Raw genomic sequence first — 121,033 nt, forward strand, 5'->3', positions numbered from 1 at the left:
TTTTCTTTTTCCTTTTTTTTTTTTTTTTTCTGAAAAGCCCCCAAATAGGCTCCATGTGGTTCTGGGTAAAGTCAGCCCCTGGCTTGGCTTTGAAATTGCTTCTGCAATTATGTAAAAGAGCCATTCAGCAACACGGCGGAATTAAAAGCGATGGAGGGCTGCTCCCTTTTCTCCGGCGAGCTTCTCATGTTGGCCGGCTCAAAGCCTTTTCCAACACGATGTCTTTGGCGAGGACAAAAGCTGGAACAAAAAAAAAAAAAAAAGGGGGGGGGAAAAGAGAAAAAAAAAAAGCCCCCAAACTTGTAAATTGAACGTCAAGGGAACTTTACACAATTTCAAAGGCCATAAATAATGATAAAGGGACCAGGCGAAGAGGCAAACCCAGGCAATTAATGGAGGTTCCCAAGCAAAGATCAAGTGGTTTGGAAAATAAAATTAAATGAAAAAAAAAAAAAAAAGAGGGGGGGGGGGGGAAAAAGAGAAAGGAGGGGAGTTGGCTGGGGGTGGGATCCCTCCTGCCTTTGGGAAGTTGAAGTCTTCCCGGGACAATGGTGCTGGCTGTGCCCCTGGGCTTGGCTTTGGGGGGGGTTCTGCCGACAAACCCTGGCTCAAAGTGGCTTTTGGCTAGGGGGAGGGTCCCCCAAAACCTAAGGATCAGCAGGAGATCCCGCTCCTGCCTGGCCTGTCGGCTTGGGAAGCTCTTAATGACCCGCCGCTAATTGATGCCCGTGTTTTCCAGGAGAGGATGGCAGATGTCGTGCCGGGGGCCTGCACATCCCGGCAGGAAGGTGCCACCCCGGTGGCAGCTGGGCTGCTAGGTGCCAAGGGTGGGGACAACCATGCTCTGTCCCCCAAACCCTACCCCTCTCGGCCAGGCACCCTCCAGACCCCCTAAAACACATCCCAAAGCTGCACATCCCAAAGGAGCTCCCTCTCAAAGCTTTTGCCGCCCCAAAATGAGCCCTGTGGGATTTGGGTCCCAGCCCTCAGCGTGTGGCATCTGCAGTGCCCCCTCCCCTCCCCCCCCCCCCCAAGAAAAATACCCTTTCTCTGCTAACTCCCGCCCCCAAATCTTGTTGTCTTCCCGAAGCGCAGGGCTGGGAGCTGCCCCCCGCCCCGTGCCCGGATATCTGGGTCAGTTTATCCCTCAGCCACCATCTGAAAACGTTCTTTTCTCGGCAGAAACAATTAGGGGGGAGGTTTATTACTTTTGGGCCTCGGCTCAGTTTTTGCTGCCCAGTCCCGCATCTGGCTTCCCATCCCTGGCTGGATGCAGCTTTTGGGGCGCCGAGCCCTGCTGGTCGCCCACAGCACGGATTTTGGGATTTCCCTCTTCCCCGGTGCTGCCTTTCTGCCGGAGGAACAGCTTTTCCCGGAGGTGTGGGACAGGGTGGGCACGGCCATGGGAGCAGCTGCCGCTGGGGATGGGGAGGAGGGGGTTGTGTGATGTGTGTGCACAAACACTTTTGGGGCCCATCTCCGACTTCAAGGGACTGGGAAAAGTTTACTTATCCAGCTCATTTCCATATGTCCTGGCTCCGTCTTGCGGAGGCCACCATATGTGCAGCAGTGCGGCGCTCGGGATTTTTCCCAGCGCCGGAGAGGGTGGGATTTTCCCCGTGGATGCTTCGTGGCCGCTGTTCCTCTCCCATTTTTTCCCCGTTCCCGTGTTTCACCCGGCGATTGCAGCCCTCTCCTGCCTCCCTCTCCTTCCACGCATCGCGGACGGAGCCGAGCTAAACCCCAAAACGCTCCAGCGTCCTTCCCAAAGCAAGCGGAGCGGGCTGGGAATCCTCGCGGAGCAGGGCAAAGCTTTCGTTTAAACAGCAAAGTGAGCGAAGAGGGGGGAAAAAATTCCCTCTCTTTTTCAGGAAAACCCCGCTGGATTGCGGGAAGGGCAGAGATAATTAGGCACGGTAATCCGGCGGGGCATGGAAATGTGTACCAACACCCAGCTCCTGCAGCTGTTTTTATTGTCAGCCCCCTTCAAAATTTGCCCACAAACAAGTGCCTTTGCAGGACGGGAGTATTATTTCGGGCAAGAATGGGCTTTTTGTTCGGCACATAATTAGCTGATTTTTTTCTCCCGGAGACAAAAAAAAAAAAGAAAAAAAAAATCAGGCAATCCCCTGATTGTGGCAGCAGCAAGCGGAGCGTGATTGTGCCTGGGAAGTGGAGCAGGCGTGAGGGGAGCCCCACGGAGGGACCCCCACAGGCGCTGGGACACCGCAAGAGCCGTTCCCAGGGGGGCTAAACCGAAAGATGTCGTGGAAATCCATGCTCCAAAGGGTCAGGCTTGGTTAGGGGAGCACCTTTCCCCCCCTGGCTGGGCCGTGGTGCGGGTACAGACCTGGTCCCACGTGGCGCCGGCTTGAAATGTGGCACCAAAATGCTGCTCCCGTGTCACCCGGAGTGGGGATTGGTGAGGAGCAGGTGGCTTTCTGCCAGGTTTTGTCCCCAAAAACCTTGCGAGGGGAGGAGCAGCAGGGATGTGGAGGCATCTTTAAAGCGGGCAGGTTTTGTGGGGTGGGTGTGACTCCCTCCAGGGTGCGGAGCGTGGGCTCAACAATCCCCCAAATCCAGGCAGGGAGCGGACGCAGCTTTTTGGAGCGAGAAAGTGAAAGAAGGGAGCCGGGAAGGAAGGCTGGGATGTGCTCGAGCCCTTCCAGGTGGGAATCCACAGGGCAGAGCATCCCTCCAGCCGGGCCTGGGAGCTGCCGGCTGCTCCCAGCCCTTTGGGCACCTCCAGGCTGGATTTCCATGGGACACACGGGATTGGTGCCCATCCTCCCAGTGGGCACCACAGAGAGGGGACAGCTCTGTTTTCCAGCAGCTCATAAATCCCGTGCCTTTATCCAAAGCAAAAGTCGGGCTCGCAGAGGCTCTCTCGAGCTAATTCTTGCATTCGCCGGGGACATTTTAATTGCGTGGGAAACGTCACCCTACTGTGCTTTTAAAGTCTTTTTTTTTTCCTCTAGGAAAGGCAGGTGAGCAAGAGAAGAGGCCCTGAGCAGAACTACCCCCCAAAAATCAGTGACTTCTTAACGATGCAGGCATCAGGTGCGAGCCAAAATCAGGGATGCAGCCGCGGCTCCCACTCCTCCAACCCGCGGGGAAGGGGGAGGCAGTTCCGTGCGTGGCTCTGGGTTTATTGCAGCGTTTTGGGAGCTGAGAGGGCAGGATTTGCCCGCTGGCTGTGCACGGAGGGATGCGCCCCCCGCGCCACGCGTGCCCGCGGGGAACTCCCTCCCTCCTTCCCCCTCCCTTCACAGGGGGGAAAAAAGAGCAAAGCAAACCAAAAAAACATCCCCCAAACCCCTCATTCGCCGCCTAATCCCATTAACTCCTTCGCGTGTTCCCGTCTGAACCCCTTCCAGCCCCCCCCGCGGCTCAGGCTGCCCTCCCGAGGGGATCCCCCCAACTTCCACTCCTTATTATAACTCCCAACTTCTTATTTTTTTCTGGTTTTTTCCCCCCCCCGCCGTTCCCTCTCCTTTCTTTCCCCTTTCCCCTCCTTTCCCCCCCCTCCTTCTCCCCCTTTTCTAACAAACTTGAAGGCGCTTGGGATTTTCGGGTAAAGGAAAAAAAGAGGCTAAAATGGTAAAAATAACACCGTGCAGGTTAAAAAACCAAACAAACAAAAACAGGAAAAAAAAAAAAAAAAAAAAAGAGAAAGAAATTTGGCTTCCAGAATCCCGGCTCTTATCCCGAAATTCGTTCGGAGAAGGGGAAATGGGCTATTTTAGAAATGATTTTAAATGGGCACATATTTAAACCACCGGAGTCCGAGTATTTTAAGAGCCTTACAGGAGACCTTAATCAAACACGTCGCTACGGAGAGTTTAGTGGGGGGCAAACCCCACACACTCTCTCATCCCCGGCTTTTCGTGGAACCGAGTGAAGAAATCCGCCGGTTAAAAAAAAAAAAAAATTTAAAAAAAAAAAAAATCCCGACTAAAAGTCTAAAATATTCCCAGGTCAGAGGGGCACCGTCTCATTAAAACCAGCGCGGTCCTGAAACTGCACTGCAGACATTAAAGTGCAGTATTTTTCAATTAGAGCTGACGAATTCAATCAAAATTCCATAGATTAGGATGAAATGAGGCATGGGTCATTTACAGGGGAATTTAATTGCAGAGCCATTAGACAAATAGTATATTTGCCATTCTCACATTATCCATCATTTCAGACATCAATAGAAGGAGCAGCATCTTTACTAATACAGCAGCACTTCCCAATCTCTGCCTGTAAACACTCCCTTTCCCCATAGCTCCTGATTATATCTGATTTCATTTAAAGCCATGGGGGATTATAAATGTTCCTGCAATCAGGTTCATTAGGACTTCAAAAAAAAAAAAAAAAAATCTCATTTCTGATTCGTATCGCTTTGCGGATCACCCAGCGCAGCCCGCGCTTTAAAATAAAAAAATAAAAAAGGGGGGAAAAGATTAAATAAATAAATAAATAATAAAAATCAAACGCTCTTTCATTACCGGGGCCACTTCGGGGTTTGATTATCACCCTGACGAGCCCCTGTTCAGATTGTGAGAGGCAAACCCGGCTTCCCACTGGGATCGCCACCCCCCCCATCCCCATCCCCGGGGGTGGGGCTCGATCCTTCTCCAGAGGGTCCCCGGCTAAGGAAAAAACACCAGACGGGACGGCAAAACCTTTTTATTTTTGCTGTGGGAGGGGTGCGCATCACTCCTTAATTGTCCCCAGCTCCTTGCAATCAGAGAGGTGTGTGCAGCAGGGCGGGGAATTCCCATTATTTGGAAATTGTTTTGCAGCTGGACCATCGGTGGTTTAATACCGCAGGGTGGGAAAACGAGCAGGAGCAGCCTAACCACACACACACACACAGAAAAAAAAAATCCTCGAGGAGAGAGAAGGTCTCTGACATTTTTTTCCTTAATAGCAGCTTAATATTAAACGTCTTTCATAAAACACGCACATCCAGATCTACTTAAAAAAAAAAAAGAAAAAGAGGGCGAAAAAAGAGAAAACACAGAGAGCCTTCATTTCCCCCAAATGTATGACGGGCGCAGCGCTGTGTTAGCTGCCTCAGTAATTTAATTGGAATGAAACGTGAAAAATGTGTCATTTTTTGAAGAATTTATGCATCGCTTCCTGGAAATCTCATTGTCTTAACTAGCAGCCTACTGTGTTCTGTTTAGCAGGCATAATCGCATTTTTATGTGTCTCCGTATTAGAAGTTAATGTGACCTCCCGTCTTTAGCTGCTGGAAAATAATAATAATAACAACAACAACAAAAAAAATAATAAAAACGAGCCTTTCCCCAGAACATCTGCATCAAAACAAGGCGCCGCCAGGAAGGGGAAAAAAATCTATATTTGGGGTGTATATATAGATATATATTTAAATATATATAGCCAAACACATCTTTAACCGCCCGCCAAACTTATCAACCCCAGCCCGGAGCATCATCCCACTCGAAGCATCATCATCATCATCATCATCATCATCATCCCGCCCGGAGCATCATCAGCATCATCCCACACGGAGCATCATCAGCAGCAGCAGCAGCACCATCACCACCATCCCGCCCGGAGCATCATCCCGCCGCCGCGCTCCCCCCGCCGCCGGCAGAACGGCGCAAACCGAGGGGAGAACAACTCCCCCACCCCACCCCCCCCGAAACGGCTCGGAGTCGGATTTTTCGGGAACATTTTTTCCCTTGAAATCCCGTTTTTCGGGTGTTTTTGGGGCTCCCCAGTGGGGTCCCGGCTGCCCCCGACGGCCGAGCGCAGCGCGCCCCCTGCCGGCCGCGGGGCGCCGCGCACCCCCCCATCCCCACCACCACCCCACGCGTGTCCCCCTCCCACGGACACCCCTTGTCCCCTCTGTCACCCCCCAGACCCACTTATTCTGCCCCCTCTGATGTGCATTCCCCGCCTCCACCCCCGGGGATTTGGGATTTTGGGATGAGGATGCGGTCAGCCGGTGCGACTCGCTCTCTGTGGATCCAGAGGTGAAACGCGACATTCTCGCCGCTCCGCAGGCCACACAAAAGATGAAAGGAGCGCCAAAATTTAGGCTGGGTTGCTTCAAACGAACGGGATGGCTCAGCCAGGTTGCGTTTTCCCAAAATCCCCTTCAATTCCCACCAAAACAAACCGTGGAGTCAAACAGCCATGAAGGGCACGAGGGGCCAGGTCTCAAGCGGCCACAGACATTTGGGATGGGGCATTCCCCTGAGAGGCACAAAAGATTGGGAACGTGGGAAGGTTTGGTGATGCTCTTTCTCATCCATGTAGGGTGAGGGAAGTTGTGGAAGCAGCAGGTGGAAGCTGGGAGAGGGGAAGAATTCTTTTTCCTCCCCGTTTCCATGCTCCACGGGCAGCAGCTCTGAGAGCCAGGGATGCTGTCTGCTTTCCAAGCAAAGTCCAGCCAAACATGAAAAATGAGTTTTTATATATATATATATATATATATACAATAATATATCATATATATATGTATATATAAAAATATAATATATACAATTTTTTGGTGGATTTTTTTTAAAAGGAAACAACCAAAACTGAGTGTAATTCAGCACTGGAAGAATTTTGGGGAGCACTGTGGCATGAAGACAGCTGTTCTCCCAAGGGATACACGTGTGCACATCCTTTGGTTCAGCAGGAATTAATCTGGGGAACCTGAGAGAAACAAATCCTCACTCCTCCTGCTACCTTTGGCCAGGTCACTGTGGGAAATGAAAGCCCCAGCTCCACCACCATTTCGGGTTTTCCAGCCCCTTCATGCGCCAGCCTGGGAACTGTGCTAGGTACCAGGGATATGGGAGGTGCTGGTGCATCCCATGGACTGCAGGGAGCTGGAATATCATCCTCCTGTGTGGAATAACCACAACATTCTTAGCAGCTCCTAAATACAAAAAAAAAAAAAAAAAAAAAAAAAAGAAAGATTTAAAAGTTTATTTTAGGGTCTGCCACTGGACTTTGCATCCTGTTAAAGGCTTCTACACAGCACCCCTGCTTGTGCCACTCCCAGGTGAGATTTATCCCAGGGGATTTGATGCCCAGGTGGGCTGGTTTGGGTCACCTGCGCTGATTTGAGTCACCCACCCTGTCCTTCCCTTCTCACCCTGCTGCTTTGCAGGGATCCCCCGGAACGAGCACTATTCCCACCTGCAGCCGGCTCCTTCCAGACACCAATCATTTTATTCCTCTTTACAATCTATTTAAAGCACAATTAGAAGACAAAAAAAATCAAACCAAAACAAACCAAAACATGGAAATTATACAAATTCCAGCCAAAAGCACATCTTAGTTCTGTTGTGAATCCCTGGAAAACAGCCGTCCATCATGGAAAGCGGCACTCCTTGGCTCCCCCGGCACAAATGGATGCTGCTGTGCCCCATGGAAGGGCTGGATTTGGACCTGGATCTGCTCCTTCACAGCACGACTCCTTCGGGCTCCAGCAGCAGGAAGTCACGGAGAGCCTTGGGCACGGGCAGCAGAGGGATGAGGGAATGGCATTTGCTCCCAAAATTTGTCCGGATGGCGGAGCGGCACAAGTGCTGCAGGCACCGGGCCGTGCCCGCCAGCCCGAAAAGGGACTCGTAGAAAGGCTGGTGCTGCTGCAAAGAGAGGGCAACACCAGCATCACCCACCTGGGCTTGGTCTTTTCCCGACTCCCAAAGAAGCTGGGGGTGTTTTGGGATGAAGATCTAAGGGAAGGAGGGAAGGAGCCCATGTGTGACTGTGGGTTAGGGGTCTGTGCATCGACACGGCTCCACAGGCAAAGGGTGGCTGAGGAACTCTGGAATTCTCCTGGGGGAAACCAGCCTTGGGAAGGGTGCAGCAGCATCCCACAGAAAGCTGGCGTAGAAGAGACCCCGTTCCTGAGACAGGGAAGCAAAGCAGGATTGGGCTGTGCAGCCTCGGCCTTTCTTTAATTTGGGGGAAAAAAAAATCCTTTCTCCCATTCCCCAGAACAAGCTGAAGGCTTTGTTCGCATTCCAGAAGCCATTCCTCACCCTGTGGGGCCAGGAGCCATCCCAAACCATCCCAGAGAGGGCTGGCTGTACCTGTTGCACATCTGAGAAGGAGATTTTTCCAAGCCAAAATGAGTGATGCGGGCTCCTGCTGGGAAGTGCTCTGGCTCCAGGGTCACTTCCAGAGGCTGAGTGGATTTTATGGCAGGTTGGGGCAGGGATGTGGAGTCTGAGGATGGTGGAGCCGAAGGGATGCAAACTTGGAGGGATCAGGTGTGTGGTGGTGCTCTAGGGAATATTCCTTTTGGTCTTTCTCTGTCCAAGTGAAGTCTGGGTAGGGGGAAAAAAACCCCACTCTGGGGAAAAGAAATCCCTGTTCTGTGGGGAGAATAAATCCCTGTTCTGTGGGGAAAATAAATCCCTGTTCTGTGGGGAAATCCCCCTCCTTGGGTCTCAGCCACCCCTGCCAAACCAGCAGCGCTGTCTCACCTGGAACACCTCCTCTGGCACGGCCTTGGCCCACTCCTGGGAGACCGGGATTTGTGAGTAGGAATTGAAGAGGACTTCGATGACCTCCGGCACAGCAGCGCAGGATTTCAGCACCTGTCCAGGGACAGTGTGAGGCTTCAGACAGAGACAGGCAGGGCCAGAGGGGGACAACATCCGCCTGCTGCAGCCAGGGTTTGTCCCACCCCAGCACGCTCCAGGCTGGGGATGGCTCCAGGCCGGGATCAGGCAGCTGTGGGGTTTCTCCTGGCACATTTTGGAGCTCTTGCTCCATCTGTGGAGCAGTGGGAAGACCCCGCCCTGCTGAGGCACTTCATCCTCGGGATGCAGCCCTCACTTCTTGTTTACATTTTTGGCTTGTGCCTGACAAGGCAGGATAATATTTTCTTTATGGTTTGGTGTAAAATCAATGGAACGCAGAGCCGTGAGGCGGCTGCACCGGCTGCTCTTCTGCCAAGCCTGTCTCTGACATTCCCGAGGCAGGGGAAATCCCTCTAAGCCACGCTGGCTCCATCCTGCCCATCTGCTGGGCTTTCATTTCCATCACTCCCCAACGCCACCGTCCCCTCTCCCAAATTCTCCCACCCTGCCACCTTTACACTTCCCAAAGCTCCCAACCGCAAGGCCCCCGGTGTGAAGGGATCTCCGGGCGCCATTTTGGGGCCGGTACCTTGACGAAGGCAGGGGGCCATATCTTTTGGGAGCCGTGGTTGAGCAGCAGCTGGATGGTGAGGTGGGGATGCAGATCCCTGTGGGAGGCAGCGCCCTGCAGGGCCCAGCCCAGTGGGGACACGCCGTCGTAGTCGATGGCGTTGGTGTCGGCCCCGCGCCGCAGCAGGAGCCGCACCAGCTCGGTGTTGGCCGCCCCGCACGCCCGGTGCAAGGGGCTCCTCCAGCTCTCATCCCGGGCACCCACGTCGGCGCCGTGGGCAACCAGCAGCCGGAAAAGCCGCAGGGAATCCTCGCCCGTGCCCGAGGCCTGCCCGCAGAGGATGCCCAGGGCCGTCTCCTCCCGCGCGTTGCGGGCGTCGACGCGCGCCCGGCGCCGCAGGTAGAGGTGAGCGTGGTCGCAGAGGCCGTGCCTGGCGGCCACGTGCAGGGCTGTGTCCCCTGCGGCCTCGCTCGGCAGGTCCACGGCGGCCCCGTGTCTCAGCAGGAGCCTGGCACACCTGCAGGAAGGTGGGAAGGCTGGGGATGAAGCTCCAGGACAGGGTTTGAGGGGCGCGGTGGGCTGGAGCCATGAGGGCTGATGGGGTGGGAGGTGGTGTGGGGGGAGGATGGAAGTCATGCTGGAGCTGGTGTTGTGGTGCTCAGTAGAGGCTGGGCAGGGTGGTGGCACTGTGACCTGGTGCCCTCCACTGTCAGGGCAATGGTGGTTTGGGCAATGACTCCCTCCTGCCCTTGACCAGTGCCATTCACGGATGGTCATCCTTGACTGTCCTTGACCATCTCAACCATCCTTGAGTGTCTTCAACCATCCTTGACTGTTCCTGACCATCCTTGACCACCCTGACCATCCTTGACTGTCCTCAACCATCCTTGATCATCCCTTGACTGCCCTGAGTGTCCTCGACAATCTGGACAACCTTGACTGTCCCTGACCATCCCTGACCATCCTTGACCATTCCTGAACACCTTGACCATCCTAGGCCCACTTGCTTGGACATAAAAATGGATTTCCCTTCTCCCTTTGAGGGACCCAAACACCTGTGTTGTGCTCTTGGTCCAGAGGACACTAAAGGATTGTGTTTTCCTAGAATCATGGAATATCCTGAGCTGGGAGGGACCCAAACACCTGTGTTGTGCTCTTGGTCCAGAGGACACTAAAGGATTGTGTTTTCCTAGAATCATGGAATATCCTGAGCTGGGAGGGACCCACGAGGATCATGGAGTCTAAGGGAGGAGCACCAATCTTTAACCCCCTCTGCCTCTTCAATCTTCCTCTAAAGGTGCTTTTCTCTCAGCTCAGGCATCACCAGAGCCCTGTGGGAGGGTCTGGGCTTACACAGAAGCACCACGACTGGGAGAGAAGTCCCAACCTGTTCCTTCCAGCAGCAGGGATGGGGAAGAAGAGGAGCCCCAAGGAGAAAGGACAGCACCAGGATATTGCTTGTTTTCCCTGGCCCAGGGGAAGGCTAACATATGTGGGGAAAATAACAATAATAAAATAAAGAAAGAATGAAAGAATGAAAGAATAACAATAATAATAATAATAATGATAATGATAATAATAATAATAATAATAATAATATACTTGACTCTTCGTGGACCTGCCTCATCACCTCCCCCAGGATTTGATGGGAGGTGGGAAGATTTTCACTGTCCTTGGCAGTGCAGAATCTAAAAATTCCTCCCTGGGCTGCTTTTCCCATGGATTTTGAGCCTGAGTTTGCCAGGAAAAAAATCCTGCAGGATCTTTTCCGCAGCATGGGACGGTGTAATGCTCGCAGAGGTGCCAGCCCTCACCAGAGGCATCCACCACGGATGCTCTGCTTGGGGTGTGGTTGCGTGTGAGTGGCTTTAGGTGGGGTTGTTTCATTCCCAAAACTCTCAGATCCTTCCTTTCCAATTTGCTTTTTTTGGTCTAGGATGCTGAATCCCTTTCTCAAGGAATGTTTTATCTCCCTGAGGCTTTTCTTGGGGCTTGCTGGCTGCTGTTGGAGGGGATCACTCAGACAGTCTCTTTCACTGGTCTTGTCCACCCTTGTCAGCAGGGAATCTGTAATTATTATTATAAAGATCACAAAGATTATAAAGATTCTCTTGGGACTTCTCCAGATTAACTTAGTCCTGATGTCACAAGCAGCTCTGGCACCCTAAAATAACATAGGGCAAACCAAGGGATGGTTCTGCAGGGGAAAAAAACTGCTGACTTGGCTGCAAAAATGCAGCAGCCCAGCCTGTGAGAAAAATCCCCTTTTGTTCTGTTTTTCTTCCTTTTTTTTTCGGGGGTAGATCATGCTTAAAGCGTTCCCAGGCAAGGAGGCAGCTGTGCCCGGAAACCTTGCCCTGGTTTGGGAGAGAGTGCCCAGGCTGAAGCTTTCCACCTACACAGGCAGCACAGAGGGAACATTCCCCTGCCCTTAATTTCCACGTAAAGAATGGATCGTCCAGCCCAGCATCCTTTCTGTGCTGTGGGGATTTTTCCCTCACAGAGAATTCCTTACTGGGAGCTCAGCTCCTCTTGATCTCCTGCTAGATATCCCAAATATTCTCCTGTGGAAATGCCATCCTTCCCAGAGGCTGCATCACTGGAGGGTTATTCTTGCTGGCTGTCAGGTTCAAAGGCTTGCTTGTTGGAAGAAACCCAAGCTGGTTTACATTGAATTTTCCTCCTGGGTGCTCCTCCCTTGGCAAAGAGGGAATGTTGGCAAGGAGCTATGAATAAGGGGTGATCTCTTCCAGTGAATGCGAAAGGTGGGAGCCTGGGAGGAGCATTTGCCTCCTGTTTGGATGTCTGGGCATCAGCAGGTTCTGGGTAGATGCCCTTGTTAACCTTTAGAATCTCTCCTCGTGAATTCACGCACTCCAACACTTCACCAGCGTTTCTGGCTTCCTGCATTTTCATTCCCATCCTGCTTGTTGCCATCAGATTAGACTGAAATCCCATTAAACAAGGCCCAGTGCTGGCTTGCTGCTTTTTTAAGGGCTCCTCTCCAATTTTCTGGGAATACTGAAAGAGCATGCTGCGTTCAGTTTTCTGTTTAGCTCAGCAGCAATTCGGTGGCACAACAACCAGGTTGATTTTCCATCCATCCTGGTACCTAATTTTGACTAATTTAAACTCACTTCCAAGCCATTGCCAACTCATTTGCAGGTGATGGGTGATGTCTCCTTGTTTGGGCAAGTCACTTCTTAAGGTAAAGGAAATTTGGGGTGAGTGGTGTTAGTGCTCCACCCCTAACCTGCCCTGGGCTCGTGGATCCAATGAAATGGGAGAAAATTATTTGGGGTTGATTTTTTTATTATTATTGTTTCTTCACCCATCAGAGTGTCAGGGCAGGATGTGCCCGTTGCCCTCCTGGATGCCAGGATGGCTCCCACTGGCTGGGATGAAAAATCCCCAGGCTGGGAAAGTGGGATTTAGTTAGAAATGGGATGCGATGAACAACCAGCAGGAGGAGCAGGAGATTGGGGCAGCGGAGGCTGGAGGAAAATTCCCGTCCCGAAAACCCACTCAGGCCCCGGTTTCCTGAAGGAGAAAGCTCCTGTTTGTTTTTTCCTCCCGTCCCTGGGGTCGGAGCGAGGTTTATCAGTAAAAGCCCTCGTTTTGTCACATGTCAGAGAGCAGGGCCAGGCCTTGGGCTGTGCCCTGGGGCTGCTTTTGGCCTCTTTATTTCTCGCTCAGGACCCCTGAAGGAGCTGCTCTTCCCCAGCTTCCCAAACCGACGGCTCCAAACGCTCCGAGTGTTGCATTTAGCAAGGCTAAACAGAGCAGAGGATGAGGTTTAGCACTAGATGATGCTAAATGCTGGCTTTTCAATACCCTTTTTCCCCCTTTGCAGTGGTGCTTATTTCCCACAGCCACGAGGGCAGAGTGTCCAGGACGATGCTGGAATAGCTGGAGGGTGCCTGGGGCCGGGTCCACTGGGTCAGTACCCACGTTCCTGGCATTTGGGAGCCTTGTCTTGACCGCGGTGCCTTTTTAGGCACTGCCTTCCTGCCCAGCTCCCGTTTCCTGCTAATTCCTCCCACCCTGTCCCTGGCAGCTCTGGTGCTCGCTCCCCATCCCACTGCTCCTTGCATGCAGCCCCTTGGACGCTGCCTGAGCTCCTGCACTGACTCATCCCACCTTTCATCCCCTATCCCTCAGCTCTGGGGGCTCGGAGCAGGTGGTGCTTCCAGCTCCCAGGATGGAGGGGAAGGCTCGGAGAAGGGAACTGCACAGCCGAGTTGCGTGGAAGTGGGGGTGACACCTCCTTGTCCCATCCCTTGGCTTCACAGAGCCCTCTTCCCTACGCGCAAGGCTGGAGAGGGGAAATTCCTCTCCAGGCAGGCTCTCCCCGGTCGCCTGGGATGTTCAGGGAGATCTGAAGGAGGACTCTACAGACGTTCAGCATCCCTTCCTCCGTGGGCACCGCGCTGGGAGGCGGGAGCCGTGTCCTGCATCCCTGCCAGGCGCCTTCCCGCCGCCCCACGCCCGCTCTCCCCTCCCCGCCGCCGCCGCCGAGACTCTTCCTCTCCCCCTCAATTATTTTTATTTTATTTTTTTTCGGGGTGCCAATAAAGGCAGGCTCCTTTAATCATCCCGGCTTTAAGAGGGAAAAGGGAGAGCGCCAGGGAGAGAGTGCAGTGAATTTAGAGACTCATCTTACCCCACCATGTTAATTATCTCGGCTGTAAAAAAGAGGTCAAGGAGAGGAACTCTACTAAATAGGCCGACGTTGGCATGAACAGCTCCTAAAGTGAAGAAGGTAAGACTGAACTTTACTGGAACTTTTTTTTTTCCATCTCTTCAAAAAGCCCCTAGATTAAAGCTCTGATATCCTTTTTGTTGAAATCTCATGGATTCTGAAGCTCAAATGGCTGGAAGGAAGCCCAGATAATTTTTTTTTATCCCAGTCACTGAGAGGCTCAAAGGTTTTAAGTCCTGCCCCCATGGTGAATTGCCGAGTATATGGGAATACAGAAGAACCTGGCACATAGGTGTTCTGGCCATTGTTATCGAGAGGGAGAAAAATAAAATAGCTCTCTATGTAGGTCAATGACCTGCTCTTTGTTGTCAGTAAAAAATTAAGGATGACCTAAAATCTACTACTCAACGAAAAAAATAATAAAATAAAAAAAAAGGAGGCGAGGTAAAGTAGTCTCCCCCTAATCAAAGAGGAAATGTTTGTGTTACCCAAAGCTTGACCTCCTCAGTCTCTAACTTTAGCAAAGTCTTTGCGATTGAAAAAGCAGTGGTCGAAACCTCAAACCCTGTCTGAAATGTCTATTAATTTTTGATCTTTCAAGGGAGTTGGCTTAGTTATTGTAGAAGCCCCCGTAGCGCCGGGCGCCGTAGTTAAGGGGCTCTCAGCATTTCCATTATAAAGCCCCAATATTCCAGGGCTTTACAACTCAGCTGTTCCCACGTTGGGGCTGTCTGATCCCCTTGGTGGCTGTGCTGCCATCCCCCTCTGCCTTCCAAGGGAATGGGACATGCAGATCGGTGAGAACAGCTCTGTTTTTACACATATATACGCATCTATAAAATCGTATTTTTTTCCAAGCTTGGAAGCAAAACCAGGGCACCTGGACCTCTGGGGTCCAGGAGATCCTCTGCATGCCCTGGGCTGGTTTGGTCACCCCATCTCTTCAGGGAATCAAGGAATCGCAGGGATTTTAGGATGGGGCTGGAGGCTGAAGCTTTAAGATCAAAGGAGAGCTCAGGTGAAGGAATTAAAGCCAGCTCCTTGTCAATGGTAGGGCTGCTTGCAGCATCCTCCCTTTCCCCTCTTGCCCCTTCCAGCCCCCATGGCACCAAGGATGTGTTGGATTCATCCCTAGATTTTTGGCTGAACCAGAATGCCACTAATACTTGATTTTTGGACATCTTGCAGAGACTCATTTCTAAGCTGCGATCAAGTCTTTCCCTCTCTGGCTGCTTCCCTTCTCCAGAACACTCTCCCTGTGTCCATGATATGTTGGAACCTTGCTTTCACCACCTACTTCCAGTTAATCTTTCCTGCCTGGAGGGCGGAGGATGGAAGTCAGGCTGGCTTTTCATGCAAGCTGGCAGGTGATGGAATTCACTGTGGCCCTAAGCAGTTTGATCAGGATATCAAGTGGCTGAGCTCTTTATTTAAAAAAAAAGGAAAATATCCTGATTCCGTGTGTCTGATGATCCAGGCACCTAAAGTGTTGCAGAAACGTATTTTTCCATATTTCTCCATATTTTTTATGCTCATCTGTGTGATGCTGATCCAGGGAGAGATGTGGATGCACATGGATGAGCCTCAGCCCTGACTACGAACCAAGGTGGATCTTGTGTGGGGTCAGGGGGTGGGAGGATTGCTCCACATCCCATAGACCCATCCTGACCATCTCCTGGGGGAAGTGAGCTGGATCTGGGATGCAGGACACACTGATTTTAGGAGAAGCAGTCAGGAAAGAGAAGGAAGGAATAGCTGGGGCTAGGTTGCTCCTGTCCATGGGAAGAAGATTTAGGCTGTGCAATGTGCCTGGCTCCAAAATGTGCTTTTTTTTGTCTCTGCTGTGGCAGCTGGGAGATGTGGGAGCATGTGGGAAGCCTTGCCATGGATCATGGCATCTTTTTTTGCTTCCCACAGGCAAAACTCCTGGGCTCTGTGCACAGAGGACGCACAGTGAGGTTATCACGGAATCCCACGCTGCTCAAAGCTCATCCCATTCCACCCCCTGCCACGGGCAGGGACACCTCCCACTATCCCAGGTTGCTCCAAAGCCCATCCAACCCGGCCTTGAGCACTCCCAGGGACGGCCCCAGCAGTGGGATGCTGATGGGGCCCCCGTCCTTACCCTAGGGAGTCCGGGGTGGTGCAGAGGTGCAGCGGGGCCGTGCCCTCGTCGCTCTGCAGGTTTGGCTCGGCCCTGTACTCCAGCAGCAGCTCCACGCAGTCGCTGTGCCCAGCCCGGCAGGCCTCGTGCAGGGGTCCCTGTCCCCCCGGGGCCAGGTTGGGGTCGGCCCCGTGGCGCAGGAGGTGCCGCAGGCAGTCGGGGTGGCCGTGGCGGGCGGCGAGGCACAGCGGGGTGCTCAGCTCCCGCCTCTCCTCCAGCGCCCACAGCCCTGCGGGACACGGGAATGGGATGAGCCCCTGGATCACCATCCCCTGCCCACCGGCCTTGTGGCTGGACCAGCTCCAGACACCGCTTTTCCCGTTTTTCTCTGGCAGCTTTAGGTGTTCCAAAGGGGCTGGTTGCACTTGGTCGGCAAGAGGGGAAACAAAACTCCCTCAAAACTCCCTCGGTGTGTGCTCATCCAGGAGCAGGATTTCATGTGGGATGAGGTGGGCAAGCCAATGCCCTGCCTGCCATCAGGGCACGCAATCCTGTGGGCAAGAGGCTGGCAGGAGCTAAAAGGCAGCTCACGAATTCCCCAGGGAGGGAAAGGCTGTCTTTGCTGGGAATGAAGGCACCCAAGCCAAGTGGCAGCGTGTTGGGAGGGGGATGGAGGGCTGGGCATGGGATGTGCTGGGTTTGGGATCAGCCAGAGTGAGGAACTGCATTTCCCAACAGCTCCAGGACCTCCTGGACCATCTCCTGAGCATGATGCTCCATGAGTACCTGGGACCATGGGGAGCATCACCTCAGGAGGAGGCACCAGGTACCACTCTCCTGAGAGCCTCTTATCTCTCCCAGATAGGACCATGAGGAATGTGGGCTGTGAGCCCTCCTGCAAGCATTCCCAAACTACAGGGTGTCTAATCCCGACCTGAAAAAATCATGTAGATGCACGGATTTTACACTTCCACTGGGTTAGTACGTGCAGAAGAGAAGAAAATATGAAAAGTGATGAATATCTCTGGCCAGACCTGTGGGCTAACCAGACACCATCCACCTTGGGAACACTTAAGGCACCTAAATGCACTGCACCTCTCCTGTTTAGGGTTAGTAAACACCCATTTATTTCATTTTCCTCGCCTGGCCCTTAAAGGAAAGGTACCTGAGAGTCCAATAGAGGCTTGGCTTTTCACCTGCCACTGCAGCTCGTTTTTACTGATCTCAAAGACCAGGTTGACATCTTGGTGGTATCGCTCAGTCAGCACCTGGAGGCTCCTCAGGTCTCCCGTGACCAGGGCTGTGTAAAACCTGGCGATGGGAGCACGAGCTGCTAAGGGATGCTCCGGATCCAATTTGGAGGAAATCCTCAGCTTTCCTGTCCCAGCTCCTGGTAACTCGCTCATTCCAGTGCTTCCCGGTGTGCACGTCCTGGCTGGGGGGACAGCCAAGCTTTTACAGTTCATTGTTTCTGTCCTCTTGGCTCATTGTCTAATTATAATCCAGTCCAGGCTCTGTTGTGGCGTATTTATAACTCCAGAGGGGATGGATCACGATGGACACGGGGTACAGTGAGGGTCAGGCGGTCATCAGGCCGTGCTGCAGCAGCACCTCTTGGATTAAACTGCTGGATTATTTGCAGGCTCCAATTTGGGACAGGGGTGTTTAGGCTGGGAGGAAAACGGTGCCTAGTGTTTAGGAAAGTTAAAAAAAATAAAGAAATTTAGTCACCTGCTGTCTGTCCATCCCCAATAACCTTATTTGCATCCTCTGAGCTCTGGGAGGTTTTTCTTCCCTCTACTTTCTTTTTTTTTTTCATTGAGGTGCTCCTATGAGATTCCGGTCTTGTGGTTGCTCTCTGGAAAATCTGGGCTACGTGTTACTGGCCCAGCCTGGAATGTTGGGATGTCCCTGCAGGGATGCAAAGGCCAGCGAGGTACAAATCCTCCTGGGGCTTTGGCAGGGGAAGCTGCTCTCCCTGACAGTGCCTTGTATAGGAGAGAGAAAGCACCCAGACTCTGCTGCCATCAGATGCCAGCACAGCTTTCCCCACTGCCCCGAGGCTCCTCTCCTCAAGGTCACCCACCGGAGAAATCCGTGGTGGGGACAAGAATAGAGCCTGGCATCTCGTGACTTGGAGGCTCAGGGTGACAAACCCTCCCCTTCCCAGATTTCCCACCCACCTCTTTGGGGAATAAACCTGGTCAAAGCAGATTTTGGGATGTTAAACCAGAGCTGGAATGCTGCGTGGTTCCCTCTGTGTGGAGTCCATCTGAGCCTGGGAAAAAGGTTTGGGACCTTGCTGGGGATTCTGGGCATCCCTGGGCCAACCCCCCCATGCTGCCAGAGCCACCTGAGGTTCCTCTGAGTGTGTGTCCTCAGCCTGGCTGTGGTGACATCCATCTCTGGCCCTGGAGACTGTGGGAAGGGCATGGAGCCCCAAAACCTCCACACTGTGTCCATGCAGGATGGGGTTTGCTTGGCCAGGGGGTTCTTGGTGAAGGACCCCCCTTTTAAGGTCCCTATTCATGGGAAGCAGCATTGGGAGCTAATTTGAGGCCATCCTAGGTGGTCTTCCCTGTTTTCTCCTCTTTTCCCCTTTATCTCGAGGCTGGCATTCCCACCTGGCTGTCCACAACCTCTTGGCTGGTTTGGAGCCTCCAAACCCCCTCATTTTTCTCTGCTTTTGCCACTTGTTGCTGTTCTGCTCCACTCAGCCCTTCTGTGCCCATTCCCCCCTCTGGTATGAACTGAACCACCTCCTCCAAGCACTGCTCTGGTATGAAAATCATCCTAGTTATCCCCCTGGGGTCCTTCAGCCAGCACAGGAGAAGGTCTGGAGATCCAGGGAGAGGCACAGACAGGGATCATTTACCTCAGGAACTTGTCCTGGGTCGCGTTTCCAGAGCCTGCCTTGCTTTTCCTCTCCTCACATTAGCAACCCTGTAATATTTTTGTGGTGACGTGGAGGAATCCTGCCTTCACATGTCCCTGCTCACGCTGAAGGGATCACCTTCCCTAGGCAGGGATTACCTCCCTGGGTAAATTTAGCAGTGAGTCCAGACCTTCTGGGTCAGACCTGGGCTAATTTCGTTAGGGGGGGTGTGTACGTGTGTGTCTGGCACTAAATTGCCCTTGAAATACCCCGTGACCCTTCCCAATCAGCATCTATTTGCATATAAACACTCGAGTCTTGGGCCAGGATTAACTCATGGCTGAGGGAGGGGGTTAAAACCAGCCTGGGACAGCAAGGGTAGAGAGAAAAGGTCCCCTTGGCACACAGAACCCCAGGGTCTGAGCTCCTGCCAGCCCAGTCAAGTGCTCCTTCCACCCGGGAGCGGAGAGTGATGTCGGGATGAAGTGATGTTGCTGTGGATTTAAGGGGAATGCGGCTGCGCAGGCGGGTGGGATTTACTGCAGAGAGGAGCCAGGACAACTGTGGAACATCCTGGGGATGGCCAGGAGCCCCGGGGAGAACCTCCTGCTGGGGTTTAGAAGGAAAATGCAGGTGTTTCAACTGCTTGTAAAGCACTCGTTGCCTTCAGGCAGCGAGTTTGGGTGGTGGAGGAAACTCCAGGAGCCTCTCCTCTGCCACTGCTGTGCTGCAGGGCCTTGGGCACACCACCTGTCATCAGAGCTTTGAGATCCCTGAGGATCTGAGGGTCTGAGCCTGCAAAAAATCAGCCTGGGATCATCCTGCTGTGTCCTTACTTCAGCAAGGATGCCCCAGCACAGACCAGGGCCCCAAAAAGGGGTGAGGGTGAGCACTTGTAGCCTCGCGCTCATCAATCTCCAACACGGGGGGAGCATCTTCACCTTCTCCCCGCGCCCGACTGTTTGCAGAGCACACCTCATTGACCACAACATTAAGCATTTCCCTTCCTCAGATCAAGTCTATCTATTAATAATGGCTTAAATTGCCTGCTCCAGCTTCTCATTACTGGGAAAACTCACTCCTGGCACAGGCAGCAGCACAACACACAGCAGCAAAAGGGTTTGGAGACAGCTCATCCCCCAAGTTCAGCTGCCACGTAACTCAGTCCTCATTCCGGGGGGAATCTCAGCCCTTGACCTGCTGGCTCCAAAAGCCCCACAAGACTGCCTTAAAACATCCAGATGTGCAGGTGTGCAGAGCTCCTGGCATCACCACCCTGATTTACAGCTGCCCTCTGGCAGCAGGGAATGGCATTATTATCATTATCATCTTTCCAGGGAAATTTCCAGCGCGGTGCAGGAGCCCCAGGGCCGGCAGCCTGCAGCACTGCCTCCTCCAACATGGCTGATTTAAACCTTGTACCCCCTCCTAGCCCCCCCAAATAACTCAGATGGGGTTTCTGTGATGGCAGTGTCCCCCCAGCACCCCGAGGAGTGAGCAGGCAGGATGGCAATGCCCCAACCTACCTTGGAGCAATGTGAGGGCAGCTCTCCTGAGTGATGGTCACTCATCCCCCCTGGATCACCATCCCTGTCTGGGCAGAGCGAGGTGTGAGGTTCAATAATTCCCTCTCTGGGACCCAGGTGTCACCTTGCTAAGAGCCACCCTGCCCCCGGCACGTCCCCACGTTTATATTTGCAGCTCTCCATGTGACAGCACTGCCCAGTTATGTGGCTGGGTCGGACTGTGGGATGAGCCCCTGCCAACACACACGTCCTTGTCCCTGTGCCTGGGGAGGGGGTCATGCCTTGAACCCCCCCAAAAATACTTTAGCAGATGCTGCTACTGCTCAGCTCTTCTTTAAAAGCTGCTGCCCGGTGAAATATAAACTCATCCCGAGGCTGCATTGATTTTGCCCAGTTTTTATTGGAAATTAGATCATATTTAAGCATTTCCCTTTAACAGCTCTATATAATATGGAAAGGTCCTGTGCTGCAGTTAGTTTATAGTGGCCCATCTTTGACAGATGTAAATAATTCAATTAAAAAGCCCCCCCAAAATCTTTCCAGTTATAACTGCACTATTTTCCTTTTTCCCCCTCTTTCCCCATCAATTATAGGAATTCAAAAAAAAAAAAAAAAAAGCTCTTAGCTTAAGTAAAAATCCAAGGCTTCCCTCCTCCCCACCTCCCTGCTGAAGAGCTGCAGCTCTGTTAATTATCCCCTGGGAATTCAGTCCTGGGGCATATCCTCTTCTAAAGGTGAAGGGGAGCCCTCCCAGTTATTTAACCCCTGAGTTATGGGCTCATGGAATGTCAACCCGTGTGCCAGGCTGGAAAACCAGCTCGGACTGACCCTCCATCACGTGTCTCCTGCACAGTCTCAGGATTAGAGGCTCCTTGTAGGCTCCGTAGTGCAGGATTCCCTCCTGGGATGGGACACACCAATCTGTGATTTGCCTCTTGTCACCATCACCACTCACAGACTGCCACCTAAAAAGGGTTTTATAAAGGATTATAGGGTGAGGACCCGGCACTGGGCACACCAGGAGTCAGATCCCAGTCCTTTTCCCCCCACTCTTGGAATCTGAAGCAGACTCACTCCATGCCCTAGCTGGAATTCCACCACTCTCTTCGCTATGGGAGGTGGAAACAGGGGAGCTCGATGGCACCACGAGCTCCAACAAGCCCTGGACTTGGTTTCATGTCATCCCGAGCTGTTTTGCTCCTGAGCACAATTAGTTTTCAACACCTGAAAGTGCCCGGCAGTTGTGGAAGTTATTTATGGATTGGAGGATGTGTTTCCCAAGCACACCCTAACCAGAAAGTTACGGAGATAATTGCCTGCCCTCTGGGATGCAGAAGAACAAACCCAACTATCCCTTGTTGCCCACACCCCTTTCTGGGGGATTGATTTATCCCTTTCCACTGGACACATCAGAACTTGGCTTGTCAGCTTTAATTAGCGGGGCCTTGGCCCGGTTCATTACGGCTCCCACCTCTCCTTGGAGCAGCTGCACTTTCAGCAGGGAACCACCTGGTTTGCCTGCCCCCATCCCTGCCCCCTCTTCCCATCACCTGTGGGGTAGGGGCTGCAAATTACAGGTTGCTGTGGGGTGGGAAGAGCAGCCGGTTCTGGGATCATCCGTCACGGCAGGGCCCTGTCAGCACATTGCCCCCACTGCCACCCCCTGCCCTCCCCGAGCCGAGCCCCACTCGGGATGTGGAGGAGTGAAGGGGGCCAGGACTTTGGGATGTCCCTGGCTTTGCTGACATCGGTGAAATGCGCTGTCACCAGCAGGCCAGGGACATCCCAGGAGACGGAGAGATTTGTGGGAGCAGGGATGGGTTTGTAAATAGAAAATGGAACGGTGGCTCAGGGCAGGACCCTGCTTTAGGGTTCTGGGTGGGTCAGAAAAGAGCCTGTGAGGATTGGGCAAGTTTTGGGACCATGTGTGACCACACCAGTGACCCTCCAACCCACCCTGATGGGAGGGGAAGGGGCTGCTCCCCACGGGGGTGGTGTGGGGGCTACCACCACACCAGCACAGGCTTCCATCGGGCTTGGAAACTACACCAAACGCCCAAATCTCAGGCGGGCATGGTGGATTTTAGAGTGTGTCCCTGCCCAGCACCCTCTCCCTCCCTGAGAGGCTTTTTGGGAGCTGAGTGGTGGCATTTGGGATGGAGCCGTGGGAGTAATTAAGAGTAATTATGGGTGTAACTTCCCAAACTTCGTGCTAAGCGGTGCTAATGGCTCGTTTGCGTGATTCCCATCTCCTGCTGATCTCCCTGCCTATTCACTGCCCCAATTATTCCTAAAAGAGGACAGGATTGCACCCAGGCCTTAATTTCTGCTCCAGCTTTCACTGGGGATTAGAGCCCACCACGCCCTGTCCAGGCTGATGATTTTCTTCGCTCTCCAAATAGTCTTTCTTGGCATTTTTTTTCCCCTCATTTCACCCCATTCACTTTTCCCCCTCTCTCTCTATTTTTTTGATTCCCAGAGCTCGATCTTGAGTTGTTTTTACTCAGAAAGCCAAACCCCCCCCATCCATTGGTGGGAAGGCACGGTGGCTTCTCCTTGCTACAGCACAGTCCCAGAGGCTGGGACAAACAATGGTGTGCCTGCGGTGGGAATGCCTGTCCTTGTCCCATCAGCCAAGAAGTTGGGGTTTCCCCTTTGCACGTGATCCACTGGGCGGATAAAAGCCTTGGACCTAGAATTCCATGCTTTTTGGTAGCCGGCTGAAGGATTGAGGTGGCTTCTGGTGGCCGAAGCAGCCCTGGGAACCCTTTTCATTGCTGCTAAGCACACACCGGCTATATCCATGCAGAAGCTGTGGCCTTTCAGGGATAAGAAGGTGAGTTCCTTGAGTTTGTTTTTCCATGTTGCTGGGACCTGGCTCTCTTCTCCAGGCTCTCCTGGGTCCAGTTCCTTGGTTGCTGTTGCTTGTTTTGTGCCCTTGCCTGTGCTGTGGGTCCCTTCACCCATTCCCGTGTTTGCATTAATCCTGGCTGCCTTTTCCTGGTGGGAAAACTGAAGCAGGGTAAATCCTAAAGCAGAGAAGCTGGAAAAGGGCGTTAGGAAATGCTGGTTTGGAGCTGCCCTCCCGGGAAGGGAACAGCCTTATTCTGGGCTTCTCTCCCCCTTTGCTTCTGCGTGCATTTCGTGGCGTGGTTAATGATGGTTTTCTTGCTAAATTGAGCAACTTGAAGCATCAAAACTTGTCAGGAGGTGAGAACCCAACCTGTAGGAAACGGCGTGGTTTTGTTCGGAGACGTGCAGAGGAGCTTAGGGATGGGATAAGTTGTTTTCTAGAGAATCAGGAAAGTTGGGAAGGGTGTGGAGTTGGCATTTCCAGCCTTTGGCTTTAAGGCTGGGTGGGCAGGTGGGAGCAGAGCCTGGCAGTGCCCTGCCCCAAGGTGGCACCGGGTTTGGGGGATTTGGGGTGGGATGTGACCCCCTCTCCCTGCTCCATGCTGGCACATCCCTGCTGTGCCAAAAAACCCCAGGGATTCCAGCCAGGAGCTGTAACAGCCGAGGCTCGTTCGGTGCTTTTTGCAGGAGGCAGTGCCAGCCGAAAAGGGGCTGCTGCTGGTTTGCTCAGCAAAAGACTGGCTCCACTTCCACAGTGTCCTTTTGTCGTGGAGCTTGGGAATTATCCAGAGCCATGTGGGCACCATGCCTTTGGTTGTACCAAGGTTTGGTGGTGGTCCTTGAAAGCCATCACTGGCTGGGGACATCCCAGGAGGGATGGAGAAAGTCGCGTCTCCTTGTGGGGAACATCCCCACGGGCACTGCCCAAACCCTAACAAGAGCCCCAAACGATTTGGGGATTTTATGTAGCTTGTTATCTTAGGTGTAGGGTATTTTTTAAAATTTTTTTTTTATTTGAAATCCCAGCACGAAATAATCCTCTTTTTCTGGCCGGAATAGAAATGGCTTGATGCCACGAGGCAAAAAAAAAAAAAAAAAAAATAAAAGGCAGCTCTACCCAGTGCTGCGCTGATTTGCAAGGCTAGTGAGAGACTACAGAAGGCGTTTTCAAATAGACTCCGATATTTTCAGTGCTTGAAGAGGGCCCGACTACATGACACCTTTTTTGAAGCCCTGATTTACAATGGCCCCAGGCTGAGTGCATTATAATTTGCTGCGAGAAGTTCCAAAGTCGCAGTACTTTCAATAATGAGGAGAGAAACCCTAATACGAGAAGACTTTTCCTTTTTTTTTTTTCCCCTTTTTTTTTTTTTTTTTGGTATTGTGTTTAATGAAAAGCTAAAAATGTGCTAATTTGTAAGTCCTGTTGTGGTAGTGGCATCAGAGGCTTTTGAAATGCGTTACTGACTTGGGGAGTATTAAGGAAAAATGACATTTTGCTACTAGCAGAAAAGTCAATTATAATGTTTCCACACTTTAGAAAATTGCTGATGCAGGATGGGAGTTAATAGAACAGTCAGCTTCACTTTGTGTTACCGGATTTGGGGGGTTTTGCTGAGAAACGTCGGCTTGTTTTTTAATTCTGATGGCAACTTCACTAACGGGCTGCCGCAGGTGCTGTGTGGTTGGGACTCGTCTCGGTGAGGGTGTGATGTATTCCCTTGGGTTGTTCCCACCTGGAGCTGCTCCCTGTGCCAGTCTGGCGTGCTGCAGACTGCACAGGGGCAGGGAGAATCAGCATCGAGAAAGATTTAGCGTTTTGCTGTGGCTGTGATCCCTCCCTGGTGGTGCAGGAGCACTGAGCCTGCTGCAGTCTGTTCCCAGCGCCCTGCAGAAGAGCCCTGCTCAGCTATTTAAAAACATCTAAAGCAAGAAACAGGAGGAAAGGGCTGTCCTTCCCCACTGTGCTCTCGATGGAGTTTCCCCCCCCATCTCTTGGAGAAGAAAACAGCAGAAAACTTTTCCTAAGCTCTTGGGGAAAAGAGGGTGGGAGTTCTCACTGTGGTTGCCAGAGAGTTTTAGTGCTGCTGCTGAAAACCCCGGTGCTGGAGCTTTCAGGCAGGCAGGGGCAGTCCCAGGAATCCCGTCTCGGGACTGGTACAGGTGAGGAGGTTGAACAGCTCATGCTCATCTATTTCCACCCCCCTGCCGTGGGCAGGGACACCTTCCACTGTCCCAGGCTGCTCCAAGCCCCAATGTCCAGCCTGGCCTTGGGCACTGCCAGGGATCCAGGGGCAGCCCCAGCTTCTCTGGGCACCCTGTGCCAGGGCCTGCCCACCCTCCCAGGGAACAATTCCTTCCCACTATCCCATCTAACCCTGCCCTTGGGCAGTGGGAAGCCATTCCCTGTGTCCTGTCCTGCTCCATGCGTGGGTTGTAGTTAAAGCACATTAAAATCCCCAGGGAGGGAAATGCCAGGGCTTTATTTCTTCTGCTCCCTCTCCCAAGTGTTCCAAAGAGGGGTTCCTGCTTGGTGTGGCTAAAAGTGGAGGATGGGGGAGTGAGCATGAAGACTTTTGTAAAAGTCATGTCATATGTATTTCTCCTGGGTTTGCAGGAAGCAATTAAGCCAATTAATTTATTGGTAAATTATCTGATGATGAAGTACAAAATAACTGCAATGAAACGCTGACATTCACATTAATACCGAATTAGTTACTGTATTATGACTGTTCTTACAATGAATGCCCAGTAATTTAATAGTAATGGGACATTTAAATAATTTAGCTGATAATTCTCTGGATCACTTACATATATAAATGAGCATGACAGCTTCTTCTCTCAACTTTGCTGCTGCTGGATTGCTCCCACCTCCACACCAGGAGGCAAAGCAGCCTGGCCTCCCTCTTTGCTGTCCCTCAGAGCTCACCTTTGGCTGGGTGGAGGAGGCAGGATTTTCCCCCTCCATCAGATTGTGGGAATGCTGTGGCTGGAGAGCAGAGTGCAGTTGTGCCTGGCTTAGCAAAGCCACAACCTTTTTATCTCTTTCCGTGAAAGATCTCTGGGCGGAGATGTTGGAGGAGCATCCCTAGAGGGGTTCCTCTGAGAGCCAGTGGGAAGGGTGTTGGAGATCCAGCCAGGGCCACTTCATTGAGTAATTCAGACACTGAGATTACTCCATGTGTTGGCTCTGCTTGATACAACTGCTTCATTCATTTTTCAAGTAGCTGCACTCTCTGTAATAATAATTACAAACAGCATTAAAATTGCTCCTCGTTCTTCCCTCCCCATGAGGAGCCTCTCCTGAGGAGAGCAGGGGCTTGGCAGCCACACAGGGCAGAGCTTTTCTGCTTTATGGGATGGTTTGGGTTGGAAGGACCTTAAAGGTCATCCCGTTCCACCCCTGCCATGGGCAGGGACACCTTCCACTGTCCCAGCCTGTTCCAAGCCCTGTCCAACCTGCCTTGAACGCTTCACCACCTCTTTGTCACCTCCTGCACCCACAGAGCTGTTTGTAGTTAAACTGGCTGTGGCTTCTAAATCCCCACACAAAGAAAGAAATGCGAGCAGCCACCAGTGCAAGCTACACCTAAAGGAAAAATTCCCCAGTGTTTTTTTCCCCCATGAACTGGTGGATAGTGGGGAAAACCTGCAAGTTTTCCCCCTGGTGAAAGGTTCTGCATCCTCCCTGCACGGGGTCGGCGTTGTGCCCTGGAGATGGATGTTGCCAGTCAGCTGCTTTTACTTTGCTATTGAGATTGCACTGAAGCTGCTGAAATATGAGTTAATGGGCTTGCTTACATCCTCCCGAAATGTGGTCCTTTCATCACATCACGCTGTGCTGTCAAACCTGTTGTGGAGAGGAGGGTTCCACTGTCGGCAAGATTGAGGGCAGAATTATCCAAATTAGTTTCCCTGCAGATGAGAGCAGAGATGAGGGGTTTTAAACACAAACCCTGTCACCTCTGTGGAGAGCCTGCCTTTTCTCCCCAGGAATGAAGTTAAGAGCACCTTGTTTGATAAAACTGGGGTGTGCTGCCAAATTTGGGGAGCCAGCAGCCTGCTCCAAAGAATAAGGGAAGGAAAGCCAACGTTTGTAGCTGCACTGTTGCAATGGATTGAACCCAGGGGCTGGCAGCTCATGGGGTCTCTTGTGTGGGTCATGTTGAGATTCCAGCAGCTGGATTACTGCTGGGAGAGCTGGGGGAAGGACTGGTGTCCCTCAGAAATGTCCTGAGGGGTTGCACAGGGGAGATGTAACAACAATTTCCTCTCTTACTGCTTGGCTCTCCTTGGCAGGGCTGGAGGTGCAGCCTCGAGGTTGGAAGGGTGAAACCATGGGGAGCCTTGTACCAGACAGCAAAATACAGCCAGAAAGGACCACAAAAATCCCAAACTGGGGTAGCTCTGTCCTGTGTGCTGCAATAAGCCCAGAGGGAGAAAATTCAGATTATTAACCAGATCCATCCAGTTCTCTCCACTGTGCACAACGATACGGCTGGTTGAATAATTTTCTGTGCAGTTAGTTATGTGCAGGAATCCTCCCAGACCTTTTTTCTCAGGCATTCCTCTTGTCAGGAGTGTCTTTTTCCATTTGGGTTCCTCTTAGGAGCAGGAGGGGCTCAATACCATCCCCTTCCCAGCAGGGCTTCCTACAGCAGTGCTGCCCAACGTGTACCTCTCAGCCTGTTGATAGGGGCACAAAGTGGTCCCTCAGCTCCCTGGGGATGGTGGGCCTTGTGTTTCCAGGTATTTCCAGTTACCTGTTGTCAAGGCCACACAGGAATTCTATGATGAGAAGGAAGAGCGGGTGTTTGTGGCTCTTATTTATAGAAGACCATGGTGAATGGGATCCTGTGCCTTACATGAAGGTGGTGCTGGCTCCATCAGTGTCCTGTAGGATGTCCCAAAGCTTTAGGGTATTCTGAGCACTCCTTGTAAATACTTTGTCCTCAAAATCGCTGATTTGTGAGCAAAGTGCATTAAGCAACAAATGCATTGCTATTTGTGCAAATAGGTTACTTAGTTATTATTTTCTATGGCAAAATACATTAAAACCAGATTTTGGTGTTCATCTGCCCAAATTAGCACCTGGCTGCTTTGCTTTTCTCTGCTGACACCCACAGATATGAATGTGTTCATGCTAAGGCCTCAAAAGGTGCAAGTGCTGTTCCTCGTGCAGCTGGGTAAATATTCAGCTTGTGGTGGATTGCACAAAGTGCCTCTTGATCCATCCCAATTAAAAAGCAGTCTTTATGGCTGTAATCGTTTTATTGAGGACTGTAACGCTTTAGACCCACAGATACATAAAGCAGTTAGTTTTATAAAGCATATAGGATATTAAAGTAATGAAAGGCATGAAAGTGACATCAATTTTTAAGGAGAGTTACTTGCCGAAATAAATGAGTATGGCCTAAAAGTTGATGGCATGTTACAGGCCTGAGTAATGAACCCTTCTGCCCCCTAAAATCTCCTGGAATAAATAATGCTTGAGCAAGTCAGTGGTCATTAACTCTTTATCCTCTGAGAGCTACATGTTACATCTCATCTGATGGGGTTTTTTTTTTTTTAACTTGTAAAAATCCATTCAGAGAGGAAATCTCTTCCCTGGAATACCTGTAACTTGAGGAGCATTAATCTGCCATGCCTTTGCAGTGAAGTAGAGCCGTGACTGCTATGGCCAGGTGAAAAATCCTTGAGGAAGTTACTTTTTCCCTTTTCCTTTCTTTCCTTTTTCTTTTTCTGCTTCCTTTGCTGCCAGTGCTGCGCTCCACGCTTTCCCCAAAGGGGTCTTGGCATACCAGGCCTGGAGAATCAAAAAGCATTTGTATGCTTTAATAAAATTAAAAAAAACATTTAAAAAGGCAAGACAGACCACTTAAACATTTTACTGCTATAATGGAGCATTCCTTAAAAAACCCAAACCTCTTAAAACCCAAGCTGGCTGGTGGAGAAGCCAAAATGAAACCCTCAGATCTCTTGAGAACATTATTACACCAAGAAGTGCAGCAATTGATCGAGCTGAGTCTCATTAACAGCAATACTTAGCTGGGCCATTTGTGTTGCTATAGTTATGGAAATGTTAAATTCCATGATCAACCCTATTTCCAGAGAATATAGCTCTTGTCAGAGCTCCCTCTGCTCCAGACTTGGCAGCAGACAAATCATCCCCTTCTCGTGCCTCTGCAAATCGATCCAGACAGTTTTGATTTCAATGAGGGGGCTCAGGAAGCAAAACAAACCCTGAACATTAAGAACCTGTTTATTGCTTTCAGATGCCTGTTCACAGGCCTGTGACTTGTAAATGATTTTGGTGGAGTTGCTCTGCAGACTTGCCCAGCTCCTGGGCTGTGGTGTCAGGGAGGCAGCTCTAGGCTGTGTGAGAATAATGTGAAGTGAAGGAGAAGGGAAGGCTTTAAAGTCAGCACTGGCTAGGAATCACTCCTTCTCTGTATGTACAAGAACCTTTCTCAACAAAGTCCTGCCTAAACCAGAGATTAAAATGCCACCAGGCATTGCCTGTGGTTGCTAAAATGCCTTCCTTCTTGACCACTGGCTGCTATTTAACACCACAGCTCTGCCTCCTCTGCCCGTGTCATCTTCAGCCTCCCTCCCAGTGTGGCATCCTGCAAAGGCTTTTCCATCTGATCCATCCCAAATGCTGCCTCCAGCTTGAGCCTGGTCAGGCATCTTCTAGGAAATTGCCTTGTCCAGTTGCCCAGTGTGTGTTAGAGGAAGAGAAGTTGGGAGAAGAGGGATGGGAAGGGTATAGGGAAGAAAAACTCAACATGTTCCTCTCCTGGTGCCAGATGCTCCTGCTTGGTGTCAGCTTTTCAAGAGCTCTTTCTGGGGTCTGGGAAGGGCTGATGATGACAGGCACCCTGCAGATAAATATTCTCAGCAGGTGGTTGACAGGGGTCAAGCATCCATCTGGCTGCTGGACACTGCAATTCTGCTCTAATTACCCAAATTAGCTGAGCACCTCTCCTCCAAAAACCCTGTCCTCACTGGTAAAAACATCCTCCAGCCTCCTGTGTGCCCACATCTCGGCAGGACATGGGTGGTGGTGGTGGGGAGGAACCCTGGGCTCTGAGTGCAGCTGAATTTTGCTGCCTTAGTCCCAGACCAAACTATTCCTGGTTTTGGGAGAACAGCAGAGCTGGGTCAGGGTGTGTTGCTGTTTGTGGCCCTTCCCATGAGTGGGATGAGAGGGGCGAGGTGGTGATGGTGGGTTTGGGCTCCAGCAGGAATTGCCTTTCCCCAGCAGCAGCTGTGGGAAGCCACGAGAACCCAGTGATGTGTCTGGCCCTGGGTGAGACTCCACGAGGCCACAGCGATTTTATTTCCCCTCCAGTTTTGTGTCCTGGGTGTAACACCCTCCAGACCTTAAGTGGGAGGTGGAGAGAGTAGGAAAATCTTGCCCAGAGCTTTCTGGGAGCTTGGTGGGATCGAAAGAGCTGTTTGGTGGGGTGATCATCTTCCTCTCAGCTCTGGGTCACTGGCAAAGGACTCCGAAGCATTTGGCAGGAGAAGCCAAGAGACTTGGGATGTGTTCTCTTGTTCTTTTCCCAGTTCTTTGTGCAAATATTTCAGTGCACAACAGTAACTTTTTGCCTCTTTAACTGGTGTAACTGTTCCATGAGATGAGTGAAGTCAGCTCCTCAGACATGCCTAAAATAAAAGTCCCTTTATCACCAGCATCTGAACTGGGGGTGTGAGTTACTGGCAGCAGTGACTGATCAGAGTTAAAATGTTTGGTTTTTGGAGGAATGATGCCCATAGGCTTTGGAATGGGTTTTCCTATGTATTTCTGTAGCTGTCCCATCCCTGGAAGTGTCCAGCTTGGATGGGGCTTGGAGCAACCTGGGCTAGTGGAAGGTGTCTCTGCCCATAGAATGGGGTGGAACAAGATGAGATTTAAGGTCCCTTCCAAGCGAAACCATTCCATGATTTTGGTCCAGTCACTACCAGGCAGAAGTGGTGTGGTTAGCTGGCTTTGCCTCTCTAGAAATCCTTTCCGTGTAAGCATTTGTACCAACCACCCTGGTGCACTAATTTATAATTTCAAAAAATGTGGATGTGTAATTGGGGCAGAAATTTGAGTGAATGGAATGGAGAAATCACATTGTCACAAATTTTGCATTATTTATATTCATTTTGGAACACTGGCAGAATATAAATGTCAGACTGGGAGATTCATGCTTTCAGGGAAGAAAAATCAAAGATTCATCACAGGGCTAATCTTCACTTTGAGTGCAGTGTTCTAGCTGCCCCACTTCCACAAGGTACAAAGCAAAGCAAGGGGAAAGGCCCAGAAATGGCAATGATTAGAAGCTTGGGAAGAGGGGCTTCTGTGTGAGGGGAGGTGGGGATTACTGGAGTTAATTAATGCACGAGGCCGTTTTGACAATCCTCTTCCCCTGTGCCGTATTACAGGTGCTGCAGCAAGGCTCCATGACATTTAAGGGAAACAAAATTCCAACAGATAAAAGGAAATACTTTCTTAAGGGCTGTAATTAATGCAAGGAGAGATGATTGCCGTGGGATGCTGAGGATGGGATCATTTGAGCCGTGTTCCAGATGAAGCGCTGCCCAGGCACTTGGTGCTGTACAAAACAGGCACGTTTAGAGTGACTGGGATAATATTTTCAAGTTAAACTCGGACTAAATACTTGCTCTCATGTTGCAGGGTACAAATGGATTACTACTTGGAGCTGGGAATGATGGAGTATTTTTTTTTCCTTTGCTCTAACACTGAACCATTAGCCTTTCCCTGAGGAGAGATATTGGTTTAGTGAGGAAGCATGGTGGGGGGGAAAGAGTAATTTGCCAAATATCACAAATGCTGCCTGTGTTGAGCGAGCCAAATGGCTCTAAATGGAAATTGGGAAGTACTCAGCAGGGCTGGGAGAAATATGCACTATCATTAGGTCAGCAGTGGAAGAAGCCTCGGAGAAAGCTGTGAGAATCTGCATCCTGTCTGTGATGGGAGGTGCTGGGGGATTCAAGGAGCAGGATGACAAGGAAACCTTTCAGCCAGGAAAAGTGGAGGGTTCATAAGCAGTAGAAAACTCTTTTGGGGTCTCCTGGAGCAGTACAGAGGTCTTAACTCATTTGGAGCCCCTGGTGTGGGCTGCCTGCAGCTCCTTGGGGCACAGCAGGGCGCTCTGCCCGGTGGCCAAGGATTTTGTAGCATTTATTAGGCTTGAAGGTGATCCATGGATATTTGAGGCACACGTAGAATCACAGAACCACAGTCTGGTTTGGGTTGGAAGGGACCTTAAAGCTCATCCCATTCCACCCCCTGCCATGGGCAGGGACACCTTCCTATATCCCAGGCTGCTCCAAACTCCATCCTTGGACACTTCCAGGGATCCAGGGGCAGCCACAGCTGCTCTGGGCACACTGAGTGAATAAAATACCCCTCAAATGCTCTCAGTTTTGCCCTCAGGATTTTATAGCCCCGAGGGCAGGGATAGAAGAGCGATGGAGCTTGAGGCAGAAGCTCATTTATTTTAAAGCCTGAAATGAAAATTTTAAGGGAAATTCTTGTTTGAAATGATTTAAGAGAAGGTCTCAGATCTTGATCCCTGTGTGGACATTGAATGCCCAGGTTTTTTGCCTTCTCAAGGTGACATATCCAGGCTTGCTGAACAGCTCTGGAAGGAAAAGAACAAATGCATGGAATTAATGGCCCGTGTGTGTTTTATCCGTGCACGTGGAGGCCACTCTGCCCATGTGAGCTGGGTGCCAGCAGCTGGTTCACCAAAGCACTCTGCCAGCTGTGTTGCCAAAATAACAACTGGCTTGGCACATCCCCAGATGGGAGAGATGGGTTTTGGTGCTGTTGAGCCCTAAATCATCATTCAAATAGTGAGGTGCCAACCCACCAGCACAGTGAGCAGGTTCCTACATCAAGTGTGGCTGGACAGGGCAGGGGATGATAAAAGACAGGCAACAGAGCTCTGGAAGTCACCTGGAATGTTTCTTCCTCCTCTTTGTACACCGGGTCGTGTCTGGCCAGAGAAGTGACAAACTCAGCAGTCCTCAGTGGCTTCCTGGGCATCTGCAGCAGCCTCAGCTCGCTCAGGACAGTCTGCACAGTGTCCACGATGTGTCCCTGGGTGAAGCCATCTGACACGTGGGCCAGGCAGTTCAGGTTCACCAGCTTGGTGAGGGCCCCGCCGCTCTGCAGGATGTAGTGCTTCCACAGTGCTGAGCATCAGGACATGGCAAAGACAGGAGTTCAAGGAAAGCAGGAAAGATACCTTATTATTATTATTATTAATTTTGAAACTGGAACAAGAAAATAAGGACTGTTGATCAGGAAAGCCAAGATTCAAATTTTTTTTGGTTTGCTTTCTTTTATCTTCAGATTTCCAGCATAGGGGCCTAAATAGGCACATGTGGTTTTAAACTCTTACTGATCATTTTTTGGCTACCAGTCAGCACTTTTCAGCAAGTCATTAAGGGCACATTAAGTGGGGTGGACATGTGTGTGAAAAAGGAAAGAAACTCTGTGTGTGTACACAGAACGTGTCCAACGTTTCCATTTGGATGTGCAGAGTTAAGTACCTTTACCAACAGCCTGTTTTTATTTCTGTGACCCTCACCACAGCTTATTCCTGCTGAACTCAGGGCTGCTGTGAGGACTCCATGTCCCAACGGCTTTCAGCCATGCAGGCACGTGTTGCAAGGTGCGAATTTTCTGGATTGGGGTTTTGCTTGTTACTTGAAAAGTAAATCTGGTTGTATCTTTTAGCTGTGAACCTCTGTGACGTGATTGTTTTCTTTGGGGTTGTGAAGTGGCTGAGATTTTGCTTTCAAAAAAAATAGGAATAATACCAATCTTTCGGTTTATGTTAAATAAGGAGCTGTTTCAGAGAAATTTAGGAAAACTTTGATCCTGTCTCCTCAGGCTTGGCTTTAAGGCGTTATATAGAAATATTTGGAAAAAAAAAAATAGAAGGATTAGGGATAAGAGGTTAAAAAGTTTCTTGAATGAGACATATTTGAGTCTGGTGTGCTTGAATGCTCAGATTTGGCATGAAGATGTTGGGGAGAGGCTGATGCTGCTAGCAAAGCTGCCTCGTTCTTCCTTGGGTTGCGACGTCGATACCGCGGGCTCGAGCCCGTAACTATTGACAGCTCTGCACTGCATTTCTCACTCGAGCAAATTGTGGTCTCCCACTTGAATTGCACTTGTGCTCAGTAAATATTGGCTGAATCACCAGTTCATAAAAGAGGAATTGATGCACACAAGAGCAAGCACAGTAATATATTGTGTGCTGCAGCTCCTGGTGCAGGTGTGTAACACAAGGCACTGCCTCGCTGGGTGATTAATGGCAAGAAGTCAGTATGGGATTGTGAATCTTCCAGTTTAATGATTTCCATTGTATATTTACTGTTCCCACTGAGCCCAGATTGGAATACTCTGGTCTGTAACCAGAGGGAGGGCTGCAGCAGACAGGTAGTTGTGCACTGTGGCTTGCAAGGATTTGTTATGTCATTATTTTTCTGTCAAAACAAGTTTGTTTCTTTCTCAAATGGGGTGTCAGGCACTGAAAATTGACAGGATTGGGAGATGAAGATCCTGTTTCCATAGAACTTCAGGGAAGGTTGAAGCTGAAGAACAAGCCAGGCACTGTCTCAAATGGGGGCAACGTCAAAGAATTAAAGCTACAAGTTTAATCTGCTTTAAAATGCCATGAGTTAACTTTTTGGGGTGTTCTTAAGTGTGCAGTTGAAATCCCTTGAGCTGGCCCTTTTTTTTTGGACTCCAAGTTAGTGGTGAGACTCCCAGAATGTGGCAGTTCAACCCCCAGAAGTGAGCACAGCTAAATTCAGCTGCTGTCACCTCCTTTCTCTGGGTTTTACTCATGTCCCCTTATCTCTCAGCAATTTATCAGAGCTGTAACCTAACATGAAACACATGTTCCCTTGCTTGGTGACCATTTCCCATCCACACCAGGAAAGTTACAGAACGTGGGAGAGATTTACAATGTGCTAGGCAGCCAAAATCTGTCTTGGGCTCGCCCAAATGTGCATCACCTCGGTGCCTTGGCTGCCTCTGAGGGATGCAGGATGGAACTGGACTGCACAGTGTGTTTGTAAGAGTTTTGTAACAAGGTGACAGTGTGGACAGAGCAAAGAGAACCTGTGTGGCAAGGTCCCTGAGCCAAATGTGTTTTCTTTTCTTGCTGTTTGTTGCAGACTTCAGGGTGCTTAAAATCGCAACACATTGGAAGTTTGTCTTATTAGACCAATTTACATGGCTAGAAGAAAAAGCCACTGATTTCCTTACAAGCTTTGAGTCTCAGTACATGGAATATTCCATGGTCTTTTTTCAGAATTTGGGAGCTGTCTATCACTGTAAACATTTGACAGACCAGACGTGCAAATTCTTGGCTGCCTCTACAATTTCTCTCGCAATCTGTAAGTGCAAAATGTGGAATTTGGCAGTGAGAACATTTAGTCCTCCAGACATGGTTTGGTTTTGGAGAGGCCTGGAAGTTGTGTTGTTTAGAGTTTGGAGACTGGAAATTCAGAATTGCAAGCTGGAACCAGAAATTCAGAATCACTGTGTTTAAAAAAAAAAATAAAAGCTTCAAATAGAAAATGTGTGCTGAAGTAGGATCTTGTGCTTCAGACGGAGGGGAAAACCAGCTCAGTCGGAGCTCGGTGCACACTAAACTCATGGAAAAATGGGAATTGCTGCTGAAGAGTATTTTAAACTCTTCTCCCAACTTCCACTTTTATTATTTGATCTTTGGGATAGCCTGTATTGATTTAACCTAAATTTTCAGGACTTGAGGTGCACCAGGGGCATGACTTGAGTTGAAGGTCAGTTCTGAGGGTAACTAGACAATAAACATGGACTTTAAACAGTAGGAATAACCATGGGGACTACGTGAAATACTTGCCACATCTTGTCAGGTAGTCGGGCTTAGGAACGACAATGATTTTCTGGAAGACTTTGCAGAAAGGTCCCAGGTTGGCATCGAAGGGCCTGGCAGTGGTCCCCACGAGCAGCACCCTGTCCTTGGGTTTCAGAGCCCTCAGGAACGGGGGCAGCATCCTTGCCAGGCGTTTGGCGTTCATCTGCAGCACGTGGAAATGCGAGGAGGAAAAGAGTTGTTAACGATGCTGACAGCTCCGAGTTAATGAGCTGGAGCTGTACCTGCTGCCTGCAACAGGATTTTGGGAGGGTTTTTAGTGGCCTGGTTGTATGTGGTATGAGCAGAGGAGATACCAGCACAAGGAGGAAGATTCTGCTCCCTCAAAATCGGGTTAAACACTTGATTTCTGCTTCTGTTTGTGTGGGTTTGTGCCGGTGCCTTTCACTATTGAGTTTGCTGCTCAAGTTATTCAAAGGTGGAAGGAAACAACTCACTTAAAGAAGGAAATCCTTATTTCCAGCTCAAGGAGAAATACTGCAGGGACCTGCAAACCTGATGAACCTCAGCAGGTAGAAGATTGTAACCTCGTTTGGAATCCTCCCAGCTCTTGGAGATTACGATTTTCTGACTTCTAAGTGTGAAAAATACACTTCCTGTTTTTTGCTGTGGTTTCTAACTTGCTGAGGTTCTGAGAACAAAGGTTTTGGGAGCTCAGGGTTCATGTCTTTGCAATAATTTACTACTTGACTTTGTAACACATATTTAACTACTTACAGAACAGATGAGTATTGAGCAAAACCTGTTATTGGAGAGTTATGTTTGATAATGTTCAAATGAATATTGGCTGGAGAAGCCTAATCAGATTGCTGTGCTGTCACTACTGTTAATCAATAAGCTTTCCCATAAGTTTTGAGGGGTAGAGTAGCATTTTTTTTCCCCCTAAATATGCTTGCCTTAACACTATATATCTGGTGGATCATTCCTTTTCTTCTCATAGTCATGCTGTGCGTTTTTCCAGGTGTGCCAATTACTTCATCAAGATAATGAGTTGAGGGTGTCTTAGCCCCAGGGCTGGGCATGGGCCTGCTGCTGGCAGGGGTGACACTGCCAGCTCATAGTTTTGCTCCTGGGTGAAGTATCCCTCTGTCCTGGTGGCAGGAATGTCACCCTGGGGTGAGATTCAGAAGCTTTGGCTTCTCAAGGCTGAGCTTAAGCTCATCTTGGAGCAGCCTGGTCTAGTGGAAGCTGTCCCTGGCCATGGGGTTGGAACAAGGTGACTTTTAAGGTCCCTTCCAGCCCAAACCACTCCACAACTCTCCAGAATTCCAGCACTCCTAAGGAAGGTTCCCCAGACTGCCACTGACCTCTGTCCCTCCAGTTTCATGCTGTCCCCTCCAAATGCTGCATGTCCTGTGAACAGCTTGGGATGTGTGGGATTCCAAACCTGGAGCCAATAGACTCCCACCCAGGGAAGAGACCTTCTGTTAAATGCCTGCAGGTCTTGGGATGAGTAAAAGGGGCAGAGGTGATACCTTGGATTCTGAAGTGGGCAGGACAAGAAATCCATCCCCACTGATGGCTAAACAGAGCAGGATCATGAGTAATCCAGGCCATCTTTGGTCCCTAATCTTAATTTTAATCCCCATCTGCACTTCCTGCCAGGATTTGAGCCCAAGAGAAAGGTTCCCCCTCGCTGTGGGGACCACTGAGGGCATCGATCACTGCACACCCATCTCCTCATGCAGCCCTTGCAGAAGGAACAGCCCCATCCAAGGCTGGGTTGCCTCATGTTGCCTTTCCAAAATGCAGGCTTGTGACCACCCCACAGACAACCTAAGAATAAAGCTCTAAAAGCAAAATATGTTGCAGGGAGCAGGAATTGGGGTGAATTGCCCTCTGCTGTGGTTTTGTTGCTGTGACTGTTGGGCAGTGTTTTAAAAATTTTTTTTTCCAGTGGAGAAGCTCCACAGAAGAGGGAAGAATGGAAGCAGTGGCATTAGGACTCCTGGGAACCCAAAGAAAATAATCTGTAATTGTAACTATTTAACACAGGCTCTTTGTTTTTGCAGTGGAAATTTATCCTTGTTACTTTATTGTTCACTTTGGCTCCATCCAATTTCACAAATTAATAGAGCTGAACAATTTAAGCTCATCTCAACTCGGAGCTTCTTGCCTCATATTTTGAAATTCTCCATTATTCCCTTTTACTTTCCAGTGCACTGATGAGCAGTGACTGGACTATTTTTAAATAAAGCAAGGATAGGTGGGAGAGAGAAATGTGACCTCTTGGGGGCTCTTAAGAAGTTACAAGACTCTCTTAAAAGCTGAAAAAAAAGAAATGTTAGTGAGACAAGCTATTATCAAGCAAGCTTTGGCAGGTCTGGTCATAGTGATATGAGCTCAGCTGAGGAATACACTTGTTCCTTTGTGTGGGATGTCATGCAACAGGAGGAATTACCTGCACTGAAATGAAGAACAACTCACCTCTTCCTCTCCCTTCGGTGTCCCTTTGGAATATAATCTCTCTGTGCCTCCAATCCACACGACCGAAGGCTGCAATTCCTTGCCCACCTGTGAGAAAACGGGGGAGAAAAGGCCAGGAGTTGATTAAAACAGCTGCAGTTTCATACCTGGGAGCCTGGCACTGTGCTTTTGAATCCAGATTTCAGCAGCTCAATTAGCCTGGCTTATTTTTTATGCCCAGGAATGTTCAGCACTCATGGATGGCACTGCTCAGCAGCCTTGGCAAATCCAACTCTTTCCAGTTCGGAATTGAGCATTAAGAGCCCATCCCAGACCTGGAGCATTTTGTCTGCTTAGCTTTAATTCCTCAGCACAGATTCAGCTGCGTTCCTGCAAAAGGAAGCCGGGATTTGGTATTCAGTGGAAAATTATAGTCCAAGGGCAGCTTTAGGTTGAGGCTGGGATCCCACCCTGGTTTTCTGGATGGGGAGACAGGCAGGACATGGCTGTTGCATGAGAGGGGAGGGCACTATCTTTAAGCAAAATAGTTTGTCAGTCTTCTGGTTGAAACCCCAGCATTGAATTTGCAGTGAGCCCAAGAATTAAATTTGAAGGGAGTGGGGGAGTGAGTCCAAAAATGGGTTTTCCTGCTCCAAAGTCGGAGGCACGATACCTCTGGTTCACAGCAGGATGGCAGCAATGCTACAGGCTTTTTCCACATCCTGCACTCTTCCCCATTGCTATAGAAACGCCAGAGGTTGAGCCATTCCAGAGGTTTAGACATTCTGCTGCCAAATTTTAATCACTTTCCAGTGGCTCTCAGAGTTTGCTCAGCAACAAAAGTGATGGCTCGAGGAGTCAGCGGTAACGAGACAGAGAGAGAGAGAGGCGCACAGCATCCTTCTATCCTGCCTTTTTTTTCCCCCCCTTTAATTCCCCCTCGTTGAAACTGCTGCTTTCAGGAAGGCAGCTTACAAAATCCATGGGCTGTGTACATCACAAGCTTCTGTCTGATTGACAGCCAGGCAGGAAGAATGAAGTTGTGAGCATCATTGCTCGCAGCACTGCAGTTGATTTTTGTGGCTGTGTTTCAAAGAGGGAGCGTGGCTGTAGAGGAGGGATGGGGAAGGGGACAGGAAATGAGGGCTGTTCATTTTGTTTGCTGTGCTGGTGGTGGGCTGAAGTGGGAGCAGTGCCACCTTGAGCATGTGACACTTTTGTTGATGGCAGCTGGTCAGTCCTGGAATATGTCAAGTGATACCTCCAAATCCAGAACAGCTGGATTGTAGAATCATGGAATGGTTTGGGTTGGGAGGGACCTTAAAGCCCATCCCATTCCACCCCCTGCCGTGGGCAGGGACACCTCCCACTGTCCCAGGCTGCTCCAAGCCCCAATGTCCAACCTGGCCTTGGACACTGCCAGGGATCCAGGGGCAGCCACAGCTGCTCTGGGCACCCTGTGCCAGGGCCTGCCCACCCTCCCAGGGAACAATTCCTTCCCAATATCCCATCCATCCCTGCCCTCTGGTAGTGGGAAGCCATTCCCTGTGTCCTGTCCCTCTGGGCCCTTATAAAGAGTCTCTCTGCATCTTTCTTGCAGCTCTTTCAGGCACTGGAAGGGGCTTTAAGGTCACCCCAAAGCCTTCTCTTTTCTAGGCCAAACAAGCTCAATTCTCTCAGCCTTTCCTCGTAGGAGAGGTGGTCCATCCCTCTAATCAACTTGGTAGCCTCCTCTGGACCCACTCCAACAGGTCCACATCCTTCTTGAGCTGCTTCTTTGTTGGAAGGCAGGAACTCAAATATTCAGTGTTAATAGTGAAGATTAAAAAAAATGAAAACAACACATCAGAAGAGATAATACCAAAATCTTGCAGGAACTGCTGTGTGGGCTCGGCAGTTACGGGGATCTTTTCCTGCATGTACAGCTTGAGGGGTACCACTGATTCCAGGAGTGTGTGGAGCACAAGCTGGAATGCAGTGACAGATGAAAACTGTACAGCAACAATCCCTGCCTTTCAAGGCTGGGTGCTGTCCCATCTATCCCCTATCTATCCATTTCCAGAGGTACGTTTCGCACATTCCGAAACCTCCACACATCCCCCTGCACCTGCAGAGCACAAGGGACATTTGAGACGGTGACTTGTGGCTTTCCTTGAGTTGTGCAGCAGCCTGACACTCTGGGAATTTCTGCTGGATATCCTGCTGGCCAAGGGCTGGGACACCTGTGGGAAATGCAGGCCAGTCCTACAGATTTGCACTTGCATTTGTACATCCCTAAAAAACCTGTTCAGTGCTTGATGCTGCAGTGGGGTGGGAGAGGGAAATAAGGGTGGGGGGAAGGTGACAGAGGCTACAAAAGCCATTGGCAAAGGTTGGACTCTGCTTGTGTCCTTGTTGCCCTTTCGGTGGGGTCACCACAGGCTGGGAGGTGCAGATATTCCTTGTTTGGCTTGGAGATGTTTTCTGGCATGAGCAGCACCCCTCAAATGCAGCCTGAAGTCTGAAATTGGGTTATACCTTCATTTTAACTCTTACAGAAGAACTGCTCGCTGTTGTGACACCTTCCATCTTCTTTGCCCCCTTTATTTCCATGCTAAGTGGAAATATAATGAATAACCTCAATTTTGGCGCTTCGAGAGAGAATTCTGTGTTTTCTGTTTTGAGGCAAAGAGCTGAATGTAGAAAACGGCCTGCATGTATTTGTTGCCCAGAAAAGCTGTGGATGTTCCATCCTGGGAAGTGTTTAAGGCCAGGCTGGATGGTGTTTGGACCAACCTGGGATAGTGGAAGGTGTCCCTGCCCATGGCAGGGGGGAAACTGGATGAGCTTTAAGGTCCCTTCCAACCCAAACTGTTCCATCATTCCATGATTTTTCGGGTGTTAATAGACATTAATACAACCTAATTCAACACACTCTGGGCCTGGCTGTTTCTTCTTGTAAATCCAGCTCAGACACCCAGAATCCATTGGCATCTAATTTAAATGGTTGGCAGATCCGTAGCAGACTGTGTATCCCCCCGTGCAAGGGCTCCATTTGAATTATCCACGGACAGTTTGAATCCATGGATAATTAAATGCACTGTACATAATTAATTTGTAATTGAAATTTTATTAGCTTTGCTGCAATCCCACAATTTGTTGGAGCTGCCAGCAGATGGCCCCTTAACCCTTCTAATACCACACTGAGATTTGCTCTTCAGAAAAATCATTATGGAAAAAATAAAAACCTCTCTCTCATCCTGTTCTCAGCAGTCATCAAAGATCAAACAGCACTTTTGAGAGCCTTGGGTTCAACTTTTCAAACCTGAGAGCCAGAGCTTAACAGTTAAATTGTTACACTTGAAAATGCAGAAATTTGATTCTTGCCCAGTGCATGTGCACAAGGCTCCTTCAAACTTAAAGGATTTGATGGAATTTTTTATTAAAAGGCCCAAGATTTTCTGGAAGCTCAAGCTATTGCTGAAAACTGCTCAGGGCTCTGTAGTTTATACACCCAGAAATGCTGCACTGAAACCTGTGATTAGACCTTATCAGTGGGAGCATCACCAGGTAAATATTCCAGGGCTCCGGTGATGATGCCACTGTATTCTGGTTTGTGAAGCAGCAAATGACTTGGAACAGGATAAATTTAATTTTTAACGTTAGGGTAACACAAGTTAAAGCTGCTTTCTCACAGAAATAACTGCAGATTTGAGCACTGGTGATAAATTTAACACTTCAAGGTTCTAAGGATTCCAGCTGACCGAGCTGCACCGAGAAAAGAATTATTTTGGATGTTGGAAGAAAGACTCACTGTACTGTTCCCAAATTTTAGCTGTAGTGGAAGAGTCTGGTGTGGCATGGAAATGCTAAACACACAAAGAATTCTGCCAGTGTACCAGGACAAGCTGTACCTGGCTCTTCAACCTGCCTGAAGGGACCATACAGCAGTGGTCATGAACAAATGAATATTGAAGCAGTGGGAAAAAAAATAAATTAACGACAGAATTCAAAATTCTGTTGCCTCTAAATGCTGGGGTTGTATCATTTAATCTTAAATAAACTCCATCACATCCCTTTTTTTTTGGTGTAACGCTTGTACAGTCAGCTCTGACTTGCTAAAGAGCAGACCCAAAGAGCCTGATAAGAGTCCCCCAGCACTGATGGTGTTGAAACATTTCTGGAGCTCGCTGCGCTGCAAAACTCCTGCACAGCACACGCACACAACTTCCCTGCTGGTGTTGCCTCCTGGCCACCTCTCTCCCAACCTTTTTCAGCCTGGTCAGTGTTGCACTAATAAGGTTTCCCCCACGTGTGGCTTTGGGCACAATGTGCTCTCTGTGTGCTGCTGTGGCCCTGGCAGAGGGGATGAAGCCCCTGAGAGGGGCCGCGTCCCTCTGGTAGTGATTAACCCCCCGGCTGCCTCGTTTTGCTTGTCGTTTTTATTGCCCTGCAGTTAAACCTCATGAACTACCTGCATTTTTGTGTCATTGAGTTGTGCATTCTCCCCTCTCTCCTCGATCCTTTCTGGATCTGATTTTGTTTCCGTGCATCCTTCGCTGCCCTTCCTCGCGTCTTTTCTGTGAACTGTTGTGCCTCGGTGGTGTTTTGTGGGGACATAGGAGAGCCAAACGACTGCTTGGCACAAGCTGGTAGCCCAGGCTGGGAAATGGGGCTTAATTGAAATATTCCAGCATGTTCTGGTTCATGCTTGAAAGGGTGAGTTTTGTTTTGGGGGGGATTTCTGGGAAGTGCTTCTCTATTGGAGACAGATTCTCCCCTTTTGCTCTGAAGCAGAGCTGACCTGGCAGGATTTGCCATGGCTTTATGGAGAACACAAGTGCTCAGGCTTGGTGTTTGCAGCCTCTTTCAATAGTTTTCCTATTCAATATCAATCCCCCTTACATCTCCTCTGAATAGGCAGATTGAAATGTTGGTGTTTCCCTGCTCTGGTATGAGAAGTCATTTCCTCCGTGTGACATTAAAATGCCTGCCTGGACTAACACTCCAGCCTCTCTGGGATCAGGGCTGCTGTGTCTCCTGCAAGTCTCCTCCCTGAAAAAAGGGAGGGCAGGGGGGAAAAAAGAATATGGCTTTTGCATCTGAAACAAATTAAAGTTTCATTTTTTCCCCAATCCTATTCACTTGTTTAGGGCGTCTCCCACGGAACAACTGCCAGCAGCCAACACTCAGTCATGGAAGGGAAGTTTCCGAACGGTCATTTTATGCTCTCCAGAGTTTCCTTTCATTACAGAAACTCTTTTGTTTGCACATAGGATAGGTAATCAAAAGTGTGAGGTGACTTCACCTTTATCACGGAGCACCATTAATCCTTATTTACTAAATCCTGGTGTTTAACAGTGGTTGTGTGGATCCTAAGATAAGAGGGAAAGAACTGTCATGTTTCCTGTCATTCACTCACAGCTTGGAGTGGAAGGTCTGTATTTTGCTTGACTAACTCTCCACAAAGGCACTTCTGGGAAGCTGGAGTACAAAGCTCACTTGACAACAGTTGCTGTTTCCAAAAAACCTGCCCAGAAGTGTCTGATTATGGAGATGGGGGGAATTTGCAGTGATCTCTGCACACAGGGCCCTCTAACGAGGGGTACTGTGGTGGGTCAGACAAGACTTGAGAGCTGGGAATATTAATTACGAAATGTCAGCTGCAAGATCCCAGCTTCCATGTGACCTCCATGGTTTGTCTGCCACATGTGCCACTGTCCAGTGTAGTCTTAAAATAATCCAAAAAACCCCCAGATTTTTCCCACTGTTTGGCTTTCTCTTGTCAAGGAATTTGTTTTGAATGTGTGTTGCCCCTGTGCTTTCTTCAGCTTGGGTAACAGAAAAATCCTGCAAATCAGGATATAGGAGATTCCTTGTCCTTTGATTCCTTGTAGAACTTTTTCCTTAAACTATTTTCCTTGCTGCTACTTGTGCCCATCTCTTTTTGTCCTATCGCTGTGCACCTCTGGGCAGAGCCTGACTCTCTTCTCTGTATTATCCCATGAAGCCCCTGAAGACAGCAGTTAAACTCCCTCTCACTCCAGCTTTGTTTTAGCCTGAAACAACTGGATCTGTCCAGATGTGTCTCACACCCCCCTTATCTCTGTGGCTCTCCTCTGGACCTGCTTGTCAAGGCCTGTGTCTAACAGGGCAGGCCAACACTGGACACAGGGTCCAGCTGTGGTCTCATAAATACCCAATAACAGGGAATAATTAATTATTTTAAAGTGTTTGCTATATTCTTGCTGATACAGGCCAGTATTTGGCTGAGTTAGTGCTGCATGGACTTGAGGAGCAGAGAGAGGGGAAATATGAGCTACATGTGTCATTGTCAGGAATAAAAGAGGTGGATTGTAACTGCACAGGTGAGAGGCTGTGTTGGGTGCAGGATTGCTTCCAGCCTGGCTCTGAGAACCTGCAGGGTCTGAGCTGAAATCCTCAGCAGATGGGGATGTATTGGTGACTCAGCCACGGGGACAGAACGTGGTGGGAGAGGTGAAACAACCTCTGGGAAAGGAACTGGGAATGAAAATTGAACACAGTGGGTTTGAATGGTGCTAGGACAGGCCAGGGTTGTGTCATGGGGTCATAGACTGGTTTGGCTGGGAAGGGACCTTAAAGCCCATCCAGTTCCATCCCCTGCCATTGGCAGGGACACCTCCCACTATTCCAGCTTGCTCCAAGCCCCATCCAGCCTGGCCTTGGACACTGCCAGGGATCCAGGGGCAGCCCAGCTTCTCTGGGCACCCTGTGCCAGGGCCTGCCCACCCTCACAGGGAAGGATTGAACATCCAGGAAAGAAAAACTCTGTGCTCTGCCATTGGCTCTGCTGTTAAAGCAGCACAGTTTGAAGCAGTGCTGCTGTTGCAGTTGGAATGAGTCACCTTTTGATAAGCAAGTGCCTGGACAGCCCCAATTCCATGGGATTGTGAGCGACTCCATCCCTGTAACTCACAGAGGTTCACTGAAATGTCACTGTCTTTTGCAAGAGCTTAAGTAGAGAAATAATCTTGGACTGCTCCCCATGATTTTGAGGAAGGGTTTGGAGAGTGTTTCCATTTGTTTTTAAGTCATGTGGGGAAAAGTAAGGGTTTGTATGTACCTGTAGGCACACATATATATACACACGGTGTGTGTGTATACTTACTTATCAATGTGTATAAATACACATTTTATGCATGTTCCTCCTCTTATTGTACATATTATTTTCGAGTATGTAAAAAAAACCCCTTGCTATCTTCAGCTGGAACCTTGTCCAGGAGTAAAAAGTCTTCCCTCATTTCTCCTATGCTCAAAGTCCTTGTGCTCTAGCAGGGACTCTGTGAGGGCAAGGATGGCGTGTGCTGTGCCTGCAGTCAGACCTGAGCTCTGTCACTGATGAGGGCAGAGAAATGAAGTGGAGAAAGGTGAAATATGCAGAGGAGAGGGACTGCTAGCTCAGGATAATGGCTCTAAATTGTGTCAGGGAGTGCTAGGCCCAGTGTCAGTGCCACAGCATCAAAGGTGTGTGTGATCACAGAGCTGTCACCCTTCCCTTGGCTTTGCTCTAGACTGTGAAACGTGGCTTTTCTGGTCATGGAGGCACCTGTCCCAAAACCTTCGGTGAGACTGGATTCCATAAAATACAGCTGATAAATCCCCAGCAAAGCCAATTCTAGTAGACCACTGGCACTGGAAAACTATTACTGTTTGGCTTTTGGCTTTTTCCTACTATTTTTTGGTCTGGAAATGTTTACCAGCTCCCATCCAGAGCAGAAATGCTGAATGTGGAATGAAATCCTGCCAGGATAGTGTCTTTTTGAATTTTTTTTTTTTTTTTTTTTTTTTTTTTGAGGAGGAGGTGGAGGGTTTGGGCTATGTCCTTCACAGTTCATATGCCTGCTTTCATTTCCAGACTTCTCATACATTTCTGTTCCTGTAATCCTGAACCTGGATTCCTCCTTTTGAAGAGCTTGCTGATAGGTAAACAGAGAGCAATATAGGGGAGAGAGCTCTTGTCCAGCAGCAGTCCCAGAGAGGAAATTTCTGACCACCCCCAGCCTAGCATTTGATTAAATGCTGCATGGCAAGCATTCCTGGCTGATGTGCACATAAACAGAGAACAGAATTTTCTTTATCTGTGCTGCTTTTCATATTCAAGGTAACACAAAGCTCCCATAAATCCTAATGTGAAAAATATGGTTGCTTCCAATGATTTCTCCAGGGGCATTAAATCCTCTGCAGAGCTGCACACACTGGCTGTCAACAAGTGGTTTCACAGAGTCACAGAACCATTTTGGTTGGAAAAGACCTCTAAGATCAAGTCCAACCTTCGGCTTATCACCACCTTTCAACCAGAGCAGAGCACTGAGTGCCATGTCCAGTTGTTCCTGGACACCTCCAGCCATGATGGGGACTCCACCACTCCCTGGGCAGCTCCTTCCAAAGGCTGACAGCCCTTTCCATGAAGAAATTCCTCCTGATGTTTTGAATGCTTGAAGGCAGGGAAGGAATTTCAGTTGGGTTGAACAGCTTTGTCCAAGGTGTGGATGTTCCTTGTTATGGAGAAACTACAATTCCCTGGTTGTCCCACAAAAGAACCGGGCCGCCTTTGTAAGAGAATTCCCCAAGACACACCATACCTTGAGGATCATGTGAAGCATCATCAGCAGGCCATCCCTGCCTGGATATTTCCCAACAATGTTGGAGGGTGTGAGGTTGAAGAGGTTGGCTCCTGTTTCTGTGCAGATGGCATGGACCAACATTTTCTTTCCAACACCAGCGGGTCCCGCCAGCAGCAAGGATTTCACCAAAGGAGCATTCTCATGGACGGTTTGGGAACCTGTAAAAAGTCATAAGGCACTATTATTGCTTTCATTTAAATCTGCCATAAAGGTAATGGAATGATTCCTCCTTTTTTATTCACCATAAATAATTGATAACGTGAATTAATTCTTTCCTTGCTATGGCATGAGTGCTCTTGAGCTCAGTTCTGTATAACCAGAGCTGTGAGCCCAGCAGATTTAACATCCCTGTTTGGAGCAAGGCTCATCCACTCTTATTTGTACCTTCTGATGGGAAAACTTCAGCTTTAAACTGATGTGAGCTAAAAAAATGATTGGGAGACCAGAGCAAATGCGAGTGCCAGGGTTGCTGCGCTTCCCTTGTGTGCCTGCAGCAATCACTGCTCAGCATTTCCAGCTCTGTTTCCGTGGCTGCTCCAGGTGAATTCATCCTGGGCTGTGACAAATATGATCCATCACCTGGGAAAGCCTAGCATTGGGAAAACACAAGCACAGACAGATTTAGGTGGTTGATGAGGATGGAACTTGTCTTCCCTGCAGCTGTCACCACATGAACTGGGGATGGGTGAATCTCCAGAGGTGGAAGTAGCAGGAAATGTCAGATGCTTTATCTGTGCCCACTGGGAGTCCAAGCTCACTTTGCTTGGACGCCTGAAGATGTCCTGTGTCAATAGTGGTGGTGCTTACACGTATTTGAAAATCTGTGTGAGCATCCACTACATCTGGAGGTCTCTCAGACTGGTGTCCATCAGATTGTGAGGGGGAAACTGGCCCCAAACGTGATGGGCTGCAGAGGGAGCCTTTGCCTTAGCCTGGAGAAGCCCTCTGGGTTAATGGGGACTGCTGGCATTTAGAACAAATCCAATCAGGGTGGTTATCTGTGTCCTGATGGTTTAACATCCCAAATAAATGACAGTGAACCGAGCACAGAGACGAATGCCATTATTCCAGCACGGTGCAGGGTGTAGGAAGTTGTCAGCCACCTAGGCTTTATTAATATTTGGTCATTCCATACCAATCCATTACTATTCCACAAAGATTTATTGGGAGGGGAGCAGCAGACTCCTCTGTGTTAAGGATGAAGTATAGCTTCTACTATTCTTTCTCCTTTCAGCTGCTTATAATTTTCTTAATGCCATTTAAGCTGGGGCTTTCCTTGCCATCAGGTGGCTATTTTGAGAAAAACCTCCACTTCTATGATACACAATTATCTCATGATGAACTCGTTTGGAGACCAATTAAGTGAAATGTCATCCATAACGTATCACCCCAAAGGTGAAACCATTCCTGTGCCCTTTTTTTTGGCTCATGTAATATCTTTTGTTACTCAAAGGCATTTTTCAAACTGCTCTTGCAAATACCTTTTGTTTGTTTAACTAGTCCAGGGTCTCCTCTCCCTAGAATTTTTGGGTTCTCTTGATTACAGGGTGTCTTAGGGCTTGATTTCCCTAGATTAGATGGTGTTAAAACACAGCTTTGGAGGAGTTTTGGGATATGTGAAATACATTGTGCAGACAGGGATAACTGCTGACCCCTCTCAGCTGATTGCAGTCAGACCTTCAGTCAGCCCTTGAGGGCTCACCCCAAACCAGCTGAGGGTGTTCCAGGTAGGAAGAGCCCCATCCAGGTGATGCCTGAAGAGGCCACCTAAAAACAGAGGCTAGACAAGAATAAGGGAATAAAAGAGGTATTTATTTGAAAGGCCTTCAGAGGTACATCCTGGGGGTCAGAGGCTACTGCCGAGAGGGACCCCAAGATGGACAACAGGTCACGAGTTCTTCACACTTTTATAGGTTTGGTTCATTTGCATAGCAGGGTTAATTCTCCAATTAAAGCTTCAGTTAATGATGTCGTTTCCCCAAGCTTGCCCCCCCCTTTAGAAGCTTTTGGTTTATACTTTTGGGCCTAGGACAGTCTGGGTGTCCTTGGAGAGCAGGCCTGGAGAGGCTTTGTTATGTCTGCCTGGCTTGAGAGAGCAGAAGTGAACAGGCTACAAGGAACTTCAGAGTCACACACCAGGCAGTGCAGGATTTGAAAAATAGAAAAGTTAAAACCTAAGGCATCACAGGTTGAAGAGAGAATAACCTGAGCACTGGCCTTTGGAAGGAGGGCAAAGCGGAAGTTCTGTGTCAGCTTTGCTCTGTTTTCCAGGATGGGAGGCAGACAGGTGTTGGTGATTTTGCCCTCTAAAGGGGATGAGCAGACACTGACACAGGCTGGGGGAGGACATGCCTAGTTAAAATCTCCCCGAGATCCAGTCAGGAATGAAAAAGGATGCAAGTGAAGTATTGAGGCTGAAAAACCCAATCAGAAGTGGAAAGGGACACAAACGAGGTTTTGAGTGAAGGCCCCTGAGACAGGCACTTCTTGCAATCACTGGAGTTTGGCATAATGCCATTCCCAAGTAAAATATAGGATAGATTTTCCATTAAAAGCAAACAACCTGACCCAGCAGAGCCTTGCTAGATATTGGCTAAGCCTGGCATTAAAACTGCAAGGGCATTTCCAAGTGTTCTCTGCGAGGTACAAAATGTATCCAGACGAATTCCTTAAACGATTGCGTTGTGCTGCGCTGAGGAACATCAGCCAGCTTGTAAAAGGTAAATTGCAACCTTAGCCCTTCCCTTAACTTGATTAATTCTGATCACTGGAGCTTGTTTCAGCTATTATCTTTCCCCAGTGGTTCCCTTGCTGTGCTGCCAGTCACAAGCTGTTGCCATGCAAATGGAGATGGGCTGGCGAGACGAGACCTGCCCGTGGCATCATCTTTCCTGCGCTCTTAAAATGATCCAGCCTTCACTCCGAAGGCTTCATTGACAAACAGCTAGACTGCAAAATGCTTCGGATTACAACTAATCAGGCCCTGTCAAAGCCAGGAAAATGCATGTTTCTGACAGCAGGCAAAGGGGGGTGGGCCCGCCCCCCCAGCCCCGATGTGTTTTGTCCTCTGGGAATTGCTGGTGTGCTCTTACCCAAGGGCAGTATTCCATAGAGTGCCACGAGCTGTCTCACTTCTGGGATCGAGGGCATGGGCTGGGCACCTGCCTGGCGAGGGATGTTCCTCAGACAGTCGTAGTAGCCTGTGAGGAGGAAGCAGGAGCTCAATAAATGTGACACTGCTGTTGTAAAGAGCGCAAGTCAGGGAATGAGGAGCTGCCACAGAACAGGGATGTAACACATAACCCAGCAAAGCCAGGCTCAGGGACTCAAGCTGGGCAATATTCTGGTGGAATGTGGCCCTGAGAAAGGTGAACTGCAAAGGAAAATTTAAACTGAACAGGCTGTGGAAGTTGTTCAGCAGACAGCAGTCGGTTTCAAGTAACCTTTTAAAGAAACTTTGTGGAGAAGAATCATTAGCAGCACCATAAATCACGCTGCTGGCAAAGGATTCCTGGATTTGGGATTTTGCAGGGCTAGAATCCCAGTGAACCATGCGCTCTCAGAAGGATTTCAAAAAGGGGGAAAAGCTATTTTAACAAGCTTTTCCCTGGCTGGGTCCTATCTCAGCTCCTTGCTGGCTGTGTTAGACGTGTAAGCGTGTCACCTCATTTGGTGGGGCTCTCTGCTTTGCAGTTCACCTCTTTTTTTCCCCTCTTTTGTTCAAAAAAACCTCCACAAAACAACCCAAGAAAACTAAAAAAAATCTCTGATGTGAACTGAAACGATTTAATCTTGCCTTGGCTCTGGTTACAGAGCTGTAATCACATTGCTTGCCCTGTCAAAGTCCATATCCAAGACATGCTGGAGAACAAAGATCCAGGAGGATGGGCCACAAGCAGGAAAACCAGTTGTGATGTAGTCAGGGATTATTTTTAGCATAAATTACACGTCATTGTGGTGATTATTATTGAAAAATAATAATATATTATGTTTTACTGGAGATAAAAAGGCAGAGGGCAAGAGGCCTCTGGAGCAGAGGTTAAGAAAGTGGAGGTGTAATTTGGGGGCAAAAAGGCAGACAAGCCCTGGTGCAACTGCCCCCTCCTCTCTCAAGAATAAAATTCATTTCAGGTTTTATCTTTTATTTAAGGAGAAATCAAAAGAACGGGATAGGAATTAATCTTCACAGATTTAATTAGAAGGCATCAAAGGGTTTAATTGCAACTGCACATAAATCACAGTGGATATTCTCTGACTAATTTAGATAAGGTCACCAAGAAAATTAGTTCAGTGATGTCAGTTTGTCATAGAGGGGGGACATTTCAGTGCCTTTACTGGCTGTGTAGCACAGTTCCACTCTTTGTCCTTTCCCCAGGAACTGGAATTGACCTTCCTTAGGCTTCAGCCCTGGAAGGCTGAGCAGATGGGGACTTCTTTCTCTGCAGGCTTTGGACCCTTCAAGAGAGGCTTTTCTGGCTTTAAAAAAATGGTTGGAGATGTGCTGTTTTAAAAGCATTTTTGGTGGGGGAATGTTTGTTGGACAAAAGTGACCTTGATGGGCTGGGAGAACAAAGGAAGAATGGAAATCTTCCTTTACTTCATGGTCTTTAATGAGCATGAAATGGATGGGATACTTGTTTATTCAGGGAATTAACAACTCTTCAGAGGAATGGGCAGAGGCTCTGGAGGCTGAACTGGTACTTCTAAGAGTTGATATAAATATGGCATTTGGAGGTGGTAGAAGAGAATCTGGCTTTTCTGTCATGGACTTGTACTATCAGCCTGTGGCACTGCTGCTTCTGGATGGCTGCAAATTCAAACCATGGCCTTTGAAACTACTGAATCTTGGGGGTTTTTTTGGCTGTTAAGCTGCTGTGATTTCACTGTGTGCCACCAAATATTCCTGGAGATGGTGTCAGACCCCTCTGCAGTCTGAAAATGTGGGGTTTGGGGTTTTTTACCCTTTTTTCTGTGTAGAGCATAGATAAGCAGGTCTGGCTGCAGTTGCTGGTAACGGAAACCAGACAAGAGGAGTGTGAAATGCAGAACTAGGCAGAGACACATCTTACCCAAATGAAGGGCCAGATATGCCTCAAATCACTGCTCAGAGTTCATGGGCAGTCAGGGAGGTGCAGGGGAGGGGTTGAGCCCCTTCTCTGCTCAAGGAACAAAAGGTGGAGGCACAATTTTTGCTGTTCTCTGGGAAATGTTCTGTGTGGATTATGACCCCTGCTCTATTAGACTTGCACTGTCTTGCCACTGCCTGGCAAGGGCTCCTTAAAGGATGTTCTGGTTCCACCTCAGAGTGCTTGTGACACCCAGAACCATTCAAGGCTTCCAGGTGTTGGTGCCTGGAGTTAAACACCAGCTCTGCAAACAGGTCCTGGGTTCAGGAGCAGAAGTGAAAGGCCCTGAGCACCCTGCAGAAACAGACTTGATTTGCATACCTGGCTTTAGATATTCAAATTCCTGAAAGTGCAGCAACTCTTGAACTCAGTCTTGACTGGAAACAGGGGTCAATGAAGGTGGAATGGCTGCAGGTTTGGTTAAATCAAACACCACATTAGCTGTAAAAGGGGTACTTTACCAATGTAGTCAGAGAGATTCACATTCTTGACTTTGATGAGCAATCCTGCTTCTGCAAGTTCCTGGTACAGGGAATCAATGGTCCTGCAGGCAAGAGACATCACTCAGAAATTTGTCAGGAAAAGCTCAGTCCTCTCAGAAGTGAGCCAGCCTGAGAGTTATTTATGTTTGCCCAGCTTTATAAATGCACTTTGTGGCTCGGAGGTAGCGGTGATTAGTGCCATCAGTGTGAAATCAATAAGCCCAGTTTTCTGTGTTGTGGTGAGGAATCTCTTTCACTCCCTCCCACGCTGTGTCCCCCTCTCCTGCTGACTCCATTTACCCATTTCCAGGTGATGCCAGATCAGTTATGACTTGTGTAATGGACTCGTTCATTAATATCAATTACTGGGAAATTATTTTTAAATTACACAATAATGGCAATCCTAACACTACTATACCTATTCACTTAGCTCTCCAATTAGTACTAATTCATTAATTCTTCTTGGAATTTATTGTGTTGGCAGTAGACAGCCTCATCTCCCTGGGAACACACTGGGAATGCCTCGCTCAGATCCACCACCTGCAGTGTTGTGGTCATGCTGGCCAAAGTGGGGTTGGGGCAAAAACATTCTATGGAAGTGTTGTCCCATCCCTGGCAGTGCCCAAGGCCAGGCTGGACATTGGGGCTTGGAGCAGCCTGGGACAGTGGGAGGTGTCCCTGTCCAGGGCAGGGGGTGGCACTGGATGAGCTTTAAGGGTGTCTCTTCCAACCCAAACCATTCTGGGATTCCATGAAATGGGCAAAACTTCCCCAGAGGAAGTTTCTCCCTGTCTCCATTAGTGGCTGGAAGTAGCTCCCAATAATGAAGGAGTTAAAATGCTTAAATTTGTGTGTGCTTTTCCATTGGTGTGGATCTTCTCCACTCTCTCTTTTGGAGTTCTAAGTATTAATTTCAGTGACACTTTTGGCACTTGGTTCTATAGATTGACACTGCTTCAAGGATGACATAAACAGAATAAACCTTTCAGAATTTCTTGGTGTACTGACAGCATAAACAATATTGATTTTTAATCTTTTTCGATCTCTCAGTGGTTTTGTACATTTCTCACATTCTTTCCCCTCAATTATTCTTTCTCACCTGTCTTAATTAGGATGTCCTGGTCTGGCTACAATAAACCTGCAGGTATAATTTGAGGTCTGCAGCCTTTTTTCCATTTCAGCTGAGGAGTTTTATGTTTATGCAGTCCTAGTGGCACAATTAATGTAGGAGTAGCAATAAGCAAATCCAAAATTTAATGCACCTTCAACAAGGTTGATTTTGCTGCTCTGACTCTTGCTTTCATCCTCAGTGGTTTTATGTTGAGAATGCATCATTAGACAGGCAGAAGATGGAATGGGACTAACCTGGCAGCTCTGCTGGGAGCAGGACTTCTACTTTTCCTGGTTTATTATTTTTACTGTGCCAGTTAAATGATGCATGTCCTGAGCCTCCTCCAAGGGAGTGTGATGTGACCGGTCTTTGTTGACTGGAGCTCCCCGTGCCCCCTCCACTGGGCCAAAATGGAGATGAAATCTGAGTTATTCATCCCTTCTCTGGGTTATTCCTGAAATGCTCAGCGGGGAAGAGCAAAGCATGGAGCCAAAGTGCCAGATAAAAAGTCAGCTACTAAAAAGCTCGTGTTTTCAGCTGGCTGCATGTAAAGTTTATATATAAAGAAGCAGGTATGTATAAGAGTAGTTTTAAAAGCAGGGAAATATGTGCATCCTTATTAGACTTTGGCACTGTTCTTTAGGAGATGTTATGCTCTGTTATAATCCATGAGACATGGATTTTAAATATTTGCTTGGAGGGGGGAGGAGGTTTTTTTATATTTTAAAGCAGGTAAGGAGATCTTTGGCTGATCGTGTGGTGCCAGTGATGCCTTAGGTTTTAACTTTTCTATTTTTCAAATCCTGCACTGCCTGGTGTATAACTCTGAAGTTTCTTGTAGCCTGTTAATTTCTGCTCTCTCATGCCAGGCAGACATAACAGAGCCTCTCCAGGCCTGCTCTCCAAGGACACCCAGACTGTCCTAGGCCCAAAAGTATAAACCAAAAGCTTCTAAAGGGGGGGCAAGCTTGGGGAAATGACATCATTAACTGAAGCTTTAATTGGAGAATTAACCCTGCTATGCAAATGAACCAAACCTATAAAAGTGTGAAGAACTCGTGACCTGTTGTCCATCTTGGGGTCCCTCTTGGCAGCAGCCCCTGGCCCCCAGGGGGTACCTTTGAAGGCCTTTCAAATAAATACCTCTTTTATTCCCTTACTCCTGTCTAGTCTCTGTGTCTAGGAGGCCTCTTAAGGCATCACCAGCACCCAAATGATGGAGTCCAGGTCTTGCTGTTCTTGCACAAAAGGGTTTTTGGTGTGAATCCCACTGGTGGTGTTTGTGGTTGTGCTGTTCTCCAGCCCTGCTCCTGGATCAGCTGGTCCCTGTGGTGACATCTCTGTGTAGGTGTCTGTGTTGTATGCACAGGTGAAAAATGGCCAGATTATCAGGGAACACATCACTCCCATTGAAAATGGCAGCGCAGGAGGAGAAATCCTCTCTGATCCTCCAAATAAAATAAGGGTGCTTCAAAGAGCAAGGGTCTGCCAGAAATGGCCAGGTCTGCCAGGACTCTTACTGGTCCATCAGACTGATTTATGACATGTACACCACAGCTCAGCCATGAAGGGGGATTTAAAGAGTGCAGGGGCCTGTCTGCAGCATCCCTCATCAGGCTCCAGCTGGGATGGAAAATCTGACAGTAAACAAACCAGCCAGGTGCTTCTGCACCTGCAGAGAAGGGGGAAAGAGGTGCATGGGGCCAATATCCTGCTGAAATGCTGCGTGTGCTTAGCTCTGCAAACTGGAATTAACCTGCCTGGAGGTGATGGGGCTGGTCCTGGTGGTGTGTGGTAGCAGAATGGGGATTTTAATTTGTGTTTGTTGGTGAAGATGAGGAGAACCGAGGTTGATGCTGGAGATCTGATGCAGAGGTTCTCTCTTTACCTGTCAGGAGTATGATCTCTCTCCAGCTCGGGTATCCTTCTCTTCCCGGGTGCCTTGTTTCCCTGAGGACCACAAAACCAGGCAGTAATTAGTGACTTTAGCACAGATAAATATTTTTGAATGTACTGAAGCAAAGTGAGGGCTGGAACAGCCAATGTTTCAGTGTTTGAAAGTAGCCCAAAGGGAAAAACCAGATTCTTAACCAGCAGTGCCCCTGCTTCCAGTGAGGCTACATAGGAAAGCATCCCAGGGCCATTTGGCTCCAAGGGAAAAAGCTCCTCTCCTTCCTTTTGGTTGCATATTAGACAATTATTTTTTACTGGCACAAGCTTCCCTGGGCAGTGGTGAGTCCCCAACCCTGGAGGGATTTAAAAGCTGTGTGGCTGTGGCACTTGGGGACACGGTTTAGTGGTGGCCTTGGCAGTGCAGGTTTAAGGGTTGGACTTGATGATCTCAGAGACCTTTTCCAATTGTATGATTCTTATTCTCTGACTTTTCTGGAGCACAATTCTGTGGGTGAGGGGGGATATGGCCCTTGCCCAAGAAGGAAGCAGGAAGGAAAAGGGTGTGGGGTCCAAGTAGCTGCTCCAGAGACTGTTCATGCTTTCTTATTTTTAATATCTATATATTGAAGTAAAATATATAAGCAGCTTCCCTGAGGGGAAAAGCTCCTGAGACTGGCTATTCTCCTAACCACTGGACATCCTTCTCCTTCCTAATGCATCAAGGAAGAAGCTGGGAGAGGTCAGAAAAACACAACCTGCTCTTTTCATATTTTCACCACACTTTCACCACGGAAAGATTTCGACTTGTGTGCCTCATTTCTTTACGTATTGCAAAAAAACTCATGGCAAACATAAATAAGGAAGATGTGACTCGGGCTTGTCAAGCCCCTCCATTAATTACAGCTCAGGAGCCATAAATATGGTCAGGGATAATTAGTAGTGTGGAGAGGGCATCATTAATCCATGTTAGTGCCCACCACTGGTGTCTGAGCTCCCGTCCTGCAAAGCATTTCAGGATTGCTTCAGCGGAACTGTTTACTCAGAAACCTTGGTGCACCAGGGGATTTCTCCAACAGCTTAAATTTAAGCACGTGCTTAAATGCTTAGTTGAACAAGACAGCTTATTCTTTCCAAAAGTTTATGTTCACTTTCCTGGGAATACAGTAATTTACTTTGCTTTTTTTACAATAGTGAATACTTCTGCAGAGCTCTGGAAGCTGCGTTGTTGAGTTAAAAAATCCTATCCAGTTATCTGGAAAATGCTGGGCTTTTTCACAGAAATAGATCAGCAGCCTTCAGGAATACATCAATTTTAGGTTTTCAAGGACAGGCACAACATAAATAACCTGTGGTGCAATCACCTGTTACTGTTTATGATGCCACAAAGATAATCCAGATGAAAATGCAGCCTAAACTCAGCACTATATGGATCAGCTAAGTGGGAAAAGGGGATGTTCTTAAGTCTTGGATTAGGATAATACAAACAACGCTGTATCTGCAGAGCTACACTTCGGGTTTTGTTACGTAAATAAGTTTGGCAGCAAATATGCATCAGAATGTGCCAGTGGGATTTTGTTTTGAAGAAAAGGAATGGGAAGAAGAAAGCATCTACCATGCTGTTTTAACAACTGAGGAAATATTGAGGCTGTCACTGGTTTATTTTTGCTGTTCCTCCTGTTTTGTCTTTTTAACGTCTCTTCCAACAAGCCAGAAATTACATATATTGGGGTCCAACTGGGAAGAAAAGCTTGTTTCAACCTATGTAAAGACACTAAGCATATGTTGAATTTATTGGCCAACTGGTAGTGTCCTCAAGGCAGCTTCACCAATAAAGTAACTCCAGAGCAAAACAAAAATGAACTGTGCGGAGGAAAAATGTGTTTTCCTAATTAACAACAGCATTTGTGGGGAATTTGGCACAGGCTGAGATGCGATAAGGGCAAATACGAATTGTAGACAATGGCTTGCCTCCAAAATGTCTTACTGGGAACGGCTTTTATTTAGCAAATGATAATGTTTAATGAATGTGAACATGCTTGGCATTTATAATGGAAATCTCCTTGCTCCTCTCTGAGATCTCAGTCGAGCTTCTGTGTAGCCATCCTTTGGTGATTTTGTGCTTTGAGAACTCCCAAGGAGTGAGCTGGGACACAGGGCTGTCTCCTGTGCCCAGCAGGGTGCCTTCTCTTGCTGTGTGGGCTCAGCAAAATGGTTTGGGTAGCTCAGAGGTTGGAGCAGACCAAGAACCTGATTTCAGACCAAATCCCAGAGCACTGTGTGCTGCTGGAATGGCACCAGGAGGGAGAGGGTATCCAAATGTCTCACTGAGGGAAATTGTTGAAACTGGAGGATCTGTGTCACCCTTTGGCTATGATCTCACAAGTCCTGGCTGCAGTTGCAGCCACCAAGGGTTATGGAATCATGGAATGGCCAGTTTGGAAGTTTATCCAGTTCCAGCTCCTTGCCATGGGCAGGGACACCTTCCACTATCCCAGGCTCTGCTCCAAGCCCCATCCAGCCTGGCCTTGGACACTTGCAGGGATGGGGCAGCCACAGCTTCTCTTGGAAATCCACTCCAGGCCCTCCCCACCCTCACAGGGAGCAATTCCTTCCCAAATCCCATCCAAACCTCCTCTCAGTTGGAAGCTGTTCCCCCTTGTCCCTGCATTCTGTTGTAACAAGTCCCTCTCTGTGATTCTTGTTGGCTCCCCGGGGGAAAATCAACAAGAGGAAAGTGCTCCCATGGTTTAAGGGAAACCAGCAGCGGCTGATGCAGTTTTTTACTGGATTCCTTGGATCATGTGAGATGCTGAAGATGGGAGGCTGAGCATGGGCAGATTTGGGCATGGCTTGAGGAGTCTTTTCTGGCAGTGCTGAGATAAAACAAGCAGCTTCTGACACTTGTACTGAAAAAGTCCTTAGACGAAGATGTTCCCAGTGATGAATAAACTCTTGGTGAGTGAGGGGCTCTGATCTGCAATCCCTGTTGGATTTAGGCACAGCATCCAAAGAGGTTACAGCTCCCACAGCTGGCTCAGAGCCTGCAGCAGGTACAGGAAATCCAACAGGGCCTGGCAATCACAGCCCTCAAACCCAGCCTCTCCTCTGTTCTCACCCAGCTTCTCTTCTGCTCTCGTTCTCGATGGCTTTGTGCTTTTCAGTAGTTTTGTCAGAGCCATTTGTGGTTTTTCTTTGCTTCTGCCCGGCTTCACCAAAAAGGCATCTCCAAAGCTTTGTTGAGGCCTATTCCAGAAGCAGGTTTTACACACCTCATGTCCCCCTTTCCTGGGTTTTCTGTGTCTCTTTTTTTTTTTTTTTTCCCTGAATTCTGGCCATGCCTTTGTGTGTCTGTGTGGGTGTGTTCATTCCCAAAGCATTGCTGTACCTGCAGTGAGCATCAGAAAGAAATCCTTGGGGGAGCCGAGCAGGAAAAGCAGCACAATGGGCTTCACAGACAGCACCCTGATAAGCTCTTAAATGTAACTTCCAGGTCAGTGACTGCCACGTTCCTCACTCAGAGGCCATCTTCTTTCCAGCCTGTCCTTTCACAGTGCTCCCAGTCCCAGCTTGGTGATCCCTGGCTGAGCAGGGGATGAGCTGCCACTGTGCAAAGAGAAGGGAAATGCACTTTGCAGCAGAGCTGACCCCCATTCCTCTGTTTCTGTCGTATCCTCATCCCCTCTCCTGTGACAGTCACCAGACCAGGAGCTATCTGGGGGAATGGGAGATTCCAGGAATCCAGCAAAGTGTGCTTCTTAAACAGGACACTCTGCTCTATCCCCTGTCAGTGCTGGGCCATAAAGGTGGGGCAGTCTGTGGGTGTGGGAAGCTTCCAGCTTGCAAAGAGGCACAGGATCTGTGACTCCAGTAAGAGCAGTGTGGTTTATTGAGTATTGGGTGCAATCTAATTAGTTTGGGTATTTCCAGACCAGTCTGCTGCTCTGGAGACCCACTTGGCATGAGAAGAACAGTTTTTTCACCCAGGTTCATTCTTCCACAAAGCTGGCAAATGGGATTCTTATCTTCAGGAGTTCTAAGAGCAGCTCTTGGTAGGGTTAAGTGTCAGCTTTTAGCAGTAAGTGGTATTTGAAGGTTTGGGAATCAGTGATAAAGTCTTTATGGAAGTAAAGGAGTGGCTCTGGGTATGCCTGGAGCTGTTACATATTGGGTTTTTTTTAATCTTAAGAGCTGAGATGTCTGGAACACTGACTGGAAGGGAGAAATTTCCCTTTAGAGTTCAATTCCAAAATGTCCTCGCTGTATCCCTACAAAAGGGACTTTCAAACTCAGATTGGTTCCTGTGGGTCAGGCAGATTTTGGGTTTTAATATGGATTTGACAGAAACTTCCTGAGTTGTGAACTACTCATCTTAAGGCTTGGAAAGGCACAGAACACCCACCTCTGGTAGGGACTATACCCTGACAAAGAGAGCAGAAGAAACCCCTCCTTAAAACAGAGGAATGGCCAAACGTGGCATCGGGAATTTGGGATGACAGTCCCTGGACACAAAATTCCACCTGTAACACTTCTCTTAAAGAAATTACCCTTTCAGTGCCCGCTGCCAGAGTGCAGGAAAAGGTGTGATTTCTCTGAAGAATGCTGAATATCCCAGGTTTTTTTTTTGGCAGGGGGATGTTTCACATGGTACTCCAGACATGCTCCTGGCTACAACAGGGACCTGAAACAACCACCTGTTATTTCATGCTGCACAGCTGAGGGGGAGACATATGGGACTTAGGATGTGGCTTGAAAAATGAGAGGTTTTTTTGCCGAATAAATAAATTAACGAGCTATTTCCAAACCTTTCCAGCTCACATTATTCTTATTATCTAGAGCAGGTTATCCTAAAGCAGATCTGCAGTCTGTGTGCACAGGTATGTGCTGGCTTGGTTTATGACTGAGATATTTATGCAAATACTAATTGGAAAAGGCTTTTGCCAATGCTGAATGGACAATTTAAGTGGCTTTGCACAGGGAGGATGTGTTTTGGCTAACACTGCATCTTTCCTTCCATTCCCCACTCCTCAGATAGAACTGTTTTGGCTTGGGTGGGGTGTTTTGAGATGAAATCTGTAAGGAATTTGTTTTATCCAATTAGTTCTTCTTTCCCTGCCTCATTCTCTCAGGCTACTGGCACAACTTGGGAAAATAAAAGTTAAATAACCTCCTTCCACCCTAAGCTATTCCAACCCTACACTGAAGGGAAAAAACCCAAGCCAGCCCCTAACATAAAGCTCTGTAATTCCAGTGGGACATTTTGGAGCAGGGCACTGTCCAGCTGATCTAAATGTGTCTGCCCATGAAAACTTGGGGAAGATTGTTGCAATATTTTGTCTGTATATCTTAAGCCCCCCCTACTTTTGAAACAGATTTAGGAATCCATTTGGGATCAGCTTTCAGAGCTGCCCCAGTCTTTTCTTATTTGAGTGTCCCTGCACGTTTGTCAGGTGAAATAGCATTTTTAAAGATAATTTGAGTAGAAGTAGAGCAACAGCAAGTATTTGCTTGCTAAAAAGGTATTACAGAAATGAAATACAACATGAGATTAGGGTTGGCTATTTGCCCTGAGGGTTTTAAGTGGATCTGCTGATTGAGTGGTGGGGTGTAAGCTTTGAGTTATTTTGCACTGACATGATCTCTAATTTAAATGCTTGGGCAAGGAGTTTAGAGAACCACAAGCTGTGGAATTCTTCATACGATAATGCTGTAAAACGAGATGTGAACATGACGTGCTGTGTTGGGGGGGGGGGGTTAAACCTATTCTTTATGCCTAAATAAACTTGGCTTAATTGCAAATTCCCAAAGCCTTCAATAGCATGTAGTAACCTAATGAGTACCTGGCTGTGTGTGATCTATGTGGTGTTACAGACAAATGAAAGGTTACATCAAAACCTTCCAAGGGAATTTTTTTTGGTGTACAGTCTTGAAACATAATAACCAGCCTTTATTTGGGAGGGGAACAGTCAGCAGCTGGAAAACTTAGTGGCCTCCAGATCCCTGTTTTCCTTGGAAAACTATTAATCTGAACTGGTCACCTTAAAGAGAGGGATTGCTTCCATTTTGCTGTTTGACTGCATCCAGGGATTTCAGGAGGGTGAAAATCTGAAATACCTCATAGTGATTTATCTCTGGAATAGCTCAACTTGTCCTAAGCAATATTTATAAAAAGTTAAAGGGAGTTAAGGGAGAAGGCCCTGAAAATAGCCACAGGTGAAGAGATTTTTCAGATGTTTCTGACTTGAGATTCAGGAAATGTTTAGGGTTGATATTTGTACTTGAGGTTTGCACTGACCGCCACTGTCCCTGGGCAGGGAATTGAGACTGCCCCTCCCTTCTGCCACCTTGCTGCTCTTACCTTTTCACCTTTCCCAGCTTTACTCTGTCTGGCACCTGTCTCTCCATCCACAGCCTGTTTGAGTTTCAGCAGTTTCTCTTGCATCACTTCATCGACCTGCTCAAGACAAACACAGCTGAATCTTCCTCAGTTTTCTCTTCTGTCACTTCACCCCAGACAATTGTTCAGCTGAACGAGTGTGAAAGCAAAGAACAGGTAGTAGGGACTCTGGAAGGAGGGAAGGTCTGTGCCAGGGCCAGTTCTTACAGCTGGAGAAAAATATACACAGGTAATGCACATGATTAGTGTCCTCTTGCTATTGTATGCACACCTGCACTCTGATCTCGTCCTCCACTTCTTCCCGTTCCCCTTCTTTGATCAGCTCCGGGTCGTGTTCCTGGAGAAAATCCGATCTGTTATCTCTGTTCTCCCAAAAGACTGTTATCCAAAAGAAAGAAAAAAAGGGGAAAAAGTTACAGAAGCCATTGTTTTCTCCAACTGCTTCTGGAGGCAAAAGAAAGGGTAGTTGTAGGCAGGCTTTATTAAATTATGAGCTGTATGAAAGTAGCAGGCTCTGGGGACCCTTACCATGTTCAGAGCCCTGTTGCATTAGGATCTGTAGATCTTGAGGTTAGGGGATTTCTTCTTTTGCCTCGGGTTGCAAAAGGGTATCAGAATTCAGGAGGATAATGGGATAGTGAGGTTGTCATTTGGAGGCTGTAAAGCTGAAAGCCTGGAGTGTTCTCAATCTCCAAGAGCCCTGTCCCGTTCCCGATGCTGGCATCATTTTATTCTGTTCAACAGCACAGTGCTTACATCTTTTCCATGAAGAAGGCACAGGGATGGCTCCTGCCCTGAAGGATGTGCTCTCCATGAGTGTCACTTGGCTGGCATGACACAGGCTTGGGGACCAAGGGAAGGGGGTTAATTCACACCACAAAGTTCCCTGCTCTCCCCGTGACTCACTTAAAGCTGCTGCACTCTGGTGAGTTGGCCTTGGTCGTCATTCCCAGGAGGCTGAAATATGGGGAATAGGGGCACTGGAATAGGAATAAAACCAGCACTGAGCTGGGGAAGTGGGAGAGAGGGAGGGGACAGCGGTGTGACACAGCAATAGCCTGCAGCTGGCCCACAAGGGATGCACGGCCACACAGAGGCTTCCCTTTGGGGCATTTTAAGCTCGATGCAGAAATTTGAAGGCAGTTAAGTCCAAAAGAGACAAGACCCACCTGATCCAGCCCCTCTGTTTCAAAGTACTGTGCAAAGGAGAAGTAATAAAAAGACCTAACACCCAGCCACAGCAAATTTGTGAAACTGGTGATGAAAAAAAAGCTCTTTATGATAAAGTACCTAATGATCCTGAGGTGCAGCTCGTTATTTTTGTTGAGGCAAAGTGCAATTTGCTCTTTAGAAAGAAAACTAAATGAAGTCTGACGAGCTTGGTGCATATCTGAGCTCTCTGCTATTAGCAAAGTGCCTCATTTTAATGGAAACACCTCCTTTTTTCCTACACTTCTCGAGCTAGTTTGAAGGAAGACAATTCGTATCTCGCATTTCAAGCCCCGATAGTATCTTCCAAAATGACAGCTAATCTCCAGCTGGATGTGCTAATTCAATTTCCAGATGATGTGAAATGACAGTTTTCCACTTTAAGATGTTGGCTCTTCTATGAAGCTGTTTTGTACCAGATATTCTCCCCTGTACCTCTGGCCTGCTGAAGGCACCGTACAAATTCAGAAAGGTTTTAGCATCTAAGTTTTTGCTTATCCAAGACTGGCTGCTCTTTCAATCCACAACAATTTCTCAGGGCCCAATTCCATGCAGAGGATTTGTAGTTTTACACAAGAGGGAATAGTTCTTGCAGGTGAGTGGTCGTAATTTCACCACTGAAAATGGTGGGGACGGAGGAGGATGGGGATGTTTTGGTAATGGAAGAAACTCCAAAGTCCAGACATTTAATTTCTTTAAATTACTTGTGGGTCATCAGAGGCCATGACAGATGTCATGTAATATTTCAGGAGGAGAAACTGATTTGCCCAAGGTAGCTCCTCCAGCCTGGAATTCCAGCCTTGGGGAAAGGGGACGTTGCATAGGAGTTATGTGAATTTTTAAACACTTTCCTGACTGGGTCAACAGGTTGCAAGTGCTGTGTTTTCACAGGAGTACAAGGCTTTAGATATTTATTTTTCATAGAGGGATCCATAGACTTTTCTGTTCTGTTTTGTTCATAATTGTTTGTTGTCATTGTGTAGATTGATTAGTGGTTAATACCCACTGCAGGCAAACCAGGGAGAGTCCCCCCAGACTCTGATATTACCTGGCAGTGAGTTATCTGAGTGTTATATTAACCACTGGGTTAGAGGTGCCTCATTTTAGTGGAGAGATCAATAACTCATAGGTGTTAGATGCTCTGTTATTCTTTTATAGATCAACAAAATGTTTCAAAGTTAATTTTAAAGGGGGGTCAGGAGGCTAAGGATGTTATGTTTTCACTGGCTGGTCAGGGGAGCCTGGTATTTCGTTACAGGCAGGGTCAGCCAGCTCCAGGAGCTATTTCTGTGCCTATGTGTATGCAGTGAAATTCATGTCACCTTTTCTAAAATAGTGCATGCTTATTTTGGGATTATTTTATATGCACAGCTAGCTCAGGGCTCAAAGGCAGCCCAGAGCACTCCTGAATCAGCATCCCAGCTCTGCAGGCTGTAGGGAACGCCAGTATCCCTGAAATTCAGAGAACAGCTTGTGACTAATAATTGCAATATATTTATTTGAAGCATGAAGCTTCTCTTGAAATGGCCACTTTGAACCTCCTGGCACAAGGATTTGAATCTTTTGAAGGTTGGTTAAAAATATGCAATATCACCACACCGTAAAAGGAGTATTTGGACACACCACGGAGCGTTTGAACACAAATATTCTCTGTGACACTGAGCAAGTCATAAATATCAACTGGTCCTCTGTGGAATGGGGGAAAGAGCACATTGCTGCCTCACACTGCAAAAATACACCCCAGGAAGGGGGAGGTAATGCTCAGCCTTACATCTGCCCCACATAAACTCTGGCTATTCCAGTGTGAGAGGAGATGTCACACAGAGTGGCTGCTTCCAACCACATCATTTAAAAGAAGTGTTTTGGAGCTCAGCAAGTGTGGTTTAGCAACTAGAAAAACTGCCAGGTACGGTTCTGGGAGGAGAAAAGGCTTCATGAATTCCAGTGAAGTTTAGGCAGCCGGCTCTAGCTTGGTAGAGGAGTTAAAACCACAAAGTGAAAAGTTTGTGACTGAAATGTTTAGGTTTTTGTCCAAATGGATCTATATTTTAAAAAAATATTTAAGTAAACTAGGAGTAAAGCACCAGTTTCAGGGGATGGGATCACTTTCTTAGCATTAAGCGTTGGGGGGTGTGACAAAACAAAGATGTTTGTGTTTTTGGGCAGCTGTCATTTAGGTAAACTTTGGATACAGTTATAAGGGGCTTTGAATTCCTCCTGATACAAACATTTCTGAATCAAGCTCTGTTACTTCAGTCATCTTTTCAAGATTTCTGCACTAATCAATCTGAACTTCTGTGCAAATGCTGATAGCAAGTGACCTATTTCTACCTAACAATAGGAAAAAAGTTCTCAGTGTGGAAAGAGCAAACTCAAACCTATTTCTTCCTGCATAATTCTGCTACTGAGATGAAAGCAGCCTAAAATTAAAAATATGAGAGACTGCTTGCATTGTTCTGGTCAGATGTTGTTGTGGATTTGATTCTGATGGCCAAATGGTTAGACTAAAAATAAAATAATTTTGGACAACCCCTGGGTAGTTTTGTGTTAGTGCCCTGCAATACAAAGCCCAAAGTGCTTGTGAACGAGGCGAGGGATTGTGCTGCAAGGAGGAATTAACAGCTGTTTGTTAAAAATAAGTGTGGTGTCAAACAGACCTGGTTCACCAGGAAAAAAAAACCCACCTGAAGTTTAACTGCACAGCTCTAGACTCTTGCTGTGCCTAAGACAGAACTCCAGGTATTCTTTGAAGCCTGCAAGAGAGCTTTTCCACTCCCAGGGTTTCTGGTTGTGCTCTGTGCAGCAAAGGGCTCCTTCTCATGTTCCTTCAGAGCTGGGGAGTAGCTGTCAGCTCTGGCAGGATGGGCTGGAGATGTGTGGGTGTTTAAGTGGGAAATGGGAATCCCAGAGGCACTCATGCTGTGTGAATAAGCCCCAAAAGTTCTGTATTTGCAGGGCTCAGAGCAGGGATCCTGCTGGGAACGGCGGTGCTGGTGTTCAGGTACAGTTTGGGTGACAAATCCCCCATCCCCTCGTAAACCCCCTGCCTTATTACACGAGGTGGTTGTGAAATTTGGGAGTCTCCATGCCTATCAAAGGAACCTGTTGACCCCTGTGGTGTTTTTACTCCTCACTCTGGTATCCACTGCTGTGCTGAGGTTACAGCCAAGCATGTTTGCTCCAAGGCAAACCCCTCCTGCCTCCCTTTTGCTGCTTCCACGCTGCTTCTTCCTAGCTCTGGGGACTTGCTGGGTGGGAACCCCACTCTTGCCATGGCTGGTTTTGAGTTCCAGGTGCCATTTCATCCTTGGCCAGCTATGGAAAGAAGTATGGATGGATTTGATCCTTATCTAAAGCTCCTGCTGCCTTCAGCGGGGTTCTGACGTGGTATTTGACACTAGATGGGATGAAAAGCTCCTTTTCTAGCCAGAAAGCTGCTCTCTGATTTATAATGTGTAAGAAAATCCTAATTGTTACAAGTCAGAGGTCAGGCCAAACTACTGATGCACATTTAGCAAGTTGTTCACTTCTTTCTCTCCAGCCAGCTCAAATCAGGCAGAAAACTTGACGCCAGTAATTTGTCAGCAGGAGGGAATAATGGAGACTTTTCATACGAGGAATTTCAGCACGGCACTCATTCTGAAGAGTGGAGAGCAGAAAAGATATTTTTCCACATTGTATCAGAACAGAATCTGCAGAGATCCAGCAAAAAATAACCCCCTTTCCACTTCAGACAAGGGCATGACTTTCATGCCAGCTTCCAGGTGATTGCTAAGTCACTTGTGAATCAGGCTGAGCACTGAACACAAGTGTTGAAGAGATAAACAGAAGTATCAAGAGCAGAGGAGAGGATAGAGGAGATCTGGAAAAGAACAAAATGTCCCTTCATGGTTTTTATTAAGAAATCCCTGCTTTTGGGGATTTTTGCTGTTTCCAGGTGGAAAACCAGCCAGGCCCCTTGCTGAAAGTCCCAGTTATGTTTTAATTTCACACACTTGGCATGAAGCAAGTACATTCAAACATATAATCAAAAATAATTTGAGTGGCTGTGGACGCTGTGAAGGAATCCATGGACTCTTTCCACGAGTTCTCCCTCTTGGAGGAGACAGGACAAGGGAAACGTTAGTGCTGAAACTCGATGTACAGTATCGTGCCTTTGAATTATTGGCTATTCTGATGTCGTTTTTGTTGCCCTCAGAAAATCAAAAAATGCCTTTTTTATATGTATTGAAGCACTTTACTTTGTGTTTGTTCACTTTCACCCACAGAAATGTCCCTTCCTGCATGATTAGCTCAATGGTTTTGACAGATTCCTAGGAATCTGAGAGGCTCCCTTCCTAAATACCATTTTTTAATCTAACATCCTCATTTTTATAATGTTCCACACTTTGGGCAGCTGCCCACTTGACCTTACAGGAATGACATTCAGATTAAGCTGATCTGGGAGAACATTCCAGCTGGAATTGTTATCTTTTTCTACTGACCTTTGTACTGAGAGCTTCCTTCCTCCAGTATCGAAAGGAAATTGCTTGGACGCATTTTCCAGCTTTCATCCACTATCTAGAATGGGGGGGAAGTGAAAAGAGTAATTGTTGACAGCATTGTTTCACAGAATTACGGAATGGGTTGGAAAAGGCCCGAAAGATCTAATTCCACCTCCTGCCATGGGCAGGGCCACCTTCCACTAGCCCAGGTTGCTCCATGAGCGAAGGGGTGGCATTTTATCAACTGAAGTCACAAAACTGAACAAGAATTAAACCTCAGCTTGTTTGAAAATGTAATTTAGGGAGGAGAGTTGCAATATTTAAATGGAATCCCCTTTTCAGTGATTTGTCAGGGATTTTTCCATTCCATTCCATTTCACTGCCATTTCCTCAGTTCCTTTTGCTGCTATTGCCACGTTCCTGAAACAGTTTCATTTCATTGAACGGTATTTCTGAGGGAAGAACTTCCCAGAAAATGATCAAAGTTTCTTCATCTCATATCAGTCATAAATCTCAAAATGTGGGTAAGGTAATAGTTGATAAAGGGAGATGAGATCACTGGTTTGGGGAGGAGGTGAATGTGGATTTACATGAGACAGCACAAGGTGGATCAGGATTTTGCTGAATAACCTGCAAACCACTTGTTATCAGCGAGATATAAAGCGCAGCTCCTGGGATAATTAAAACTAAACACCCCCCTAAATAAGCCCTGTAATTAGGGGCATATCTGCTACCTGCAGGTATAGTTGCAACCCCATTATGTGAGTTATCAAATATCTTTTTAATTAAAGTATTATTACAGTAATTACAGTCGGGGCCCAGAAGGAGAGGCAAAATCTAAATACATTTATCACTTCCACGCTATAGATGCATTTGAAAGACACTCAGGAGTTTCTTGACTGAACATCAAGAACTGTTTTGGTAAAGTATAAGGAAAAGTTTGAGGATTTGAGCTCGAATGCCCAGTTACTCAAATATATTCGCAGTTTTACAGGGTGTGGCACTTTGAGGTTCATCTTTGGCTCATTTGCAATAGGCAGAATCCTTCTTTTACCATTTTTCCACGGTGTTTTATAGAAAATGATTAAACCATGATGTTCTGAGAGGAAATGTGTCAACTATTAAAAAACCCAACAAACAAATTGCCCCCAAACCAGCCTAAAAATGGTTTCTTCATTTTTAGCCTCTTAATGGAACAGGACACATCAACATTTTATTGTTATAAATAAGCCAATGAATCATTTTAGTTATTTGCTTCAGTGATTTTATACACTGACATAAATAAAACTGTTGTGTTAATTCAGTTATTTTTAATCAAACCCACTCTCTTGTGTCTAAGGGACAGTTGCAGGATGCTGTTCTGTTTTCCCTCTTGGCTCAATTTAACGGCCTAAGAGTAAATATAATAAAAAGAACTTTTCCTTCTAAGCCAGTTCATGTATTTTTTGATTTTCAGTTGATTGGTTCCATGCTTGTTCTGTCTGAAATGTGTTAAGGCACCTTGAACCAGCAATATATGTTTGAATTTAAGCAGAAACGTGGGAGTAAGAGTTTCAATCTGCTCCTGAGGCTTTCCAAAGCCAGCTCTGCACCAGGTGATTCCCATTCGACAGCAGGGGAAACTGAATGCACTCCACTGTGCACATTTCCTAGGGACATTTTCCTGACAGGTTTCACTGAGGACAGGAATGTGCCTCCCTGTCAGACCTTTCTGGGTGAAATTCAGGGATGCACAGCCGTGCTCACGTTCAGTGAGACAAGCTCCAGCAGGTTACTGGGTGAGGCGGTCCAGACTGGTTCTGCTTTTGGAAAGAGGGATTATGTGGGGGTGAAGCCGTGGTTGTTTTTTTTCCTTAGGTGCCTAATGGGAAATCAAATCAGCACCTTGCAGAGAAAAGAAAGGGGAGTTGCTTTGATATCAAATACTCTTTGTAAAGATTGCTATCAGGCTTTTCAGAAATACTTAGATTTCCTTCTGGGATCAAACTTTTGTTTTCTTTAAGAGCTGAAATTGGGAGCACAGCTTTTTTCTGCCTGCATCCCTATGACTTATAGCCTATACTTATTTTAATAAGAGTCCTGCTGTTAGAACTTCTCCAAATACTTCTCAACTGGTTTAAGATACTCCTTTTTTTCTCCCTGTCAGTGCTATAACCTTGGAGAGAATGTTCCCTTTGTTCTTTCTCAATGAACCATAGAGAACCTGATATAATGGCTCAGAATTTTACTTGACAGGACTTGTGTGATGGCTGAGGAGATGGGAATGACATGAAGTTATAAAACCCCAGAGCTCTCTGCTGTTATTTCACCCCATTTCAAAACAGCCTTGCAGAGGCTGCGAGGGGATCGAGACACATTTTTGCTGTTGTTGGTTCTAACCTACTAAAATGTGCAAAACCAAGAAGGAATCAAATTTTACCCTGGGAAAGTCAGGTTTTTGAGCAGATGGGGGAGGTGCCATCCAGTTTCAGGAGCTTCACCAGTGGTGACAGTGTCACCCAACAAACTGGTCAAAGTAACAAGTGACTGACTGGAGCGTGCCCAGAGCTTGAAAACATCTCCTGTTTGCACAGGAGCAGCCACAACCCTTCCTAGTTAGCAAATTTAGGCAGTCCAGCTTAAAGAGCTTGAAAAACATTTATGTATTTGCTCCTTCAGCCTGCTGTGTATTTTCATTTACAAAGGGGGAAAAAAAACCCACTCCAAACCCCCAAATAGTGTTTTCAAGGTGCTCATTTACAAGTTAACATTTAGGTATCTACCTTGTGATTAAATTGACTGATGTTTCCTAAATTCATGTAATTTAGGTTCCTGGCTAGATGTTCTGAGAGCTTTGGCCAGATTAATGGATGTTGTCCAAGAAAAGCATCTTTTTTTTTTTTGATATATATTTGTTCTAGGGTTAGGCCTTCAAATTAATTTGTGTAAAACTTGCAGTGAAGAGTAAGCGTTGCCCTAGAAAACTCCCCCTTCTCCTCCACATACTTAGTGAGAGATTAATGACCCTTATTAAAAATATATATATTGTTTCAACTTTTGTTTATTCTACAGAGTAAATGAGAAACAAAAGCTGCTGCTTCAGCAAAAGCCTACAATTTTTGTTGCACAGCTTGTTTTTGAAGATGCCCTTTTTGGTCACTGTTCTGTTTCACAGGTGTTCTGCTCTGTGAAGTTGCTCCTGAAATAATTTGGAAGCGTGTCTTCTGTGAAAGCAGCCCTTTTTCTCCAAGATTTCAGGGGGTATATTGTACATTAAGTGGTGGCTACTGACATTTGAAACAGAAATAGTTCCTACCCTGAGAATGTGGGCTGAAAATGCATGGCTTATTTACAGGTTTATGAAATGCTGGTTAATGTGGTTTAAAAATCAGTTTGAAATCCACACAAGCTCTGAGGTGGGATCTGGGTGAGACTAAGGCTTTAATTCCTAATTCTGCAAGGGGTGGCAGTAATGAACTTCTCTGTACCCACATTACAAGTGGGAATGCTTGGTTACCTCTTGGTTACCTCTCTGACTGTCCTGGCAATGATCTCAAAGCCCTAAAGTGTATTTTGCCCTCATTTATGTCCCTGACAGTCTGCACCTCCATCAGCTCTTCCCACTGAGCTCAGTCGTGGCCATTCCTAAAATATGAGAGGTAAAAAGTTCCCCAGAATCATGGAGGTCATGGAAAGGCTGAGAGAGACCAACCTCAGCCAGTTTTTTGTCCCCTGAACCCAAGCCTGGAGCTTTGGTGACCAGTTCAATGTCAGTGAACAGCCTCTGCCCACACCTGAGCTTTGTCTCTGGCTTCACAACCTGCTTTTATTGCCTTACTTGCTTTCCAACTTTTGGTGGCTTTTTTACTGCTGGCCTTTCCTTTTCTTCTTTTCCATTCTTCTCCTTTTCTTTTTTCTCTGCCTCCCTTTTGGCAGCCAGTTCTTCAGCCACCTGAAAGACACAGGGAGGAATGTGATTGGGAAAACACAATATTCAAGAGGCTGCACTCTCTGAATTCCAGACCATTAAAAGAAGCCTTTTTGTGCTGAGGGCACCTGCAAACTCCAGCAGAGGTGCTGACTATCCCAGTATATCATCAGGAAGGGGCTGATTCCTCTGTCCCAAACCATGAGGGCTTTTATGGAGCAGGACCAGTTCCTGAAGCCATCCAGAAGCAGAATATTCTCATGACACACGACTCAAAGTTCCCTCTGGACTCGGAGCCAGATTATGAATTTGTCCTGGTGTTTGTAAGGCAGATTGATTTTTATAGGGATGGATTTTGAGAGACTGCCCCGAGGTGTGTCTAATTTCAATATGTGGCTAAAGACTGAATTGTTCTAGTGGGTGAGAGAGGTTGGGTAGAGAGATTGTGACAAACTCTGACAGATCCACATGGATAGCTCAGCATCTTTATCCCTGCAAGCAAGCAGCAGCTGATAACTGGTACAGCTCCATCAATTCCCTTCTCTTTAGTTCCTGGCCATTTATACTTTATTATCTGAAAAAGGCAGAGGGTGAAAATTTGCTGCTTCTACCATTCTCTTGTTTTTAGGCATCTTTCTTGTCCCTGAGAGGAATTCTAAGATCATTTACTAATGAGTCTAAATCAGAAAATCCATTGAAGTTTATTAATGGACCACTAATATTGGCAGTACCATGAAAGAGTAGCAAAGTAAACATTTCCAACTGTAAGGTGTGTTTCCTGCAACAGTGAAAATACCTGTTTTCTCATGTTATACCTTTGAATGTACTGGGTGCTGGAAGGGGACAATGACAAGGGCTGTGCTTTGCAGCCAGGGCAGTTCCATTAGTGGCTCTCCCCAAGCATTTCAGTGTCTTACATTTAATTAAATATGGTAATTCAAACCCCAAGCAGCACTCCGTCACATCTCGCTGTGACAAGCAGCGAAGCGTTTCATTCCCTGGGATAGATTAACAGATTGACTGGAGTTCAAAACAGGTTTTTAGTGTCCCAGTGGGCCTGGTGCATCCAAAACCAACAGAGCTACTCTGTGCATACAAAAATGCTGCTACCAAGGATCTTCTTGCTATTTTCTAAGCCCGTGAGAGACTTTTCTCTGTCACAGAAGAGGTAGCAGCGTTATGTAAACAACCAAATACCTGCAGCCTTGAAAAGTCTTGTTTATAGTCCAGTAGAAAAATATTTTGACAATGGATGTTTTAGGATTTTAGCCAATCACCCCAAGGGGTGGCTGATCCTTTGTCCAGTTAGACTATGAAGAAAAAAGTCTAGAAAAGAGTTGGTAAAAAATTAAATAAATCAATCTTGCTGCACAGTTCCTGCCTGCTGGATCTTCTCTCTACGGCTGCGGGACACGGTGATGTACCCTAGGACTGCAGTAATACTACTCCAAGTGTATCCTTTCCTGTAGTGTTCCTACCCAGCCAGAAATCCAACCTTGTCACCTCCACCTCTGCTCTGCTCTGCCTGCAGAGGGTAACCAGAACCACTCCCAGCATCTCAGAGGTGGCTTTATCCAGCAGGGTACCTGTAAACACACACGTGATTGACAAAAGGTTTCAATTTGCAGCAGTGCCTCTGCGTTCTACGGGCAGCATCTTAAGTGCAGCCAGACTCCAAATGGAAGGATCTGCTGTCATGGTTTTGCACAGATGAACGATACTGGAAGGGGTTAGACAGAGTTTCTGTTCTCATGAACCTGCTGTGGTGGCACTGAAGTGTCCTCGTCCTTCTGCCTGGCCTTGCTGCAGCTTCTCCAGCTCTGCTCCCACCTGTGCTCCAAGCAGCTCCAGGATTGCAGGGGGCTGGGAGCTGGGGGAAATATGGGTGTATCTAACCTTGAGTGCCTTCTGCTCTGTCCTACAGAACCACTTCCCCTCCAGCTGCAAGGAGCTGCCTGAACAATCTGACAGAAGAGGAGGAAAGAAAGGCAATGGCAAGCAAAGGTTAGTGTGAGATGAGTAGGCAATTCACCCACATTTGAGTATGGGGGTTTTTTCCTTCATAGTGGAAAGAGAAGCAGATGTCTTCCTAAATTGTTTTGGACTCCCCTTTTCTTTGCTAGGTTGCCTATTTTTGAAATGATGCAGAAAGCAGTTAGCAAACTCTTAATACTGAGGAAGACACTGTCGTTCAGTGGGAGCAGATGAATTTTAGCCTCTTTGTATTTTTTCCCAGTCTTTCCTAGGACTTCTACTGTGCCAGTGATGATTCTTCTCCAGTAACATTTTCTTCAGAGACTGAAAAGACATTTTCCTTTAAGCTGATACCCCATAAAAGTTGAATTGACTTTTCTAATCAGTTCAACCATGTTTTCTAAAATCTTGCATTGCAAATCTCCTTTTTTTTGTTTTTTGGAAAGAGCTGGGCACTAAACCAGAGTGCAGCCTATGAATGAAAAGTCTGATGCTGCTTTATATGAGCCAAGTATAAGAAAACTTCCAGCTGCCAGCAGGACTCACTTGTTCTGCTGTCCTCAGCCACAGGAAGTTTGGTGTTGGCTCAGGTAAGGTAATATTCGAAGTAAATGTTCTTCTTCAGGAAGAAATCCTTCCCTTATTCCTTGAAAGAAGACCTTACTTGAACTTCTTGCCTTATAGAGTTGTGGGTATAAAAGAAAAGCAGGGGTAGAGAGTGAGTTTGGGAATGCTGGATCTCCAGCTGTGTAGTGAGAGTGATGCCTAGTGAGGCCACCTAAAAACAGAGGCTAGACCAGAATAAGGGAATAAAGGTAGGTATTTATTTGAAAGGCCTTCAAAGGTACCCCCTGGGGAGCCAGAGGCTACTGCCAAGGTGGACCCTGGGTCACCAGTTCTTCACCATCTTCATAAGTTTGGTTCATTTGCATATCAGGGTTAATTCTCCAATTATAGCCTCAGTTGATGATGTAATTACCCCAAGCTTGCCCCTCCTCTTTAAAGGCTTTTAGTTTACACATTTTGGGGCCTGGTGTCCTTGAAGAGCAAACCTAGAGAAGTTTGTTATGTCTAACCAGCATGAGAGAACAGCAGCTGACAGGCCACAGGGAACTTCAGGGTTACACACTGGGCAGTGCAGATTTGAAAAATAGAAAAGTTAAAAGCTAAGGCATCAAGAGCAGCCTCAGAGCCTGGCTCTAACATCAGCTTGAACACAAACACTTTCCAGGGGCACAGCCCAGTGTTCCTGGAGGGAAAAGTTCCTCTCTTGGGGTATTAACTCTACAGAAAGAAGTTTGTTGGAACCTAGGAAATGTTGCTTCTTTATGGAGGAGTTTTGGTGTGGGTTTTTAGGCAAGGTGGGTTGCTGTCTGTAGGTGATATTTTCAGTGTTGCGCAGTTTAACAGAGGCCAAGTACAGTCTCCTTTCTCCTGCGTGGTTAACTTGAAATAATCACAGTATTTAAAGGCTTTGAGTCCTTCTCTGACACCTTTCTCTCTTTTTTTTTTTGGAATGTTATTTAATACTAGAAATGAGGGGGAGCTGGGAGAGGGGGAAGTGCCTGCTAAATGGCAACTCTCTTGGCTTATTTTCATGGTGATGAGACTTAACGAACTACAGGAAAAGATCATAATTTTGTTGGCAGCAGGATAAGGGCAAAGCTAAAAATTGTCACGTCTGATGATTATCTGTGGAGCAAAACGTAAAAAACCATTAGGGATAGAAATCTGGAACAGATGCAGGGAGATTACACCGATGTCCTGGAATGTTGAATTTCTCTAGAAGAATAAGTAAAGCAGAGAAAAGCTTCTTTTCAGTCAAGGGACAGCACTTCCTTTGCTGACTGAAGCACCAAGTACTCAGCTTCAGGATGTCTTTGGCAACATCTTTTGGAAAGGTATTTGGAAAATGTCATGGAAAAGCAGTTTGTGCAGAAGGCCAGCTACATTCCAAAGTCAAGTAAGGTCAGGGTTGTCAAAGGATCAAGAAATATAGAATGTATAATAATGCAGCAATGGTTCGTGAAGTGATTAATTTGTATTTTATTTTCCCCAAAGTGTCTTTACCCAAGTCTTATAAAATGCTCACTTTTTAAATACAGTTCAGTCTGGATTTTTCATGGAGTTTGACTTGGGACTAACCAACCCCTGCACAGGAGCTAAAACAGACAAGAGATGAACTCCTGTCCCCCCTGGAGTCAAGGACAAAACTCCCATCAGCTTCAGTGGGGCCAGGATTTCCCTTCCTATGCTGCCCAGTAGACCAGTGTGGAACAAACCCAGGGATTTTTAATATGCAGCTGACTGCAGGCCATTAAAACATTTAAAAAAAAAATGTTTTACTTGTCTGACATTCGGGTAAAATCATGATTGCACTGAACTTTCTCTGGCCAGCTGCACTGTGGAGATCTTTTAAGGCTGTGACACACATTCTGCTGGCTAAAAAGGAAGAGAAAAGAGGCTCCAAAACTGGTGAAAATCAGATAATCAGTGAAAATTTGTTAGGAAAATAGAGGAAGGGGTTTTTTTCCCAGGGTGCAGGGAAAACAAGCACTGAAAGAACCTCTCCAGACTTCTGGCTTTCATTTTTTCAGGCAAAGAAAAAGCAGATGCTCAGGCAAGGCAACAAAACGGCTGAAGGTGGGAATTGAAAGCTGGGAGCAGGACAGGAAGGTTAAATCCATTTCTCCAGAATCCACCTCCATATCCAGTGTTGCTCAGAACAATTCCTTGTAGTATTTTCTTCCCTAGTTGTGTTTATCCTTGGTGGTAGCAGGTCTCCTTAGCATCACACTCCCCAAACCCCTCTCCAGCATTAAGCCCCACTTGCTGGGTGGCTCCTGGCTGCTCCCAGCAGCCAGTGAAGCCTTCTTGACTCTGGCACGTGTTTCTGCTTTAGGGGCTGAATTGAGGATCTCCTTCCCTGATTGGAGACCTCGACCTCAGCAGCCCCTGAACTTGGCTAAAACCAGGAGTATGCCCCAAACTCCGTTTAAGTGAGGCACAGGGAGCTGTTTGCAGCAATTTCCCTGCATTTTTAGCACAGTAGCTGATGGTTAGGGCTGTGCTCTGTGCTGTGCCTGTCTTTACACCCTCCCCAAACCACACAGAGACTGCTGGGTGCCCCAGGCTCTCCTCCCTGGGATCCCAGGGAGGGCTGAATCCAAAATTCCCTATCTGTGGAAGCATTCCAGGCTGGATGGGGCTCTGAGTAACCTGGGCTAGTGAAAGGTGTCAGGGTGGTTGCAAAGAGATGATTTTTTAGGTCCCTTCCAACCCAAACCATTCTGAGATTCTATAAAAATCCTCTTTTACCACACTTGTGTTAGAGAACCAGTTGCAGAAAAATCATGCAACAGTCCTAGAAGTCTTAGAACTGGAGCTTTCAGGACCACAGAATTCAGGTTTTGACCTCTTAGTTTTCCTAGCCCAGCACACCAGTTCACTCAAGGGCCAAATCCTGCTTCCTGTTTTCCCCCAACAGACTCATTATCCTGCTTGGCTCATCGGGATGGGTGGAAATGGCTCCAAGTGCCGACTACTGCCTTCAGCTGGGCTTAATCACTTTCCCTGCATGACACCCAGATGATCAGAGGAAGAGATTATCAGCCACTTCCATTAGCCAGAGAGATCAGGAGAGGGATTTACCAGGAAAAACAACCGAGATCACTACAACACACAAGATAAACTAAGATACTTCCTTCACTGGGATGTTAAATTTGCTTAATGAGCCTTGGCAGTAAATCAAGGCTGAGGCCTGCCTTCTCTGCTGTTGTTCTCTACTTCTTGTCCATCACCTGAGCACCTTCAGTCGTGATAAGGTGGCTGCACAGCCTGAAAGGGAACAGATTTTGGTACCTGATTGGAAACACCCTGAAGAAAAAAACCCCGTCCTTTCACTTGAAACAAAAGGCTTTGATCCATACGATTCTTGGAGAACTAGAGCCACAGTTAGGAAAAACTGCTGCTTAAATAAACACACATGTTTTGTGGCAGTTCCTTCTCCAAACTCATGAAATTTTTTCATGAACAGAGGGGCAGTACCTGCTCTGGATGCTTTTCGATAAAAATAGCCTTGGAACCGCCTGTGTTCTCAGGGGGATAGTCAGGAAACCTGCCCGTGATATGCCTGTGGGAGAAACAAAAGTGGAAAGGGAATTAAAATCCATCATTTTTCACCTGGTTGACAAAGATTTTAAATAGTGGGGAAGCTTCTTATGGCAGTGGCTTTTTGTCCTGTAAATGAATTAAAACAGTCATCAATCCATGTCTGTTATCCCATGGTCCATCAAAACCTGCAGATCCTTAGGGCTGCACATTACTTCCTGGCTGACAGATGCAGATTGAAGTGTTTATACCTGGAAGTGTCCATGGCCAGGTTGGACAGGGCTTGGAGCAGCCTGGGATAGTGGAAGGTGTCCCTGCCCATGGCAGGGGGTGGCACTGGATGAGCTTTAAGGTCCCTCCCAACCCAAACCATTCTGGGATTCCATTATTTTATGTTCATAGCCCAACTCTCTTTGCTTTCAACATCCAGCTTTTTTTTTTTAGGGAAGAGTTATTTTGCTTAAATCAGGTTTTAATCTGCAAGTTCCAGATTGTATTTCCATGTGAGGATTACCACTCCTAAATTTCTGATGGACTTGCACAACTGGATGGTGATGGAAGCTGTGAAGGGGCAATGAGTGACTTTGTGGGAAGGGTTCATGGATAACACAGGGAGCTTCCAGGCCTTTCAGAAAGAGATTAAACGATACAGAGAATCATTTCAGCCCCAAAGGCCATTTACACTGATAAGACCCTTTAACTTCCTTCCCTTTTGCTGCTTGTTGGAACATATCTGTAAGATTTTCTGTTTCTTTGGTAACATCAGGAAGGTTTTTCTGTTCCAAAGAAAATCCTGACAGTGCAGAAAGCCCCTCGTGCTACTTTCAAACAGCACGGTAATGTTTCCTCTAAATGAAATTAAATTTCCCTGGAGAAGAAAAGAGCTCAGAAAGGTCAACACGATTCCTAAAAATTGCTTTCATTTTTTTTTAAAAACAACTGGTACCTTAAGGGACTTTCCTAGGCTGCTGTTAAGCTGCAGGCTCAGTTTTAAGCTGAGATCCTTGGAACAGAGCATCTGTTCTGTTTCTGCAGCACCACTTGTAGGGTTGGGATCTCTTGCTGCTATTAATGCAGCACCAGTTAGGGCAGAATCAACAAACATTCATCCGTGCTTGGGAGCTCTGACTTGTTCAACAATTACAAGTTCTGTATGCAAACAGATGCAAATCCTTGGCCACTGCATTCCCAGAAACCAGCCTGCATCAACAAAGGGCTGTCATTGTTAGTGTGCTTTAAAAAAACCCATTAAGAACGGGAATTTGGCCTCAAAACCCTGCATGATCTATTATTTAACGTTAGCTCGTGTTCCATTTTTTACAAACAGCCAGAAAATAGCTTAGTTCTCTGTTAAATGCAGCCTTAAACATTGCCACAAGTCTGGTTTACAGTAAAAAACTTCCCCAAATCTGTTATTGAGGCTGTTGCTACTTCAGTGCCAGCTGGGAGGAAGGAAAGGCAAATGCACTGTGGGTGAAAAATCAGCTGGGAGCCCACTGAAAATGATATCAGGGCCAGCTTTCAATATTTATTGATGTTACATTTGGTATTTGTACTCCCTTTTCCACCTTTAAATCATTTACAGCTCTTGGAGATGGCGGGGATTGGAATTAGGTATTTTTAAGGTTCCCTCCAACCCAGACCATTCTGTGACATTTACCTTTGGGTATGTATGATGAGTACATCTGAGTGCTGTAGAAATTCTACCATATCCTGAATTTTGGGAAGGGGATTCTGGTTTATAATCTGTATTTTCCGCGTGATTCTTCTCCTCCCAGCTGGTGCAGCTGTTTGTGGTGATGTGGCTCCTCTCACCTTTTTATTTTTGTAGCAGCTACAGCAGGTGCTTGTGTGAAAAAATGAGGTGAGGAGAAGACAATGCCCATCTTTTCGTGGAAAGAGGGTCAGGCATTTATTACCCAGTCAGGGATCAGTGGGGTTTTTGGTTGAGGGCAATGCAGGATGTGCTTTTCCATGGTCATCAGTGACCTGAGAGCAGGCAGTACCAAATATTTTGGTGTTCTACTTCTTCCAGGGCATCTGTTTTTTTCTTGTGCATATCCACTGCTGTCTGATGGCCTGGAAGCAGAGCTCTTAAATCGTATTTCCCTATACACCCTCTTGTGGGTTTTCCTCTTTCTCTTCTAGGTTGAAATGACCACAGCTTCAATCTTGTGATGCCTGGGAATTCCCATGCGTGACCCCGATAGGCAAATTCCTCCCTTTATGAAACCCTCCGAGTTCAGAGGTTAAACCAGGGATTCGTTTGGCCTGTAAATCTGCCCAGAAAAATGCAGCCATTCATCTTCCTGGTCAAAAGTCCACTTTAAACGTAATGAATCTCAATTTTCATTCCCCCTTCACTTTCTGGCAGCGTTCTGCTCAGAGCCATCACAATGGGTTGTCTCATGCCTTTGCCTTAGGATGTAAATTTGGACTCAACTAGACCTAAGTTCTTTGGTTTGCAGTTGGAAAAACACCAGGATAAAATGAGCAGCCAGAGAAGCTGTGGCTGCCCCATCCCTGCAAGTGTCCAAGGCCAGGCTGGATGGGGCTTGGAGCAGCCTGGGTGGGACTAAATGATCTTCAAAGTCCCTTCTAACCCAAACCACTCTATAATTTTAAATTCCTGTATCTTTGTGCCATCAGATAAGCTACACATCACCTGTGGCTCAAGGGGGGTCCCACCAGACATTTCCCATGAACAGCTCTTGGATTAGGAGGAGGTCCCAGACATTGTGGAGTGATTCTGAGCTTTCCTCACAATAATAATTATCCAAATAATTTTTAACCACCTTCCCCTTTTGAAACTTCCTATAAACACTGAAATATTCATGGGTAGAGGCAATAATAGGGTAAGAAACTGAACCCAGATGATGCAAGAAGTTGCAAGAAGAAGCCCCAGCAGGCTGCTTTGTTTTGTGGGAAGTGCGGAGGGGAGCTGTGCGATGGGAATCCTGCCTGGTTCCACTGTTGATGGGGAGAGGAGAACATAAAAAGCTTAAGCTCTTGATAACAGGAGCATTAGAGTGTGTAATATATTTGAAAGACATGGTGCATGTCAGAGACACCTAGATCCGAGTCAGAACTCTGTGAATCTGGTACTTATTACTGTCTCAGTGTTTGCAGAGGGGAAAAAAAAGATCCAATTGTACTTTTCCAGTGTCTCATAAAAACGTGTAAATGCCAGAACTGGAAGAAGCAACTCTTATTTTCAGTGTGATTGCTTCAGTGGGAGTGCTGACAGCGCGTTAAGCGCTGCAAGCGAAAGCAGAAGCAAATTGTCCTGGATTTCTGAGGGAGGATGCAGTTCTAGTAAAACCAATTGCCTAAAGGAACAAATGAAGTTTAAAAAATCACGTGGTGGGACTGGACTCAGGGGCTGAACAGAAGTAAATAAGGTGAGGAGGAAGGACAGGGCTAAGAAGAAACCTCCTCTGTGTGAGCCAAAGCGCAGCAGCAGCCTGGGAAGGCCCTTACAGCCTCAGGAGCCCAAAGCCTGCAGGCAGGGAGCTGAGGATGGCTCCTGGGGGTGACCTGCTCCCTGCTGTGTGTTCCCAGGCACTGAACAGCAGGCTGGGTTTGGGAGCTGTGCTCTGCTTGCTTGTGCTGGAGTTCAGAGCAGGCAAAAAGATCCTTCTCTGGGTCAGAGCCACTATTTAGCAGCACTGCTAAAGTTTCTGTGCTGAGGAAGATGCTGTAGAAGAAGGGACCTTTGGAAGCTGGTGTGTGAGAAATCCATTACTTTTCTGGAAAGCAGTGAAATCCTGTCAACGGAAGCAGAGCAGGGGCTTGGAAAACAGCTTTACAGAAAAGCCTTCTAACTGGGATGAATGGGGGCCCTAAATCTGAATCAGAGCAGCTCAAGTGGAAGAGTAAAGGGATGGACAAGGATGGAGGGGTGAAAAGATGTGATCTTGCACTCCCAGCTGAAAAAGAAAAGGATGTGATGAGGTTTCTGTGCTGTTTCTCAAATTACATTATGTTCTCTGGTTCACTGTTGCTGCTCCAAACCTATTCCTCTTACAATAACTCAGTCCTGTCAAGTGTAATTGAAAAAGAATGATCTTTTATGGTCTGCAGTGCAAATCCTTTAGTCTCTGATCTGTAGCAAAGAGTTCTGGCTCTTCTGGGCTCAGTATTTGTTACAGCACAAAACCCCACATAAATGTCCAAGTTTTAACTAGGTTCAAATGGTTCTCTCATGTCTCCAAATCACCACCAGACTGGGACAAGTCAGTGTGATTGGCAAGCTCTGAATGCTGTGGCACCTCCACTCTCACCTGTAAAATAAATTCTCTGCCTGGGAGATGACCCTACATTGTGCTTGTCTCATCTGCTGCTTCCTCCCTTCCTCGTTTCAGGAGCTTCAAAAATTTTTTTAAGTGTTTTCTCTCAATTCCACATTGCTCAGGGATGGTTATAGTTAGGGCTAAATCTGGCTTTTGATTTATGAGAACACACTATTGATTTAAACATTTTGTCTGGTAATAGACTCAACAAATTCCTACCTACTCTGTTCTCTGGCGTGGTTTTACATGTGTTATTCTTTCTTTTTGGCTATGGCTTCTCCAGTTAATTGCATAAAAGGCCTTGTCAGGAAAAATAAATTGTTCTTTGGAGGAACAAGAGTGCTTAACTCTTCTCAGGGGAAGAAAGGATGTGGGCTGTGTGCAGAAGAGGAGGCATGAATGATGGTGTATGCGCTGAGTGGAGGGACAGAGGGGTGTTCCATGCAGAAAAGGGACACAGACAAAGAGGGGGGAGCTCTTTAAAGAAATAAAACCCTCCTAAGTTTTGTAGTTCTTGCCTGTTTCTGTAACCCCACCTGATATGGATTCTCTCAGGCTGCTTAAATAGCAGTGCTGGTTTATTTTAGGTGTCTTTGCTGCGTTGTTTTGGTTTTTTTTTTTTTTTTCCCTTTTTGTGTGTGTGCTTTCTTTAGCTCTTTGAAAACCACTTCCAGGAAAAATAACCTGGGAAAATACAATATTACTTATAAAGCAAGATTGATTTCCACAGGCTTCTTATCATCTTTAATGAGTTTGGACACAGACACATTACAACTGATGTTTTATCTCAGGTCCTGATCCTCCCAGTGTTTGCTTGTACGCGTGGTTGTTATACATGGAAGCGTTTCAGTGGAGGGTAATTGGAGGATCAGAAACTTTATTGTTCTGGATAAATATTCAGCTTTGAAAATCAGAGATCGAGTGTTGTGAGGCCAACAATGTGCAAGGAAAAGCATTCCCATGGAGGAACGAGGACGCTTTTTGGGTTTTTTGTGGGGAAAGGTGATATCCTTTATTAGAGTAACTATCGTAATTAGAATGGTCTTTGGGGTCCCCGGTGCCTGCCTTAGATCTGAAATGGGAGAAGGCAACTTCAAAGCCAAGTAATAGCTGGGAACAGTTGTTGGAGGGGACAGACCTAAATGAGGAATGTGGTAATTCTCCCTGATAGTTTTATTCCATGTGGTGTTACTGGCCAGGAGAGGTAGACCTTTGGCTGACCCAGTGCGGTTGTTCATAAGCTGCTTGAGTTCTTACAGCGAAAGAGTCTGTTCTGCTTTGTCATAAAGTTATTACCTTTCCAAGGATCCTTCTGGTCTTTTAGGGATAGCAATAGGTAATTAGCAGAATGGAAAAATGGGAATCTCTGTTCCCCTTCAGGTAGGCTGGGGTATGAGCTTTCTCTGCCAGGACTCCTGGTTATCCCAATTCCTGCTGTAAAAACCACGAGGGAAAAGGATTGTTAAAAATTTTCTTCCCTTCAAAATACTGACAAATCATTCCTGGTTTAAAATAGCAAGAGATTTTTCTCCTTGAGATAATTGGAGACATGGATGGTAGCACTGCAAATTACTCCTGGATTTCTGAATGGAAATTAAAGGCAGCTTGGGCATGAATAATGCCAAGGAAAACCAACAGGACTTACTCTTCCAATATCAGCTTAAGTTAAAAGAAAATCTGCAACAATCAGAAGAAATATTTTGTAATATTGACACTCATGAAACATTCTGGTGCTCTGATTTTGCATGTCCCTCCCTCCACACACTCAAAAAATGTTGCCCAAAGTTTTCTCAGAGCTCAAATTTGAATTCACTGAGGATTGGGAGAAATCACGTCCTGACTGATACAACTGACTTGCTTTGCAAGAGCTGATACCAACTAAGCTGTGCTGAAGGCTCAGACAAAGCTAGAGGACATTAAATACACCCACCACAGCATGGAAATGGGAAGAAGATTAAAGGGACTGGAAAGCAGATCCCTGGAAGGTTATTTAGGGTTTTTGGCTTGACTCCTGCAGCGCAGAACAGCCTTGGGCAGAGCTGCTGGTAAACCTGGTGTGAGGTAACACTGAAAGATCCTGACGGATCTAAGGACACCTGGATGTCCCATCCCTGCCCCTGGAGGGAAAACTGACATCCAGCACTGCGCGCGTGCTTGGTTTGAAGATCCTTGAGTGTGTTTCCTTCTCGTTGGGAGTTGCTGATCGTGCTGTGTTTACCAGAGCTGTATTCCTTGAGGAATTGTCTCCAAGGATGGAGGGCTGCTCCCCCTCTTTCCCAGTCAGGCTGTTCCCAGGCTGGTTTCCAGTGCCAGCTTCCTGTTGCCTGTCTCCAGCCTTTGGAGGAATGCCCTCCTGTCGAGCCAGCAGCGAGGAGAGGAGAAGTGGGGTGCGCAGCCCTTCGTGAGGAGGCCTTCAGGGACTGCTCCAGGGCTCTGGGGGCCTTGGCTGATGGAATGACGAGCACACTGAAGCACACAGCTCCCATTAAACTCTCATCTGGTTTGATTTTGTCCCATCTTTCCATTCTCTTCAGAGCAAGGTCAGAAATACAGAAGCTGGCTCAAAGAAATGCCGGGTCAGATTCCCCCTGCGTTTACTGAATTCCTTACCTTTGGTCAGCTTCTCCTGCCAGCGTAGAACGCCCGGTCCTGACTCAAATTGGGCAGAATTTCCAGTGCTCAGCATTAAACTTAAGAGACTGAAACAATTATGGGCAGTTTTAAGCCAGATTACTTTAACCCAGACTAGAAGCTTTGTGAGAATAGTTTTCCTGCAGAGTCAGCCAGAGGGAATCAACAGTACTTTATTAACACAATATGAATCCTGTAAAGAGGAAAATAAAGCATGCCATTTTTTCTGGCAAGGCCAGCCAAAAGAAATAACTTGCCCTCCAACATCACAGGTTTCTTTGGGATTTGGAGTGAAATGGAGAATAAGAGAGAATTTTGTTTTATGGGATTTGTTTATGAGAAATTCGAGCAATTGTTTTTGCTTCTTAGAAGTCAAGGTGGACCAGAATGCATCTCTACAGGAGGGCAAGAAGGCTCTAACCTGGCTGCTTTACACTCCTTCACCATGGCCCATCACTTAAAACTGAAGATAATGCTTCTGGAGAGGGTTCAGAAATGGTGGCCTGGACAGGTCACCCACCTGGAAAAGCATCCCTGGCTCTGTGTGGGCTCTCGCAGGACTTTGCCCTCCTCCTTGTTCCAAAATGGTTTTACATCTGCTGCATTTCTTCTGCCACACCTGCCTGTGAAAGGTGGCTGAGGTATTTCAAGGGTATTGGCTGATTAAAAACGCCCTGGAAGGTCTGTGCTCTCCCTCTTGCTCACGTGCTGGATGGCGAGTTGTGTGCATGGATAATCAATTCAGTGCTCTTGGGGCATGTCAGCCTCCCTGCGTGTGCTGTGCAGCATGGACAGCCTTTATATCTGCCTGGAAAACTGGGAATGAGGGCCTGGAATGAGCAGAGAAGCTCTGTGCTTTGACCCACCCCTTTTTTCAAGGCTGGAATAGACAGTAGAGCATAGAAGTGCAGTATGGTGATTAGACAGCCCTGGTTGTGGGTAAATGATGAGATTTTCATTGGGATTTTCAGTGATGTAATTTCTTCAGTGTGATGAAGACAGATGGATCCAAGGTGGCATCAAAGGTGGCATCAGACACGTTTCAGTAGCTCTGTCTCTGCCTTACACCTGTGCTATCACTGCAGAAATACAGCCCAGGCTGGCATAACTCATTTTTTGCCTCCCTGAGTTAAAATGCTCTTCAGCCACTGTGTCATGGCTGTCCCGCCCATGGATCACTGTGCCCCTGACCTGCTGCCTGCCCCTGAGTTAACTTGAGGAGTTTCTAAAGGACAGTGTGTGACCAGCTTCATCAGGCATTGCATCACTGCTTGGGAGAGTGGCTTGATAATCCATTTAAAACTGGAATCACTATTTGCAGCTAAGACTGAACTGCCTTGAAGAGCACTTTTGATAAAGCAGGAAGATGTCAGTGGGGAAGGAGAAGCTGAAAATGGTGCATTGCAAAGTTTTTAGGAATGTAACCAGACACTGCTTTCCCTTTCACTGCTCAGAATCCCAGAATGGGTCAGGTTGGAAGGAACCACGGTGAGGTCATCTGGTCCCACCTCCCTGCCCCAGCAGGGTCATCCCAGAGCACAGGGCACAGGATTGTGTCTGGACAGCTGTGGAATATCCCCAGAGAGGGAGACTCTACATCCTCTCTGGACACTGTTCGGTCACTGCACAGGGAAGAAGTTCTGCCTTCTGTCCAGGTGGAACCATCAGTTTCTGCCTGTTCTTGTGTCCCACTGCTGAGCCCCGTGGAGCAGAGCCTGGTCCATGCTCTGGCACCCCCACTTTGCATAATTACACACATTACAGAGGTTCCCTGTCAGCTGTGTCTCCTCTTGAGGAGCCCCAGCTCCCTCAGCCTTTCCTCATCAGAGGTGCTCCAGTCCCTTCATCACCTCTGTAGGCTCCAGTGGACCCTCTCCAGGAGCTTCTTGTCCTGAGGAGCTCAGAGCTGGACACAGCCCTCCAGATGTGCCTCTCAGGGCTGAGGAGAGGGGCAGGATCACCCCCTGACCTGCTGGGAATGGTCTTCTTGATGCACCCCAGGATCCCACTGGCCTTCTTGTCCCCCAGGGAACACTCATGACTCAAAGACAGCTTCTTGTCCACCAGGACCCCCAGGGCCTTGTCCACTTCAGGAGATCTGCGGGTCTATAAACTCCCTCTGTGGTTTATGTGAAAGCATAAATGACCTATTTAATGATAAATTGGAGGCAGTTTCATACAGATGAAAGCAGTCACAGTGCTTGATTTTTCCATGTTCATCCCAGTTGGCTTGTGCAGCCTCATTGGAATAAATCCCCATCAGGTGTACAGAGAGTGTTAAAACCAGGGAAAAAGTGAGAATGTCATAGAATCCATCTGTTAAATTAGAGATGTTTGCACTCCTGGCCAATGCTAATAACCAAAGAGCTCACTAGAAAGAAAAATAATTCAGAACCTCTACTTTGGCATTTAAAAAGCGTAGGAAAGGACAAGGAGAAACATTCCAGATGAGCGCTCAGCTCTAAGCCAGGCATGGTATTAGGAGCAGCCATTTACCAGGAGTTCTAGCTCAAAACCCCAGTCATGTCTGCAGTCCAGGAAACACAGTGTAATGCCTGGAGATGCCAAGTTCCTTAGCTCCCACCTTTTTAGTTTTGGGAGAGAAAAATTGGAGTGGTCTAGTCCTGTAACTGGTGTGGCTCTGGTGCGTGACCTGTAGTCTCCCGAAATTGGCTGGAGTTGTGCAGACTGACAGAGTTGGATACTTTTTGGAGGACTCTGGCATTGCCTCTCCAAATGACTGAATCCTTCTGCATGTTACTCAGCGGGATACACTCAGATTTAATCAAAAATAAGCACAAAGTGCAGCTTTTTATTATTGCTAATTTAAACGATGGCTTCATAATGTGCTTTTAATAATTCCTTTGGTAGACAGGGTCAGTGCTGCAGAGAACTGCTGGCAAAGGGGCTGGAGAGCCGGGGATATAAGGGATATTCTGAGGGAATTTGGAGCTGGAACCTGCTCTTGGAAGAAGCAGAGAGCTCAAGCACAGGTAATTTCCCCACAGTGGTGGAACAGGCAAGGTGGGGCAGGAAGTGCAGTTTGGAGATGAGCCCTGCAGGGCAGCTTTGCTCAATCCTAGGGTTCTTTTGTGTTGTTTTCCAGCCTGGAGATGTGGCTGTGTTGCTTCACAGGCCTCTCCAGAGGATCAGTTGTCTGGAACAGCCTTATTGCAGGATAGCAGAGCTCCCTGAGGCAAAGAATGGGAAGGTGAGGCTTGGGCAGGAAGGGAATGCAGCACACGCGTGGGAGAGGCCCCCGTCAGCCGCTCCCACCTTCGCTCCCGCTCGTTCCCAGGCTTCCCAAACTGCCAACCTTGCAACACACAGGAACAAACCCACGTGTTAGGTGTGATTTCCCTGGAGAGCATGAAGGTGGAAGGATACTCTGGGCACAGAGTTACCAGCTCTGACAGCTGAGGCCGTGATGGGAAGCGCATGTAAGCACGTGGCACAATTCTGGCTCTGGAATTTGCTCCCTTGGAGCAATTGTGTTTTGACTTGGAATACTTGGAGGACTCCTGGAGCTACACAGACTGCAGCCTTTAACTCACAGCCCTGCTTTAAACCTGCATCTTCAGAATTGGTTGCTGGATTGGAGATGCTTTCCAGAAAAAAAAAAAACCAAAAAAATCTGGGAAGAGTTGTTTTCCCTGTGTGACGGGGAAGACAAAGCAAGAGAGTGAACTTCCTTTCCAAGCCACCAAAGGATTACTGAGTCAGTAAGGGGCTCTGGAACTGATTTTGGGGCCAGGCAGTTTCCTGCTATTCCATAAATGTCTCAGTAAATACTGAACCAGCTCTTTTATGGTTCTACACCCTTTGCTCGAGTCATGGAATCATGGGATGGTTTGGGTTAGGGGGACCTTAAATTTCATCTCATTCCATGCCCTGGGCAGGGGACACCTTCCATTAGACCAGGCTGCCCCAAGCCCTGGCATTGAACACTTCCAGGGGTGGAGAAATGAAAACAAGTTTGTATTTGGCACAAGATCTTACTGGTATAGTTCTAATTATTGTTGATAAAGTTATTTTGTACAAGTAGGGCCTAAGAAGACCCACTGAACTCCCTTATATGCCATTAAATGTCTTTTATTCAGCCTAGGATGATCCTAAGTCTGCCTGACACAGCACATAAACTATAATAGCTGGGTGTTTTTAGAGTAAATTACTGTAAATAACTAGACTTTCTGTTGTCTCTGCACAGGACTGAAATGCAGCATGACTTAAAAGCCCTGGACTCTGACCTGGATAATAAAAACAACCTGCTTGATGGAGTCTGACTCATCTCCCCCACGCTGAAATTCCCAGTAAAACTGAAACACATTGGCTCTGGAAGGAATGGATGCGACTCAGGTTTCAGGCAAGTTCTTGCTCTGCCCACAGAAATACCATCTCCCAACCTTTTCAGCCATGAGCTGAGATTTCAGTCTGAGTGTAGGACGTATAGGATTTGGATAGAGCAGCTTTAATGTGAATTTTGCCCTGGGGAGAGCTTCCCTAGGTACTCACCAACCCCACGCTGCCCACCTAACAAAGGAGCGAGGGAAATAATTAAATCAAATTAAAAAAAGAAAAGCTTTGTCTCATGTGCCCTTGCCGTATTTCCCAGCCCTGGGATTGCAGTCAGTGTTCTGCTGTCACCTAGAGCCTGTTCCAGCTATTTCACCATGGAGATCTTGAGGTTTATGGGATAACCTGCTCCTGTTGCCTGTGTCCTTCTCCCCTCTCAGCTCCTCCTCGTTCCATTTGCAGTGTAAGACTGGAATTTTCTCTGCTAGACGATGCAAGCCTCCTGGGTGTGGAATCCACTTGGAATTCAGCGCTTCAGGAACTTGTCAGCAGCCTGTTAAATTATCCTGTTGGCACACTGGAGCCATAGTGCCCCGAGTCAGCCTTATATTCCATCAGACATTCCACTGCTGTCCTCCCCAGGGTCAGGAAAACCCACTGCCAGTGGAAACAGGGAAACAACTGGACTGTGGAATTAAACATATCCCTCTTCTCTTGGGAGAAAGTATAACAGCTTACCACATTCCCAGCCACAACATGAATCCTTCATCTTCTCCATAGTCAAATCTGGCCCCTTGGCAATTGAGTCTTATTTTTTATATATTCACCTGAGCTTGCTGCCACAGACATGTGGGAACTGCTCTTTTGTCTTTGCCTTGGAAACACTTCATATTTTCTGTCAGTCTTTGGTCCTAACTGTGCCTGTTTATCAAAATGGTAACTCATAGGGGTTTTTTTCCCCCAGTTTTATGCCTCTTTCATCCCTCCTCTTCTGATTCTGCCTCTCCAGATCCTCATGACTGTTTCTGCTATCCCTTTGCTCTGCTTGTGTCAGTGCATGCCACGGTTCTTTTTTACCCCACTTGCCTCCTTTCTTCTTTGCATTCTACAGAGCCAAGGCTGAAAATGCCTTTTGCACCTCCTCTGCTTGCTTCTCCAAAGAGATCCATCTGTGGAGCAAGGGCTGTAGCTTGGGAGCCACTGCTCTGTGCTTCGTGCTCATTTTTATTCCTCTTAGTTCTGAGCTTTTCCTTAGTCTTTCTCTTCCTAGAATATCCATTAAACACCTCTCCTCTGCCAGCCACTGGCTCTTCAGTGCTTCTACCAGGCACCAGTGGGACTCCTGGCTCTTTTTTCTTTGCCTGTTTCTTGTTCCTGTATCCCAGCAGATCTTTGCTTGTTGGAAATGGGGAAGTGGGGAAAATTGGTTCTTCCTCCTGCTCTGTATTAACTTGCTGGAGAAGACACCTCTCGCTGTCACAGTGGAGTGAAATAATAGCTGGGCTGGGCCTCTTCCCCTTTCTCTTGGGATTCATTCCCTTCTTTCTTTCTCCTTGATTAGGACCACGGTCTGCCAGTTAAGCCAAGGATAGATCAGATGGCAGAGCAGGCTCCCCTGGGCCAAGCCTAGTAGGTATCTAGCTGGATTCCTGAAAGAGGAACCAGCTCCAAGGTGAACATCAGGCCCCAGTTAGCAGTTTTAAACACCCCACTGCTCTGTTCCTGCCTTCAGAAATGCAGTCTGCTGTGTCAGGACTCTGCTTGAGAAAGGAACAGAGGAGGACAGCAACTTAACGCACCCACTGAACGGGCACAGCCCGCAGGATTTTCCAGGGAAAAAAGCCCAATCCTGCCTTTCAAACACATGGAGCTGTATTATAACAAGCTGCTGGCTAGTGGGAGTCCCTGGGTGCCACTGATGTTTGTGTCTGTGTGGGTATCTATGACAACAAATAAACCTAATGTTTGGGAAGTGTCCTTGGGAATCTCAGTGGGGGGTGGGGTGGGGGGGTTTGCTGCATTAGGTCGGGAACATTTTGCATTTTCAGACTTTTAATTCCTAAGTATTATGGAGATGGGTATGAAGTGCTTTAAGAAAATGAACTAATTAGTTACCAGATTTTATTTTTCTTGTGTGCAAATGGGCCAGCTCAGACTAATGCTGTTTACTTTAGCTGATTCCAGACTTTTAGATGTATAAAGGAGTGAATATTTTTAGGAGCTTTAATTCTAAGCAGGAGGCTTAACCTCAAGGTCAGTGGACTGTGGGTATCTGTGGGTCACTTGCAGCCATTTGAAGAAGGTAGAAAATGGAATCTAATCTCAATTTGTTGTAATGGTCAGTTTTACTCCTATAGTGCTACAAATCAAAAATTGGGAAGCCCGGAGTCATCCTACAGAGCAGTGATCAGGATGGGCAGATCAGGATGTAAGAACAGATCAATGTAGTTAAAGACATAATAATTATGCTAAATAAATGGAGATGTCTAATTGCACCCATCTTTCTGCTCACAGGATTTAGAACAAGGAGTTTTATCTTTCTCGTTGGTCCTCGTGCCTTTTGGAACAGAAATGTCTCTGCTATCCCTGTAAAAATCCACAGGCTGAGGACAATCTTGCCTTTGGTCTACAGTCACCAGAGTGTTTGGAGCTTTGCAGGTGAAAACTACAGAGACAGAAACTGGGGCAGGAATGGGATGGGGAAAAGGTTAAGCCTTTTTGGGCAGAGTGATTTGGGAGCAAGCAGGTTGAGGAGAAAAGTGGAGGAAGAGAGCCTGGTCTGTAGAAGAACCGTGCTTGTTGTGGCTTTGCTCATGTGTGGCTGTTGAGATCCAAATGAGCTTTTGATTAAGCTATTGCTTAATTTATGCGCAAGCATGGCAAGAGGTGTGCAGTGCAAATCCTGCCTGATGGAGAGGTGGAAATGAGCTCAGAAATGCTTGAAGCTCTGAGCATTCCTGCAAAAGAGGCTGAGGAAAAAAACCCATCATAGGCAGAAAGCCCAAAATGCCACGACACTGAAATCCTTTTCCTTGATTTTGCATTGGTGAACTGCTTGGAAAACAAGACTCTGTGATTCTACCTGGCTGTAACACCCTTGAAAAGGGCTCAAAACCAACAATGTCATTCTTTGAATCCCCTTGGAAGTCAGTGGGAGTCTGCTTAGAGTGAGGGTGACTAAACAACGTCAGGATCTGACCCTCTTCTCGGTGTAAGCAAAACATCTCAGGGAAGGGAGAGATCAGCCAGGGAAGATCGCTAAGAACTTTGTGATTTGAGATACCTGAGTGTCTACCTGGAAGGGAATCACAGCGTTTGGAAAGCTCAAGATGTGCTTACGTGCAGCATTGGTGCACTCGGTGATTAAATAAGAGTTCATGAGGACAACTTGTGATGTTGAAAACCCCTTGGGGAGCTTGATTAGCACCTGTGACGTTTTAAGAGAATCTTCATTCCTTAGAAATTTGGATACTTGAATGAGCAAAATCCGGGGTTGCAAAGAGCCCTTTGCATGCGCTTTCAATCATTGCACGGAGGTGGCAATCATACATGGAAGTGTCAAACCGCAAAGACGACGTATCTCGGAGTTCGTGGTGATTTAGAAAGCAGAACCAGCGATCTTATCAATGCCTCTCTGGAGGTGTGACACCAGGGTTCAAGTGGTCTTGCTGCTTCAGATCCCTGCCACCAAGATTTATCTGTGTATGGGAAATAGATGAATCCAGGGGCTTCCGGCTGGTCCCCCCCAAAGCCACCGAGCTGCCTCCATTAATGTCAGCACGCTCGTAAATTCTGAGCTTGCACTGAAGGAGGCAACTTCTGCCGCTGCACAGAAGCTTCCACAGGTGTCCCCTGCCTCCTGTAAATCCATGGACACCCAGTAAAGTAGATTAACTGCAGATGGACTTTGTAACAGCTGTCCCTCCTTTGGAATTAGAGGGTTCACACTTTTTTTTAAAAGACAACAGTGCGGTGCTCCTATAAACCAGAAGGGCCCAAAGGGTTCTTTTGGTCGTCGTTTTGTTTTAAATGGCTTTCAGGTTAGGTAGTTGATTCCAGTCGATGGAAAAACAGGTTGCAGAGCTGTTGGCTCCACTCTCCCCTGTCATAAACAAACAATCCTCTTGTTTCTGATAACTTATTTTCCCTCTATTAAAGGAACCCGGTGGGTTATTTGCTTTGGTTCGCTCCTCCCGTGAGCCAGTGGTGCATTTGCATTCCATTCCCTTGCTCCCTCCAGCCCTAAAGATGCCTGCCAAAATTAGTCAACAGATAACTACTCAGAGGAAGCTTTTAAGAACGTGTTAGGAAAGGCTTGAATATTACCCATTAATGTTTACAGCTCCTAATTACGTTAATTAATCAGTCTCCGAGGTTGTCTCAGCCGGGAGCCCAAAGGCAGGATTTCAGTTCCCACAGATGTAGTTTAAGTCTCTGCCACAGCTGCTTGCAGTGAGGAGCTCAGCACGCTCTGCCTGCCAGGATATTTATGCTGGGTCCTGAACAGGTTTTTCTGGGTTTTTCCTGCTGGATTTTGAAACTCCCAGCATCTGGGAGCAGGCTGAGCCGTGTTCAGGGAGAGGGATGTTAAGTGGAAGCTGTCCCTGCAGAAGGGCCTTTTGGCAGGGGAGAAAGGCACTCAGAGAGCACTCTGCACCAGCACTGATGGTTGAGATACAGAGATTACTGCCTTGGCAAAACCTGTAATTGCTGGCTCTGTCAGAAAACAGAGGTGAAACTACTGATAGAAAAGCCCCCAGACATTGCCTCTTCTCATAATGTTTCTTTACTTTTGCAGGAAGACCCAAGTGTTTGGGCAGAGGACACCCACAGTTGTGCCATCCTCTGTCAGAGCTTCATTTCCATAATTCAGAGCTTGTCTTTATTCTCTTGAGGAAAACCAGAAGATTTGGATAAGAGATGCAACCCTGCAGAGGGATTCAGAAGGAGAACCTCCTTGTTTTGTGCTATTCCCCGAAGAATTTGGTTTGTGTAAACAGCACCAAGTACAAGAGGGCAGGAGAAGATACATTCATCTCCAGGTGAGGACAGGAGAAAATACGGTGCAGACACAGATCTCTTTCAGATTTAGTCCAGTTCATCCTCATCTGGTGGAATTAGCAGGCAACCACTCATTTATCCCCATATCCTGATTTTTACGATGAGCTCACAGCTGCTCCTGCCTGGTAACTTCTGCCTCTGAGTGGAGTGTCACAGGCAAGTGGTTTGTGAGCATGTGACAATCCTGTAATGGTGACAGGGAAAACAAGTAATGACAACTTTCAGTAGGTGAAAAGAGAATGGTTCTTCATCCATCTACAAATGGCTCTTGTGGGCAGCAACTCCTCTCTGTGCTGAATACCAAGTGCCAGATGCCAAAGAGGCATTTTTTTGGGTAGGTTCCTACAGCAGGAATGCCCCTGCAGGAGTGGCAGAGAAGAAGGGAATGGTTTTTCCAGACTAACAGGGTATGGAAAGAGGCCTGTGCTCAAGGGGCTGGTGATGCCTTTGGTTGTGTTCCAAGGATCTTCAGGCTGGAGCTTACTCTTGGACAACTGTCTGCTGGAGTGGCTCACGGCACCAAACCTGGTTTTTAAGCAATTTTCCCATCAGCTGTTCCATGAGTGGCTGCCATATTGCGTGGAGGCTGCAATCCATGCTCCTGGCTCCTTGGAAAGCACTGGCTGGCAGGTCGAGGTGAGCCAGATGGGACTGGAAAGCAACGCGCGCCTCGATGGGTTCGGAGCCGCGATTCCTCGGAAGCAGAGCGGAGGGAGTGCTGCTGTTGGCACTGCTGAGGTGCCATCCCTCTCTGTCCTGTTGGCTGGGCTTCACTGCTGATGGATTGCCTGGCACCTTTGCCACTGACTCCATAAAAAGCAGAGCGGACGGAGTGGGAAATGCGATATGGGCAGTGCCTGACACGAATGAACACTTTGCCTGTTCTGTGGAGTTCCAGTGCAGAAACCTGTCTCTCCATTCATCTCCCTCCTGCCTCCCCCTTCCCCACCCCCTGCTGCCCAGGGAGCCCTGGGAACAGGAGTTTTGGCAGTAAACTTAGCTCCACAAAACAGGCTGGGGAAAAAAGGGAAATACAACACCATCACTTCCTATTTCTTTCTCTTTCCCTCTGCATCAAAGCCCAGGCTGGCTGTCAGGAATGTTCAAAATGAATAAATAAAGCACAGGAACCCCCCTGCTTCGGGAGGAGTCTCATTCACTCACCATGAAGCTTGGCCAATTCCTTTTCTGACAGTACTCGAGTCAGCAGGCAGAGCAAGAAGATCATTCAAAGCTAATCAGTAAAGTGTAAACCTATTATGAAAGCACATTTACCCCTCGCCGCCTCCTCCCTCCCAAAAACCAATCCCCAAATCTGTGGGAATAACACATAGCCTCCATAAAAGTTGCTATTACTTAGATCCCCTGTTATTAGGTCAGCGATGCCACTGATGAAATGCTCCCCAGAGCTCCGAGCAGTGGCGGATAAATCCTCCAAGAAACTCATGGAGTAATTTGTTACAGCTCGAGGGCATGAGGCACATCACAGCAGAGCCCTGTGCATGAGGCTCTCCCCTGTGATTCTGGAGGCCATCTCTGGTAATAAAAACCTCATCTTGATTTCTCATCCTTTGTATTGATTTCTGTCAGGAAAGACTTGTCTTAGACAAAGGTACTGCTGTATTTCTCTGGATAATAAAGGGATCCTTCTCCCCTTTTGTGCCCAGCCCTTTTTGAAATTCAGTTTAGGGATGACTCTAAGAAGACTTGTAATTTGGGAACTGGTTTATGCACAGTGGGTAAAGAGTTGAGAAGATGATGACTGGCTTTGCATATTCAGTGCACAACCCTAAATGTGAAATTACAGAAAAAATGGGTTTGGTTTGGAACTGTACAGGAAATTGAAGCTAAAACCCCAGCTCTGCTATATCTTAATATGAAACTCTGTTATTAATTGAATGGATGGAATGTGTGGGAATCAAGTGATTACCATCCAGACTCAGATGTATATAATCATAGCAGCTGCTGATTTTGGATCATGTGTACTCCTGCACTATGAGCCGTACCTTGAAGAAAAAAAAAAACAAAAGAAAGGCAGGTCTGTAGGTAAACTGCATGATGCTTCCTCAAAAAACTTTCAAAACCAATTCTCTTTCTTTTCTAGTATGGCTGGACAAGGCCACGTGGAAATCTGGAAAGCTTTATGTGAATAATTTGCAAGCCAAAAAAGAGCAGCTCCACGGAAGTCAACCCGGGTAAACAGAAGCACGGATGGTAAGGCTGGAAAATGCAGTGTTACATCAAAATTATTTTGTCTCCTCTGCAGTAGGATTGTTATAAGCAACTGGAACAATTTCATTTAGTCTAATCCTTTGGGTTTTGCTTTCCTTGGCTTTTTTTATAACCTCTCTTCATAAGAAGCTGGTTCGGGTCTTGAAATGACTGAAGCTGTTCCCTTGTGCAATGAAAGCGATAAATATTTACAGCAGTTCTTACAAGCTGAGAAATTTAGTATGTGCTCATTACTTTTGTAATCTAAGAGTAACTGTGCTGAAAGACAATACCTGCTAATTGTATCTTCTATCACAGTCTTTTCAGAGTGAAGGATAAAATACGGAAGTTTGGGTTTATTTTCTACTCCACACAGCAACATTTATTCAAAAGAATCTTTGTTCCCCTTTATCTGTTTATTTAGTAGACTATGGAAAATGGTAAACTCGGTCAAAAAGCCTAGGTGAAGAATAATTTATAAGCTGCTTAGCTGTTGATCTCTCAGACTGGCTTAGGGGAGAGCCAAAACATATCCTGGCAGGTAATAATTAATGCAAACCTTGACACTTCAGGCCTGGCCCTCTGCTGAGCAGGACACAGCTCCCAGTTCTGCAGCGTCTCTGGCAGGAAAGCCTGGCTCTGCAGGATACACACACTCCCCTTGTGGAGAAATCTGCTGATTTTTTTTGGTTGTTTTTAAAGCTATTTTGGATGCCAGCGAATGTGTCTGTGGGGAAAGCGATTCTGGTCACTTAGACAGAGGCCTGCTGTGAAGAGCAGGACTGTAGGCAGCTCGCTCTGATTCCCCTCAGCTCTGTAAATCACCGCCTCACTCAGCCAGATTCAAATGAACTCCAGTGTTGGGCGGTGTCCAGCCTGTGCTGAAGCTGATGGCAGCTCTCCCACTGCCTTCACTGGGGGCACAATTTCATCTGCCACGCTGCTAAATCACCAGAAGAGCTTTTATCAATGAGAGCTGGCTGGTCTTGGCTGAACCGTGCACTACTGATTTTCAGGGATCACAACAGACAGTGAATCTGAGAGAAAAGAGTAACAGAGAGTGTGATGGGGCTTGGAGCACCCTGGGATAGTGGAAGGTGTCCCTGCCCATGACAGGGTGGAATGAGAAGAGCTTTAAGGTCCCTTTCAACCCAAACCATTCTGGGCTTCTGTGATCAAACACTGACTGCAACAAGTGTGTCGATGCCCCTCTGCCACCAGCGGTTCTATTTTGATAGAAAATGGTTAATTTAAAAAATAGGCTGTTGTTTCAGATGGGTGGGTTATTGTACAAGGTTGGAAGGGAGCTGTTTTCTCACTCTGTCTTGGCTGCAGCAGAACAAGCCTGACTCGAGGCTTACCTCCAAGCACCCTGTGTGTGGGTGTATCTTAGTCCCATCTAATATAATCCCTTGCTCGGGATTATCCATAAAGCTGTCCAAGATCAGTTAATGTGGAGCTTATCTGCAACATCTGCTTTAATCTCTGTTAGTTTTCAAATCTAGGTGAGATTCAAGACTACTGAACCTGACTAGCCAGGCCAGAAAAGGGAAGCTAAGGAAACTTTACAGCTTGTTTAATCAGGTATTCATATGCTAGGCTACTGATTGTATGCCTCTAGCCTTGAATCTCACCTAAAGATGAGATACAAGTGTAGCAAGGAAGTCCCATTCCGCTTTAAGGGCTACAGAAAGAAAGCTCAGCATTTTACATTCCACCCTAGACAGGTACATGAGACTGAGGGCCCTCCTGCAGCAGGCAGCAGGAGTTTTGATGAACTGCCCTCTCAGCCATCCCTCTCCACCTCCCTCCACTGAACCATGGCTTCAGCTTCCTCAAATGGTCCTCTGGATGGCTTAGGCTGCTGGTTGGCTCTGGTCTTAAGTGTCTCTGTGGAACAGATTTAACTTTTAATAGTGTCTCATAATACCTTTGAAGAGGTTTATGGCTCAGCCTGCTTCTCTGGGAGATTGCCTGTTCCCTGCTAATCTGCTACAGAAACACTGCCATTGGTTCCTGCAGTATTTCAGGGAGTTCTACCCCAGCTCCAGAGCCAAGTTAATTGGATATCATTGACCTGTGGTAGAGAATGACTATTAGGTGAGGAATATTAAGCAAAGGGAATAAGATCTTTCTGTACCTCAGAACATGCTGGGAGCTGTGGGGAATGGCAGGAAATGGCAGCTCAAGGAGTGTGCAGAGCAGGCCCTGGGAGAGGGTTGATTTAGGGAATGGGAAAGTACTTTGCAATAACTGAGGTTTGTAAAACCAGCAGCACTTTCTAAAGGAGAGTAAAAATACGCTGGAGTCTTGAGAGTAAGAGGCAAAGGTGCAAGGAAGAAGAGAAATAGGCTGTGGCAGACCTGTGAGAGTGCTGCTTTTGATCATTCTTCCTTTTTTAACAAACACTTCACAGTAGCACAGCTGCCCAAACCTGATTGAAGGAGTCAAGGAACAAACAGAGCAGGATTTCATCAGAATGCATTTGTGTTTCCAACTGGAAACTGCATGCTGAAGGCAAGTCCAGTACCCTGAGCAAACACTGGATGATTAATGGACATGACACTGGTCCACAAGATAAATACAAGCCCTGTAACATCATGGAGCAGCTCAAGACACAAAACCAGTTTGCAGAGCAGCTTTATGCAGAGCAAATGAAACCTTGCTGCTAAATCCCAGAAGTTTTGGGTGCTACTTCCCAATTTACCAACCCACTGGATGGGGTAAATCCCAGAAAATGATAAAACCAGCCTGTATTCCTTAGGACAAGGGCTTCCAGTGTCAGAATTGCCAGTCTCAAAACTTCTTTGGCTGAAGTAAACTTCGTGGGAGATGCAGAGGTGTCAGAACCTGGTTTAAGACTGTGTAAGTATGTGCTTAACTCTACTGAGACGTGAAGTTTCCCTGAGATCAGCAGCACTGCTCGAGGAAAGCTACATTTGGAGGAGTGGCTCCAAGGTCAGGCCTCAAGTACAAAAGTGCTTCAGATTCATGTGGGCTGCTGGATAATACCAGCAGCAGGCACCTGGATGGCAGTCCCAGTGACGTGATGTGATTTGCTATGGCAAATAATGGAGCTTCCATCTCGTGGAAGAGTGAGTTCCCTCTCTTAAACCTGATGTGTTCAGACAGGGAGAAAAGTCACTGTTCCTGAAGTTTAGAGTGTGCTGCCTGTAATTCCAAAGACTGAGCCCAAGGTAATGTGCAAAGTGAAGGTGTCCCACTCCAATGTTTGTGGACCTGATCCACAGCCAGTGACTGAAGGAGCACTTCTGACCCCTGCCAGCAGCGATGCCTGCTCTGGTCTCCCCAGTCAGGAATCCTCCAGCTCAGGATTTTGGCTTTGCAGCTGGTGCAGAACTAACTCCTCCTCTGGGACTGGCATCACTACCTTAAAGATGGATTCTGCAGTTTGTAGGAACTCAAAATCAGGCTCTTTGGGGAAAATGGACTTTTTAAGGGGTGTTTCTCTTGCTCACCGGCACTCGATGAAGCACTGGCTGATCTGGTCCTGGAGGGTTTCCTTGATGTGGGACCCCTCTGTTTGTCTCAGCTCTTGCCTGAAGGATGGCTCCTCTCTCTCCTGGACTTCACCTTGAAGGACATTTGCCTTCCCAGCACCTATCTGCAAACTGCTCATTGCCTCCAAGTCAGGAGGCAGGCTCTGAAAACAAGAGGAGAAAATAAAAGGTATGAATGAAAAGAAACTTAATACTTACTGGAATGCCAGGGTGACAGTGAATCCGAGCTTAAGCCTTCATTTACTTGCAGGAAGCCAGGAAAAAAAAAACAACCCTGTGCTCATAAAAAGTGCCTGGATGCACACAATGGTCTATTGTTGGTATTTCAGCATTAATTAACAACATTGCAATGTACAAAAACAACCTTTGCAGCGTGGGATCCCGGCATCTCAATGAGACAGGTGAGAAAGCTGCTGTTCTGCAAATGCCAGCTTTATCCATGTCAGAAGGGTGCCAGAGAAATTTTTAATTGAATTTTCAAATGTCTGGACTTCCCATTGGTGCTTTTTAATTAGCCAGTATTGTTTTTAATTTGTGCACTGAAATTTTTATATGCACTGCTTGCTCAGTGGTTTCCTGGTATTTTGTTGCAGCTGGTCAGACTCCTGTAGGAAATCAACTTCCCTTGAGAAACAACAACAACAACAAAAGAGGAATAAACAACCCCCCCAAACACTATAATAAAAATCACAGCTCCCCAAGTTTCCCATGATTTGATAACCTTGGCAAGAAGGGCTTCTCAGCCAGTTTCAAGTCTTAGAATGATTTCTGCTCGGTGATTGATTTTGCACGTGTAGTTTGAGGGAGAAAAATGAAAGTCTTTCTGGTATTCAAATACAGAAGCATGAAAAAACCCATCTGTGTGGGTGGGCTGAAACTTTGCATTTTTCAGCTTGCAATCATTGATAAAGTTAAGATGTTCCCAGTGTTTTGTGAGCTACTGCTACCTTGCAAGTGTAGAGAAAAATCTGATTTTAAAAATTAACCTGTGAACTAGATTTGTGGTTTTAGGCTTGGGTTTTTTTAATTCTAGAACAATTGGTTTTTTCACATACTTGGAAATTATTAATCACATTGTCTGATGGCATATGGCAAATTTAAGAAGGGAAAAGAAAACATGTCAATCTGGTTTTGTAGTATGATTTTTATTACTTTTCAAAGTTAGTGACTGACATATAGGTGGCAGCATATGTGAACAGAAGCTGCTGGTTGGCATGGAAAAAAACCAACATAATTTTGCTCTGGCCTTTCAACTTCAGAGCATACAGAAATTGTCCTTAATTGGCCCATCTCAGACTAATTCAGTAACGCATTCTTTTTGCTCTGGTGATGTATTTTCTACTGTACTCCAAGTCCCAGTTCCAGAGGCCTCCCACAAAGACAAAAAGCTCTGTCAAAGCTTTGGCCAGCTCATATTTAAGATCTGTTATTCCCTGTTTTTCCGTGCTTCCACCAGGTTCCAAAAATCACTGACAAGTGCCAAGCAAATTTGGTTTCAGTGAGCACCCAGAGGGATCCCACAGTGTCCAGAGCAAGCACAGAAGCCCCGTTCAGGAAAGCAATTTACTGCCTCCCCTGCATCTGGGATGTGTGACTTGCACTGTGCTACAGGAATCGGTCAAGGCCACCAGGGAGAAAATATTCAGGAGGAAATAAGAGCAGCAGTGTGGTTTTGAAAGGTGCCTGCACATGTTCCCTTCCTGAAAGTGTGACCCAAGTGCTGCCTCTTACCCTGAGATGTTACCTTTGCTCAATTCCCAGTTTCCAGGGGAGTCAAGTGTTTCCAATCTTCCCCCTCACCAGTACCTATTTGTAAGTACAACACAGCTACTATTATCAGTGTTTATTTGTATTTCACCATTGTCTGCCTTGCTGATGTTAAATGAAGCCCAGGACGGAGCCAGATGTGATGCTGCTCTCTTGGGGGCTGGTTTGGAAAGTGGAGGTCCAGAAACAACGCCTCTCTTTGTCTCCCTACAGCAGTCCTCAGGGGACTGCTTTCCTGAGAAATTCCCATCAGATGGGCATGGGGATACCTGCAGCTTTAGGGAGGCTGGTCTGGGGCTGAGGGAGAGAGGCTGAACATTTAAAGGTGAAATGTCCCCAGGTGAGCAGTTTATTGGGGCTGGGAAGGGTCAGCTCCCGCTCCACCTGAACTGCTGGATGCATGATCCCTCCCTTCTCCTACTCAGCCTCTGGCACTCAGCTGACCCTGCAGTGAACCAGTTCAGCTCCCTAAAAAGCAGAAAATAATCCCTTTTGTCTTTTCCTCTCCTCCCCCCTCTTCAAGTTACTCATTTCCCACTGTAACAAGGTGAATCAGCCAGCCCAGGAGCAGCTGAGGGCCAGTGCCGCAGCAAGGGAAGTGCTGGACAATGGGACCAGACCACAGGCAGCAGAGCTCCTCCTTGCCATCCCAGAACCTTTCCAGCTCCTCTGAGTTGCTCTCCACTGCATCTTGAGGGAGCCTTGGATGACCAGCTTCTCTCACTGCCTCCCTTTCACCAGTCCCAAAGCCAGATGAGGTAAGAGCTGTTTGAACTGGCAAGAAGGTGCCAGTGTGAGTTCAGCAATAGGAAATTCGTGTCTCAAAAAGTGACCTGCTACAGCCCATATCTACACTTGAGCCCAGAGTCGTGGAGCTGCTGTGGACTCAGTCCAGGGAGCTCTGAACCAGCTGGCTCAGATGCTGATAACAACAAGGCCATGGGACATGTTCTGGCTGGCAAAACCCAGCCGAGCCCTGAGTAAATATTTGTGCAGCTCCCTGTCTGAGCACCATTCAGTTATCAATACATCTGCTGATAGGAGTTTATGAGCTGTACTCAGCACTGAGGCTGAAGTACAGACAGAAACCTGCAGAAGAGCTTATGAGAAGAAGCTCTGTTGTATTTACCCTTCGGTTTTTTTTTTAAATTTCCAGAGTCTGTTTTACTACAAGAAAAACGAGAATTAATTCTAGAACAAGACTTCAGCCATTCACCTTCAGTATTTCTCCAAAGAAAAGCATGAAAGAGAACAGGGCAAGTTGCTAAGGCTGTATATTCTCCACTTTCCCCCCAATCCTCCTGGTTTCTTGTTTGGCAGTAACACACTCCAGCTGCGATGGGCGAGGGGAGCATGAAATGGAGAGCACAGCTGGCTGTGATAAATGAGGCCTGAAGGACTCAGGGCTGGCTAATGTGGAACATACACAGCGTGCCCTGTTTATGAGGGGAGAGCAGGAGGCCAGCACGTGTCAGGAACGTAAGGCTGGCTCCTGTTCTGGGAGAGGAGGAGGAGGAGTAAAGCACTGACTGGCAGCGAGGGCATCGTGCCACAGTCATTTGATTTTTAAATAAAACAGCACAGGTGAATGTACAGCTGGCTTGACTTTCCATTCTGTGACTTTGAAATCAATGCAGTTATGTCAACAAAAAATGAGTGGACTTGAGAAAAACAAGGATGAGGAGACATCAGAAGAACTTAGGTGTGCTTGGGCTAAAAGGTGAAATGGGGACTGTCTTAAAAGCAGCTTCCTTGGACTATAAGAACTGATCCAAGTGTGTGGATGCTCAAGGAAGTGAATCAATTGATAAAGTAGGGAGGGAATAAGAAGATGAACTAGACAAAACTAACTATGGAAGGGAATTTAGCAATATAACCTCAAAATAGACACTGGGGCAGTGGGAGCTGCTGAAGGAGATGTAAAAAGATGTCCAGAGGATGGAATCGTACCACTGTTTTAGCTATCAGCTCTCTACCATTTGTCAAGGATTTTCATAGAAAATGCCTGTCTTTTGTCGAGTAAATGATGATATAAAATGTTCTAGACTATTAAAACACTTGAAAAAAAGAAAGTAAGCGATGAATAGCATGGGTGATACCTTCCTGCTTTGCAGCTGAAGAAAGCCACTCTGTTAAACTTGTTTTATTTTGTCCACAGTGTTCTTGACCTAATTGCAGAAGTGTGTGTCCCCCTAAACCTCACCAGCTTCCGAGTTTAACACATTCCTGACCTGGTCTCAGGAATGAGGAGCCAACTGCACAACCTGGGGCCGTGTGTTCACCTTCAGGTGCTCTTGGGCCTTCAGAAGGAGACAGAATCTCTCCAACAGCCCTGCTAGAGGTTCTGTTCTCTTGTCAACGAGCAGAACTCAGAAGAAAATAGGTCTAAAAAAGCTTTGGCCATCTGAAGATGCAGGAGGGAATAGGAAGTGAAATGGCAGGAGAGTGCTAAGAGAGAGGATGAATTCCAACAGCTCCAGCAGGAATGCTTCCCTACTGGCCAGTCTTGGACCTGTGCCTCCTTGCAGTATCATGGGAGAGCTTTCCATGTGTCCACATGGCTGTTGTGGAGCTCTGAAGTTATCCTGAGTGTGCTTCCATAGCCCTCTAATGTGCATGTAAGGAAGACAAAAGCCAATTTATTTCTAACATCCCTTCTCTCGGCGCCTCTAATGTTCCTGCTTCTGAATCAAAGGGAGGCATTCTCCAGGAAGATGCTAATAAATAGCTTTTCCTTGGGGGAAGAAGCATTTTCCCATCTTTAAGAAATTTCTCTGTCCATGTGAAATTCAAATTTGTTAACTCGCCCTACAAACAGCAACTCATTTAGAAACAAATTACAAATATTAGATGGAGACAGTGAACTTGATAATGCAGTGCTGCCACATCAGTTGTAGAATAATGCATCTTAATGAAGGCTTCCCATGTGAATAAACCATTATATTTACAAGCTTTTCACAGTTAATGACCCAGAACTGGATAACGAAACTCACATTTTGAGTGTGGTCCTCTGTCAGCAAAAGTATACATATTAATAATTGATGTTGCTGTAAAAATAGGACATAATATGAAGATTCCTGAGTTTGTGGGAAAATAGGACTACATGGTCCATTAACTTAAAAGGCTTATCTAATGTTTGATGGGCTTTGTCTTTAAAATCCTTGTTTAAATTAATAAGGCAAAATGGACATTTGTCTAAAAGAGAATTTTATTCCAACTCATCAGTCATGAGCGTGCTGATGAGATTCTTCTGCTCTTCTCTCGTTCCCCAAAAGAATTCAGGTTTTAGGGAAGGGGAAGATGAGCCAGTAGAAGGGAGAAGACATTCCCTACACCTCCCAGGTAAGTCAGTGGGATGAGGGACCGTGTGGGTGATAAGGGGACTGGAGACAGGGTGAGGGAGTTGGGGATGTTCAGCCTGGAGAAGAGAAGGTTGTGTGGAAACCTCAGAGCCCCTTCCAGTGTCTGAAGGGAATACAAGCGAGCTGGAGAGGGCCTGGAGTGACAGGACAAGGGGGAATGGCTTCAAACTGAAAGAAGGGAAATTTAGTTTAGATACCAGGAAGGAATTCTTCCCTGTGAGGGTGGGCAGGCCCTGGCACAGGGTGCCCAGAAAAGCTGTGGCTGCTCCTGGATCCCTGGCAGTGTCCCCAGGCCAGGTTGGACAGAACTTGGAGCAGCCTGGGACAGTGGAAGGTGTCCCTGCCCATGGCAGGGGTGGAATTGGATGAGCTTTAAGCCCGTTTCAACCCAAAGCACTCCATGATTCCACAAAACTGTGTCCGTTTTCCCTTCCCAGCCTGGGACTTGGATTGCTCAGATCCCTTTCCTGGCTGGAAAGCCCTGCCTCGGTGCTGAGTCAGCTCCCCAGCCTTTGTTGTTCATTATGAAGCACTTGGAGGTGTGCAGGCTGGCTGAGCACGCTCAGGGCTGCTCTTCCTCACAGAGGAGGAGGAGGAGGAGGAGGAGGAGGCCCTGCTGTGGAACTAACTGCTCCTCAATTGTTCCATTACAGCTGCGCTTACGAGGGAAAGAGCCTTCGTGGCAGTGAAATAAATACATTTCATTTCACTCCACGTCGCAAGGCTAACGTCCCTATTATGCCTGAGAGGTAGATTTACTGCAGCTTTTATTACTGGGTACTTAATTTAGGACAGCTTCTTGTCGTAGGCCTGGAACAGCAGAGCTGAAGCACATGCTCCATGGTTTTATGGGGCTCCAGGAAATGTTCTGCCACAGCCAGGATTGCCCGTAATTATAGGATTTCAAAAGATGGACCGGTTATGTGGCATTTTTTTCAGTAGGTTTGCAGTTTGCTTCTCTGGGGGAGAAGCTTTCTTTCCAAATATTTTTAAAGTAAATAGTTGTACTAGTCACTTATTTTCGCCAGTGGTGAAAATGAAATGTTTTTTTTATACATTCAGATTACACAGGCATGTAGACGAAAAGAATTTACTGTCAGAGCAACTGGGGTCCTGTTCTTTACTTACAACTATTATTCTTCAGGTGGAAGGTCCCTGCCCATGGCAAGGGGTGGAATGAGATCATCTTTAACGTCTCTTCCAACCCAAATAATTCCGTGATTTTATGATACAATTCTATTGAATTTTAAACCATGATCCAGACTACATATAAAAGTTTGCTGTAGGATTGAGCTGCAGCCTTGCTTTATTTCCTCAGTGTAATTTGTCAGGCTGAGGGAAGAACAGATTTTAAAGAGGTCTCTTATCTTGTGAATCATAAAGTCATGGAATGGTTTGGGTTGGAAGCACCTTAAATCCCATCCAGTTCCAACCCCCCAAATGAAAATTGTATTAATAGAGGTTCCACCATTAAATGGTGATAGCCACATCAATTATATGTCTGAATTCCTAAATTAGGCACACAAAAAAAAAAAAAAAGGAACAAGTAAGCAAAATATATTGCATTCATTAAAGCTTCCCTACTCTCTGACTCACTCCAATGGCTTTGCCAATTAAAATAATTGTCATATGCATTCCAACAAAGCATTTGTAGCAGGAGGCCTTGTTCAAGAAATACTGAAAATGGTTGGTTTAGAGATTTATATCTTTAGAAATACGTTTACATGCAACACCTTTTAGGAAGATAAAAGAAAATTTGAAGTGGACAAAAGGTTTACATTCAGGGCCAGATGAGCTGATGTAATTTTGGTTATGTTTATTTCTGGTACGATACCTGGGCACGCTGTTAAACTTGTACTAAACACGGCAAGCATGTTTTGGGCTCTGAAAGGCAGTGATTTCATTGTTAGTATGACTGCAGCCAACGAAAACCACGTTATTTAGCATGCTTCTTGCTTCCCAGAGTCCTTCTGTTTCAAAAATAAGCAGGCTTAAAATTTCTGTTGAAAACAGGACAGATTAGTTATCGCTGCTGAGATGTGAAATAACAGAGAACTCTGTGCTGACATCCAGGCAAGCAAAAGTCATTTTAATCTTAAGCTTGGCAAAACCAGGCCTGATCTGCGGCACTGCTAATAGCTGCCCACTTTCAAGAGCTGATGAAATATTTTAAATTTCACTTGATGGAGTTTGTAGTTTGTTAAACCCTGTATAATATTTATTTAGCCATAGTCCATAATGTTTACACAGAAAGCTATTCTGGGTAATGCTGATTTTTATTTTTTTTTTTCTGACTGGGTAAAATGAATTATATTTATCAGGAATTCAGAGAAGGAGGAATGTTTGGCAGGCTGTTTTCCCAGATATAAATAAAGCATTAACTGAGACAACATGCCTAAATGAGGCTGTGTTTAAAAGAGGTAAAAAGGAGAGAACAGCTTTTTATTTAACACCACACAGATCCTTTAATGTGAAAAGGATCGTGGAACCAAGGAATGGTTTGGGTTGGAAGTGTCCATAAAGCTCATCTCACTCCTGCCAGGGGGTGGAATCTTCCACTATGCCAGGTTGCTCCAAACCCCATCCAAGGTGGCCTTGGATATAGAGGAAGGAAGGATGGTGGAAATACAATGTAAGAGAATCATAGAACAGCAGGTATTGCACCACTACCTCTTGGGGAATGGCTGGAATTTCAGGATAGAGCTGTGTAAGTGTAAATCCACAGCTGTACCTGTGAGACCCTAAACTTGTTCTTGCAATATCTTGGAAGTCTGATATTCTGGGAGATGTGTTTTTCTGAGCACCTTTAGGAGAAGCTGAATCTGGTGTGGTGATGTGTGAGGAGGAAAAGCTGATGCTCCAGTGGGAACCACAGTGGCTCCATAGGGCTCATGCATCCTGCTGAACTGTATCCATTTGGAAAAAAAGACATAAAAGGCTTTGTCCTACTAAAAGGAGAATTCCTTAAGCTATGGAATGTTTACTTTTCTGAAAAGATGGGTTTCTGGATGTAGAACTGCTGGAATTGCAGTTCTTCTGATGAAAATTGGAAGGAGGGGCTTTTCTGAGTCAGCCCAGCCCAGGGAGAGGAGGCTTGGGGAAAAATGTATCAGAGCAGTGCAGGTGGAGAGAGGGACTTGCCTTTCTGTATTCTTTTTTCCTGGACCCCTCTAATTCCTGCTCAGCAGGTTTAGGGAAGGTGGTTTGATTTACTCTGGGTGGTGCAGAAACAACAAAATCCTCAGGAGGTTCAGTAACAACTTTTCCTTGCCAACTTTGGAACATTCTGACAAAATAAAGGCACTTGGCAAACTTGAACTTCTCCAGACACAACAGAGCACTTAGCAAGGCATTGACTGGAATTTCTTGGTCTGGCCTCCAGAATATTTTGAGAAGAAGAAGGTCGAACTGGACACAGCACTTGGTGCAGCCTCACCAGTGCCCAGCACAGGGGAGAAATCCCCTCTCTGGTTCTGCTGGCCACACTATCCCTGTGACAGGCCAGGTGCCCTTGGCCTGGGGCTTCATGTTCTTCCCACCTAGATGCTTTAAGCCAACTGTTCCTCCAGTCCCCTACATCCTCCTACTCTGATAAATCAGTCTGATGGCAAACTGTTTATCCTAATGTTTCGTGTTAAACGCAGCCTTTCCTCTTTCCAGTAGCCTGTGCTCTGAGATTGTAAGTACAGCTTCCTGCAGGAGAGTCTGTGAGGGAGAGTGCTGAGGGTGGATCCAGGACCAGGCTCGGGCTGTTCCGCGCTCCCCTGAGACAAAGCAGTTGCCAAAAGCCAGGTCACACACCCAGCTACACCGACCTCTGCAGCAAAACTCAACATCAGAACCTCCAGGTGGGGTTTTTAGTGACAGGGAATCTATAAATGCCAGAAGAACAGAGCAGCTTACAAAGCTGGTGTGTTAAATGGAGCTGAGGTGGTAAAACAGAGCAGGAAATGCAGGTTGGCTCAGACACATCAGTGTGTGTTTAACTCGGTGTATTTTCTTGCCATATCAGTGTGGTTTGAACACAAGCCTGTGCCTGGAGCAGTGGTTCTGGCGGTCGTGCTGGAGCTGGCAGCAAACAGCCCCGTGGCAGGGATGTGAGGAAGATCAGGAAGCAGCTCAGGATACAGTTATCAAGATATATGTGCTCTTAGGAGGATTGCTTCTCTTCACAAATTAAACTGGGACTGCAAAGTGTGACTTATCGGGGCTTTGGAGAACGTGTGCTGAGGGAATCATGCTGCTTCTGCAATTAGGCTTTAATAAATAATAATAAATAATAATAACAAAAAACTTAATAATAATAATAATGAGGCTTTACTTTTGAGTCAAGAAAAATCTCTGGAACACAGGCTTGTTCTCCATCACCAAGCAAAAGATGAAATAGAATTGAATTCCAGAAAAGATACATAAATTTTTTCTGAAGTAAGTGGAGAGTAAAGAAAATAATGCTGAATTAAGCAAAAGACTGGACAATTCCTGGGTTTGACACCTATTTTCCTATTTTTTAGGCCAACACAATTGAATTTTTCCAGAAATCTTCTACACAGAACTTTGAATGGATGAGCTCTTTGTGCAAAGCAGTCTTTGTCTGAAAGTAACACAGACATTTTTTTTAAAAAAAGCCCTGATTATGAGAGAAATTATATTTATTGCAACAAAAGTCGAGTCTCCTTTGGGATGGACTTGGAGTAATGGATGGTTGGGTCTTCTAATTTATCTAAGTCGTGCAGCATTAGAAAAGCAAATTCAACATATTTACACATGAAGATCTGTGGTCATTTTTTAGAGGGCTGACGTGATCATACATCAAAGGGACTTGACCTTTGGAGCTCCCTGCCTATCTATCAGTGGGAACCAATGTCTGCTTCCTTTGGAGACCAGGGAAGGGAATGCAGCATGGAAAGGGAAAGGGAATATAAAAACCCTGGAAAGATGAACAGATTTTTAAAAATTTTATTTAGAGTTACCAATTTTTTCCCCCACATGCTTTGATTATAAACTTGATGAAGAGCAGTGAGTCAGAGTGCACAGGAGCAAACATCAATTCTCTTGCTTTTAAATGGAGGTCAGGAACTGAATGCACTCGATGTGTTTGGTTTTAATTCCCTTCATCCCTCTGATCACATAGATTACATTATGCTCCCCATAAACCAGGATGTTCACATCCTAGTTCCCAGTTCCTCCCACACTGGGCCACCATGAAATGAGGGCTTGGCTGTGAACCCTCAAATAACTGACGCCAGATTTGGATTTCCTTCCTGAGGACTCGACAGAAACGTCATGGGATTTGACAGGAAACAATCCCTTGTTTTGCAAAAGGTGGCATTTCTAACTCATTTTCAGTACCTCCCAAGTATTTAAGTCTGCACTAGTTAAAATCTGGGAATTCTGTCTTAAACAGGGGCAGAACTGGCACCCAAGGCTCTGTTCAGCTGTTACAGACCAGCAGATACTAAAGGCAGTAATCCATAAGGTGTTACCTGGATTTAACAAGGCAAAGCTTAGGTAAATGTACATTTTCCTTCCTAAAAGTAAAGTATGAATGTTATTTTTAACTAATGTGAGATGTATTCTTTAGGCACAATCAGTTTTCAGAACCCTATAAAATAGCAAAGGGCAATTCCATTGCTGGGCAAGAAAATCACCCAAACTGCCTGGGAAAAGCAGAAAGCCTCCTTTAAATCAAAATTAAATTATTAGTTTATAAATTAATCACTTCAGAACTGTAGAACATGGAAGCAGAAATAAACTTAACAAAGGCAGAGCAGTGCTGAATGTTTCTGTGATGTGCTGCTGCTGTACCAGAACTTTACTAGGGCTTGGTACAAGGGCTGTGCTGCTGGAGCTGGGTGAGGCTTGACACCTGCTAGTGCCTCCAAAGACTTGGAGGAGGGCAAAAAAAAATGTCAACAGTAAAGAAGTTACTATTTTTTGGGTATTTGCTGCGAGGAAGGGGGTGGGAAGAACAGATTCCTTCTGGAAGGGGTGCTTTAGTTTCTTCCTTTCACCCCCGTGCAATTTAACTGATCATGGGCAGCTGTTCACTTCCCTATGCCTCTGCAGTAGGGGGTGAGGAAGATTTTGATTATTTTTAGATGGACTTAGGGAAATATTGATGGATTATTATGCCAGTTCTTAGGTTTCTCTTCCCTGCTCTTGACATGCATAGGCAGTGGTTTGCAAAGGGGTGGGAGAAGAGGATTTTGCTTCTTTAATTGAATTGAATATTAGGAAAAATGACTTATTTTAGCCCACTGGAAGGGCTGTCAAGCATTCAGCCAGGCTACCCAGGGAAGTGGTGGACTCACCATCCCTGGAAGCTTACAAAAAATGTGTGGATGTGGCACTAGGGGACATGGGTTAGGGGTGGGCTTGACATTGCTGCATTGATGGTTGGACTTGGTGATTTTAGAGGGCTTTTCCAACCTCCATGAATTCTACTCCAGACACAAGGCAGCTCCCCAGTCTCGAAATCATGACTGAAAAGCTGATTAATAAAACTTGCTGATCACGCCTAGGTCAAATTCCCTGGGACCCAGGGCAAATCCTCCACAGCCAGTTTCCACATCTGCCACACACATTGGAGAGTGTACAGACAGCACAAACCCATTCAGCAGAAGACAAATTGTGCTACTCCCGGGCCATTTATCATTTCAGCTGAGTTCTGTGTTCCTTGGAGACTCCTTTTAAGATAGGAGGAATCGTAGAAATTATTTTCTCCTCTTGGGTTGAATTCTAAAAGTCTGAAGAACAAACAAGAGTGTGGCATTTTGTGTTCTCTAGGCACAGCCCCACTTACCATGCCCAGAAACACCATTTCCTCCTCTCTCAGTTTCTCTGTTTCCTTGCGCTGGCGGTACCCACGCCAAACCTGGATTGTAAACAAAACTCTAATGAGATAAATGGGCCCTGGTACAGCTTCCTTTTCTGGGGCAGACACAGGAAAAAACAAATAGAGGAAGGAAAGGCACAATATACCATTGAAACTATTGCTTTTTAACAGCTTGCCATCTGCTTTTTAAATTTTTTTTTTTTGTTTTTAAACAAATTCTGAGGTTTTTTATCCCCTCACACTGCTCTGGGTGGCTTCTAAAAACTGTCACTGCTTCATGAAGTTTAGACATATGATTTAGGAATTATTCATATGTAAGGACTTCTTGTGGAATTTAGCACTGACCTCTGTCCTTTTTTCTAGATACGGAATGAACTCTTCCCCTGGAGATCACAGAAAAAGGCATGAATTCAGAGATGCACTGAATTCCAAGGGGATGCCAGAAAGAGCAACTGAGGTCGTAAAAACCAGAATGGGGAAACAACATGTAAGTTTTAAAGTCATCCTGCATTGCCAGTGCACGACTGGTTTCATTGATCTCACATCTAGGGTCCTGTCTCATTTTTAAAAGTGGTTTAAATGATGTATTTCACCTTGCTGGACACCCTAAAAAGGATATATCATTTCAGAATGCTTCCTATCCTGTGAGCCGTCTTTCTGTCTGCAGCTGCTCTCCTGACCAAAACACTGTCATTTGGCTTTGCCAGAATTGTTGCCACATCAGAAACTCACCTTTTGAATGCAAGTGGCAGCATCATCTGGATTTTTACCCATCTCTTGAGCCTCTTTTTGACTTTGTCTTTTCTCTTCAAGGTAAATTCTCTTCATGAATGCTGCTCGAGCACGGCCTTGGCGAGCCCGTTCTGCCACCTGGACCACTTTAATGCCTTCTTCAAGTGTCATGGCCGTGACAGGTTCCTTCAACAGCACAGCCAAAAAAAAAGGGATGAACAAAGGAAAGTTAATGTTTGGTTAACTGCCTGCCTCAGTTAGAAAATGAAACAATGAATCAACTCGTAGAAAGGTCCTAAGATGAAAATATTGTAGGAAACAAACAGCAGAGACTCCTGTTGATGTGTGATGAGGAAAACCTGCCTTGCTGGCAAGTCACAGTGGCTCACAGAGTCCTGCTGAACTTGATCCATTTGAGCAAAAAGACACAACCATGAGGCTTTGTCCTACTAAAAGGAGAATTTCTTAGGCTGTGGAATGTTTTCCTTTCCTTTTCTGAAGGGAGGGTTTCTGGATGTGCTGCTGGGATCGCAGTTCTTTTGATGAAAAGGGAAGGAGGGGCTGTTCTGAGTCAGAGGGGGAAAATGGATCAGAACAGTGCAAGTGAAGGAAGGAACTCCCCCATCTCACTCCTGAGAACCCTCATGCTCCCCTTGGAAAAGCTGAATTAGTGTCCTTTCTTGATGTTCACCTCCCAACTGGAGGCAGCTCATATTTAATTATTATATTTATATTGTGTGGCACTTAACTTCAGCAGGGCTTTCTAGGACAGAATGACATAGATTTCCGGAACAGAATTACACAAATGATGTGCAGAGCAGATTCCTGACATAAACTCCACTGGTTTTGATTTATGTTGGACTGCTCCTAACAGCACTGCCACGGACACTGGAGAATTCCAGTTGGTTACACAGCAGCCAGGATTTCCTGAGAGGACAAGGTGCAGAAGTGCTGACAACCCTGCAGCAATCCCAGGGGTGAGTGAGCTGGAAGTGCAGCACAGGACATTGGATTTACACTGGGTGAGGTGATTTTATTGCTATTTATTGAATCTCTGGCTCCCTGTGGCGGCCTGGTGCTCTGGCTGAGCTGGCTGCTCACTAGACAACCTCATGGACGCCATGCTGGAAAGCAGCAAGAGCAGAACTCTGGGAAGCAAAAAGGCTCCAGGACAAACTGCTGAAACAGGATCTCCCCAGAGCAAGGTCAGGCGAGTAGAAGAGCAGAGAACTCACCCGGAGCTGTCCTGTGGAGGAGCAGGGAGGACTGCAGCTGCCCAACAAAGCATCTAGCAGTGCTCTGTGTCTGCACTCTGCCTGGGGCTGTTTCCATCCCTGGGGACTTTCCCTCTGTTCTTTCGTGGGATCAACAGGCACAATCACTGCTGGAGAATTCAGGGCAGCACTGTGGGCCATCAGGACTGTCTCTTATGGCTACAACATCTATGAATCCAAGTTACCCAGACATGCAGGCGCAGTTGTTTACTTCCAGGGGTCAGCAGTGCCTGCTTGGAGGCAACATGCCACTCCCAAAAGGTCAGAAGTATATCAAATCCAGAGCAGCCTTCACTGGGGCTCTCGTGTACTTGTCTGTAATGACTTTTGCTCTGCCAAAACTCAGTTTCTGCTCCTCCCAGCAGCTGCAGCTCTGTAGCTGCACGAGAGAAACTGCACTCATTGTTCAGAGGTTATAAACAAGTGAATGCCAACAGTGCTGCTGACCTGAACTCTTGAGTTCTGGCTGCTCCAGTGAGGAATCCTGGGCCAGGAGAGCTTGGTTTCAGTAGGACTAATTACATGGTGAGGGTTAGTTAGACAAATAAAGCATTAACTTGGCCACAGTGCTGCTCTTTCTGACACTCTGACACACAGAAAGCAGAGTAGAATCATTTCAGTGTTACCCAGACTCGAGATGTGACTGGATATTGTTTGACAGGGAAATCTAAGGTTACTTTCTGCCTGTGCCTTATCTGTAAGCACACTTCTACTTCCTCGCTGCTGTAGAAGTGCTTCTCACTTCAGTGGCTCATGTGTTCAGACACGTGGGGCAGTAAACTGAACGAATCAAACATGACACGTAGGTGTGGGGTACATTTACCTGTTCTAGCAAACCAGCATTCAGCAAAATCTCATCCAGGAATTTCTCCCTGTCCTGCAGGATGCTCAGGTTTTCTTTAATGAAATACTTTGGGATGGGTATGTCTATGTCTTCCTAGAGGAAGAAAGGCATGAGATGCTTTTTAGGATTGCATTTAAGTCACATTACTGATTAACTGAATACCTTTACAAAGCAACAAAATAAGGACAGAGGTTGTTGAAAAATTTTTGAGTATTGGGGAATTTGACCTTTGTAACAGCTGCTGTTACTTTTCAATTACTTTAGGCCTAATTCAACAAAAACAAATAAATCAACCCAGTTTGTGAACCATGTGAGCCCAGAAATCTTTCTTCCTATAATGGCTCAATTATATTATCAAATTGCTAAAATATTTGGCAGGGTTGCCAGAAATTTAAACATGATTTCCACTGAGCTGAATACCTTTGGTTGTGTGATCATCCCACTTCTTGTTTTAATCAACATGAAAAATAGATCTGTTCTCTTGCCATTTTTTAACCATTATAAGGAACCAAAACACAGTTCTAAGGTTTTTAATAGGTATTTTGAGCTGTAGACAAACTGCCTGCCTTTGACTGTGGCATTTCAGACACTTCTTAAAATCAGGCATGACTGGAAGTGCCTGTCTTTACTCATTTCTGTAATTAAAAAGATGTAACTGATTTACATTTCTCCCAGTTATTCCCCTACAGGATTTCAGTCCACAACAAAAAAAGACACAGAGAGGAAGGCAAAAAAACTCTCCCCAAAAGTTAAGATGCTGTAAGGGATGACACAACCTGTTCCTTGTACTGAAGACTGCAGGTAACTCTTCAAGGATAATTACTGGCAATTTGAGTGTGTGCGTGTGGGGAATGTGTCTTCTGGTCCAAGTTCCCTAAAATCCTGTTTTCACTACTCCCTGATCTGTCTGCTGTGGAAATTGCTGTGCTTTCACCTGCTCAGGGAGACCTTCTGATCCTTGAGCCTCAGTGCCAGCTCTGGAGTGGACAGGGAGGAGAACAGCACTGGCTGGAAGGAACAAGCTCCATTTCTGCCCTGCCTCAGGCACACGGTAAATGTGCTGCTCGGGACCTTCCAGTTCCTGGAGCAAGAATCTGCAGGGCTGTGGCCAAGGAGAACAGCCCCTGTGAACTGCCAGCTCACTGATTTCATTCCCCATTCCCTCAGCTGCACGCTGAGGGACATCCCTACCATGGCAGCATCAGAAAGCTTCCACGTTGGGCTGTGTTCACCCCTGATGATTTTATCAGTGCAGAGGTCTGGTCTGATAAAAGTTTCTGAGTATTTGTCATGCTAAACTCCCTGTTTGCACCTTCCAGCACCCTTGGTAGTTGATGGAAATGATTCTGTGCTGTACTCTTGAGTGCAAATCACTCTGGGTGAATTAAAATCTTGAATTATAAAAAAGGGTTTGTCTGGATACCCTCCTGTAGGATGAGAGGATTTTTAGGCTGCCAGGGAGCAAAATGAGTCAGTGTGGGAGTATCTCTGATGTCTCATCTGGCCTTTAATTCCAAGTGATTCTGGATTCTGATTTTTACTGACTGGAAAAAAGAGATCAAAGCCCCAGTGCCAGGGCTGGAAGGGGTGAGGAGCCTGCTTCTCTTCCTAATCTCTTTTTGGGGCCCCGCATTGGAAAGTCAGGCTTGGGATATTTAACCTTGAGTCAAATTTGCAGCTTTTTAGCCACTCCCAGCTCCCCATGGGATTTATGGATCCAAATAACCTTCACAATTACCCCAGGAAATGTAGTGGCTGGATGTTGGAAGGCAGCTGCACAAAACCACGAGGTACAGAACTGGAGAAAAAGGAAAGCTTGGCCTTGCAGTGACATAGTACAAAATAGGCAATATCATCACACAAGATACAAAATGTTGTGTTCTCTGCCTTCAGTCCTGCAGGATTTTAGCCCCTGATAATACAGAGAAAGGAATGACTGGAGATATCCTTTCAGGGCAGATTCTTTGAGAAAGGGGAGTTACTCGTCCGCTAATTCTGTTCCGTTACCAAGAATATGTAAATATTTTATTTAAAAGAACACCCCATAAATCTGTATTCTTATCTAGTATGGAAAATGTTTTCTTTGAAAAAACCTGAAATCTCTTCAGTGATTGATTTCTTTTGTGGTAGGTAGGTATGTAATGCCTTCTTAGAATCAAGGTGTGGTGCAGGAATTTGAATTTATGCTTGTTTTTGAGGAGGTGTCAGGCATGGCTTCTCAGACTTGCCAACTTTTTGCTGCAGATGGATTTACTGCTGAGTCATGAAAACGGCAGTGCTAAGGATTTCAAGATAGGATTTGAAGGATTACTTTCTCCGGAGATGTGTTTATACTCTCTCAGTTTAAAATAGTTTAAAATAGTGCTTAATGTTGAAGGTAAAGGGCTGGTGAAGATTCCTGGCAATTCCTATCCGAAATTTGTAGATGTGCAGTGGCAGACAGAAACACAGTTTGCAAATCTCACAATAATGCTACAATGATATCAGGCAATTTATCTCGGAGCTGGGATCCTGGAAAAAAGCAGGAATTTCAGCTGGTTTTAGCAAAGCAGCGGTACCTGAATGTGACAATAGATGGAGCTGTCTGCGAGAGAAGTAACCAGCTTTGCCAGCTCATTTTTCCTTCGGCTTTTAAAGCACAGCTTCCACGCTTGGCCTCATTGTCATCTTCACGGTGCTGATTTCACCATGCCATGGAGGGCAGCCTGCAGTGGTCAGTACTTCACATATCAGCGGCCCATTTTCTGTCTCACCCCACACTAAAATCTGGCAGAGTCAAGCTCCTGACACTTAACAGCAAAGCTGTCTGAGTTACTACTGACAGAGAGTAGGTTTAGATTGGATATTGGGAAGAAATTCCTGCCTGTGAGGGCGAGCAGGCCCTGGCACAGGGTGCCCAGTGAAGCTGTGGCTGCCCCTGGATCCCTGGAAGTGTCCCAGGCCAGGGCTTGGAGCAACCTGGGATAGTGGAAGGGGGTCCCTGCCCGTGGCAGGGGGTGGGACTGGATGGGCTTTAAGGTCCTTTCCACCCCAAACCATCCTGGGATTCTATGAATACAAATTCATGTTGTAATACAGAATCATGGAATGGGTCAGGTTGGAAGGGACCACAGTGAGGTCATCTGGTCCCACCTCCCTGCCCCAGCAGGGTCATCCCAGGGCACAGGATTGTGTCTGGACAGCTGTGGAATATCCCCAGAGAGGGAGACTCCACACCCTCTCTGGACACTGTTCGGTCACTGCACAGGGAAGAAGTTCTGCCTTCTGTCCAGGTGGAACCATCAGTTTCTGCCTGTTCTTGTGTCCCACTGCTGAGCCCCGTGGAGCAGAGCCTGGTCCATGCTCTGGCACCCCCACTTTGCATAATTACACACATTACAGAGGTTCCCTGTCAGCTGTGTCTCCTCTTGAGGAGCCCCAGCTCCCTCAGCCTTTCCTCATCAGAGGTGCTCCAGTCCCTTCATCACCTCTGCAGCCTCCACTGGACCCTCTCCAGGAGCTTCTTGTCCTGAGGAGCTCAGAGCTGGACACAGCCCTCCAGATGTGCCTCTCAGGGCTGAGGAGAGGGGCAGAATCACCCCCTGACCTGTCCCTTTTGCTACAAGGGCGTATCTCTGATGTTTTCCTGTTGCTTTCTGTTATCTCAGGAGCCCCTGGCTTATCTCTGTAAGACTGCAGGTGTGCTCCAGCGTGGCTGAGTCAGAGACACCTGTACAGAGCCCTCACAAGTATCCTGTCCCTCTCATTTTTCCTACTATCCCACAGCTTGCCAAGGGCAAGCATGATACCGTTCCCCTCCCCATCATATCTAGTTTAAAGCCCTGCCAGTGAACCCCACTAGTTCCCAGGCAAAGACTCCCTTCCCTGGCTGAGAAAGGTGAATGCCATCTGATGCCAGCACTCCTGGCACTCCACAGGCCATTCCATTTTCAAAACCCCCAAGTTTATGGTGGTGACACCAGCTGGGGAGCCATCTGTTTCTTTCAGTATTGCTGCTTTCAACTGGAAATGTCAGGAGAAAACAACTTGTAGCCCAGAATCCCTTACTAAATGCCCCAAAGCCCTGAAATCTTTTGTGATCACCCTCAGACTACGTGTTACCCTTTCCTTGTCCGCTGCATGGAAGATCACGTCCGTGGCCTGTGAAAAATTTGGATGTTTCCTGGTGACATCTTTGAGCCAGACCCCAGAGAGGCACCAGACTCTCCCTAAGGGCTGGGTTTGTTTGGCATGTCAGGCTTACAAATAAAACACCTACAAATAAAACCCTATGAATTTCCTATGAATTAACTCATCATCGAGGCCGCCCTACCGGGACACGCTGTAGATCCATCAGGATGTCATCCATGTGGTGACACTCAGACTTCTCCAGGGCCACCATCTCTTTCTTGATCTCCAGGATGCGGCCAATGACCCCATCCAGCACTTGCCGAACCGCCGCCCGCTTCTGCTGGTGGATGAGGTGGTCGTGGGCCTCCTCCAGCTTACGGAAGATTTCCAGGTATTGGATGTAGGCAGTGGCCAACATCTTCATCACCTTCTCACGGTCCTCCACTGGCTGGAAGAACTCCTCTCTTTCTCTCTGGAGCATGATGTCCAGCTCCCTCTGCGTGTCTGCCCACAGCTTGACGTAAGTGCTGGTTGGAAAGAGGAGACTGTGTCAACCTGACATGAAAGCAAGAGTTAGCACACAGCGACGCCAGGGCTCTGTGGGTGTGGATTTCTCACACAGCAAGTGTGAGCCATTACATTTATAAGGAGATTTTTAACTACAAAGTATTCTGAAAACCATTAGCAGAAGGTTCTGGGTTTGTTTTAAAAATAGGAATCTTCAAATGCTGTTTTATTAAAACAAGCTTAAAAGCTTTTCAGCTCCATTCTAAAACGCTTGAAGCATCCTTCAAATGTTTGAAGTTACAACCCCCAACAGTGCCAGGAGTTTTATTCAGTTGTTGCTAATTGAGAAGATGGTTTAATAGGAAAGGTGCCTCCCCCCAGTGCCCTTCATTGGAGGAAGGACTCCCCCAGTTTTTGAGGCTCTGCATGTTTGAGATAAGGACCAATTCGTGTTTCTAAAGCTGGTGGTGCTGTTCTGCCTTTCTGAAGTGGTTGCTTGGAGTTAACTGCAGGTTAAGGGGGAGGCTGGTGCCCATGCTGGAGTGAAGCTGTGGGCTCTATTTCAAATGTGAAGTGAGGAAAATAATTTATTTCTATGGTAGCACCTGTTGCACTCCAAGCAATTGCTAAATATCTGGTCTGGTGGCTATGGGATTATGTGGCATGGAACATGTCACATGTCACCTCAGGCCACCTTCATTTCCAGGATAATCCTGCTCACTTGATAGTTTTGGTAGGAATAGGTGGAGTTCCGATAGGAGCATGGACTGGCTGTCAGTGGCTTTTCATGGGAAAAGCAGACCAGAATATCCTGGGAAATCAACCTAAAGGAGCACGAAACGAGCAATGAGGTTTTTATTCAGAGAAGGGCTCAAACAGCAGGTTTGTCATGGGAAGGTGTTAATAACACCTGTGGCAGTGAAGACACTTCTAGGTCCTGTTCTCCTTTGCCAGATGGAACCTCTTGGCAGTGATAAGCGTTAAAAATCTTTGAAAATGCCTCTCTAGGAACAGAGCTGAGAAATTCCTTCTGCACTGAGACTCGGCTGAGCTGGGAGAAAACCAGTTCATTCATGTTGTCATGCTGAGGGGAAAACAGTGGCTATGGGAACAGGGACAGCTGACTTGTTCCTTAATCCTAGGAATAAAGGCCATTGGCCTCAATGGTGCAGTGTAGACCCATCCATGTGCTTCACCAAGTTGCTGTTCCTAGAGCTTGCCAAAGAGGGATGAGAACAGCAAAAGGCCCTGCCTGGTGTTAGATGAGCTTTCAGAGCAGACCTCACGTTGAGGGAGTGCTGGCTTATTTATCCTGACCAGAAAGCTGGACAGATGTTAGCATTGTTTGTGCATGATAATAAATGTTGGAGCTCTGTGAGCTGATCTTATCGTTCCCGGTCCTGGAGGACAGAGTGATCCAAGGCTTGTGCTGCAAGAGGGATGAGTGGGGTGGGACAGGACAAACTCCAGCCCATGAGTGCCCCGAGTGTGGGGTGTCCTGTATGTCCTGGATGGTGACAGGGCTGTGGGCCTCCCCCCTGCAGCCAGCAAAACCACCACCAACCCAAACCCTGCTATTGAATTTGCACCATTAACGTTTTAAAGGGCGTATTACACTCCTCAGCTGACCTGGCTTGCTGCAGGATGCAGCTGGCCTTGCTTTTCCTAATGCTTCTGCAGCCCACCCAGGTCTTTCCCTTTCCTTTTTTTTTTTTT

The 121,033-nt window shown here is 46.9% G+C and overlaps 2 protein-coding genes and 2 long non-coding RNA genes across 7 annotated transcripts; 2 read left to right on the plus strand and 2 right to left on the minus strand.

The window, feature by feature from the left end:
- Positions 1-7,263: 7,263 nt before the first annotated feature.
- On the minus strand, positions 7,264-19,372 carry ASB18 (ankyrin repeat and SOCS box containing 18). Its single transcript, XM_042035454.1, has 5 exons — positions 17,092-19,372; positions 15,948-16,215; positions 9,139-9,637; positions 8,451-8,564; positions 7,264-7,604 (listed from the first exon to the last, which is right to left on the minus strand). Exons 1-5 carry the CDS (start codon positions 17,390-17,392, stop codon positions 7,419-7,421), a joined length of 1,368 nt encoding a protein of 455 aa, XP_041891388.1. The 5' UTR covers positions 17,393-19,372; the 3' UTR covers positions 7,264-7,418.
- Positions 19,373-21,575: 2,203 nt separating this feature from the next.
- LOC121668020 lies at positions 21,576-89,551 on the plus strand. Its single transcript, XR_006017224.1, has 3 exons — positions 21,576-23,163; positions 73,718-73,797; positions 89,008-89,551. It is a non-coding gene; the product is annotated as an uncharacterized LOC121668020 (long non-coding RNA).
- Positions 28,408-119,519, minus strand: IQCA1 (IQ motif containing with AAA domain 1). 3 transcript variants are annotated; one of them, XM_042035395.1, is made up of 18 exons: positions 119,013-119,376; positions 114,680-114,793; positions 112,583-112,768; positions 111,818-111,889; positions 99,845-100,029; positions 77,815-77,899; positions 71,704-71,817; positions 67,887-67,962; positions 62,465-62,571; positions 62,155-62,250; positions 55,795-55,856; positions 52,775-52,857; positions 50,280-50,387; positions 47,146-47,345; positions 38,564-38,650; positions 36,104-36,281; positions 33,157-33,395; positions 28,408-28,986 (listed from the first exon to the last, which is right to left on the minus strand). In XM_042035395.1, exons 1-18 carry the CDS (start codon positions 119,289-119,291, stop codon positions 28,885-28,887), a joined length of 2,373 nt encoding a protein of 790 aa, XP_041891329.1. In that variant the 5' UTR covers positions 119,292-119,376; the 3' UTR covers positions 28,408-28,884. The 3 variants fall into 3 exon arrangements, with proteins under 3 accessions (XP_041891329.1, XP_041891330.1, XP_041891331.1); XM_042035396.1 differs by lacking the exon at positions 114,680-114,793 and having other exon boundaries at positions 119,013-119,519; XM_042035397.1 differs by lacking the exons at positions 33,157-33,395; positions 36,104-36,281 and having other exon boundaries at positions 119,013-119,518.
- On the plus strand, positions 100,022-117,445 carry LOC121668019. 2 transcript variants are annotated; one of them, XR_006017222.1, is made up of 7 exons: positions 100,022-100,287; positions 101,343-101,698; positions 102,177-102,411; positions 110,420-110,523; positions 112,214-112,337; positions 112,664-115,501; positions 115,643-117,445. It is a non-coding gene; the product is annotated as an uncharacterized LOC121668019 (long non-coding RNA). The 2 variants fall into 2 exon arrangements; XR_006017223.1 differs by having other exon boundaries at positions 112,664-113,559; positions 115,376-117,445.
- Positions 119,520-121,033: the final 1,514 nt, after the last annotated feature.

Source organism: Corvus kubaryi, unplaced genomic scaffold (assembly GCF_017639235.1).
Source record: "Corvus kubaryi isolate FWS band 111438036 unplaced genomic scaffold, C.kubaryi_AGA036_p1.0 37383, whole genome shotgun sequence".
In the NCBI taxonomy this organism is placed as follows: domain Eukaryota; kingdom Metazoa; phylum Chordata; class Aves; order Passeriformes; family Corvidae; genus Corvus; species Corvus kubaryi.

Coding starts and splice junctions, on each gene's coding strand:
- ASB18 (XM_042035454.1), bottom strand. CDS start 17,392: ATGAACTGTAAAAGCTTGGCTGTCCCCCCAGCCAGGACGTGCACACCG. Junction 9,638..15,947: donor ACCACCCCGGACTCCCTAGG/GTAAGGACGGGG, acceptor ACCTTCCTGCAG/GTGTGCCAGGCTCCTGCTGA. Junction 8,565..9,138: donor GGCCCCCTGCCTTCGTCAAG/GTACCGGCCCCA, acceptor GTCCCTGGACAG/GTGCTGAAATCCTGCGCTGC.
- IQCA1 (XM_042035395.1), bottom strand. CDS start 119,291: ATGCTCCAGAGAGAAAGAGAGGAGTTCTTCCAGCCAGTGGAGGACCGT. Junction 112,769..114,679: donor ATGCTGGTTTGCTAGAACAG/GTAAATGTACCC, acceptor GTGCTGTTGAAG/GAACCTGTCACGGCCATGAC. Junction 52,858..55,794: donor AGAGATCATACTCCTGACAG/GTAAAGAGAGAA, acceptor TCTTGCCTGCAG/GACCATTGATTCCCTGTACC.